General features: G+C 40.4%; 9 protein-coding genes and 2 long non-coding RNA genes across 27 annotated transcripts in view; 6 read left to right on the top strand and 5 right to left on the bottom strand.

The window, feature by feature from the left end:
* Nucleotides 1-5,450, top strand: part of LOC106952883 (endothelin B receptor-like) — an 18,503-nt gene extending 13,053 nt beyond the window's left edge. The window contains exons 5-8 of the mRNA XM_015041279.1: nucleotides 754-903; nucleotides 2,386-2,519; nucleotides 2,641-2,749; nucleotides 4,169-5,450. Coding sequence (XP_014896765.1) covers nucleotides 754-903; nucleotides 2,386-2,519; nucleotides 2,641-2,749; nucleotides 4,169-4,309 — 534 coding nt within the window. The 3' untranslated portion in view covers nucleotides 4,310-5,450. The remainder of the gene's footprint in view (nucleotides 1-753; nucleotides 904-2,385; nucleotides 2,520-2,640; nucleotides 2,750-4,168) is intronic.
* Nucleotides 5,451-9,841: 4,391 nt separating this feature from the next.
* On the bottom strand, nucleotides 9,842-17,207 carry polr1d (RNA polymerase I and III subunit D). Of its 2 annotated transcripts, none has more exons than XM_015041280.1 (5): nucleotides 16,957-17,207; nucleotides 15,835-15,941; nucleotides 15,544-15,620; nucleotides 13,419-13,501; nucleotides 9,842-10,701 (listed from the first exon to the last, which is right to left on the bottom strand). In XM_015041280.1, the coding sequence occupies exons 1-5, from the start codon at nucleotides 16,993-16,995 to the stop codon at nucleotides 10,654-10,656; spliced, it is 354 nt and encodes a 117-aa protein (XP_014896766.1). In that variant the 5' UTR covers nucleotides 16,996-17,207; the 3' UTR covers nucleotides 9,842-10,653. The 2 variants fall into 2 exon arrangements, with proteins under 2 accessions (XP_014896766.1, XP_014896767.1); XM_015041281.1 differs by having other exon boundaries at nucleotides 15,844-15,941; nucleotides 16,957-17,162.
* Nucleotides 17,208-18,607: 1,400 nt separating this feature from the next.
* Nucleotides 18,608-24,226, top strand: sybl1 (synaptobrevin-like 1). The gene is made up of 8 exons (XM_015041278.1): nucleotides 18,608-18,798; nucleotides 19,140-19,324; nucleotides 19,495-19,552; nucleotides 19,972-20,109; nucleotides 21,579-21,669; nucleotides 22,106-22,173; nucleotides 22,930-23,022; nucleotides 23,217-24,226. The coding sequence occupies exons 2-8, from the start codon at nucleotides 19,179-19,181 to the stop codon at nucleotides 23,283-23,285; spliced, it is 663 nt and encodes a 220-aa protein (XP_014896764.1). The 5' UTR covers nucleotides 18,608-18,798; nucleotides 19,140-19,178; the 3' UTR covers nucleotides 23,286-24,226.
* A 1,513-nt stretch (nucleotides 24,227-25,739) lies between these two features.
* Nucleotides 25,740-56,310, top strand: mtus1a (microtubule associated tumor suppressor 1a). Of its 9 annotated transcripts, none has more exons than XM_015041265.1 (16): nucleotides 25,740-25,837; nucleotides 26,172-26,291; nucleotides 30,987-32,939; nucleotides 33,025-33,250; nucleotides 34,344-34,517; nucleotides 35,547-35,639; nucleotides 37,930-38,037; nucleotides 43,964-44,160; nucleotides 49,308-49,374; nucleotides 52,509-52,723; nucleotides 52,825-52,930; nucleotides 53,189-53,262; nucleotides 53,357-53,452; nucleotides 53,867-53,983; nucleotides 54,086-54,183; nucleotides 55,238-56,310. In XM_015041265.1, the coding sequence occupies exons 3-16, from the start codon at nucleotides 31,005-31,007 to the stop codon at nucleotides 55,464-55,466; spliced, it is 3,735 nt and encodes a 1,244-aa protein (XP_014896751.1). In that variant the 5' UTR covers nucleotides 25,740-25,837; nucleotides 26,172-26,291; nucleotides 30,987-31,004; the 3' UTR covers nucleotides 55,467-56,310. The 9 variants fall into 9 exon arrangements, with proteins under 9 accessions (XP_014896751.1, XP_014896753.1, XP_014896750.1 ...); XM_015041264.1 differs by lacking the exon at nucleotides 25,740-25,837 and adding an exon at nucleotides 25,844-25,940; XM_015041267.1 differs by lacking the exon at nucleotides 26,172-26,291 and having other exon boundaries at nucleotides 25,747-25,837.
* On the bottom strand, nucleotides 29,183-35,135 carry LOC106952881 (uncharacterized). The gene is made up of 4 exons (XR_001426067.1): nucleotides 35,046-35,135; nucleotides 34,800-34,927; nucleotides 34,341-34,460; nucleotides 29,183-29,270 (listed from the first exon to the last, which is right to left on the bottom strand). It is a non-coding gene; the product is annotated as an uncharacterized LOC106952881 (long non-coding RNA).
* A 603-nt stretch (nucleotides 56,311-56,913) lies between the features above and the next one.
* pdgfrl (platelet-derived growth factor receptor-like) lies at nucleotides 56,914-60,996 on the bottom strand. Its single transcript, XM_015041277.1, has 6 exons — nucleotides 60,781-60,996; nucleotides 60,002-60,275; nucleotides 59,764-59,915; nucleotides 58,564-58,857; nucleotides 58,071-58,207; nucleotides 56,914-57,292 (listed from the first exon to the last, which is right to left on the bottom strand). Exons 1-6 carry the CDS (start codon nucleotides 60,833-60,835, stop codon nucleotides 57,104-57,106), a joined length of 1,101 nt encoding a protein of 366 aa, XP_014896763.1. The 5' UTR covers nucleotides 60,836-60,996; the 3' UTR covers nucleotides 56,914-57,103.
* A 970-nt stretch (nucleotides 60,997-61,966) lies between these two features.
* On the bottom strand, nucleotides 61,967-76,536 carry slc7a2 (solute carrier family 7 member 2). Of its 3 annotated transcripts, none has more exons than XM_015041276.1 (12): nucleotides 76,188-76,536; nucleotides 74,368-74,745; nucleotides 74,114-74,269; nucleotides 72,168-72,333; nucleotides 71,895-72,031; nucleotides 71,589-71,811; nucleotides 70,709-70,848; nucleotides 67,355-67,457; nucleotides 65,247-65,452; nucleotides 64,976-65,142; nucleotides 64,759-64,867; nucleotides 61,967-63,679 (listed from the first exon to the last, which is right to left on the bottom strand). In XM_015041276.1, exons 2-12 carry the CDS (start codon nucleotides 74,735-74,737, stop codon nucleotides 63,489-63,491), a joined length of 1,968 nt encoding a protein of 655 aa, XP_014896762.1. In that variant the 5' UTR covers nucleotides 74,738-74,745; nucleotides 76,188-76,536; the 3' UTR covers nucleotides 61,967-63,488. The 3 variants fall into 3 exon arrangements, with proteins under 3 accessions (XP_014896762.1, XP_014896759.1, XP_014896760.1); XM_015041273.1 differs by lacking the exon at nucleotides 76,188-76,536 and adding an exon at nucleotides 75,180-75,259; XM_015041274.1 differs by lacking the exons at nucleotides 70,709-70,848; nucleotides 76,188-76,536 and adding exons at nucleotides 70,301-70,437; nucleotides 75,180-75,259.
* A 344-nt stretch (nucleotides 76,537-76,880) lies between these two features.
* On the top strand, nucleotides 76,881-82,224 carry LOC106952876 (uncharacterized). The gene is made up of 2 exons (XR_001426066.1): nucleotides 76,881-80,622; nucleotides 80,707-82,224. It is a non-coding gene; the product is annotated as an uncharacterized LOC106952876 (long non-coding RNA).
* Nucleotides 82,225-84,235: 2,011 nt separating this feature from the next.
* mtmr7a (myotubularin related protein 7a) lies at nucleotides 84,236-98,147 on the top strand. Its single transcript, XM_015041255.1, has 14 exons — nucleotides 84,236-84,429; nucleotides 84,646-84,768; nucleotides 84,869-85,031; nucleotides 86,079-86,236; nucleotides 86,955-87,083; nucleotides 89,087-89,221; nucleotides 89,453-89,585; nucleotides 92,020-92,129; nucleotides 93,509-93,631; nucleotides 93,871-93,920; nucleotides 94,663-94,863; nucleotides 95,000-95,134; nucleotides 96,102-96,228; nucleotides 96,308-98,147. Exons 1-14 carry the CDS (start codon nucleotides 84,406-84,408, stop codon nucleotides 96,644-96,646), a joined length of 1,950 nt encoding a protein of 649 aa, XP_014896741.1. The 5' UTR covers nucleotides 84,236-84,405; the 3' UTR covers nucleotides 96,647-98,147.
* A 1,177-nt stretch (nucleotides 98,148-99,324) lies between these two features.
* On the top strand, nucleotides 99,325-105,130 carry cnot7 (CCR4-NOT transcription complex, subunit 7). The gene is made up of 7 exons (XM_015041263.1): nucleotides 99,325-99,506; nucleotides 100,066-100,189; nucleotides 100,880-101,073; nucleotides 102,126-102,287; nucleotides 102,433-102,577; nucleotides 103,287-103,397; nucleotides 104,618-105,130. The coding sequence occupies exons 2-7, from the start codon at nucleotides 100,073-100,075 to the stop codon at nucleotides 104,747-104,749; spliced, it is 861 nt and encodes a 286-aa protein (XP_014896749.1). The 5' UTR covers nucleotides 99,325-99,506; nucleotides 100,066-100,072; the 3' UTR covers nucleotides 104,750-105,130.
* A 3,243-nt stretch (nucleotides 105,131-108,373) lies between these two features.
* On the bottom strand, nucleotides 108,374-124,794 carry zdhhc2 (zDHHC palmitoyltransferase 2). Of its 6 annotated transcripts, none has more exons than XM_015041257.1 (14): nucleotides 124,288-124,794; nucleotides 119,904-119,930; nucleotides 118,417-118,511; nucleotides 117,890-118,010; nucleotides 117,670-117,739; nucleotides 117,523-117,555; nucleotides 116,365-116,485; nucleotides 116,212-116,250; nucleotides 114,625-114,757; nucleotides 113,090-113,216; nucleotides 109,580-109,672; nucleotides 109,285-109,432; nucleotides 108,974-109,038; nucleotides 108,374-108,910 (listed from the first exon to the last, which is right to left on the bottom strand). In XM_015041257.1, exons 1-13 carry the CDS (start codon nucleotides 124,412-124,414, stop codon nucleotides 109,021-109,023), a joined length of 1,152 nt encoding a protein of 383 aa, XP_014896743.1. In that variant the 5' UTR covers nucleotides 124,415-124,794; the 3' UTR covers nucleotides 108,374-108,910; nucleotides 108,974-109,020. The 6 variants fall into 6 exon arrangements, with proteins under 6 accessions (XP_014896743.1, XP_014896745.1, XP_014896744.1 ...); XM_015041259.1 differs by having other exon boundaries at nucleotides 109,341-109,432; nucleotides 124,288-124,792; XM_015041258.1 differs by having other exon boundaries at nucleotides 109,317-109,432; nucleotides 124,288-124,788.
* Nucleotides 124,795-126,588: the final 1,794 nt, after the last annotated feature.

Raw genomic sequence — 126,588 nt, 5'->3', positions numbered from 1 at the left:
TTTTTTTTTTTGGGGGGGGAGAAAGCAAACGGGGGGGGAGATTTTTAATTTTGAGTGTTTCTTTTTTTTTTTTTTTTTTTTTTTTTTTTTCTGCGGCGTAGCGGTAAGGAGAGAATCTTCTGGACGGCGTTCAGCGTGCGCACCTGGTGTTTTGCTTTCCGGTTCCAACAGAATCGGTTCGCGTCAGCGCTACGAGCGCCCCGGACGCTCGGACCGTTTAATCAGGGCCTCCCTTTTGTCTTTGCCAGAAAGCAATCAGAGCCCGACGAGGCGCTGCTGCGCGTAAATCACCCTGATGCGCCGGCCTCTCGTGATCTTCGTGGTGAAGTCGTAAGGAAGGAGGAAATTGGAAAGAAATGTTAAACATGTGACCTCTTTAATTCAGAGGGAAAGATCCGGAGTTAAAAGTTTACAGTTGAAAAAAAAAAAACGTTATATAATGTTCGTGTTGCAGAGGAAACTTTTTGCAGTTTCTTTTCCGAGCAAAGAAGGAGTATCATAATTAAACGTGTTTGAATCCAGTTTTGAATTATTGGAGCAAAAAGTCAAGCATTAAAACTCTATTTTAGATCTTTTTATGCAGTTTGAGAGTCTATGAGGATAATTTCTTAACTAATTCCTTTGAGACTTATTGCATTTACAGCCTATTTCTGCATTTCATCCTGAAGCCTTTACACCAGAATGAAATGAGTTGTGCTTTATTTTTAGCTAAAACTAATAGTGTGTGTGTGTGTGTTTTTTTTTTTCTGCCAGCTGTACCAGGAAGTTAAAGATTGGTGGTTGTTCGGCTTCTATTTCTGCCTCCCGCTGGCCTGCACCGGCGTCTTCTACACCCTCATGTCCTGCGAGATGCTCAGCCGCAAGAAAGGCATGCGGATCGCGCTCAACGACCACATGAAACAGGTGTGCAGGAAAAAAAAAAAAAAAAACACAGAAAAAACCTGACAGTTCAGAACCTGACCGTAGAGTTCAGCTGAGCCTAAAAGGCTGGATGCTTGGTAGAGGGATCCTGCGGAATAAAAGTGAGCAGACAATATCTTACATTCAGAGGATATCATTGTGGTGAAAAGTAAAGGTGCCTTTTATCAATCTGGAAAATGATCTGGGGTTAAAATCTGAACAGCAAAACATTTGGCTTTAATTTGCTTTTGAAATTTTAACAAAGTGAATTATATCTTGTAAAACTGCTTTTTGGAACAAAGACTTGAAGTTTTTTTTATTTTATTTTTTTATCTTTTTGGGTTTTTCACGTCTTTGTTGGGGGGATTATGACCCATTCGTCTTTAAACAACATTGCTTCAGCAAGAAAACGACCAACATTTAACAGTGTCTTATTTGACTCTAGAGCAGCGGTGTCCAAAGGGCGGCCCGGGGGCCATATGGGGCCCCTGAATGATTAAGAAAATTGTCCTTAAACTCTTGAAAAAAAGTCTAGATCAGGTATCAGTGACGGTGTGTCCATGAGGGCAGATCTATTCCATCTAGTTCTATGCTTAGTGCTCTGAGCGACGTCATGCTTTTATTTTACTTTATATTTAAAGTTCCTACCTGAACTTTCTGAACCATTTGAAAGAAAGTTTGTTTCAATTTATTTTTTACGTTTGTCCAAAATAGTCAACCTTTTGTTTTTGTCAGTTTCTTAATCATTCATTTTACTTCGGCTGTTATCCTCCTAAATTCACTTACTGAACAGATTAAAGTTGTTTTTACATGTTTCACCAAACTTGTGAAGAAGCTACTGGGGCATTTAAGTTATCGAATTAAATTAGAGTTCCATATATTTATGTCCGTGTTTAAAAAAAAAAGAAATGTTTTAAGTCGATGCAGCATTGTCTTTCTGTATCGGATCGTATCGGTCGATACTAAGCATCAGATATCGGGATAAGGAGTGAAAATAGTGGATTCCTCTCAGTGGGGACAGAATATTTGATGATTAATTAGTGCTGATTTATATACTTTCAGTAAAGCAGTAAAACAGCTTTTCACACCCTGGTTTTACTTTTGGCTTTCCGTTTAGAAATATTGCCAATCTTTTTGTGTTTTTGCCCTCTTCAGGTTAGATGTCTTTGTTAAATAATGAGATATAATAACACTGGCAGAGGGTGTACTTTCCTTTATTGTGACTAGCTTTCTAAAAGTCGTCAGTTTTCCTGTATAAAGATAATTTAGGGCTCACAGATAAACCTAACGCGTATCTACGCTTCTACAAAATACCGTTTGCATAAACAGACATCGCATTTTTAACTTGCTCCGACTAGCTGTTAGCTTTAGCCTTTGAGGAGTCTACGTTAATAAAAAACAAAGACCTTCAGGGCTTTCCCAAGCAGTGAAGACGTTCTCCGCTGAAGCCCCGTGTTTACGTTCCTCTGTGTGCGTTTGGTGCAGCGGAGGGAAGTGGCGAAGACGGTGTTCTGCCTGGTGCTGATCTTTGCGTTCTGCTGGCTGCCGCTCCACCTCAGCCGCATTCTGAAGAAAACCGTCTACGACGAAAACGACCCCAACCGCTGCGAGCTGCTCAGGTAGGAAAGCAGATTTCCGCCTCGACACCCAGTGAAAGCCTCATGAGAGCCCATTGTTCTCCGTTTCTCCGGCTCCCTGGAGTCTTTACAGTAAACTTTGCCCTCTTCCTGCTCCTGTCAGCTTCCTTCTGGTGATGGATTACATCGGGATCAACATGGCCTCTCTAAACTCCTGCATTAACCCGATTGCCCTCTACTTTGTCAGCCAGAAGTTTAAAAATTGTTTCCAGGTAAGGAGGATCGCTTTGGCTTTAAACAAAGGGCGCTGGAACCAAACGCAGCGTTTGAACGTTTTCCCATTTCTTCATGTCACACTGCCTACTCTGGGTGTGTAAAAAATTTACTTTCAGGAGTATTTTTACTGTAGTTCTTTCTTTTATTTGAGTACATTTTTTATGAAGGATTTCTACTCTTACAAGAGTGAAATTTCTGGATTCTCTACCCACTGTGAGTAACGGCACTGAATAAGGAACAAGCCAAAAATTCACCTGACATAGACACACACCTGCAGTTTCTGGTAAAGTTTAGTAAGTTTTCTAATGGAAAAAAAATTTTTTTGTTTTTTTTTTTTTTTTTTACCTGATTTTCTTTTAAATTATTTTCATTTTGGACTTTAAAATACCAAATTTCCACATAACTTTATAGCTCAGCCCATCTAAAAATGTAATTTTTAAATATTAAATGATTGATGTTTTGATCAGTCACTTTAATATATACTTTTTTTTCTCTTACTTGAGACATTTCTTGAACAGCTACTTTTGACTTGAGTAAAAATATGTTGTAGTAGTAGTGTACTCAAGACTAGTACAAAAATTGTACTAGTCTTGAGTACAATTTTTGGGCACTCTACCCACATCTGTATAAAACTTCATCATATTTTAAATTAAAGTCTGAAAAGTGTGGCGTGCATTTGTATTCAGCCCCCTTGACTCAACATCAATATTAGGAATTTATGGTGACAATAATAAATCAAAAGTCTTTATCATGATAAATGATACGATACACCTTATCAAACACACTGCAGTTTGTGGTTGTGTGACAAAATGTTAAGAATAAAGGCTGGCAGAGCAGCCAACAATTAGCACAACTTATTTTTACTCAAGTAAAAGTAAAAAGTAGCCGTCCAAGACATTACTCAAATAAGAGTAAAAAAGTATTTGGTAAAGAATCTGATCATATTATCAGTTATCAGATAGTTAAAAATGTCATCATTAGATGGACTGAAATATAAAGTTATTTCAAAATTTTTATATTTTAAAGATCAAAATGAAAATAATTCATATAAAAAACATGATTACAAAACAATCAGAGAAAAGAGATTTTTCTAAATTTGTTTTAATATAAAATACATGAAACGAACAAAATCTGCAGGTGTGTGTCGGTGTCTGGTGAACTTATGGTTAAAACAAGCTTGTTCCTCATTCAGTGAAGTTGCCAACAGTGGAAATGCTACTCAAGAGTAGCGAGACGTCATGATAAAGTTACTCAAGTAAAAAGGACATTGTAGTAAAACTACTCCTAAAAGTAATTTTTTTTCCCTAAAAATGTATTTAAGTAAATGAACCTGTTAGTAGCCAACTCTTGTTAAGATTGTAAAAACTTTTGTGAAGACAAAACATTTACTGACGGCTCTCGTTTTTGCCTCCCAGTCCTGCCTGTGCTGCTGGTGCTACAGGACGTCTCCTCTGGACGACCGCTGCTCCGGAGGACGCTGGAAGGGATCTTGCCATGGCAACGGACTGGACCGCACCAGCTCCCGCTCCAGTCAAAAGTACACAAGCTCTTCATAGACACTCACTCTCTCTCTCTCTCTCTCTCTCGCCGTGCCGTCCAACCAAACTGGACAGATATTCCCCAGAATCTGCCTTCCCACCCACAGCTGTGTCACTGCCAACACACACACCATCACTTTGGAGTCAGGAGTGGGATAAGGAGGAGCCAGGTGGAAGGGGTTTTGTTTTGTTTTCCTTCTGCAGACTGAAAGACTCTGTGATCGACCCAAAGCTGGAGAATGAAACTACAGGATTGTCACCTGTTCAAGCCGTTGTAACTCACGCCACCAACCAATGCTACGTGAATGTGTTCGAGGATACAAAGCCTCTCAGTGGACCAGGTGGAGTAGAGTGAGGTCAAGCCACTTGTAAATGTGTGTACAGGGTTATTTACATGTAGAATACAGACTTTAGCCTACGTCTAGCTGCAGTGCTTGGAGTACGAACGAGCGCTGATCAATCGGCCCTACCGGTGACGCTGTAATACCTCGCAGGGGAAACCGTGACGCAGTCATTCGAGACTCAAAGGACCGGAGCCTTTGAGAGTCTCCCCACCTCCGAGGCACCGCCGAGACATCAAAGACCAGAGCGTCGCCTTATCTGGCAAAAGACGCAGTCCGCGCTCAAAGTTCGCGGAATCTCCCGGCAAGAAAAAGAGAAACAGAAAAAGAATCGGGGGCCCTTACTGTGAATCTCCCAGTCATGTGGAAAGTGGCTCAGCAGAAATCCTTTTCATCTCCGCTTTCAGTCACAAGAGGGCTGCTGTCATCCAGGAAAACGAGAAAAACACCATATGATCCTCATCATGCGTCGCGTATGACAATGTAGCTTCTATTTTTCTGTGAATGTAGCACGAGGAACATGAATGGCTTGTGTAAGTCCCTCCGCCCAGCGAGGCATCCGCTTCGCCTTCCCCAGGCCTTTCACCTCAGTCAGACTAAGCTGCCGAAGCAAAGACATGCTTGTTGCTGGAACTTAACTTGTTATGTTGCGCTATTTAAAAGATTTAAGAAATGAAAGTGTATACAGCTGACCGGACGTTTTAAGAGATTCTTGAACTGCATTGTGGTCATAAAAGCACCAATTATTTTCCCACTGTCGACCTCGCAACAGGGGGATTCTGGGAAAACTTTGGCCTTTTTTATTTTTTTATTTTTTATTTTAAAGACATGATTGCTGACTTTGTCATCCATCTTTGAATCTGGGAGTCCTTCATTTACACAGTTGAAACCAGGTATTTGGATATAGTGTTTATTATACAGTGTATGTAAATAAGACAACTTTTTTATTATTTCTACTGCCTCACATTAAACCAGATTAAACATTTCCTGTTTTAGGTCAGTTAGGATAATCAAAATGATTTCTGATAAATACCAAAACTTTTTAAGGATTTTTCTTTTTTACTTTCCTCAAACTTGGATGTTTACATTTATTCACTTCAAAACATCGACTTTGTTGTCTGTAAGTGAAATAATCTGCCAGTAGAACATGACATTTTTACCATAAGTAAAACTTAAAACTAGAAATTTTTCATCAATATTAATATATATTTGACTTAAAATAAGCTTCCATATCTTGCTGAAAAGTTACTTGTGAGTTAATTTAGTGTTCTTTAACTTGTACTAAGATATTTGCTCTAGAAACTGGACCACAAATATTTGGCAACATTTAGTGTTTCTGCAGCGTAAACTTCTGAAGTAATTTTAAAAATTAATGGAAATTTAATTATTTTAGTATTTAGTAAACAAATAATTTGGGAAATCCAAGCTGACATCAAAAAAGGAAGTGTTTAATCATCAGAAATTAAAAAAGGCTTCGTCTCTTCTTATGGGTTCTAAATATTTGGTTTCAATTGTTCATATGCATTTTACAGTTTTAACAAGATATATTGAAAACATTACATTAATCAAGTTGGGTCTTTTGTCAATTTCTTCCAAAACAATTTATTGCTTTGTTTCTAAGAAACTTATTAAATTATGCATTTAATGAAACTCTTTCGGTTTGTTTTATAAGTAAAGCTGATATATTCCCGTGTTTGTTGTTGGACGTATTTTCTTTACCCTTTATAAAGTCTTTATTTTTTGCATCATAGCTAAATCAGTAGCTGAATGTGATTCATGAAACTTTTTATATCTGCTTTTAGCCACATGTGAATGAAACCCAGTGAAGGAGACTCAGAGTGGTTTTGCTAGCGTCTTTACTGAGTGATATGTGAGGTTGGACATGAAAATATATGTGAATACTGTAAAGGCCTTGGTCATTTAAATACGTTTATACAGTACTATTTTGTTAAGTGTATACATTAATAAATAGTATTTTATACTGTGTGTTGTTGACTTATTTACAGTGGCTTTCACACAACGGCAACCTAAAAAAACATGACAGCCTTTGAGAATTTATCAGGAAAACGACCAAGAGGCGAAAGGTATCTCTGCGGTATCAACAGAGCTATGATGGAGAATCAGTTTCCAAAACAACTATTGGTTGTTCACTTCGTTAATCTGGCTTTTATAGACGAGTAGCAAGAAAAAAGTCGAGAAGTTTTCTTTGTATTTTCCTACTGACTTTCTTGGGGACACAAACTTGCTAGAGGCTGCAGAAGATTTGAGGATGTTTTCATTCCTGATAACGCGGCAGACTCAGTTCGATTGGGGGTCGAAATTACAAAATTTCCTAAATTTTCAGTACCGTGTGAAACGAAACAAACCCTTTGAAAATCCTGTTCCCCTCCTCGCCTGTGGTGGCGCTGGATTAAGAACTGCTGAAGAAAAAAACTCCTGAATGAGACACTGAGCAGAACTCCCTTCTTCAAGAAACGTAAACAAATGTAGTGTCAGATTTTAACGACTTAGGAATTTCTCGTTTGTCTCGTTTCTCGTTTGTCTTCGCTAAAAGACCACGAGCCATTTCTCCAGCTAATGCTAGACTGGCGCTGGTGTAGGTTGTACTTACCCAGAATGCCCTGAGCTGTAGTCCAGCCTGCTCAGCGTTCACACATCTGCATTTAAACCGCACCGGAGTTCACTTCGACCGAACCGAGCCCTAGGGCTTTTAGGGGACCAAATTTCACTTTTTTGGTGTGAAAACTCCTTAAGATGAGGAAATAAGTTCATGTTCAATAACTATCCAGACCTGTGATGAAATAGTTCAGATGAACTATATCATAGTGGCCTTCTTAAAGTCCAAACCAAAATACGTTGTACAGTGTGAGGGAAAATTTAAACACTAGTTCTTTTTCCAATCTGACAGCGATCAGGTTTTTTGTTTCGCTTACTCTCCAGAATGAACAAAAGGCTTGCTAGCTATTATTGCTGTGGCTTTGCAAAACATTGAATCAGCAGTTGTACAAATGTCCACCACTGGTTTTATCTTGTTCCACTTTTTAATCAATTACTGCTGTGCGGTGGACTGTCACAAGACATGACAAGGTGTCATTTTTAATCACTTCAGATGAAATCTCTTGGCTAAAAAATAACCCTGAAATATTTTAGAAAGCGGTCATAACAAATCACAATTTGGTTTGGTATTTGAGTAATGTAATGGACCAGATATTCAACATGGATCCTATTTTCCATTGTCTCAGTAAAATAGTTTTAGTTTCAGGAGCGTTGACCTCTTGCTATTGTCACGTCTGTAATGGGCTCCATCTTTCTTTCATTTGAGGGGAAAGTTACATTTGGTTCCCATCTATTTTCATGAATCATCCGAGAAAAACATCCAATCGTCCTACATCTCCTGGGTATAAAATGATTTTGCATGACAAGCAGATATCAAGCTCCGTGGAGCGAATTCCAAGAAGAAGCTTGTGTGAAGAGAGAATTCAAGATTAAATCTAAGAAAAAAAATATTCTACATGAGATCAAATAACAAATGAGGGGTTCTGCGTTTTCTCCTTTGCTTCCTGGAAAACAAACACAGGAAGTTTTATATATCAGGTGCAGTTTTATTAATCCTTCGTTTTTCCTGCCAACTAGAAGCCGCTTTTGAAGTTGGACGCTTAGCGATGACAGAAAACAGATTATTTTTTTTTCTTTTGTGGGCTACAGGGAGTATCTGAAAAATCCCACACAACTGGATGTGGACCATAAATTACCCTGAGGTCAAATAATGTCGCAGTAAGGAGAAAAAAACCCCTGTAAGGACATGAGGAAACACTGGAACACAATGTGTTTCGAATAAGGTGGATCTTTATTCTGCTTGCACTAAATCCTGAAATATGTGACACCAAAAAAAAAAAAAAACACGTAAGGCGTTACATAATCCACTTCACGTAGAGATCTGAACCCTGCCTCGGTGTGCGGCCCCTGGGACAGACGAGCCGCTCCATGGACAGGCGTTGATGTAAATCTTGGGGTTGTTTTGAAATTGGGACAGGTTTAAGAATTTCATTTCCTCGCATGTCTGGCACATTTAACTCTAAAGTCCCTTCAGGATCAGTAAGATTTTATTATTTTTGGAAAACAAACGCTGGCTTTTTGAGTCCTGTCATCGTGTGCGCCAGTCTGTAACCTACTCCAGGCTCCCGATGGCGACGAAAACAAACCGAAAAAATTATCTATTAAAACCAAAGACTTACTTTCTAACATAAAACAGAATTCATTGCTGATCAGCGCTAACCGTTACCTGCTGTGCACTGAACAACTGCTTTAAAAAAGAAAAAGGAAAAAATGGCCTTGATAGCAGCATGCACATCTGCCAAAAACATAAATACAGTTGAAACCAGATGTGTAAGAAACCACATGATCCAATCACTGTACAGGGTCACCCAAGTTATTTCTATTTGCAGGATGACGAGGAAGAAAACAGTTTTACAACATGAAATTCAATATATTTCCTTTTACTGTACGACTTGGTTCAAATATTCCAAATAATGTTTCAAATTCCTGTTAGAACTGCAGTGGTTTTGGTAAGAAAGTTCTCAATTTTAACTGCACCGTTCTGTTTTTACAGTTTACGGCGACGCACTTTGATAGATTTCTTTCTGAAAATTGATTTAAAAATATGTCGTTTGCTCAGATTAGGGGCAGAAATGTTGACTTGACTTAGCTATCCAGATTTGAGGATCGGTAAATGAGTTACTAAAATGAACAAACTTTTGACAATCGTCAAATTTGAGATGCCTCCATCCAACATTTACAAAAAAAAAATAAATAAATCTTAGCGACCTTTTCCAGCACATCTGACAGATTGTGTATTTCTATATTTAATCGACATAAAGAGCAATCTCAGACTGACGGTAGTAGAATAAAAAACACTCAAACACTCAGATTCCAGTTTCAACTATACAGAAACAAACAGTTTTATAATCTGTGACTTTAATTTCTCCTTTTGCTGCTTTAAGGCAAAAGCCCCTGAGTTCCAGATGCACCAAACATCTTTACTCTGTTACTGTTGATAAAAAAGCTGCTAAAGTCACATTTTTTTACTTCTTGGCAGGCGTTTGTTGCCTAAACAACTTGGAATCTGGTATCCTTCCTGCCCTTTTTACCGCCAGCGACCCGATCCTGGACAAGCGGAAGACGATGGGTGGATGAACTTAGAGGAAATGAGTGAGAGAAGAAGAGATGTGTTTATTAAATTCAGGCAAGTAGGAGGAAAAAAAGATAACCTCTCCTCAAAGTCTGCCAAAAGGATTTTTCATATTAAACAAGCATTTAACATAAAACGATCAGTTTCCCACCATTCCAGCTGTTTACATAAAGCCTTCCAGCGCTGGCTCCAGCTTCGTTACCTGACAGACATAATGGTATCGATCTATTCACGTGGTTCTGACAGAAAAACACTTCATTTCTCTAAAATTTCAGCTGCAGTAAACTCTTCTAAAATCCTCCAGCGCCCATTTATTTTGTTAAACGAGTCGTCTTTTCTTTTTTGAAACATTCTGAACATGTGATGCGATTATCCTCGACCGACTTCAAGCTTATTATTCACCCTTTTTTCCCTCCTCCCTCCTTTGACCTGCTGTCCTCCCGGCTCAGTTTGAAGTGCCTGGCACCGCATTCCTCTGCTAATAAGGACATATCAGCTTCCAGAACTTTCCTCGCTCCCGTCAGGAGATTCCGACGTTCGAAAACACCGTCACACGAGTCGTGAAGTGAAACGTCCCAGAACGAGTCTGACGCCCGAGTGAAGGAAGGAGAGCTCTGATAGGCCAGTTTTTATCATTTCAAGTGTTTTTACTCGCCAGTCAGGCAGCGTGGGAACAAAACGCAACATCGATGCGTGTTTATCGCACGTTATGAATCCCTTTACATGATTACATTAAAAAAATAAACTGTACAAGTATTTAAGACATGGAAACTTCCCGGACGTCTGAGGAGCGAAGGAGTTGAGTGAAGTTGAATCTTTATGGTTTCCGATGTTTATTCCATAGGTTGCTCCTGGCCTTCTTTAAACTCGGCAACTCTCGCCTGTAATGCAACAGAAACAACATGTGGTTACTGAACTCTGAATGTCTCACTTTCCCAAGCCTGAATACGAACACATTTTGAAAAAAATACACTATTAAACACAAAGTTTAGCATCATAGACACTCATTCTATATTAAAAAGCCCATTTATTGTGACGTAAAACCCATATAAATTCATTACACTCACTGACGATATTTAAAAGCCTTTATTTCTGCTAATTTTGATGATTTTCCACTTACAGCTAGTGACATTTGTATATTAGATCCAGGGTTCCCACTGGTAGTAAAGAAATCCATGACTTTTCCATGACTCTCCATGACCTTCAATATAATGTTCCATGACCCAACAGGTTCATAAAGAAAAGTGAGTGACTGAAAGACTAATCTCGCCAAGCTGAACTATAGCAAACATGTACAAGTTCAGGCAGATAGGGAGGAACATAAATGACAAAAATGAGAAACTGAAGCCCACAGAGACAGGTATGGACTAAAAAATGTCACTGAGGAATCATATAATGATAATGTCAATACATAAGTGCACATTGGCACTAATGCAAACACAAGATTGTACATGTATAATCTATAAATCTATAATCTATAAAAGTTCAGATCAGACAGGTGTGGCACATATTCGATGTAAATTAACATTGTTTAGTGTTTTATGTGTTATTTATTCGTCGTGCTCTTTGGGTTAGATGAGAAAGACTTCATCATTTTGGTTATAAAAATAGAGAGTATATTATTCATCACCAGTCACTCCACCAATGATAAAGATGACCGTTGCTAGGAGACAACTGTTGCTAAGACGGATGTGTATCGCGGCATAGCGACACTTCTGAGTTATTTTGTGCTGCAGGTAAGCTGGTGATGTTAATACATTCTACGTTATGTTGTTGGGTTCTGTTAAGAGTAAATTACCACATTAAGTTCTGCATCAGTAACGTTTCTGTTACTTGTAGTTTTGACTTTGTTACCTGCCGCCGCTGTTACCATGTTCAGATGGAGGTGTAACAAGCAGTGTGTATGTAGCTGAAGAAACCTGGTTCCTTAGTGTTTTACAGTCTCATTAAAGATTCTCAATTGGATTTAAGCCTGGACTTTGACTAGGCCATTCTAAAATATGACTAAGCTTTGATCCAAGTCTCAAACTACAACAGTTAGATTGAAAACGTGGATTCCTTTCACTAAGTGATTTCTGAAGAGAGCACACCACACTTTTCAGATATTTGTCAAAAAAAAAAAATGCATCTATTTTCCTCCCAGTCCAGAATTATGCTGTACGCAAGAGTTTGTTGCATAACATATTCAAGCAATACGCTGATGTTTGTTGTAAAAAGAAAAAACATGAATATTTTTGTGTAACTGTCTGAATTAATGGCGCCTTACAGGCCAAAGCTGGAAACCAGTACAGACCAGCTCGCTTTTCTGCTTCGTCTCCAAGGGACTGAGATCACAAAAATCCCCATGGCAACCAGATAGTCGGGCCTTTCCAGAGGATTGATGTTGTTGACAGCCGACTCAGAGAAATGACTGATGATCCTCCCTGATACTTTAAAGTGAATTTCCAGCCTTGGGAGCAAGTCAACAAGAGTCAGACTTCACTGAGCCAAACACTCAGATGACAAAAAAACACATTAAATCTGCAACCTGCTGTCAGGTTTCAGCAGGTGAACCAGGAGCAGACGTAGCTCAGCCACATAGTTTGAGGTTTTCTGTGCCATGAGTGTTCAAACGTTAACCAGCGGCGGAGCCAAATGAGCTAAACAGCACTTCGATCAGGAGGAGCCTTCATCTGCAGCTGCTTCAAATCAACTGGTGAAGCTTCAGCAGCAGAAAAAACTAAACACTGAAGCGCCTCTGTGGTGCGTTGGGAGTTGACGTAGCGTCACGACCGTCCACAGGCCGCGCTCCAGCAGCGCTCTCAGGTGAAACGGTTGAGGCATGGAAGAGAGAGTTTTTCACTTCCTCTCAAAGCCGTGACACAGTGTTAGTTTGTGTAGGGACGCCGCATTATGTAATTTCTGGAGTTAAATTATTCCTTACTATAAAGGCAGACAGGCAAGCAAACAGATCTGAAATGATTAAATGAATTATAGAAAAAATCGTCCACTAATTTATCAATTGATTAATCGCTACCTGGAGTACAGAGACTCAAAAAAATGGCCTTTTGCTGAAAGAACAGCATGTTCATAGCAGTTAGATAAAATGTGCAAAAATATGTTGACATTTTGTGTTTAAGACAAAAAAGAAAAGTAACCGTCTGTAAATCTGTTCTACCCAGAACTCCTCAGGTGGAAGTTTTAGTTTCACTTTGGTCAAATTCTGTAAAAATAAATAAAGTACCTTTTGCTATTCAATCATTAATCCAAAACAAACAAATAATCAGACAGAATTTTTTTTAGTTTAGTTGGAGATGCATCGTTTGCTACGATTGAGAGCACATTTTTATTTTCCTATTTAAAAACTAATTGAATTATTTGCATCTTTTAATTTACTTCTAATATTATGTAAAAAATGGTTTAAATGGAAACGCTGCAGAATGTGGCAAATCATTTTGTCCGATTAATCGATTAATCATCAGAGTAATTAATTGCTAAAATAATTGTAGGTGTTAGCCCTACAAGCAACAGGCTGCTTAAACGGATGCATGATTAACCTTTTTTCCATAAATAACTGCTTATATTCCTTTGTGAGACGAAAAAAGACAGCACCCTGTACCTGGAAGGTGTTGAGGACGTGTTGGCAAACGTCATGCAGGTCGTTGAGGCCGCTCCGCAGCGGCTCCACCGCAGGAACGCCTCCTGAAACGATCAGAGGAGAACTGACTAAAACAATAAAACAGCATAAAACTCATCTGCTAAACAAATACATAATCAGACAAGCTCCGATTATGATTGTCTATTTTCTTTATGAGTTTGTCTACAAACTGGAGAAATGATTTAGAAAGTTATAAAATCTTCATTTTGATAGTTTACTGAATGTAGGAAAAAGTGAAGGTATAAAAAGCTACACTTTGTGTTTTTGTCCAAATTTCACTCTTACACCAGTGACAGAAATGTAAATATTTCAGGTTTTTTTTAAAATGTTTTTTTACTTGTTTATGACAGAGGTTAAAAGTGACCGAAATACGTAAATAAATTTGAATTTCAATACATGCCCTAATCGACACTCGAGTCATTTTTTCCCCTTCAATTCTAAATTGAATACATCAAATACGATTTAATTTAAACTCATCTCATCCACACCTGCTGGAAACTCTGAAAAACTGAACTAAGAGGCTTCCAGGTTGTTGAAATCAGGATGAAAAGCGTCTTTTTAAGTTTGTGAACACATCAGAGATTTCACGCATAAAATAAACCAGATGTGGCAAAACGATGAAAAGGTTCAAGGCAGGGCAAACGGTCACGCACCATCTGAATGATTCGTTGAACAGAAGTCAATAAACAGAGCGATCCAATCGATTACCCGTCAGCAAAGATAACTTTCATCCATTTTCCTTTTGGTTACAGCAGAGAGCAGATATAGATATAAATATAAAAGAAGCAGCAGACTTTTATACAGTGATGTCTGAAAATCTGCCTGGAAGCTAATTGTGTTTTACTACGATGGTGGCATGATCCTCCGAGTCCAAAAATCTGCTGCAATAACAACATGTTTTCTTCATTAAGTCCTTCCATGTGATGAGACTGTTGTTTTTTAATGACAAAATACAAGACAGGTTGTTTTTTTAAAGAGATACCCCCTCTCTGTAGTGTGTGTGTGTGTGTGTGTGTGTGTGTGTGTGTGTGTGTGTGTGTGTGCACGTTCAGTATATGACCGAGTACAAAACTGGTCACTCTTATGCAACAGAGTAACCTAAATGAAAGCGCAAGACTCCAATCAGTGTGTTTACTCTGCAACCCGGAGTGAAAATCCGCTCTCAGCGTCGCTGCATGTATGCAAATAAACATCAGAATTACATTAAGTTACTGGGATGTTATGTGGTTGTAAAGTGGGAAGACGGGGTTACGTTGGTTTTACAATACTGCCCAGAAATCTAAAAAGTGTGGCGTGCATTTGTAATGAGCCACTCAGAGTCAATATTTTATATAACCTTTTGTTACGAGCGACGTAACAAAATACTTTGGGATGAATCTGTCTTGACTTGCCGTACACAGGGACTCGAGTTCTTGCCCTTTCTTCTCTGCTGCAAAAATTCAAACTCAAAACTAATCGATTGATCCAAATGGAAGTTAAATGTCGTAACTCATATTGACTCAGATTCTTCACAAAGCTACTGTAGCTAGTACGATCTTACTGAGAAACTAAAATCCAAGTAAGATTAAATATTTTACATTTAGGGGATTTATGCTTGTTTTCTGTTCTATGAATTTACTTTTTTATCTCACTAGAAGGTTTTTACGTTTGTCTTATTTTAAGCGTTTCGGTCCTTAATTATCTCTGTAAGATATTAAATCTAGGCATTAATGAATTTATTGCTTAATAAAACCAGAATGTTGATAACTACAAAGCAACACCTCAAGAAATACCAGAAATACCGCAATTTCGGTCAATTTGGATGGAGAAACAAACATGATTTCTAAATACTTTCAATTGCAGTTTACTGACTGATTACTGATCTCTAAAAAAACCTAGAAAATGAAATTTTTTGTCTGAAAAGTCACTAAATAAAGCAATTTTTTTTGTCTTTTTTTACTTTGCTTCATTGTGTTTAAATAAAATTCCACTGAAATACGTTGAAGTTTGTGGTTCAACATTTGGAAAAACTTCTAAAACTTTAGCTCGGCTGTGGAGACGAGACGCGGCGTGAAGCTCTGGGACGGACTGAAGGTTCAGCGCTGACCTCGCGTCTGGATGCGGAAGTTGATCTTGCTCTCGGAGGGATGCGTGATGGTGTAGCCGCAGAACTCCACTTCCGGGCTGACGGAAGGAAACAGGAAGGCGGAGGTGAGAGACGAAAGGATTTTTACCACTGTTTTGCTTAGAAGGTGCGCTAAGTAGAAAGTCCTAAATCACTCCCGACAGGCCAGAGACAAATCACAGAATGTCAAGAACTGATTCTATTATACAGGTTAGTGCAAAACACGAAACTTGAACTTGTGACCTTTTTCACATGAGAGACAAACAAACTTGCATCACTGACTTCTTCATGATCATATATCTGAGGGAGTTGCCCAGCGTGTGGTCCTCATCGTGCATCACAAACGTCACGCAGCCGTCATCGGCCCCGTCAGCCTGGACCTGTTTGCAGGAGGACAAGTCATGTTACACAACGCCTCGTGCTTTCTGTTCTGAACACAAAGGACCATACAGGGTCGCCAACAATTGCATTTAGCAACAAAGTCGCACAATGCGGTGCAATGCTGTTTGTAACCGCATCACGTTGGAACATGTACACCTTAATTACACGCTGCAGTTTTCGTCTGGTGACACACACCGCAACTTTACGACTCGCGCCTTAAGCTCCTTCGTTGCCTGGTCTGTTTATTGTTAGTGATGGGCTCCCATATTTTCTCAGTAATTCTGTCACAAGATCTGACAACACCTCCAGAGGCTGTGCAATCACAGCAAAACAGGAATAAACAAACATCAACAGAAAAAGCTAGGTTATAATACCCCTACATGTTAGAAATACTAACACAAAAATCTCCAGGTAAAGTGTATTGTTAAATTTAAAACCACAAAAGAAGACAGCAAACACTTCTACTAAATGTTTGCTGTCACTTATTATGGTAAACTCAGCTTTCTTCATGTTGTTTTACTTCCTAATTAGGTGGAATATGCAGGTAACTGGTTGCACTTGATTTTATTTAGACATATTTGAGCAAATACATCAATGAAGGAGGGGCTCTAACTGTGTATAATCAGTTGCTTTATGGCTGTTGACAGCGCAACCTTGGTTACACAAATTAACAAACGCACTAAGAGGGGGAATAAAACTCTCTATACAAGTAAAAAAAAAGTGGCTTAAAATAGACATATTTGTTATCACATTCCTTGGATGCTAAGTAAATCCAGTTTAACGTAGAAATGCCCTGAACGGCACTTAAACTGCTCCATAGTTGTTCGAGTTGAAGGGAAAAGACTGTTTTGATGTTTGCTAGCTGTTGCGGCTACGCACGTGAGGGGAGAGCAGGCGGCTGGGAAGATGCTAACACTGGCTCCCGATATGCAATGAGAGCCTCTCAGTTGGGCTTAACGACAAGCTCGCGTATTTTTGAAACACCAAGTAACACGAGAGTTTACTACATCTTACCATTTCAAGCACCGGTTTCTTTTCGCCTTCCCCGGCCATGCTTCTATACTACGTCCGTCAATATGCTCCTGTGGGCTTTCAGCCCTCAGCTTTGTCTGATAGGCAGAAAGACCTAGGACTGCCACTTCTTCTTTTGGAAATTAATTAGGGGTTGGTAAACCAACTCAAGGTGCATTTACTGCCACCTACCGGACAGTACACTGAAAAGTCGACCTGAGCGGTTTTAGTGAGCAGGAGGAAAGCTGCTGTAATTCCTAAGCAGCCATGTTAGTAGCACTGTTCGGAAAAAAAACCATCTAAGATACGTATTTACGTATGTTACCGGTACTTATTTCATCAAAAGTTATATAAATATAAAGAAAAAACTACATGTGAAACATCTCTCTGTGTAAATATCTCATGTTACAACATGGACGCCTGGTGGCTTAAGACAAGTGTAGTTAGTGGTGCAAATGGAGAGAATAAATGTCTCTCCACAGGTGTGGTGCGGAAATTGTGGTGTATATATATATATATATATATATATATATATATATATATATATATATATATATATATATATATATATATATATATATATATATATATAGAGGGAGAAAGAGAGAGATTCTTTTTTGTCATAGTACCCCCAAGAATTTAAAACTACTTTCACCCCTGTATATATATAAGGTAATTTGAAACTGCAAAAGCTGAAAATTTACTTGGTGTAACAACAAATAAATAACTATATTCTTAGTAAATTTTGGTGTCATCAATGAAATTATTTTCCATACTCTATTATAATATTCACCAATATTGAATGTCTACACAGGGTTTTGTGGTCATGGAGCATGAATCATGAATTGAGTCTATGAGGCCGAAGGAAAACAAGACATTATGGATGTACTGAGATGGAAAATAAATATAATACAATATAATATAAAATGTTATATTATGCTATATTATATTATATTATATTATATTATATTATATTATATTAAATATGATTGAGCAAAATTAAACGTTTTATTAATGGCATTTAATAAATATCACATTTAAGCCACTGTGGCTTCAGGAGCATTTTATGTCACAATTGCATAATTTTACCAAGCTGTTTGTAATTTATTAGCACATATTTCAGCAAACCTTTCGAAGGTGTAGCACCACTGGAGAAAGGCACCAACACATCCGCGAACCTGCAAGGATAAGTGGAAATAAGCTGTGGTTTGTTAGAATTTTTGTCATTTTGACTTTTATCTTTATTCATTTAATATTCATACACATGTATGAGCATTTTAATCTATTATTTCCATTCACACAATTTCATAAATTGATGGCATAAAAGTTAAAAGACTATTTACAAAACTATCAAACTTTCGCTGAAACGTTCATTGATTACCTAGAAATGTAGTAACCATAGCAACAACTTTTTGGGTTTCCTTTGATTGTCATTATTTATTATTATTATTTATTTATTTATTTATTTTAAAACTCTGTTTCATAATGTAGAAAACTTAGGGACACTAGAAGTAGCCTGAGATATAATTCAATGGGCAAAATTAACTCCTGCATTCTGGCCCGTCACAACGTCTGCGCATGTAAAAACATGTGACGATTTAACGACGTCACACGTAGCCTCGGAATTTGTAGTTTAAACAGTGAACGTACAGCACTAACAGTTTGAGACAAAAAGGGAAGCAGAAACTACATTTCCCGGGGATAATAAGAACGAGTTTCCGGTGTTGCGAATTTGCAAGCAGAAGTCGCTCGAAAGAGATTAGCTAGCGTGCTAGCAGCTGGAACACTTTCAGATGTAGAAATTTGAGCTAAACGGGGAATTTTAGCTATACCTGACACAAAGAGGTAATGTGTATTTCTGATAGTTGTGTTATTTCTGTTTGTGGAGGGAATGACAATTTTTTAAAACCTCTAATTTTCACATTAACGCCACTCTGTATGTTGCTAAACAACAGCAAAGCTCGTTGTTTTTCTGCTGTCGTTATCAGCTTTTGGTTTTAATTCTCGTCATTATCCTGGTTATACAAAAGAGGCGGTGGTAACAAGCTTAGAGGTGAACTCTGCTTGTATTTTTATGCTCTCGGGGAGCACAGTCGGACGTGCTTTTCTATTTTAAAAAATACTCTTCAGTCCTTTCATGTTCATTTTTTTCCCCATCTCTAACTGCCTGCTGTTTCCTTTTGTAGACGGCAGATAGTAGAGCTAAAAAGAACCCAGCTGTTGCCATGGCAATCCTTTTTGCTGTGGTGGCTCGTGGAACCACTATCCTGGCGAAGCACGCCTGGTGCGGCGGGAATTTCCTGGAAGTCACCGAACAGATTTTGGCCAAAATTCCTTCAGAGAATAACAAACTGACCTATAGTCACGGCAGGTGAGCTAACACTCGCTGTGTGTTACAGCTATAGCAATGCCAGGCCTGGCTCTTTCTGTCCTAAGGAGTTGCAGAGGAGTTTACATGTTATCTGATTTGAAGTGTATTCTTGTGTGTCGTCAGCATAGTTGCACAAGTTAAGGCTGACCTGTTTTTTTATTTTTCTCTAGCTATCTCTTTCATTACATTTGCCATGATAGAATCATCTACTTGTGCATCACAGATGATGTGAGTATCTCCTATCTTTAATTATAACAAAAAGTACTTTATCCCATAGGACTATGGGATTATGTATTTTTCCTTTTTCTTTTAGAATGACGATGTTTCTGCTGTGATTGTCAGCGTAGATTTTTTTTTTAAATGTATATATTAATACAGTGTTTCCCAACCATAGTCCTTGAGGCACACTGCCCTGCATGTTTTAGATATTTCTCTGCTTTAATATGCCTAATTCAGCTGATTGCAGTTCAGCAAACACTTGTCAATTGAAGTCACCTGTGCTAAAGCAAGGTAACACCTAAAACATGCAGGGCAGTGTGCCTCAAGGACCAGGGTTGGGAAACATTGCATTAATACTACACTAACAGAAACATCATCTTTAAGTAAGTTTACCATATCTTTTCATGTTTACCTCTTTCACGTGCCAGGACTTTGAAAGATCACGTGCATTCGGCTTCCTCAGTGAAGTCAAGAAGCGCTTCCAGACCACATACGGGTCCCGAGCGCAAACTGCTCTCCCTTACGCCATGAACAGTGAATTCTCCTCGACACTTGCAGCTCAGATGGTGAGTAGATAGAAATCTATGTTTTTTTGTTGTTTTTTTTTTTGCTAAAGCCATTTTATGAATTGACTGCATGGTTGTTTAGCACTACGATGAGAAGGTTTAGGTGTTCTGATGTTCTTTCTGTGCATCTTTGGTTGTTTATTTCAAGAGGGAAGATTTATTTATTTATTTCAAACATGGTAGAAGTATAGAATCACACACATGAACAAGGAATGCAAAAGACACATTTCTGTACCGCAATAATTTTAACTTGCTCAAAAAGGAGTAGGAAGATTTACTTATGAACTTATGAACTCCTACCCCATAAACTCATTTCATATTATCAGATGGACCCTCATTATTAAATCAAATAAAGACAATAAACGTAGGCTAATTAATTTTCCATTTTATCTGGGTTTACATATGTAAATATATACATCCACACACGCACTCTCATATGCATTAGCCTCAATTTACACATTTGTGCTAACTCTCACCCATATTGCTATACGTTGTGAAAATGACCTTCTTATATTTCCTTTTAAATTGTATTAAATTTTGACTTTGTAAACAAAACATGTCATAGTTTGCCATAAAGTCAAATTTTCATCTGACAAGTTAATAATAATAAAAAAGTAGTTTTTTTTGTTGTTGTTGTTTTTTTAAAATCTGAATAACCATATCAGGTTATTCATATATTTGAAAAGAGTAAAAAATGCCATATAGCACAAAAGTTCACCACAGTATAAGCAACACATTAAAAAAGCAGAATGAATATAAGAATCACAGGATCAGTGACTGCACACTGGCTTATCTGGGAGCCATAGTTTTAAGTTTGGAGAAAATAATTTAAAAGACCCATACGTTCTTACGCTCACTGGTATCTTATACCAGTTGAGACCAGAAGGAAATTTGCTAATGTCATATTTTTTCCCAGCTCAGCAGATGGTGTCTCATTAAAATATCGCAATGATGATATCTTATAGGCTTCTTATCCAAGACGTTCAATATCTGTTCATAAAGTATCTCTTAAGGCTATAGATTTGTGTCGGACACAATCCTAAGACATTTAACTTGTTTTACCAGTGTGATCTTTTATTTGTAAATAAATACATCTGGGGCAGTATGGCTTTACATACACTAGATTATGACCAGCATGGACACCCTAACTTCAACAAACTGCTGGGCTCTGTCAGAACCAGCATTAGGTTCAGTGGGCTTCAGTGCTCAGGACTTTGTCTCAGATTAACCGCTGTTCACACTTTCGATAAGTATAGATCCGGAACTGACAAGATCTGCGGCTTCAGAGGATCCAATCATTTAGCCATTTGTTCTTTGTCCTTACCCACCTTGTCACTCGCACACACACAAAAAAAAATACTGATCTGAAATTAAGCCAACTATTCCAAATTGTGAATAGTTAATATGATTTAAAAGTTGTCGAGCCATATCCAAAAAAAAACAACAAAACTTCTGAATCTGTTTTGCAGAAGCACCACTCAGACCCGCGGGGGACGGATCGAGTGACTGAGACTCAGATGCAAGTTGACGACCTAAAGGGTATTATGGTCCGTGACATAGGTAAGCAGCTCTACAGGCTTATAGAAAAAGTTATTATCAGTAGTGATTTTTTTATAAGTTCTGGAATAAGTGTGAGCTACTGTTAGTAGTTTATGTGGCTAAAAATGTTTTAGTAAAAACACAAATGGTCTACAAGTTTGTTTCTGTTAAGACATTATTCCACGTTCAGTCAAGATATTACACAAACTTTCTTATGACAAATATTATATTTGAATTCTTATCTCTAATAGTCCCTTAACCTCATTAAATCCTCCTGGTTGGAGCAGTGTGTCATCATCTACTGATGGTCTGCCGAGGCAGTGATGGTGTCTGCTTGAAGTAAAAGCTCCAAGCCGACATCGTAACACATGAACCTGCAGGGAATATCTGATGGGTTTTCCCAGTCTCACGTCGTTGCATGTTTTTATTCACCCGCGGCTCTGTGTTCTTTTTACAGACCTGGTCGCTCAGAGGGGAGAGAAGCTGGAGTTGCTGATTGACAAGACAGAAAATCTGGTTGATTCAGTGAGTTTTAAAATGCAGACGTTGACCTGCGGTTGCCCTATATACATGTGTTTCACATTATGAATAGTATGGAGTTGTAAAGATTGCATACAGTTGCAATGGATTTCGTCACCTTACAGCCACAAACCTCAATGTGTTTCATTGAGATTTTATGTATTAAACCAGCACTAAGTAGTGCATATTTGTGAAGTAGAGGAGAAATGATAAATGGTGTCCAAATCGTTTAACAAAAAAAAAAGTGAAAAGTGTGCTATCCATTTGCATTCAGCCACGCTGAGTCATTGCTGAGCAGAAGCAGGTTTTGCTGCGATTAAATCTTTTTACAATTACAATTAAATCTCTACTGGGTTTGCACTTTAAGAAACTAACATTTTTGTCCATTTGTGGTTGTAAAATTCCTCAAACTTAGTTTAGATTTAGAGAGTCTGTAAACATCCATTTTCACACTTAACCACAGATTCTGTTAGATTTAGAGCTGGACTTTGACTGAACCACTACAACACATAAATAAGGTCCAGTCAGAGGTCTCCCTACATGTTCCCCATTCCATTCAAGGCTTCTGTCTACACCAGATTTGGCACAGAGATAATGTGCGGTGTTGATTCTCCAGTATAAAAGATTTAATTCTGAGCTCATTTTACCATGGATAAATATGACTCCTTTTCATATTTTTTATTTGTAAAATGCTTCTGAAAACAATCTTTTCTTTCACTGTACACACACGAGTAATTGTCTTTCCCTCTGCTGCTCCACCAGTCGGTCACATTTAAAACCACGAGTCGTAACCTCGCACGAGCCATGTGCATGAAGAACCTCAAACTGATGGTTGTCGTCGTGCTGGTTGCTCTGGTGAGTATAAAAACGATCACCGTCAGTGTTGAAATGTTTCTCTGCAGCAGCTGACCTGTTTAAGCAGAAACTTACCCTTCCATTTTTTCTTTAAGATCGATCTTTCTAAAGGCTCTCGTTGTGCAAGCGCTATCGGAGCTGCTCAGTCTTGTGATAAAACGTAGCAGTCGGTGAACTCTCTCTGCTCCCTCCAGGTGGTCCTCTACATCATCGTGTCTGCTTCCTGTGGAGGCCTCAGCTGGCCGTCATGCGTCAAGAAATAAGACGGAAGCAGGGATGAAAGCAGGAGGCCGAGGAAGAGGAGGAGAAAGACCTGTTTAACTTCAAATGCCAGTGGACGAACAGACATGCAGTGCTCTTTTCTACCCTCTCCTTCCCGCCCCTGTCCAACATCGCCAGAAGACGCATGCTTCGTCTCCTCCTCCGTCCTGCTCTGTTGCCCTCACGCTACAAATCAGCACATTTATCTGCCTTCAGGACCCAGGAGTCCCAACTTTTACGCCCACATTTCTAAACTGTGGCCTGAATCTGATGTGGGAGAATAAATCTTGTCCTGCCGTCCATCTGGTACATCCATCCCGTCTCATGCACTCGTTGGGCCTGACGTGTCAGGTTGTGATCTTTGTCTTGCACCTGTGTCTGTGTAAATAATCCACTCAGACTGATGAACTACAAAAATGAAAAAAGCCAACTGTAACTTTTTTTTTTTTGATGTCAGAAGAAACATGAGGTACCTGCAGGCATCAGTAGCATCAATCTTTTGCTGCAGAGCTGAGAGTTTAAGCCTCCTTCAAACTACTAAAGTAAACAGTTTGGGATAAACCAATGCAGTATGCATATTTACATTTGCTTAATCACATAATGCAACAGCACCTTCTAAATTGTGTGTTATAAAATAGCAGATATTATCAAAAGAATGAGTATTGATCAATATTACTGATAGTTAATAGCTATTTTAAAGCTTTTGTGATTAATGAAAGGATTTATTTTTTCCTCCTGCTGACTGTGAACCTGATTGAAAGCTTCCTTTGTACCATTCCCTACCAATGGGATGTTCAGTGTGCCCATCATTATTTTTTTAACACAGTGCACTTTTGATAATGTACATAGCTCTGTCTTCTGGCATCATATGGCTTTTGATCATGGTGTTATTTAAGTACTGTACCTCCAGAGTTAAATGAATAAAATAATCCGATGGCTTCGAGTGGAGCATCTCTGGGTAAAGCATGTTGAAAAGCAAGATGGAGGAGCTTGTCATTGTAAAGTTTATGGAAAAGTGAGAGTTTCACTTCAGCTGGTGTGGCAGTAATTCTCTAGGTGGTCAGAAACTCGTCAAAATTTCTTTAAAAATAACCTAAAATTCAAATGTATATGTTTATGCAAATGGGCTGCACAGTGGTGCAGTTGGTAGAGCTGTTGCCTTGCAGCAAGAAGGTTCTGGGTTCAATTCCCAGCCCCGGTCTTTCTGCATGGAGTTTACATGTTCTCCCTGTGCATGCGTGGGTTTTCTCTGGGTACTCTGGTTTCCTCCCACAGTCCAAAAACATGACTATCAGGTTAATTGGCCTCTCCAAACTGTCCCTAGGTGTGAGTGTGTGTATGCTTGGTTGTTTGTCTCTGTGTTGCCCTGCGACAGACTGGCGACCTGTCCAGGATGTACCCCGCCTCTCGCCCGGAACGTTAGCTGGAGATAGGAACCAGCACCCCTCCCGACCCCACTGAGGGACAATGGTGTAAAGAAAATGGATGGATGGATGTTTAAGCAAATAGTGGTTGTATGAACTATATATCTGTTTCTTACACATCAAAATATCCCCAAGTAAGTAAATAAATTGTCCTATATTGAGAAGCTAGAATAATTTGATTTTTACAGCCATTCTCATGATAAACATTCAGCATCAAACTTTCTTAATATCACAATTTATTCATTTTTCAACCTGTGAATACTTCAATAGAAAATTCCAATTCAATAATTGAAATAATTCAAATCTGGCAAACTTCCATCTGTCATATGTCACCTTTGTTTTTCTGGAACTAACCAAAGGAAATGTATTTTCCTACACGATATTTATAACTGAAATTGAACTTTCTTCTTGTGTTGCATAAAAAACACAAGAAAGTGCTGTAATCTCAACATTAGTGCGATCTTGAGATGATTGTCAAGAGTGTGATGACAGACATGTGGCTACTAAAGCCTGCTATTAAAGAACAACAGCTCAGGTGGAAACATCTATCAACATAACACTCTTAGTTGTACAGAAGCAGAAGTCTTGTTTGCAGCAAGTAACATTGAGGGCAAAGCACAGTATGTTTGTTGGGCAGAGGGGCCTGACTACATCCTTTCTGAGGTGTGTGTGAACACATCATCTCCCCTACTGTCCCTCTCCTGGACTCTCTCTCTCTCTCTCTCTCTCTCTCTCTATATATATATATATATATATACATACATACACACACACACACACACACACAAATAATATCGGTATTTAATCAAATGAAATTGCTTATAAATCTGCCAGAGTAAGGTCTTTCTATCAAATGACCCTGATTGGTAGGATTTATCTAACATTTGGAGCTGATTTATTAGCTTACAGTGGACTCCAAACCCACCGTCTCTGTATCTCTCATTCTCTCAATAGTCAAAGTTCATCCAAACAAACTCTTTCATCACTTCGGGCTGATAGCTAACGCGTGGTAAATACTAGTATGTCGTTTTAAATACCGGACTGGTTTCATGACTGTGCAGTGAAAAGCCTAGTAATGAACAGGTGGAACTAATTGCTCTCGCGACGACGTCTGGTCTCCAGGGTGACAGGTAGTCTCCTAGATATGTGGAATATGTGGACTCATTTATGCTAACGTTTATCTATTTTAGTAATGTATTTACATTCTAAAAAACGTTACATGCTGGGGAGGTGGTAAGATATATTTTTTTATATCTTCTTACGCATTTATTTTTAGAAGTTAGTTGAAGTTTGACAAAAGCTGAGATACTCCAGGACTCTTCACTAGCAAAACTAACTCGCAGTTAGCACCGTTTTTATTTTCACTGACGGCTGGAATTCACTGTTAGTTGTAAGTTAGCGGTAACCGCCGTCCTGCAACCAGTAGCACGTCTTCTTTAAAGTCAAAAACTTGTTCTGTTATAGGAGTATGACCCGCTGACGACTGTCGTGTCCAAACCAGCTGAAGGAGAACAGACAGGGTCAGTCTATCAGGTGTTAAAGGGCAAGGTTTTGATCAGAAACTGACTTCTAGAGAGAGTTAAGGTACAGCAAACACGGTAATAGGGTTTCATGTATGTCTTTTAACTACAACCTTTAAGTAATAGCGTCTTCTTTACAAAGTGAGTCTGTATACATGAAATTCAGAGTAATCTGTCATGGTCTATAGTGACTATATAGGGGATGCAGTGACTGATAACTAAGTGAAAACAATAAACCATGCAGATATTGATTTTTTCCAACTGTTTATTATCCAGATGTTCTGCTTTGACCTTTCACAGCCTTGACTATTTCTATGAATATCACACAAACTGAACCTTGATCCAGCCTCAGATACACAAACAGGCTGGAGTTTATGGTCAGTCTAGATCTCAGCCTGAAAGTGGTTGTAGCATTTAGCGCTGTGCCCATTTATCACATATCACATCTAGATAATTTTTTTTATATGTGATCTGAAAATCTGAGAAGTCGTTTGTGTAATTGTAATTTGATAAAATGGGCTCTGTCTTGGGTATTTTTTTTTCCTTGTGAATATTTTATAAACTTTATTTTTAGGACTCTAAAGTGGGGCGAAAGTGAGATATTCTAGACAGGTCATCAGTCCATCACAAGAGCAGTTAGGGTCATCTTGTGCTGCACATTGGCATTCCACATGTCTTAACCTTTTTGTATCACTCTAGTTTGTTTTGTCCTGGTTTTGAGTGAAGTTGACCACCCCACCTCCTTCAAATCAGACAAAATTGGTGTCAAATTCTTTGTGCCACTATCATTTTAAGGATATTCTGAAATGTTTCTAGAGGGCATGAAAGGTCAACCAGCCCTCGTATCATCTTCAAATCAGACAAAATTGGTGTCAATCAACTTGACTATGTTTGTGCAGCAAAAAAATTTTTGTACGTGATGCTTTGACTTTGGAGATACTGATGAAAGTTTAAAGGTCAGTTAGATTTAGTAAAGTGGGAATATGAGGGGTTGCTTGTTGACCCTTTGACCTTTAAACTTTCATTAATGTCCTAAAAGCCAAAGCAGCACAAACAAGAACATTTTTTTTCTACCTTAAAGCAGCATTTCCTCTTAGTGAAACTTTCCAATGTCTTGTCATACAGATACAGTAAACTAATTGTGGTGCATTCAGTGGAGTCCTTTAGACTGAACTCAGACTGAAGGATGGCTTGTGCTAATTTTACCAGAATCTCTTTTACCTTACCCAGAACTGCTTTCCTGTGTGTTTTATTTTATCCCTGTTGACCTTGAATCCAGCAGCTTGACCTGCTGCCTCTTTGGGCAGCAGACTATCATCTTGTCAGAGTTGTTGGTGGCTGCTCCCATTACTCACCACCTCCTTGAGTGTTACAGATTATGTTCACCTACCCGTGCAAAGATAAAGACACTAACTTTGATTCAGCTCAGTTTAATGATTAACCCAGGTACAAGGTTCTGCTATGTGCAAGTCACATTTTGTTGCAAGTTAACTTGAGGTGTTCATGAAATGTAACTTTAACAAGCCAGATAGAGTAGGGCGTACCACACTATCAATTGTGCCTGTCAAAAAGTACAGGGCAGTGTGTGTTCTGCCTTACTTGGTTAATATTGCTCAATGGCTTCAATTACATAACACTCCCATTTTAATAGGATTTCACAGGACATGCGACATCACAGCGCTCTACGGAGATCAACTCTGTGCAGTGATTTATATGTCATCTTGACTCATGATTGGTTCTTCGGGTCGTCTGGCTTTATATAGATTAAGCAGAAATAGTGAGGGTCTTATGGAGTGAGGTCAGGATCAAATGACAAGCTGTTTCTGTTGAACATGAATGTTGTCAGCAAGGGCTTTGGAAAACGTATCAACTGTACTGACTGCTGTTTGTGTAATGTAATGTTTTTATTTTATTTTTTGCTCCTTTTTTACTTTTGGACAGCTACGATGCGTAACAGTGGCAACAAGGTATTGTTCTTACAGCAGGGAGGAGTTGATTAGCAATTCAAAAACTTAAATATCTGAACTACAATTTCTACTCAACATTCCAGAGGAGTTGAAAAGGAGGCTTCATGGAGAGAGAGACGTTCGAACCATCTCTTCCACCCATCATAATGGGCAAGGATCATTTCTCCGACTGCAACTTTTCTATCCAGCTTTTTAACCAAAGAGGAGTGGCAAAAGCAACTTGGGTGGATTAGCAGTTGCCTGCCAGCAACTGATGGGCTCATCCAGGACGTGTTACTGTGGAATATTGTCTCTGAACTGTTAACATGTCATGACGGTGATGACGTTGTCATACGGCAACAGTCTCCAGTCACAGGATTCTTCAGAGTTGACGCAAGACTGACTACTACCATATGCCCTTCCTGCCAACAGCATCCCCGTCCACAACTATCCAAACTTGGAAGATATGAGTTACAGCAACTTTTAATTTCACCTTTGGGATACATAAAATATTTTTGACCTGAATTGAAAAGTTTGAGCTTTACTTCAAATTCCAGTGCGTCATTGGTGGGATACAGTGGCTGGTAGCCGTCCTGCTCCCTTCATTTTGTCCCACACATAAAAAGCTGCCTGATCCTTTCCTTCATAGCAGAAAGCCTTTGGCTGCTTAGCAACACTGAATGCCAACTCCGTCTGGCTGTCCGCGGCCACTCCCCTTTCAGTAGGATAAGGTGACATGTCGCCTTGCTCCTTTTGTAAGCGTGCAACCCAACCAGGGGCGCAGTTCCTAGCTGGACCTTGACACGTGTGTGCAGGCAGAGCATGGAGAAACAAACTTCCTCTTGATGTCTTGCGCAGGAGCTGCTGGGAGAGCCTGCAGGAGGCTCGCATGGAGAAAATTATATTACTGAGGAGGAGAACAAAAACCTAAACTAACAACGATCTGATCTCGTTCACTCAGCCTTTGTTGGTATTGATGCACGGCTGACTTTGAACACAAGGCAGGAGGGCTGGTGGGATGGAGGCTGACTTGCACCGACGTCTACCCAGCTGGCTGAGTTTGACGTTTGGAAGGAAAATGGGGATGGAAGACTCTCCTGAAACAAAATAAAATGTAAATGTGAATGTATTTTTATCCACATCACTGGATGGAGAGAGGACTAATAGATTCTGAAGGTTGGTTCATACTACACTTAAACACTCTGACTGAAAATGAGATTCATTTTTAGCAGTATTTTTGTTTTAGTGCTGCACAGCTTTGATCCCTCTGCCTCTGTTTTCCCATAAACACAGACAGGACACAGAGTCTGAAGTTGCTGTTCCTTATATAACACTCATTGCTCATTTACATTTTTAACCAGGACAATCACTGCTTTTTATCAGCATTTCACTTGGTGATTATATTACCTTGGATGGGTAGTCCCTGCCAAAGTTCAGTGTGTGCAGCAATTCTTCAAGGCTTATGAATTCAGACTTGATTGTAAAGTTTGTAATGCACAACAAAGTGTGTTTCATGGATGGTAAGCCTAATTGATATTTACTCTATAAGGAATAAGGAGTTGTAAAGGTTGAAATATAATTTTTTTTAACTTGCTGTAGCATTTTTTAATTTTTGCGTTAACTCGTGTTTTTTAACTATATTTTGTTTTGTTTTTCTCCAACTCTAAACGTTTTGATTCCTGTTACCAGGTATTTTATTATAAGATTTAGCTGGCAATGAATATTTTGTAAAAGTAGTTAAAAGCTGTTCAGTGTCATTTCACAGTATGTTGGATCGCACAATAACGGACAACACTGCAACCACAAAAAACCACTTTGATGTAATATTTAGTTGCTATTATATTTTTAAAGAAAGGCATTCACAGTGTGCTTGCTGATAATTTATCCCATCTGTGTATGAACTTTCACAGCCTTAGATGCCTTCGTATGACGAAGAATTCAGCTGCCAAGTTGTTTAAAGAACTTTCATTCATTGTCTAAATATGTTTGATACTTAAATTAACTGCAATTCAATTACAGTAATAACTGTGACCTTAACTTGGACGATTCTGTATTTTCTTCAGTGTATGTGGTTTTTTACGACTCTTTCTTCACAATGTTAGATTTTAGTATGCAATGAAACAATAAATAATCCAAGTCATTAAAGGCAGAGCCAAGCATTAGTGGACTGCCTTAGAAAACAAATTGAAGTTTAAGTTTTAACAAATAGGAAGGATTTTAAAGGGAACTACCTGATTTGTACATTGAGCTGTCCAAGGTTTTAAATATTTGTATTTGGATAGGTTTAAAGTTTTTATTTTAACTTTTTTTTTAAATGGTAAAGAATGCCCTCAGTCTTTCTAGTTTTAATGTTTTCGTGGTATTTGTGATCTGATCTCTGTACTCTTTCTTTGTTTTGTTTCTACAGTGGTGCCTTTGTTGTTGTGTCTGGCAAGCTTTGCTGTCCAACCTGCTTAAGCAAACACAATAGTGCCACAGCAAAGCTATTAAGATGTCAACATCTCAGACTGAACGGCTGCTGGCCTAATAGTTTATTTAGGGTTAGACTTATTATTAATTCACATCAGATGGCTCATTTTAGTTTGCTTGCATTTCATCAAAATTATTTTAACAGGAAGTTTAAGTATTTGCTATAAAACTATATAAACTGACATCAATCATAGTTGATTCCAGTTCAATTGAGGTTTGGCATATTAACACAAATCTGGCCCCATGTCATGACCTCCTACTTTGAGTATTTTTGTAAAATTTATAAAAAGTATATTTTTAAGAGTTTAGAAAGAAAGTGACATTCCTTTCTTTTTCTTGTTCAGGCCTGCTCAACAAATGTGATGGATTACAGGGGTGTTGGCCGAAAGACCGAACTTGAATCCAGTCCTGACTCTACAATGGCTAAGACATTTAATTTACCAAGTGACCCCTTTGAGAGCTCAGCAGATACCCCACCGAGAGACGGGCAGCTTTCTACATCACCCGACTCCGACGGTATTTCCAGCCTGAGTGAAAGAGAAGCCAGTGGCTCCCCTTACATCAACACAGACCACTGTCTAAACGAACATTCCTCTGTGGGCAACAGCCACACTTTCACCTCAGCACAGCAGGATCTTCTCACCGTTGTAACTTCAAATATGAATGAAACATTTATTAACGCACCTGTAATTAGAAGTCCGGATTCCCAGGACAAAAGTTTGAGCCTAGCTCATCATGGACAAACTGGACCTGAGACAGATGAGAGTTCTAGTAAACATGGAGAACAAGACGATAAGAATGAGGAGATCGCCTCAAACGCGGCTGGAGGAGAAGGCAAGTTGAGTTCAAGTGACACTTCCTGTTGTGGATACAGTGGGAATGGGCACATCTTACTAAGCTCTGGAGAAATGGTGGTGAGAAGTCACGGTTCGTGTCTGGAAGATCAGTGCCTCGTGATATTCTCCTCGATGGAGGAATCAAGCGTTTCTGCTACCGCAGGCACCATGTCTTTGCCTTTAGAGTCTATCATGCCAGATGTTTGCAAAGCATCCACAGAGCAAGAGACCAAGGAAAGCATGGGACATCCTACTCTTGGTGTGACTTTCAACCAGGCGAACAGTTTGGATAATCTCACTGAGGAAATTGATACGTCAGCATTCGACTCCCATGTACCACTGCCAAGTGAAGGTGGTCTTTTCTTGACCTTTATTTGTGAAACACCGACCGACCAGACAAACCAGGTCAAGTCTTCTGGTGCTGACGCAGAGCTTCTGCCTCAGGTTACAGAAGAGTTTACTTCAGAACTTGGCAAAACCTTTGGGTCCACTGTGTCAGGAGCGCAGGACAGCGATGGTGACATTCATACGTCCACTCCGGTGCAGTGCATTGCAAACAAGATACCTAACCTCTCCTCTCTCCTCTCTCCTTTCAATGAAAATGTTAACAGCCCAAGTTTGCAGCTCGAGAAAAGGAAGCACATTTTTGTCGCCTCTAAAGAGTGTCCGGTTGCAGGACTCACACCATCAATCTGCAAAGTCAAGAAAACAGAATCACAGAAGGTTCCCATATCCGACATTGATACTGTGAAATATAAAGATTTAACTAGAATGACACAGCGAGCAGCTGTACCAGGCACTGATAAACTACAAAAGTCCCAGCAGGTTAAAAAAAATGGTGAGGTTAATAAAAAAAACACTTTTAGGTTTACCACTACCAAAGTTATGGGCAGAAATACGGGCGCCTCTGCTACCTCTAAAACATTTGGTCCTACTGGACAAGTTAAAAGAGCTGCTGCTTCAGGACTAACTGGCAAATCTTCACATGGGTGTGATGCAGTATCTTTACCTGATCTCCATCCAGCTGTCCAAGAATATGTTCCAGTGGTCCAGTGCAGTGAAAGCAACTTTGAAGGGATGCCAGCAAACACCAGCCAAGTATCCAAGGAATCGGCACAACATGCTGGCGGCCTGAGCAGTACTTCGGAAATGTCATCGTCTAGACGGAGCCAAGTGGATCCCAAACCCACTCCAAAGAAGGGTGTTTCAAACAAAACTGGGGTCGGCTCAGGTTCAGCTGTGGGTCAAGACAGAATGTGGGCTCGCCGCTACGCTGAGGGTTTGCCCAAAGACAAGAAAGCAACTCAAGGGGTCGCGGCTGGTTTTCCAGCTTCTCGAGATGATGGTGGCAAGAATTCAACCAAAGCAGGCAGTCCGAAGTGCCCTTCTCAGCTTAAGCACGTTGAGGAAGCAAACAGTCCTGCGAACAACTCAAGAGGAGTAAAGAAGACCAGTTTGGTGGTGAGTGGATACTTGAACACACACCGTTTGGGCAGTTTGTTTTGTATGGGGTTTACACTTTGTTTTGTTTTTCCCTGTCTCCCAGGCAGAAGCCAGCAAGTCAGCAGGAGCTCATCTGAATGAAAATAAAAGTAGAACTCAAGATCTTGGTTCTCCCAGACAAAATAGAGGAGCACCACGTCCCCAGCCTCCAGCTGCCAGTCCCAGACTCACCCCTCTGTCAGCCAGGTCCAAACGGGGAGCCCTGAGAACGACTGAGAGCAGGATCACAGGAACTGCTGGGAAGGCCCAAACAAGCACAAGTGGCGAAGGTAGGCTTATCTTTCATCCATCCATCCATCCATTTTCTGAACACCCTTGTCCCTCAGTGGGGTCGGGAGGGGTGCTGGTGCCTATCTCCAGCTAACGTTCCGGGCGAGAGGCGGGGTACATCCTGGACAGGTCGCCAGTCTGTCGCAGGCTTATCTTTCAATTAAGTTTATTTATTAGTCCCAGAAAAACACTGGACAGTACTGAGCTTGTGGTCATGCTAAAGTAATGAGTGAGATGGGTTCAAGTTAAAGATTCATTTGGATACCTTTATTCTCCAAGTAATTCATGCTAAGTATATTATTTAAAATGTATTGATTTTAGTCATTTCTTTGTAAATAAAAAATTGACTAAAATATTATATACAGCTCTGGAAAAATTTAAGAGACCACTTCATATTATCAGTGTACTTGTGTAACAAGTACAGGGATGAATTTGGAAGGTCATAAAAGACACAAATTATCTCCAAATGATCTGAGAAAAATGAAACTTGAAGCTGCCTGGAACTTGTTCTTCTTTAGTATTATATGCCAGAACTGCAGCCTAGCAAAAATACACAGGAGTAGAAGTGGTTTAATGCTCAGGCACTTGGACAACGTAAGAAAGGCTGAAACCCTTTAGTTTTCTAAATTAATAATTTAAAAAATTTGGTTCTCAAAAATAACCAAAACATCACTCCAGTTGTGTCATTCTGTAACGACTGTCTATATATATATTGAGTGTCACTTTTTGAAATTGGTTACTAAAATTAATTAATTCATTATTATTCATTCAAATTTAATTCTGTAATTCATTGAGATACACCTGTTAGTTTGGCAGCCAACTATATCATAATGTTGAATGAAGCAGGCTGCTGTAGCATGGTCTCACCATCAGATGGTGATGTTGAGCATGTTCTGATATGGGCTGAAGCGGTTACACCACTTTAGAAAACCGTGACATTTGATGGTTGTAAACGTATTAATTTTAGCTGGAGAGTTTCTGGTATTTTATTTACAATCAAAAGCAAAGTACAGTGTTTTTGCTTTTTTTGTTGAAAATTTTTGTCATTTTATGTGTGTTGTTTTTTTTTTCATTTTCTCAATTGCATACCAGGCAGTCACAAAGTCGTGGGAACAGAGGAGACATCCACAGGCATTAAGCTCCATCAAAATGCACCCAAGCCTCCTCAAACTCCCGGTCGCTCCTCACTCGTGGGCCGTCCCGTGGTTCCTGTTAGACCCCCAAAGAAGATCTCGGTTATGGGTCAGGATTCTAAGAATACACCAGGTGAGGCTTATTGATATGCAGAAATAAGGACAGCTACTCCAGGCTAATACACAAATGTGTAAAATCTGTTTTTAGTGTGAAGACCATAATTTTCTTTTTTACCCACTGATTATACAGCTGGAAAAGGAGGGCAATTGTTGACCAATTTCAGGCCTTGGCCTTAATATGAATTTATTTATTTTTTCTTTCTTGTTTCTCTTTCCAAAAGATGTTTTAAATAAACTAGTCTTAAGGCCAGTAGTATAAAGCATGAGGACGTCTGATATGAACTGGTTCTCTCACCCAGAATATTCAATAGACTGCAGCCCACTGTGATTGGCTGGGAGAACCCGTACTTCAAACTGGGGAACCCCACCTTGTGTTGTTATGGCAACGCCTGCTGTTCCACTCTACTTAACACACAACGTAGCCTGGAGGAGTAAAAGCAGACACATTCAGACCCATGTCCTCTGAGGTGGACATAAAGCAAAGTCTCCAAATTCTGAGCTGAAAACCTATGGATGGCTACAACGGACTTCGAAGCTGCACCTGGACTGAGTCCCCAGCTCACGTCTTTCATAACTCCTCTGTAGTCGGACGTAACCATGCAGAATCCAGCTGTCACCTCGTGCTGCTGACGTGTCTGCTCATCGGATCCTATCGCCTCTGTATCGTCCCTTTGTTGACTGCGTTTCATGGAAACGGTAGAAAGCTTTGGAGACGTAACGGCAAATTACAAGTGTCTGTTGCTGTTTACTGTTAGGTAGACTTGTAGCATTCAGGTTTAGTAGAAACTATAATTTTGCACAGTATGTAAAACTTTCATGTTTTGTTTATTCTTTCCCTGGCAAATGGTAGTCACGATGATCAACATTCTGTTCGTAATTTTGTTTTTTTTGATTTAATAGAATAGAATTTTATTTTCAGTTCAAAAATACTTTATTGATCCCAATGTGATTATTGGGATCACATTATGGGAAATATTAAATTTATCTGAATTTACATTGCCACTCTGTATTTAACCCATTCATGTCTGTAATTGTTCTTTAGTTTCCGGAAGAGCTGCACAGAAATCAACACCAATTAAATCTTCTTTGCTGAAAGCAAAGCTTATTTCAGCTCCTTCAAGAAACAATGGATCAGGTAGGAATCTTATGGGTCTGAGGTCATATTTTACAAATTTTGTAAAAGCAATAGTTGAGGTTTTTTAAAGTGAGGTTTTGTCAAAATGTTTTAAGCAGTTACTATCTTTCCTGAAGTAGATAAATCTCTCTGTTTAGCATAAATATAGGTTATTCAGTGCCACAGACTGGCATTAATGGGTTATCCAAGAGTGGCTAAGATCAAGTCGGACTAAAGAAAAGTCATAGTGGTTTGTGTAAACGCTATTTTATGAAGCTTTTCAATGCCGACACATTTTCACTGGATAATAATTTAAACGGCAGACCTAGGACATTCCTCTTTGAAACCTTTGCTAAGAACACACTTTGCAAATCATATCCAGTCAGTGTAACTGTCTGATAGAAAGGTAAAGAGATGTTAAAAGCAAAACATATGTTGCTGTTTAAGCGAACACCATTTTTCTAGAACTGCGTCACTCAGAGTGGTTGTTGGAGTAGCTCTCTGACTCCCAGTCAGATTTTGTTTTTTCATTTTTTAAACTTTAATTCATGCGATTCTGACAGAATATATTTTTCTTTTTAACAACCGTTTCTTCTGGTTTTGGATGCTGTGCAGCTGAATAGATTTTTTTTTTTTTTTACCAACAGTTCTTACACTTTGCTCATTTGTTATGATGCGTAACCTTAGCAATAAGATGGCTTATAACAGAAGGCAGCTGATTAACATGGCAAAAGCTGAAATAATGCCACAACTGAAGCCAGAAATCCCAGTGGAGGTGTAAAGGAGGCGTCATGGATGCAGAGCAGGAGTAAAGAGGAGAGGGAGAAGGAGGAACTTCAAACATCTCTTCTGTCAATCATAATAGGCAACAAGGTTTTGTTAGCTAACAAGCTGGATGAGCTTCGAGCCCTGACAAGGACTCAGCAAGAGTATAAGCAGAATCGTATCCCCGACTCCAACGTCTCTCTGCCAGGCTACCTAACCATACGAGCAGACAGACATTTAAATGGCAGGAAAAGTAAAGGAGGTGGATTAGCAGTGCTTGTGTCATCCAGGACATGTTACTGTGAAGTGTCGTCCAGACATTGAACTCTTGGCATTAAGTTTTCTTCCATATTATTTACCAAGAGTTATGTTGGCAGCTGTCTACATCTCACCCTCAGCTGTTAACAGTAATGCATGAGATGTCATCAGTTCTGTTGTTGCTAAGATACAGACACAACACTCCAATACATCTGTGGCATTATTTGGTGATTTTAATCATGCTTCACTCTCTTCTACACTGCCAGCGTTTCACCAGTTTCTGCTGCTCCACCCAAGAAAGCAAGACATTGGATTTGTTTTACACAAATGTAAAGGACTCGTATAACTCCAAAACCAATTCCTCCTCTGGGGAAATCAGATCACAACCTTGTTTTATTTTCTGCTTTGAAATATAAACGCCTTGGTCAGAGGTTACCTGTAGCAAAAAAGACTGAGAGAAAGTGATCACAGGAAGCTGAAGAAACCCTGCAGAGTTGTTTTTGAGGTTACAGATTGGATTGCCCTTTGCCAGCTACATGGAGATAACCTCAGTATCATGAATGATTTGGCTCAGTTAAAAGTTCATCCTCCTCCTCTCCTGTCCCCAGCCAAACGGACATCCCACCCTTCTTTGACCTACAGCTTTCCTGTCAAACCTCCTCAGTCATGGACTCATCTGCTTCCAATTTAGTCCATTTTTTTATGTAGATAATCATTCTAAGTAAAGGTGAAGACGGTTTAAAGGATCGTTTAATGGGAGTTACGAAAAAGATGTTTTCGAAGCTGGAAATTGTCCATTGTCATAGTTTATCTTAGACTGGCTGTTAGATTCTGCCTCTAGGGCCAACTAATCTGGAGTTTTACTAAATAAAGATACTAGGACAGCTTTCTGCCACAGGTTAGACATCAAATGATTGAAACTTTTTAACAAAACACAAACTTTAAAAATCCTCAACCATCCCTTTTGAAATAAATTCTCAATTTATACAAATAGGCTAGCATAAGTACTCTCTAGGAATGATTAGTGTTTTTTTATTTTTATTTTTTATTTAACATCTTCAAACTAATCTTGTATTCTATCAAACATTGTATGGTATTGGCACATGATGAAAACATTTTAATCATGATTTGATTGTGTCACTTCTACCTCTGTTGAAGTTTTTCCTAGTTAGTTCAGCTTTATAGCTGCACACAAGTGTCAGTTTTCAGTGTTGGAGACCAGCATTCTGCTTCATGATGGGTTGGATTAACTTCAGCTTTTTCTCCCATGTGAATCTTCTCCTTGTAGCGACCTTGACTGCAGCTTCCACAAGCAAAGGATCATCAAGCTCTGCAGTCACTCCACTGAAAAAGACAAACCATGGAAGACTTGTTGAACAAACATATTGTGGAACTGGTAAGGTTCCTTTTGTTACTTTTAAGCATGGCCACCTCGCTTACTTGATTTATTTCAACACTCATTTAAAATGTCTAGGTGCAAGAATCGATGATCGTTTGGGTTCTAACGCCATCTTGAAAAGTCTAAAAACGTTTGGAGTTTACCTTTACAATCATCTGGGGCTGGTTAGTTTGGGAGATGAAGATAATGGGAGCGTGGTCAGTTATTTTAATTTCCTGATGCATTACTTTATCTACAAGCTAATATATGTTTTTTTTGTGTGTGTCCTTTCTACCAATTTTTATTGAAATTACATCTTTTATTTGTCATTTGCCATATTGCAAACTGAGATTTTTTTTAGTCAAACTCTGACCATGTTGATTTTTGATTTATTAAACAAAAATCCAGGGATAAATGTTGGCTCGTTTAAAAATCAAGTTGGGCCATTTAAATTATTTTAAAACTTAGTTAAGGAACCAAAAGTTCACTTCAAAATCCTGACTGGAGTCTGGCTCAGATGCTAATCAAAGCATTGAAACTGCTGTTTTAATAAATATGAACAGAGGAAAGCTGTCAGTATATCATGATTTTAAAAATACAGATTATTTTGAAAATCTGTATTTTTAAATCTTTTTTAAAATATTTAAAAACAAGACAAAATATTATTTATTTATTTATTTTGCTGTTTTTATGATATCTGAAGCATACTGATAGTAAAACCTGACTCTAAGTACTTTGAGCACAAAATCATGCTATTCATTCTGCAAAATTATAACGTTTTCAAATTGAAGATTTCTAGAAAATCTGTGTCAGTTTTTCTGTGTTCTGCTTCATGTGAATGTTTTTTTGGTAGCGAAGAATATGAGGCGTCCTTATTGCTTTTTTTTAAAGCTCATTTTGGATATTTCTCACATTTAGTTTTAGTCACCTGACAAAACCTGAGCAGCCTGTCGGCTCCCATTCCTCCTGGTGCAAATAAACGAGGGAAATGTTCTGTAGCCAGAGAACTGCATTCAGTTGTTACTGACTGCAGCTCTTCTGAGCGCTCCGCCCACACCGCCTGCCCTCTCCTCTCTGTCTCTGTTCGTATCCTGGCTCTGCTTCAGCACCGCCATCATCATGCTCGGAAATGCAGCTCTTAAAGATTTGTGTTTTTGGCAAAAACTGAAGCTTACAGAATTAAGGGACTTTTTTTTTTTTTTTGCTCGTTTCCCTACATCACATCTATGAGCCTGGGCCACAGCGGCTGGACATCCTTTATGCTCTCAGCTGGGAATTAGTTTTCTAACTTGGAAGGTTTGCCATGCTGAACTGGGTGCCCTCACTTTTTTCAAGTCCGTCCCTGTGGAGTAACTATTTCAACTTCTTTATGTTGTTTTTATTTATTCTCTTCCTGTCCTGATCAGAGTAATCTAAAAACGCTTCCAAAAGCTGCTGGTGAGCACATCAAGGATGAGGCATCTACATTAGGACAACGATTTAGATTTTGATATTATTATTGGCTGTATTATTTGTTCTTGAGCCATGTTATGGTCTCCAAAGCTCCCCCTGTCAATCATCCACGTGCGTCTGACCGCCAAAGGCTTACTGCGAAACATTCAGCTGCTGTCAGGATGCAGGAAAAGCCCTGTGGTTTTCAAAGCAGGTCTGTCAGGTATATGTATGTGTTTTTGACTGCTGTAGTATTACTATTTTTCTCTCTCCGTTCAAGTATAGTTAACTGTTCCTACAGGCTATTTTTAGTAATACTTCTTGATGTTTGGCCAAGCAAGTGGTTCAGGGTTCATTTACTTACCTTGCTCAGCAAAACCTGCAACTCCACAGAAGTATACTTAAATGTGACTGCAGTTTTACCAGCTGTAAACAAACACAGTTTGAAGGCATATTGACATTCTTGGTTGGTTTGCATAATTTTTTAAGGCTCCGTTTTATGCAGCTGTCAAGCAAACAGTCTCTTTATTTCCTCACTGAAACGGAATATTCTTGTTTTACTCGGTGCATGAAGGTTATTTTGATCTGGGTCACTTTGTTGTGATCGGTCAGCAGTTTTTCTGGGAACATGGCACAGTAGTAAATCAATATGTTGCTGCTTTCATAATAATCAAAACAGTCCTGAGGGCAGACTGCAACCATGAACTAATAACACAAAAATATCACATTTAAAGTTAGAAATAGATTAGATCAGCCTTTATTGACCCACAAAGGGGGCAGTCAGGTGCATCAGGAGTATGTTAACAAAGAAAAAAATGTTCTTTAAGTGTTAAAAACAATGTATGAAAAACAACGAGAGAAGCAATAACAAAGATACTATAACAGAAAATACTGTGCAGTTAGAAATAAAAATATCTGACTCATGATCCAAAGGATCCAACTGAGTCAGATGACTTTTTCTAAAAATGTACAGAATATTTACAGTACATTATATCAGTGCAACAACAAAAAAAAGCATATGTGCAATAACAGCTGAGATGTTGTTTAAAATGAGTAAGAACAGAGTGGTTAAATAATCATTTGGTTATAATGCAAAAAAGTCAATTATCTGCAGTGGAAAACATTTTCAGAGAAAGATGCTGATATCTGTGTCTCCAATTTTAATTCGTAAAATAAACATTTTAAAGCCAAAACTTGGAGAATAATGCGGTGGTAAAGTTGTACTTATCTCAGACAGTGACCCTCTGTTTAAATCCCTTTCTGTGCAGAGAATAGGCATCAGTAATTGCTGCCACCAAGCACCATAACAAGTGTCTAATTGTGAGGGGTCTCCTTACCCATCATGCCTTGTGCTGTGATGTGATATCTCTGAACAGTGTCAGTGTGTTGACTTGACGCTACGTTTTCAATATGGAGACATGCGACATGTCTGAAATGAAGGGGCAGCGTGTTTCATCACGACTGTCTGGACTTTTAGAAGGACAAACTCCTGGGGTCAGTCGTCTGTTTCCATGGTTACAGAGAGACTCTGATTGCTCAGATTTGTATTTTCTAGAAAACAAAAAATGAACAAAGCAAGTGATGCTTCCTCTCACTCGTTGTGAACACAGAAATATTTGTTGCCCATCTTTCTATTATTACACTTGTTTGAAGAAACCAGTGAACAATGGAGAACTTGTATAAACTAAAATAAAAGTAGGCAGTCTTGCGGGTCTTAGATTGAAGTTGTATTACTTCTCAAGATCACTTCTGAATAATTTAACAGGTGACGGCTTAAATTATTAAAATTCTGCAGCATTTTATAACGTCCACCTGTGGTCTTGGATAAAAGCCCAAGCAGTTTATTTTTATATCTGCATGTCATTTCATTCATGAATATATTTATGATAAACTTGAAAATCTCCTTTGGGTCAAAATTTCTTAGTTAAATCTGAAATAATGTTGTTACTTTTAATGTTACAGACTAATAGAGATCTACTTATCATTTCATATTTATACAGCGTAAGCACAGGATACCATAAAGGACTTCTGATTATCTTGCTGAAACTAAATTGTGCTGATGTATCGATTTACTGCAAGCGGATTTACTCTGAAAATCCAGCAGAGGGCAGTGTAACTTCAAGGAGAAATTAGAGGTTTAATTCAGTGTTTTTGTTTTGTTTTTTCCCCCTATTTTTGATATAGCTGTCTAACTATTATGCAAAAACTTGATCTAAGGATATAAAGAATTAATATATAATGGGAACTTGGTATCTTAACGTCTAGAGACACAGTGTGTGTTTTTATTGGAGCAGAAGAATTAATTGCCAGATGTTTTATATTCATGAGTCAGAATAGAAAGATCCACTGAGTGAGTGGATATTTAAGATTTAAAACTCTTAAATCAGCAGCTCGCTTTCTTATTTTGCAGAAAACTCAGAAAGATTGGGTGGAGGAGTCAGTTAAACAAAACATCCTACTTTTACACACTCATTAAACCAACAGTGGAAAAATGTGCTCAGTCCCCAAAAGAGTCAAACTCACAACAATGCTGTTATGTAAACAGCATCATAAAGTGCATCTTTATCATAAATTCAAAATTTTTATGACCATTGTTTGTTTGTTTTTTCATGTAAATGAACAGTAGCCACACAAACCAGTCCGTGTAAAACAAATAAATGTTACATAATCAGAGTTCTGTAGTCACTAGTTACATTACCTCAGTTATATTTACTTGGGTAACACTTTATTTGAAGAGGGTTAAATAAGACGGTCATGACACTGTCATAAACATGACATAACACCTGTCATGAACATGAATAAGCCTTCATGAATATTTATGACTGTTGTCATAAACAGTCATTCGGTAAATTATGACACTTTTAATACAAAATTGACATTATTCAAAATGTCTTTGTTATGACAACTTGACATTAACCAGGAAATCATTGCTGTTTAAATTTTACCTTTAATAACATAAATATACCTAATTTTTAAAGTGCAATCAGTAATACTTTTATAACAAATTTATATCAGTAATGATTTCTTGGTTAATGTCAAGTTATCATAACAAAGACATTTTGAATAATGTCAACTTTGTATTAAAAGTGTCACAATTTACCGAATGACGCTTTATGACAACAGTCATAAACATTCATGAAGGCTTATTCATGTTCATGACAGGTGTTTATGACTGTCATATCAGTCTTATTCACCCCCTTCAAATAAAGTGTTACCTTTACTTGAGTAACATTTTTAGAAAAGAGTTACTTATAGGGAGTATTTTTACTAGGCTGTACTTTTTACTTGAGTAACTTTATTATGAAGTATTTCTACTCTTTAGTAAAATGTCTGAATGAAGAACACGTTTGTTTGAACCAAAAATTCACCAGACAGACACGCCTGCAGGTTTTGTTAGAAGTTTCATAAATTTTCTATTGGAAAGAATTGATATGGAAAAAATATTTCCTTTACCTGAAATTATTTTCATTTTGGACTGTAAAATACATAATGTTTTGTGGAAATTTTGGTGTCGGTCCATCTGATTGTGTCATTTTCAAATATTAAATGGATGATATTTTGATCAGTTACTCAGTACTTGAGTTGAGTTTTTATAAATACTTTTTACTCTTGAGTAATTTCTTGAGCAGCTACTTTTGAATAAAAATATGCTGAAATTGTGCTTCTCTTACTTGAGTATAAGTTTTGGTTACTCTACCTACATCTGTACATAATAAATAAAGCCAACATCATTTACAAACAACTGTTTTCAGTCACACAAATGGAAGTTACTATCCATTATATTTGTAAATAGAAAGTTACCAATGTTATGCTTGTTAAAATATGGTTAAAAATGTCAAACCAACTAGACTGGAATGCAGTGATGAGTGAGAGATTCTATATTTGAGATAAAACATTAATGGCGAGATCAATATAATCATGCAAGTAGCAGGAAGCTACAGGCATGATCAGTTTATCGTCGTCAATAATAAATCAGTGGCTTCAAGCTTTTATTTCTGAAATAAAAATGTTTTAACAGATATGTGCCCTAAATGCAGCATCATGGTGTTCCAGATATTTTCCTGCTCAGTTTGTTTCACTTCAACTCGACTCGTACAGGTTTGTGATTCTGTCCCCTCACTGGACTCAAGACGTGTGCTTTATGTACGCTGGAATTGTTTTCTTCTGACTCCATGGCGCTCTAGTGCTGGTAGCAATGTCCTCTTCTTCACTTAAATGGACGGCGGATGTCATGATTGTATTTACAACTCACACTAACACAACTTTTCTAAAAGTAGTTGCCCTCGGCGACAGTTGCCTGGATTAAACTAAAATATGGAAAACTAATTGTATTTGAGGGGCAGCACTGCTACCCTTCAGGCTGAATGATGGGGCAGTGCACTTCTGGATGGCAGTAATCCGTTAAATCTGACAGACACTCATTGGTTGGGTGACTGTGTGTGGGGCTACACAGGGGGGTTTGCTAAAGATTAATGTTGTCCCAACAACTCATATTTTTTTTTTTTTTTTACAGTGGACAAAAACAAAGCCAAGACCGTCTCCAGGCAGCATCAACAGCAGCCTTCCCAACAAGCAAAGGGCTCTCCGTCTCCAACTGCAGCACAGGACGAGACGAAAGAGCAGATAATCCATCGGCTCAAAGAACTCCTGACAGACAGCAACTGTAGGTTCCAGGCCCTTGCCATTGTTCTGCAGCAAAATTTGGCTCAGGTGAGAATTTTTTAATTCTAGAGGATAATTAAGCTTTTCTGCACTAGAAGAGTCTTTTTTCAAAGACTAGGTCACATCTTACATTCCTGATGCCAGTTATGAGACTTGATAGTTAGTAATGTAATTAATTGTATTGCATTATATTGGTGTCCAGCTCTGTAAGTTGATAATATAACAAAAATGTATTGGTATTTTTGTTTTTTTAATTGACACATAATCAAGCAGTGCTGTCCTGGTTGGTCTCAACAACAGATACTTTTCTGCCAGGTTAAATTACTAAAGCAGAATGTAGCATCAATTGTTTAAGGAAAGTTTTTTAGTTTCACATCAGCTAAAATACGTAAACTGTACAGCTGTAATTTATTTAGAGATTCCAAAGTAATATACTTGTTTTTTCTTTGTATGTTATTGATTACTGATGCAATAAAACATCACATTTCTATTTCTATTTTGTTGACATAAGGCTACACTGCAAAAATACAAAGTCTTACCAAGACAAAACTCACAAGTAACTTTTCAGCAAGATGCAGAAATTTGTTTTAAGTCAATAATTCCATAATATCGAGGGGAAAAGTTCCAGTTTAATTTATCAGATTATATCACTTATAAGTGGAAAAAAATCTTCAAGTGGATCTAGTACTTTTTCATCAATATTAAGGAATTAATTACTTGGAATAAATTCCTATATGTTGCTGAAAAGTTATAAACTAGACCAAAAATAATTGGTAAGATTTTTGTGGTTGTGCAGTGCACCAAATGAAAAGCAGACATGGCTCGATATCGTCCAGCCTTATAAATGTCTGCTTTTTTTGTCAGTCAACTCTGGAGCAATCAAAGACAAATTTAGTTTGTTCGTCTCTGTCAGGCGTTTGAGACAAAAGATTCCCTTTACATCAAATGACTCACTAAAGACGACGTCCTGTCGTGTTTTTAAAAAGCGGTGTATAAAACAAGGATTTACTCGTTTAAAACAGACAAAATGATTCAAACGCTGACATTTTAAAATCTCTTTACAATCTCATATTAGTCATTAGTTTGCTTAGCTTCTCGTGAATCTTTACTTTACCTCCAAGCCAACTGCTTTTAATACCTGAAGAAGTCGGATACAAAACACCCATCTCTGTAAAGTTCAGAACTGCAAAGGATGGAAATGACCAGAACACAGACATGTTATGAAAACTAACGTTTCCTTTAAAATGGCCCTCTCTGGGACTGAAATGTCTAACTTTAAGACTTCTTTACTCATTGATCTTGTCACTGGATACCCTTTGTTCTGAGCATCAACCAGCTCAGAGTGTTTCCTCACGAGCTGATAAATCAGTGCATCTCCTACTTTATTACGATCCCTGCACTCTGTTGTGATATGAGTCTGAATGATGATACTGTACAAGGAGAAACCTCTGAGCTTCTGTATTTTTAATGAATTCATATGTAAATTATTCATGTACTCCACCAAGATGCCAAGTGTTTCTCTTTCTTTGGAAACTATACAAAGCAATAACAGAAGCTCATATTTCAGACACCTCTTATGGGTTGATTCTTGTCTCAGAATCAGAGGCGCATGTTTTCGCATCCACCTGAATAATGTGTAAGTTGCGCCACTGCTCAGAATGGCTGATCTTTATAGTATAGCAGTGTAGCTGCTGCTCCTTTATGAAGACACTAGCGCTGTATGGTATGTTCGCTGTGTTCTTGAATAGCGTTATCCCACATTATTCATCGGTTGGATGTTGCCAGGGGCAACAATGGCTGTTGATTTTTATTGTTCCTCTGGTTCAGTCTAGTTCCCTGTTTTTAAAAAATCCTTTTAGAAAACGTGTTTGTTACACGAAGTCGCCTTTGTGCTTCGTTTCTTCTGCTGACTTTTACGCCAGAGACATTTCTTGCGACTGTAAGTTGATTCAGAGTTCATGTGATTTGTGTCCTAATCGGATAAAACTCAGTGTTTGGAACAGTTTTTGTTAAACCCTATGAATTATTTTAAATATTCAGGGAGGGTTTTTTAGGAACGGCAGCAGCACGGCTCTCTGTGACGTTCTCTCCGCTGCCTGTTGTCACGGTGGAACAGATTTTGAGCTGGATCTGTTTAATGTCCATGGCGGCCTCTGAAATGTGGCAGCTGTGTCTCAGGCACAGAGCGTGATCTTTACTCACTGATGTTTGACTCATGTCCTTGTGTTTTGGGCAGCATGGTTGTGAAACCAAATGCATTACCAAATCTTGAAACACACACTTGTTCCTCTGGCAGATAAAGCAGCTGTCCCAGCCTCCTCCCACTGACTCCACTCATTATTGCATAATAAACTGCTTTATTTTCTACTTCACACCTGCTAAACACCAACATCTGTCACTCACAACAGTTATAACATATATTAAGGAGCATTATGTGTGTGTACTTTTTTTAATGATCTCCATAATCGCATAGTGAAGAATGGAATCTGGTGGCCACTCATCATGCCAATAATAGGAGGCAGGCGTCTGCCATCGCGGCGTGAGAACGTCCCAGCTGTTGACTTGATATGGTTATGAACTGCTGCCAAGCACTAAGAGACTGTGCCCTGCTGCTGCTGCTTCTTATCACCTGTTTGGATAGGGTGAAGTGTTGCTTCTGGTTCCCCCAGGCTGCCTGCTTTCACATTTCTGCTTCAGCTGAGGCTTTGCAAAGCCTGACTTCTTAATTGGTAAACTACGGCTTCAAAAAGTTAAGCTTTTTGTAATTTTGTCAAATTATATTTGCTAAAAATGTATTGAGATTTTGTTTCATACAGCAGAACAAATGTGCACAATTGAAGTGTAAAGAGAGATGCATATAATGTGTTTTTAAATTCCTTTTACTTGTACAAATCTGAAATGTGCGGAGTGCATTTGTATTTTGCCGCGCTCAATGCAACACCCTAAAATAAATCAGGTGCAAGAAATTACTTTCATCAATCAGAGGTTTAGTAAATGAGGCCCATTTCAGCTCTGGATGCTAACTTCAACATCGACCATTATCAGCTCAATAAAGACCAGATGATCAAAGTACCTGCTTTTAAAAACGGTTGACTTATTATATGTACGATAAATCATATTGACATGTTTAGTCAGTATGAATGAGTAAGGTTGTATTTTTGTTTTTTTGTTCTGTTCTGTGACCATAATATTTTGTCATATTGTGGTCCTGAACAAGTCGTTATTGAAAATGGGAATTTGTTGTCAATCAACTTACCTGGTAAAAGAAAAAAAGTTAAATGAAAACTTATTTACATGTAAATTTTACTCTTCAGTTTCCTCTGAGGTTCATTATATGACATTACTTAACAAATATCAACATTTACCGATTGGTTTCTAGATGTGAAAAGCTAGAATAAGCATATCCCCAAAATGTCTGCAGCTAACGGTGGTTCTGCAAAGTAATCACTCAAATGCATGCCACACTTTTCAGATTATGCTTATAAAATACTTTAATCAGAGAGGATTATTTTTATTTCCCTTCACATTATGCACTAGAAATAAAATTAGGATTTATTTTAGCTATAATTTTTTTTTCTGCATCTGCACAAACTAAAAATACATGAAAATGATTTGAGGGGAAATCGGTGCATTTTATTATTATTATTATTATTTTTTATATTAAAAAAAAGTTGACATGCATAAATTTGTAGCTGATTTACAAAGTGATTTATATTCCAACCTCATTTATCTGTTGCAATTTCCCAATAATTCCAGAAAACTGGAAACCTGACCTCTTACCTCGGTCCATACTGTCATGTTACTCTCTGCCAAGAGTATCATCTTCATATAAACATGATACTCTTGGTGGAGAGTAACATTGCGTATACCTCTGGGAACACTTATGCTGGAGAAAATATCTTCTTTCTCCAGCATCCTATTAAACTGGCAGGATCATGAACAACCAAACTGATGGAAATGGGCCATAAAACTTGTTTTAAAAAAAGCTAAACGGAAAGAAAACCAAAGACTGAAAACCAACATCTGACTTTTTTAACCTTTTAAGTATTGATCGCCTTAGCGAGCATAGTAATCTGTTCTTCTTTTTCTCATTGATTGCACGTTGACTGTAAGCGGTGTTGCTCATGGACAGGATGGTAAATTGATAGGTCACTGGATGAAATCGGCTTCCAGCCTGTGGCTGGGGGAGGGCAAGCCAAGCAGCACTTGGCTGTTTATGACCAGGGTGGTGTCACTGCGCCGTACGGGTCCGATCCCATCGGCCAGCTCTCTGCTCCCTCTCGGTTCTCCTCCTCGTATTGAAGTGGCCTCTCTGCTGTGGGGGTTGTCCTAAAGCACTCTCTGTAGCCCGCCCCTCTTCTTCTTTTTTTTTTTTTTTTTTAGATGAAATACGGTAGAGAAGCCACTTCTCTCTACTACCTCTGAAGCGGCTTTTTCAGTCCTGCCTCAGATGTGGTGAGCTCAGTCTGGGAGGGTATGCGTGTGGAGGTGGTATGTCCACCCGGACCGCTGTTAGTCCTGGATTACCGGGTCTCCATAGCAACCAGAGGGGGACTCCAGCACCCAGAGCCTCGGGCTGAGGCTGGATCATGGGCTGCGCTGGCAGCAAAGCTTGTCTTAGTGCTCGCTGCGCTGCAGAGACGGTAACTGGCTTCTTCATTCTTGTTCTCCGCAGCGGGAAACGGATGCAGATCAGAGGGGATCGCTTTGCTGATGTAAACTGAACTCTTTTTGGTGCCGTTTTGTCCTGCGCAGCTCCGGCCGTCTTTAAATTACGTGGGCTGCATAAGGTGATGTGCAGAGCATCGGGTTGCGGATGTAAATCGACACAGTAAGAGAGGAGGGAATTGAATAGTTTGTGGGTTGTTTCTGCATCAGTTCGAACCGTAGCAGAAGCGCTGGAGCTCAAACCTGCAGCTGCAGCCCTGACTCAGAAAGGTTAAGGAAGTTTGGCTGACATGAGGAGTCTATGAAACTGGAAATATGAGTCGAATGTGACTCCATATCAGTCACCACAGAACGTCTCTTCTGTCTTGTTTATGTTTTGTTTGGTTCTGATCCATAACTGGAACATTCTAGACAACCTGGGCTCATGAGATTCCTGTCTGTATTTGTAATATTAATGCCGGAGTTTGTTCCTCCTTCCCCTAATCAGTGCAGTAACACTGACAGAAGTAATTGTTTTTCCTTTGCAGTGTGACGATGCCACCACGCAGTGCAGGGAGCTGTCTCAGGAACTGGTCAGCCTTAAAGGAGAGCTGGGTAAGTTGCGCCACAGCAGCAGTATCACTTGAACTTGTGTCTCTTTTTATCCCCTGCTGATATGCCTGCTTAAGACTGTGTTGCCATTAGAGCGTTGGATAAATCTAATTTAGCTCCTAATTTTACAATGGTAATCACAGCTGTCACCATAAAGTTTGCTGGATGACAAATTGTCCCAGAAATTTCTGTGATAAACAATAATATTGGTACTCAGACAATTTTCAAGTAATATATCGATCATGACCAATATAGTTTTAGTATAGTTTGACCAATAACTTCAATTGTGCAAAGAACAGTGGAAGACGTTTTAAATATCCGAAGCAAAACAACCAGAAACGATAAATAAAATGAAAATAAGTTACACACATAACTGAAACCATAAATAAAATGTCTCTGTAAACATAGTTGCTCTTCAAAATGTACTAATCATCAGAATGGAAATGATCACGCTCCTTTGAATTTATCGTGCGATTAATCCTTGATTACTACAGACTTGATTACATCTAATTTATTTCCCACTGAAGAGTTGTCTGGTATTTTAAACTGTTTTACTGTATATCAGGATCCAGTTTAGCTAGACTTGTTAGGTTAGACGTTTACCATCGCTCACTGTAACAGTGGAGGCTCGTCAGGTTTAAGTGTTGTCACGGCGACTAGCCTTGGACATGCATATGTGCTTCATCTCACACCAGTATTTATCTGCCCCCCCCCCGCCAGGGCTTTGGAGGCCTTTTAGCTCCTCCCCCTCTGCGGCCGCCTCGGGACTCCCACATGACTGCTCTTATACGCTGAATGTTGTTATATTTGTACTCTAACACAATCTTCTGTTCAGACTGGCTGGGCGACCCACGCTGACCTTCAACAGGCCTGTTTGGGGTTTTTTAGTGAAATGTTTTCTGGCTTTGTGGGTTTTTTAATTTGTTTTGTTTGGGGGGCAGAAACACAAAAGGTCTGAAGTCACTGTGGGTCGTCTTTTGCTTCCAGCTTTGAACGTAGATTATATAAATACCTCCTGTGAGATCTAGATGGCTTTAAACGCCTATAATCAACTGATTTTCCCTCATCGGCTCGTTTCTTCTTTCCTGTTGTTGAGCTTTACACGCAACAGGTTAACCTACAGTCATTAATTAAATTACTAATGATCATTTCCCCTTTCATTTATATATTCTCCTTTTTTTTGCCCCAAAAAATATTAAAAAAAGTTTTTGTCATTTAGTCCCCCTGGTTGTTCTTTCTTACTTTAAAAAAAAAAAAATTAATAGAAAATTAACTTGGCTGCAACAACAAAACTAAGTCTGACTGTTTCCCCAGCCTTTCTTCTTTCAAAGACAGCAGAGAAATAAAACATTATCTCGTGAACACAGAGGCATTTAAAATGTATATGTTTCGTAATCTTTTCTCGTAAAAACTGGCTTTCATAAAGTGTAATGTTTTGGTTTTCCTTCAGACAAATGATCTGTTCACTTTTCTTCTGCGGTAACTCTTCTGCAGCACAGCGTCCTTCCTCCATCTTTAACCACATTTATCCTTCATTTTCATCTGTCACTGAGTTCACATCATTCACACACTGAGACACAGAACTTAATTCTGTGCCTGAATCAAGTCAACCCACTCAAGTCTCAGGAAACACTTTTTTCTCCATCCAGGAAATTAATGTCTGCCACGTTGTTTATAAGATCCCAGCAGACCAGTGACATTGCTTGTCATGTGATATCACAATGCTTAGCACATCTGGTTGTTTTGTACCTTTTATAGGGTATGAAATGGTTCGGGGTAACGTGGGATATTGCCAGCCCATCATGAGGATGTTTCAATTTTATTAAAATATCTACCAGCAAAACACTGAATGTAGTTATTTTTGCCTTTTAATGGGTCATAATCTGTCATATTTTAAGACGGTCAACAGGCCCAAACAAGTGAGCTGCTGCAAAAATAGATTTGATCTAATTTTGTTAAATTGAGGAATTTAGTAATATACATAATCACGTTAAAGCACATATTTTTTCTTGCTACACATCTTGGAAAATCTTTCTTTCACACGGTTGTCTCACCGTGATGAGGGCTTGTCTGCTCAGTTAGCCTAGCGATAGCATAGCATTAGCGTTCCTGTCTCTGCTGCTGCCTCTGAATCTGTCTGGGTCTCCTCCTCGCTCTTGCTCTATCTGTCAGATGTTTAGCTGCTATTCTGTCTCCTTTGGTGGTAATGCTACATGTAATAAATGTATTATTTTTGCAGCTTTGGAGGCGAGGGTGTTGGAATTGGAAGGCCAGCTCTGCTCTGTTGAAAATCCAGCAAATAGCCAAGGCCTTTTCCCCAGCGTGACTCCAACAAGAACAGATTCCCCGCCTGCGTTTTTATGATTATAATAATTCATGGAAAAACTTACAATACAAAAACAAATGCAGTGTATTTTGTATGCAAGTTGGGTCTGATTATTTCAGTATTCATCAAGGACTACAATATAAATCAGTCTTTTTGCTTGTTTTGAATTAAATGTCACAAAGCTCTTTGTAAGGTTTCATACGCAGCTGCATGCAGATTATATCTCAAACTGACCAGATCTATTTTCAGCTTGATTTCACGTCCTTCGCTGAACACATGTCAGCTTCTCCATGGCTGTATTTTAACGGTCCATATTTAACTTGACCCTGATGGTTTAAAATGACAGCTGTTTATCCATAGCTGCTTAAACTACTGATGTAGTCGCCTCACACCCAAAATCAGAAGCAAAATCTCCACGTCATGAACAACACTCCTTCTAGGAGGGAAATGGTGAGTGTGTTAAATCATGGAACAACACAGCTAACACATAAAAGGCCTCGGTTGCAGTCGAGTCACCACCGTTGAACTACACCGAGTGATTTAGTTGCTTGTTTTTATATTTCTCTCTGCCTATAAATAACTAAGCTGTAGTTGGCTGAGAACAAGTGCCACCTCCCTCTGAAAAGTCAGTTTTTCCATTCCTTTTTGGAGACCGTCTGTCACACAGTTCACTAAACCAAAATTCCTCAGTGGGAATATTGGGTTACGTGCTCAGCGAGTTACTAAAGTAATCCGTCCCCTTCAGTCTTTTTTTTTCTTTTTTTTTAATGATCACTACATTCTGTCATTTTATTTTGTTTTTTGCCAACAGCTTGTTCTGTCCACTCGTCTGAGTGCCTGGAGAGGGAAAAGGAAGAGTTGCGCGCTGCTCTGCAGGACGCGACACGGAGGCTGCAGGAAGAGCACCAGCAGGAGCTGGCTGACCTGGAGCAGAAGCTGCAGGCTGTCCACAGGGCTGAATGGGACCATGTTCACCTCAACTACCAGGAGGAAGCAAACAAGTACAAGGCTCTCATGCAGCAGCAGGTAGCTCTAAGGTTTTGCCTTTTGGTTTTCAACTTAGCTTAAAAGCAACAATTAGTTCCTCATTTTGAACATATTTAACTGCCTTTTTTTTTTTTTTTTAGATGGAAGAGCTGAAAGCCAATCAGGAAGCCATGAAGGTGCAACTAGAGAGCCGCCACGCAGAGCAGCTGCAGTCTGTTAGGCAACAGTATGAATTGTCTTTGGAAGGTGAGAGAAAAGCATAGGCATATTATGAACAATCTAACCTTTTATGACAAGATGGTCTTGTCAAAATGGCTGCTTGTCAGTTAATCGTTAGTCGATTAAGATTGATCAACTTTAACTTAACTCACTAATCGATAACTTGCATACCTAGAATCCTCAAAGCATATTTTGTGAAACTCTGAAATGAAAATAATAGTTCCATAGATTTCTAGTGATCTACCATGAAAACTCATTTCCAGTCATTTTTTCTGAACTTCTCAGAACTCAGGAGAGTCCACGCCCAGGAGCTGCAGTCTTTGGAGCAAGAACTAAAAGACTCAGAAGCTGCTCTGTCTGTAAGTGGTTTTTGTTTGTTTATTTGTTTAATACACTTTAGCCATCGATGTACCAGTGCACACTAGTTTTCCCACTGGTTTTGTTCGTCCACAGGCACAGATTGAGGAGCTGACAGTAGAGAATAATGCCCTGTTAGAGAAGCTAGCTGCAGAGAAGAGCAGGAGGAGGGAGCTGGTAGAAAACACTCAGGTACTGTGATATAGAAAGGATTGAGTGTTGAAACTCCTCATGATTCCAGTGCTGTTTGCCCCCGAGCCTATAATAACAATAAAACCAGTGACTACCCAAAAGATAAACTACTTATGGACAGATAGGAGATCAACGTGCTCTCGGAAGTGAGAGGTTTTTGTTTTTTTTAACATGAAGCCTTATTGAAATAATTGCAAGCAGAGCTGGAACTGCTCCAGCTCCATATTTAACATCCAAATACACAGTATATTGTCCCTGTCAGCAAATAGCAAAACCCTGCTAGTCAGAGCTCAGTGCTGCCCTCTGTTGGAGGGTTTGTTTTTCTGACGCTGCAGTTGCAGCATGTGCTATAATTGCACAGGCTTTTAAACTCTTAGTAGCCCCTCATCATGACGCTGCGTTTTGTCCCCGCAGAAGGACTCTCACACTCTGTACTTGGAGCAGGAGCTGGAGAGTCTCAAAGTCGTGCTGGAAATGAAAAACAAACAGCTGCACAAGCAGGAGAAAAAGCTCATGGACGTCGGCAAACTGGTGAGAACTGGGCAGCATAGAAAAAGGTTGCCCAACAACAACAACAACAACATAAATAAATAGCTACCTAAACCGTAAATTTGCTCCATTTGTTCCAAACAGACGGATAAAAAGGTACAGTTGGATGAAATGCTCATAAAGGTCCAGCAAGAAAATGAAGACCTGAAAGCCCGGATGGAAAGGCATGCTGCTCTGTCGAGGTACCAGAACCACAGAGATCATTTCTAGCTAGAGCTGCACCGATCAGAGAGTCTGATCTTTGGCTCATGTAGAGATTTGATCTTATGGCACCAGAGATCACGTTGTTATTCATACTGCTGCCGAGTGTGGCAAAAAATGGCTTGGGCCATTATTTTATGAAGGTCACATGTCTTAAACTTTGTCCTGGTAGGACTATTTAATCTTGTATACTCTGTTTTTTTCGCATGACTTTTCTGTCAAGCAAAAGTTTTGAGTCGCACTCAAACACCTTTATTGTGTTCTGTGAGTCAAGATGGTTGAGGCTACCGCTAACTCACTGCTAATAAACCCTTGCTAGCTAACTAGCTACATAAATAACGACATAAATAATATAACAGCATTGCTACATAAATAACTCATAAATGCTTTTTTGCGTCTGTCATGGGTAAGTGGAAATTTATCACCAGTTTCCTAGACCAAATTTATACATTTCTGTGGAGATGCAGCTCTTGCATTTCATTTTTAAAAAGTCTTACATTTGAATAGGAGAAACCTCAAATTTAAGTAACTGTTTTTCATCCATTTACTGATATCTGAAGATTTTGAAGTGGCGCCGCTAGATGCTTAAGTTGAATCCAGTAGAGGGAGACAAACATTAGGGTGATGGGAAGGAGGCCTTCCAATTCTTAATCAGAAAATATATATATATATATATATATATATATATATATCATTGATAAGATGCTAAATGTTTCAGAGAAATACTTTCCATTTTTAATATGAAACTAAATAGTTTATTGTTAAAAAAACAAACAAAAAATCTAAATTGGTTAAAATTTGCCAGAGCTTTGAATTATTTTGAACTGCCTGATGTTACTTTCTTTCACTGATCAGATACAGGTGGAAGTTTTGAGTCTAGTCAGAGCTGGTTAATCTGAAATTGAATCAACTGACTTCTCCAATTAGAGCAGTAAAATGTTCTAGTTTTTGATAACTTTTGAGGCCAAACTAATCCAGAGAATGAAATGTCACGCCCCTCCATTTTGTGACCCCGTTTGTGCTGCCGCCCCGCAGGCAGCTGTCCACGGAGCAGGCCCTGCTGCAGGAGTCGCTGCAGAAGGAGTCCAAGGTGAACAAGCGGCTGTCCATGGAGAACGAGGAGCTGCTCTGGAAGCTGCACAACGGAGACGTCGGCAGCCCCCGCAGGCTGTCCCCCAGCCCCACCTCGCCCCCCCACCCTTTCAAGCTGCAGTCGCCCCGCGCCTCCGGCTTCTTCTCCAGCCCCCCTTTGTCCCCCAGATAGCGGTGGGCCCCTGCTTCCAGGAAGCAAAAGCGACCCAGGTTCAGCTTTCCTCCTGGAATAAAAAGCCGATTGAATCTTGCCAGCTTGAACCTTGGCTCTTCGAGGACTAGATGAGCTCCACCACTTCCTGTATAAAGATGCTAAATACTGTAAAGAGAAACGTTGCACAGAAGCACTTAATGCCACCTTGTTGTTTGCCTTTGACAACTGATCAGATGGAGGCTGAGGAGAAAAATCTCAGGACTTTTATTATTACTTCTACCGTTTTTGTCGTCAGAGGCTCGTCTTCCCTAAAGCTCATGTGTACATGTGCAGATTCAGCCTTTCGGTGTTGATGAGCTTTTGTGTTTTTTCCTGATTCTGGACTCCACAGCCATGAAAAGTCTGACTTCAGGATAGCTAAGGGTGTACATATTTATTCAGAATATCTAAGGAATCCATTCAGACTTCAGCACCTTTTCTCACAAGCCTAACAGCGAGTCTGTCGTTTCATACGCTGGCCTTGAACACCCATTTCCTTAAGGTTATTTTTGTTCACAGGGTGTGTGTGTGTGTGTGTGGTTTCTGTTAAGTCTGCACAACCAGCTTTAATGTTTCTGCTTTCTTTGACCAGGAGACCAATCTGAGTCTTTGTTGGTGCGTTTGCCTCCCATCTGTGACCTCATAAAGGAAGAGTTAGCTTTAAGGTCAGGGTTCTGTTTCTGGGTTTACACTAACGGCTTCGCTCACATCAGGGACGCTGGATGTTTCAAAAGGTGTGGATATTTTGTGTGTGGAAATATTACAGATGTGTTGAGCCTTTTTTTGAAATATGCAATTAATAAACTCTTTTATTAAACCTGAACAAGGGGTGGCTTTTACTGCAGTAGAGCCACATTTAGACGTTGTAAATATGCGCACTCGTTTATCACTTATTGGGCGTAATCTGTAATCACCAGTTTTATTTTTGCTAAAGCAAAAAACCATTGCACCGAGTCCAAAATGAACTCTGTCCCAGCAGAACACATTCCACATAAGGAGCACATTAGGACACCAAGCTTAGCTGTAGCAATGGGGGGGGAAAAAACTCTGCATTTTAGGGGTTTTTTTCTTTAGATTTTTTTTTTAGCATCTAATATAAGCTTTAAATGGAGCATGGAAATGAAGTTTCACTAGATATGTGTTGCAACAAACCTTTAGATTTAATTTAGTCAAAAACATCTGGACGTGAGATAACTTTGGGCTTTTTCCATGAGGCCTTTAACTCCACACACCTCTTCAGTTCAGGTTGCAAAGGTTTATGTGCGTCATCCTCCTGCTGTAAGGAAAAGGGGAAGACCTGAAAGTCTCCCTAAAATTACTCTGCTTCGTTCAAAAAACTGTTCCATTAACAGCCCGATGTCAGCATAAACAGAGGTACCAACATATTATGGTTTCAAAACTACAACCAGTTTTTCATTGAAATGAATGAAAGCAATTAAAGAATCTTTATTGCGTTTTTCAAAAATATTACAATAATGCACGCCATTTTGTTGAACTAACATGGATGTTATCTGGTCCTGTAGACGGCTGACTCAACGTTAAAGCTTTACATGTGGAAAACGTCCATCACGGGACAAAAAAAAAAACAACCTGTATCACGCGCTCCTTGGTGGCGATTATGAAGAGGCGATTTTGGTCGTCACTATTGTCTCACCGTTTATGTTCTTGGCTTTACATATGTAGTTACCGAAGTCGATAGTTTGCATGTTGTCCACAGACAAGATGCTCTGGGAGACCCTTGTGGTGTGGCCCATGCCTCTGTTCACCAGCCTCCACAGCATCTGGATGTGAACCGGACGCCTGTCCTGCAGCGACACAAAAACAACCTGTTTGTTGGCTGCAAAGGAGTCAAACGCTTTTAGAGCTGCACACCAGAAATGGATAAATCAGCCATTAGTGGGACTGTTTATCCACGGTGTCCGCACATCCTTAAAAAGCCTTAAATCTATATATCTAGAATTAAAACCTCAAATGTCTCGAATCCAGTGAAAATGGTAAAATGCCCTTAAATACATTACTCACAAACATCTTCATTGTGTTCTGTAACTTGAGGCTACCGCTAAAACGCTCCTATTATACCCTGGCTAGCTAGCTAGCATTTTTTTTTTTGCGTCGATCATGTGCAAGTACAAATGATCAGTCCGGTTGGCTGGATGACGTTCGTACACTGTTGAGAACTAGGTCTTAAATTTCATTCATAATTGTCTTAAAAAGTTTTGAATTCTGAAATGTGAGTAGGTGAAACCAGCAGAAATCCTGTTATTGCTTGACATGTTTAGGAGATCTGGAAGAGCTGATGTAGAAGAGAACTGAACCAAACATAAGCAGTCAAGTTGTCTTCTTCAGCTTTTAGGATTGTCATGTCCTGGATGAGTGAGAATCTACAGTTCCTATTAAAAAGTATTCAACCCCACGGATGTTTATACCCAAATCAATCATAATCAACAGGATTTGTCTTTACTGACGAATGTACAAAAAAAAACATTTTTAAACTAGAAATATCCCTCTGTTTTTATTCACATTTTCCCCACTGCTCCTCATTTCCACTCAGTTTTCCTTCTACGTCTCCTGCGTGTCTCTCACCTGTCCGGGATAGGACCATCTGAAGCTCACGTCCTCCTCTGGTTCTCCCAGCACAGTGCAGGTCACATTAACATTGTCTCCTCCTCTCACCGTCTCTGGAGAGGCTCCCAGGCTCACGAACGGGGCCCCACTGGGAACTGTCCACGAGAGACGGACATGATGGAAAAGTCTTAAACCTCTAATTTGATCCATTCAGTCAAGTAGCAGTGAAAGTACGTGGAGTTCAAACAATCAAACAAGCACAAATCCATCTTCAGCTGCTGCTTAGACATACAAAACTTGCTTAACTTTACCTAAATTTGCTTGATTTTATTACGTAAACTTCCATCTTCCAGTCTGGAAGGGTCTATTCTGAATCAGGAAGCTGACTTTAGCTTAAGAGACACAATTTCTGCAGAAGTGCCACCGTGATCTAACTTAGATTCTGGTTCCATGGCAACAAAATGTGGGGGAAAAAAGATGGGAGGGTATGAATACTTTTGGCCTCCCTCACCTTCCACATACAGCAGCTGGTATTTGGTGGAGATTTGAGGGGTCCCCTTGGAGGCAGCCTTGCAGTAGAAGACCCCCTGAAGATCCGCGCTGGGGTTCCGTAGAATGAAGCCCTTGGTGGGGTCGAAGGTCAAAAGAGTCTGGTTTGCTGTGATTTCCTCGGGAGGGACCTCTCGGTGGAGCGACGCCTCAACTTGGGGCTCGGTCACGCGACAGGGCACGACCGCGGGCCTGTCAGGGCGTAGGTACACAATCTCGAAATGGATCGCAGACGGGACGAAGAGGTTCTCTTTGTCTGGAAGGAAGTTGAGGCGTGAAATGTATTTTAAATCTTGGACTTTCTGCTTTGATTACAGTTCAGCGCTCATTGGAAACCACTTTACCACCTGAAGTCAGTGACATTATTTCTCAGCACACATGATACCTGGGCAATGACAGTACAGCAGTCGTTTCCCCTTTCTTCACTAATATGGCAAGCCAATAAGTCTTGGAGGGAAAAAAAAAATCTACACCAGAAAGTCGTGATCTGCTGCCAGTCACATCCCCTACCTTGGCGTTTACACTCGCACATGAAAATGGCTGCAAAACAGACGTGCAATTATACAACCGCATGTACTTGACAAGCAGAAGTGGAGCCTCCTGCACAACTGACAACAATGTAGCAAGTGGTTTCTAAATGGTAAGTCGACAACAAAACACTCGTCTTTTTATACAATGGCGGTATTGACCGCCATTGTACGTTCAATACAGCGGTAAAAACAGCTGATCAAACGTGCTGGAGCTTAGCTGAGGTTGCTAGTGTCGGTATGGAGAAGCAGCACTCAGCTTCTATGCACCAGAAATGTTGAACAAACTTCCAGAAAGACCAAATTCCTTTAAATCAAGGCGAAATGCTGGTTTACTGATCACTGGAATATCGACTAACATATTTGGTCATTGTGATGATGGCGACTGTAAAATGATTTTGTGTTTTTATGGTGTAAAGCACTTTGAACCGTCTTGTTGCTGAAATGTGCAACGCAAATAAACTTGATTGACTTGACTGAACAATCGGGAGGTTTTTGAAACTCATTTTCCCAGCTTGTTGCCAAAAAACGGCTGGGTGGTTTATTTTTTAAGTACTTGGGCGAAACTCCAAACAGTTTTGTTTTTTTTTCTTTTTTTTACTTGCTAGTGAAATCAAACGTACCCTAACGCCCACCTGTGAAGTAGACGTAGGAGGCGTACGTGCGGTCTTGGTCCCTCTGGCACTCCGTCCCGTCACACACTATGACCCAGCAGCTGTAGGAGCCCGTGTCTGCAGCAGAGGGCGAGGTCAGGACCAGCTGGCTGTACTTGTCGCTGTGCTTGATGCTGCAGGCAAGAAGACGAGCGATAAGCCGAGCCAACCAACCCAGCAACCGGAAACGGCAGCGGAGGAGGGCGTTTCCCTGCGGCACCTGAGGCGCGAGTCGTTGAAGGTGTCCAGGTAGGTCGGATAGGACCATCCGATGTTGGTCCCTTTGCAGCGCAGCTCCACGCTCTTCCCGGGAGTCAGGGTGGTGCTGGGGCCCAGGCGCAGGAAGCGGCCCTTGTCCAACACCTGGGTCAGCAGGGACTGGCTCTTCCCCTTCCTGCTTGTCAGGGCCGGCTGGCGGGCCCTCGCCCGCTTCCCACCTGGATGGGCGCTGCTTTCCACCGCGTCTTTCTTTCTCTTGATCGCCTGACAGGATCCTGGAGACACAGAGGGAGGCAGCTGAGGCAACAGGAAGGCCGAAAAAAAAATCCTTCCCACCGCCTCCAAATGCGCACAGTTCAGTCTCTTCTTCTTTTCTTCTTCTACTTTTGCTTTTATCTCAGCGGGAACAAAATGTAATATGTTCCATTTTAGCTATTCGTCCCTCCTTTCGGTTGGCTATTCGTCGATAATCAGAAACATCTGTTGCATTCCTTCACATCCAGTAAGCAGGTCTGCAGAATCACTTTGGAAAAACATTCCTCCACTTAACACACTTTTCATATAAATCACTGAAAAAAAATGCACTTAGGACATGAAATTGTTTTGCATTAATATACTCATTTTTTATGTAGAAAAAAGAGCTTCCCTTCACACACACCAAGTGGTTCCCCTCCCGCCAGTGTTTGAAGCGGTTTCGCCTTTTCGACCTGCGGCTGTCACCCGGTCCGTCTGCACACAACGCGGCTCATCAACAGATGTGAAAACGTGAACTTCACTCACCATTTTGGAGCTCCAGACAGAGCAGTGCCAGACAAAATACAGCCCAGGGCTTCATGTTCGGAGAGCCCTGCTGGGCCAGGCGAACAGAGGAGGTTTAGTGAAGAGAAGGGAAAAGGAAGAAGAAGAAGAAAAAAACTCTGAGGTTCGCTGGACCAGCACCGGCCCCAGCTGCTCTGTTTACAACCCCAGCTCCATCCTCCTCACAGCCTGGAACTGTGAGGGGAAATAACTTTGTTTTCCCTCCTCCCTCCTCTCCAGCCCGAGGAGCAGTAATGTGTAGTCTGACGCCCTCTGCTGGACCGCAGGGGGAATTAGCCTTCTGCTTCACATTACTCCCTCCCAACCAACAAAATAAAACAAATTCATAGAAATTAAAGACAGAGGTGTGTGATGATGTGGGCGACAGTTTGGAAGCTTCTGGCATTCCCATCCAGATTTGGTCCCAAGATAGCTTTAATTTTTATTTGTAAGATTGAGAAGTGTTTATACCTTTTCAACTTGTTCACAATTTGTCACATTATAATCGTATAACTTGAAAGTTTTGTGCACATTTGTACAGATGTTGCACCACATTCCGTTTCCACTGTATATTGTGACCGCAGGAGGCGCTGTTGTAGTTTTACACCACGCTTTGCCATAACTGGTCGCAGAATGTGACATTCATTGTGACCACGCTGTAATTTAGTATTAAATATTTAAACCAAACAGTTTCTGCTAACTCTCTCCGTCCGCCAAAGAATGAAAAGTATCTGAGAGTTAGCAGAAACAGTTTAAGTATTTAATACTTTACTGTGAGTTAGAGTATATGATGAGTGCTATCATATTCTGTGACCCTCTGTATCTCCGTAATAGTCATAATATTACAGGTCAGGTGTTACTTTATATTCTTTTCGGTTTTTTCTTTATTTTTCAGCAGGGCCCTCGCCCTCTTGAAAACTTACGTTTTTGGCGTATTGAAATGCAACAGCGCCCCCTACGGTGACAACCTGCGGTGGTCACAGAATTTGGTGTTAACAGCGATTGTTTATATTCCTGAAAGATGCTTTTAGTGGAAGCACAGGTTTCTGTAGCGTTAGAACAATGTGACCATTTCCACAGTGTGAACTCTGCTGTAATCTCAGGTTGTTCCACACTTATTCACTTAAACTGCTAAACCTGATCAATAACCAACATCATACAGCTTCAGTGTGTTTCACCTCTTTAATTTTTTTATTTCGTCAACATTAAAAAAAAAAATACTGACAGTGCAGGTAAGCTGTTGCACATTATCATCAGCTAAACCTCCCTCACCACCACAGAAGGCGTTAAAAAAGACCAGAAAAAAACAATAAATCTAATAAACCTTCCTCTTCATCCCAGAGAAACTCTTTAAAGTTGCTGTGACGAGAGTTCGGTTGCAATAACAGACTGAAAATGAAGATAATATTTTCATTCACCTACTACTGTATTAATATAGCACAACATATCAGCCTGGAAGAAGAATACAGCATGTCATAGTGGGATAGTATGAAACAAAACCACATATTTTTATAAAACCTTCACGTCACACTCCGTTTCTAATCATAGCAGTTCATAGTTGACACAAACTGAAGCAATAATAATAATAAAAATCTAGCCGACCTGTGCTTACTACAACCACAGCTATAGAGGCTTTAGTTACTACAGGGAAGATTTAAACTGAATAATCTCAAGGATTAACATTTTCCCACCCTACTTCAGCTACGGTCAGTCACGACTGAGCTGACACTTGGCACATACAGTGGCTCTCCAGCAGTGAGCCAAAAAAAATCAGATGCAGATCAATCATTTCAAAACTTTTCTCACCCTTTAATGTAACTGTACAACTTGAGATTTTATGATCAGACCGTCCTCTTCTTCCTCTGTGGTTTCCTGTCTCTTTGGTCTGACCTTTGACCAAAGAGGTCAGACTATATCCTCTCTTTGTGATCATGTTGACATACACGCCGTGCCTAATTTTGGTGTCTTTCAAACAAAACTTGCTGCCAGCTTCACTCCGGCTGTGCACACAGTTAACTTCCTTCCTGACAGATTTGTCTTTTGCTTGAATTATGCAGGAAATATCACCGTAATGTTGGTGAAAAAGTCTGGAAATGATTTGTCACGTTGCCATTACAAACACCCAACCTTTCAGTCGTTTGAACAACCATAAGATCCACTGAAGGTCAACGCGTGTCGAGGAATTGCTACAGACATTTTCATAATTACAAACACAAATTGTCGACGACATAGAACACGTAGTCAAAAGAAAAACTGAAAAGAGTTTCTTACAAGTGTTTGTATATCATGGGAGGAAAGAAGGGAAAAAAATGTGCTTTATACACCGTGATGTCCAGTCCCTCAGGAAGCCGTGTGTGTTTGCTGCAGCCCTACAATGACTGCTTCCTCATCTGAATTTACTCTCCAGTGTGTTACCTGTCCTGTTTTTATTTATTTTTTTTCCCTCCATGGCATCCAGAGAGCGCTTTGGGATCTACATCTTTGTGGTCGCAGAGACGGAGCAACTCCTCACCAGAATACTGACACTGCGTTAGCAGACCGAAGGTGCTATAGTGAGATTCGTACACACGAAGGAGCCGTTATGTACAGGTGCGTCGAGGCTTGAGTCGCTTTTTTCTTTTTTCTTTGTTTTGTTTTTGTTTCGTTTTGCATCTGCTGCCTCTCGGAGTCTGTGGAACAGTCCGTAAGCTTTAACACTGGCTGGTTTTGTCCGGGCTGATGAAGCGCTCCTGCTCCTTTTCCGCCTCGTTCGTCTCGGCCTGCTTGTCCTGGATGGCTTTCATGTTCAGCTGGTTTGCGTCGCTGTTGCCGTGCGCGTCCTGACGGTGGCGCTGTCGCTCGGCGCTGTGCCAAATGCCATAGCCGAAGTAGATTAAGAAGCCTGTGAAGTTTAAAAGAAGGAGATATGAGAGGAATGTAAGTCTTTAACAGAAATGCAGCTATAGCTCCAAAAAAAGTTAATAATTCAAAATTTTATATTCAACATAAATTAAAAAGTTATTTGTTAGACATATTTAAGCAAGACCCTTAATTAACCCTAAATTAAGGGCAAGAATTAAGGGTTAATCAAATACTAACCCTTAATTAAGAGTCAATTAAGTGTCAGTTAACACTTAATTAAGTGTTAATTGACTCTTAATTAAGGGTTAATATCTGATTAACCCCTAAGGTTTAATTAAGGGTTAATTAATTGACGATTCAATCCATTGATTCTGGATCAATTTCAGAACTACTGAATCCAGTGGTTCTGGATTAAGTGGTTCTGAATCCAGAACCATTGTGATGTAAAATGGCAGTATGTTTTAAAATTGGGTTTTTTGAGCTTTACATCATGTTATAATGTTATTCCCTCCCTCATCAGAAATTCCTGGGCTGTTGCCTTGATTCTTTCACGCATATCTAAGGAATCTTTCAATCTCCATGGCAACCATTCGGCTGTGTAAAACGTCTGGGTGGACTTAGCCCCACCCTCAAGGACGAAGCTCCTCCTCAGAGCTGCAGTTTCCCAGCTTCCACGTTACAGGCCAGCCCTCCCCGACAACGCCACCAGCCAGCTCCTTCAGACTAGCCAGCAGGAATTAGCAAACACCTGATGGAACTGAGCATCAGATGAGCTTTTTATACAAGCTACTTCTCAGAAGTAAAAACGTTGGTAAGGCTTAATAAAGGAGCGATGTTGTGATGACTTCCTGAATGGATGGATGGAGGCGGAGTTTCAGAAAGAGCAGGAGTTTTTAAAGCGACAAAGGCCCAATTTCAAGGTGTTAAATTTGTCAAATTTCTTTTGTCATATTTGATACATGCAGTATTTTTGTAACAACTGAAGGTAACATTGATATTTGTGCTATAAAATGTAGCTGGAAAACATAATACTGCACCTTTAAAGATTGTTTGTATGCTAGAATGGGTCAAAGCCACAAATGATATCGGCTTTTACAGATGCAACATAGTTCAACTTACCTGCAGCCATCCAGACAGAGAAACGTATCCAGGTGTCTCCACTCAGCTGGACCATGAGGTAAATATTAACAAATATACTCAGAATAGGCAGGAAAGGCAGGAAGGGTACCTGTGACGACGAAGGAGTCGTTAGGTTTCAATGTGTTGATGGACACATGGCCCCATAAAGCAGGACTTTGAGCTGAGATAAACTAGCCACAGCCAAGCTGCTACATACCATGAAGGAGACCTTCTTGGTCGTCTGTGGCTGCCTGCAGATCATGAACACGCAGAAGCTGAAGATAAGGAGACACACGGACAGCAACGCCAAAATCCACACTTCCAAACCAACGATTGAGTTAAAGTGGTAGGTGGTGAGATAACTGATGACACACACTACAATCACTGCAGTTGGAGGAAACACACATAGAGATTATTCTAACGTAAACAGGGATTAGAGTCAACCGCAAATGGAAAGAAAAAAGCGTTGGACACAACAGGTTGCATACCCAGGACACCGATGGACATGTTGACCACAGAAGACGACTTCTCGGACGGTAAGAGAGGAGGGTGGAGGACAGCCTGAAGGATGGAGTTACCACCGTTCAGCATGTTCAGGTGGGACTCTGACTCTGTCAGTTCGGACTCTTCGGATGCTAAGCAGTTCTTCTCACCTTTTCCTGGCTGCCTCTCCAGAGCTCCGTCTGGCTGGTACCTGGAGGACAAATATATTCAATTCTGTGAAGTTATTACTAGTAATACCTCCCTTAAATTTGATAGACACATTATATAGCAGTGAGTTTGTAGAAAAGTGAAGGAATTTTCAACGGCATGGAAAGCTAACAGCTAGCTAGCAGAAAGCAGCTAGCTGCCTCTGATTTAGCTCATTTTAGCAATTTAGCACAGCTGGGGATGTCACAGCCAATGACAAAATTTACCTCCCTGCAACTGTTGTCGTTCTGCTTTCTGAGATTATGTGTCAGACTCCCTGTGAGTCCCACAGCAATGTTTTAAACAGTCAGGTTTCTGTACAAAGGTAGCGAAACTTTATTACAGTCCTTAGATGTCATTTATCGATCCAGTTTGTAAATTAAGTAAGTAAAATGTATCTATGTAGCACTTCTTACAGGTCAGAAACCACAAAGTGCTCTACAAAATATAAAATATAAAAACAGAAAATAAAACGGAAGGAGCCTGGCTTTTCAGCTTATTATGTTTTGGTGCCGCGGCTCCCTTCCTGCCTGTGTCATGTGACCTTCTGTATCTCCATGATGACAGAGAGACCAGATCCGCGCCTCCTTTAGCTTCGCGGCATTTAAATCAAAACATTCACTTTTATAAAGCAGAAAAACTATTTCTTTAACACAATTAGCAGGACTGAAATATTTGATAAATTATCAAAACGTATTAAAAAAAACAACCCACAAGCTTTAGCCTAGCACTAAACCAAACAGCGCTCTTTGAAAACACAAAGAGCAAAACGTGAGTTTACTGAAACGGTAGATATTCGTGTCTTACGAAAAAATTATAAAGTTAGGTGAACTTCACATGACTTGTCAAGACATTACAGTAGCTTTTTAGTTAGTACATTATGTTTCACCTAAAAAAAAAGCACAAACTTCATCAACATGTCCCTGTTCTTAAATGACAGCTGTCAATATCTAATTCACAGATTGTTAAAATGACTCAAACTCAAAGTCTTTATGTCTGAGTACTACTCTGCTAAATTATTAGATATTAGTAATTTATATTTCCATAACAGACTTTTGTAAATTTTGTCTCTTTTTTTCTCAATTGAATAATGTCTGAGTTTCTGCACAAGAGTCCATGGATTTTCTTGAATGGATTTTAAGTTTTTATGTTCTTTTTTGCTCAGTTTGTACAATTTTCTGTTTTCTTTGTGTTTGTAACTGTTCAGCCATTCACTCTCTTTAGCTTCCCTCAGCTGTCTCACCTGTTTCTCATCTTGGTGATTATCAAATGGAGGTTTTTGTTCCTCCATTTGTTTAATCATTAATTATTTGTCAAAACTCACCATTGAGTGGCCAAACGGCGCCAAATGATAAGTGTTTTGTGGCAATGTCTATAATTTACCAATTTCAGTTTGAGTTTGACATACTCACTGGAATGACAGCTGTCTAGTTCACGTAACTTGTCCTGATAACTTTTTTGAACCTCGCTTGAAGAATTTGCACTACCCCTTTAAGGATTTAAAGCCACAGGCCCATTAGATGTGCGCCACACATATGAAAAACATGCATATCCTCCAGCAGTCGGATTGAGAAATAGCTGTCGTGATTTTAGCTTTGACAGAACAAGTAAGGGCCGTATCCAGTTTAGACCAGAACGGGCGCCAGAAAAAAGAGCTGCTGCGCTGAACGCCCTATGTTTAGCAAGTAAAGAAACTTAAATAAACAACCCGCGCCTGCTGAAACTTAATGTTCTTACAATGGGAGCTTTCACATCTCTTACATCACCGAGGTGACGCAATCACAAACAGGGTAATCGGGCTTCTGGGCATTTGAAAAACCTATTAACACGGCTGCTTCCTAAATGTTTTGCAAATCGGATTCCTCTACACAGCGTTGCTCTGGGAGAGATTTGTGTGCGCGCCCACCTGAGAACGAGTACGCAGACGGCAACCAGCGAGTAGGCCAGCAGAGTTCCAATAGACATCATGTCCACCAGGGCCTTAAGGTCGAACAAGAAAGCCATGACGGCTGCAGAGAGCAGAAGACTTCGTAAATAAAGAAACATGGAGAACTGCTGCATTTTTCAGAACACATTCAGGCACCGAATTACAGTCATTACACATACATGATGTTTTTTTTTTTTTTTGGGGGGGGGGGGGGTTTTGTGGGAAATTTTTTTTTTTAAGTGCCAAAACAAATGGGAGTCCACAGATACAAATTAAGTTTCATGCAAGAAAGTTTCATAAAAACAAACAGAAAAAAACTTTTTGACTTTAACAGCTTAGATCATTTCCATACTGAGCTTCAATTGATACAAGAGAACTGATGTCAGAACACCAGCAAAATGTAAAAGGTCCTTTGTGGAGGCACCAAATAGCTCTGAAAAATGGTTGTTGGTACTATTTCTTTGCTGGCACACTGATTAAACATGCCAAAATCAAATAAGTTATTTTTCATGCTTACAGCAAACTTCTCGTGTTTACACGTTAACGTGTTCAACGTTTTCTTTAGTTTTTTTTTTGTGCCAAAATCGTACGGCAGAAACTCGACGGGTACGGCAGAGCACCTTCGGGATGTGATGAAACGGCATAAAACATAAACAATACATGAACACATTCAATTCTACTAGAACCTCATAAGCTGCGTTTCCATTACAAATGTGCGCAAAACTTTGTTGATATTCCATCAATGTCGAAAAAGCACAATTTCACAACTGCGTTTCCATTAAATATAAAAAATAAAAATAAAAAAACGCAATTAAAGCCACACGTGCTCACGCGAGTCGTCATCCTGTTACCGCTTCCCGGCGTCGTCGTCTTCTTCGTGGTTGCTGCGAGTGGTGACATCCGGTTGTTCATCACGTGACTCTTGTGATGCGAAAAAAGTGTTTCCTAATTTTGATACAGCAAAAAAAAAAAAAAATCTGTTTTATCAAAAAACGTGAGTTTTATTTATTAAATTGCCGCGGCTGCATTAAGCGATCAATGGAAACGCAGCTGTAGTTCAACAGTATGGAGCAGATCTCAGCAGCAGAGTTCCAAACAGACAGCAGTATGTCTGCCATCCCTTTCAACATTTTCTTTAAACAAAGTGGAGGGGAGAAAAAAACAACAACAAAGAAGCTCTCTGGTATGTTGCTGCTTGGTACATATGGCTTTTGATTGCATGGGCTACCCCCTCCCCCAAACCTCTCCTGTCCTTCCAGTTTTCACATCTGCCAGCCTCTTCATCAGGTCGTTCACCCCATTAAGTCTCAGCTTTAGTGTCTGAGCAGATTGTGCAACTATGTGCCAAACACCTGCAGTCCACTAAGCAGGAAGGCTGCAGAAGCAAATGTTTGTTATAAGCACCGCATTAGTCCACAAAGACCAAACTGTTGACGTGAGCTCTAGCACGTTGTTGCACAAGTTCATAAACACCAATGTGAGTTTGAGTCTCATTGTCAGTGTATGGGGGACACTGTGAGTACCTCTGTGGTGCCTTATTAGCAATGCTGGTTGCTATGTTGATGACTTATGACCATAGAGTGCCATAGATGGAAAAAGTGGCACTTTTTCATGCTGCTGCACCACATAACCACCATTTCACTTTGAGCCAAACAGCACCTTGGTGAGTTGTGTTGATGTGGTACACTTAAAGTAAACTTTGATTAACTTTAATTGTGGCACAGTGCTACAAACTCACCCAGCTAATAAAATCCGGAGCAAAACCGGTTGTAACCAAGCCAAAAGTAGCCAATCAGAATGCTGACTTGGACTTGATTCTGACAATCCTTGCTCTCAAAAGCCAATATGGCTGCCACTTGCATTAAACATAGAGTTAGCTTTAAGATTAGACAGTTTATTTGTACTTGTGTCAATTTGTATTCTAGAAAATCAGCTTTAGTTTGGTTTGTGGGAAAGCAACGTGTGACTTTATCAAATTTTTATCAAGCAAAAAATGGAATAGAAACATCAAAAATCTACAATACAAACATAAAAAAAACCTTACCCCCCTGTGCTAGCATACCGCTGAATAAGTATTAATCTTTCTAGTATTTAGCTTTCAACAAGAGAACGTGAGTGACAATGTAGCTTACCACCATCATTGTGTGAATGAATTGGTGAATGACTGAATGTAGTGTACAGGGCATTTACTTTCTTCTTGTATCAGCAACCAATGTACCTGCCATACAAGCAATCTATTCCATTTTTACTTTTCTGATAATAAGCATGCTCTCTAAGATGCTCTGCACCAAAGTGAAAGTGTTTTCTTCCATGTCTGAAATTACCTGGCTCTACCTTAGCAACAGTAAAACAAATGCATAGGTACAAATGCGGACATTTCCATCATGACAATTGTTGAGAACATAATTCTCAATATTTAGTATCTGTTTCATTTCCAAAAGAACTAGGAGTATTGTTTGGGTGTGTGGCATTATTAACTTTTGGAAAATACCAGGAAACGACAAACAAAAAAAACCCATCATCAAGTCACTCAGCAAGGGTAATGCGCCAAAAGATGCGGTCAAATCAACAAGGAACTTGTTTTGACTGTTCTAGGTTGGATTTTATTATCAAATTAGTTGAGTAACTTTGATATTTTTGCCGTGTTTCTTTGGCGTCACCCCACTATCTGCCTTTGTCTTTTAATACAGGATGAAAAGTCTTGTAGACCTGTGGGGTTGACGTAGTAGGAACACTGATCATTCCTCTTGCTGAGTGTAACAGCTCCTTCGCATGCTTTGGAAACACCACAACCAAATTCATGCAGTTACCACCACCAGCTGATCGTGAGCACAAAGAAAAACACACATAAAAAAAAAAGAGACAGAAACCCAGACAGTCCATGATACAACCCAGTGATAGGCGAGTCCTTGTCCAGGAGCTTACCCGCTGTGGTACCCGCTGCCATGGTGGCAGCCACGGGTGACTGGCGCTTACTCACTTTGGACATAAATTTGAACAGAATGCCATCTCGCGCCATGGCAAAGAGAATGCGCGGAAGAGGGAACATGGAGCCCAACAGGCTAGGGAGAAGAGGGTTCATGGTTAAGTCTAGAGCATTCTGGGAGAGAGAAAACATGACACCTGCACAACTGTGAAAGAAAAACATCCTGTGCACATATACAGAAAGTCCTACAGGTCGTATTGATTTGTCAACAAGTGAAATTGAACCAATTCCAATTTTAAAAAAAGAATTGATTTAATCATTTCTTTTTACTCTATTGTTTCTTTCACAATTGATTGGTGGAGACACATTAGCTGATTCGTTTCACTTGCATGATCCCCGGCTCTCACCTGCAACTACACCGGAGCTCATAGTGGCAATAACTGGGGTCTTCGTCTTAGGATTGATTCGGGCTAAGGCTTTGAAAAGCACCCCATCCTCTGCCATAGCATAGATTACACGAGGCATGGGGAAAATGGAGCCCAGCAGACTGCGTGAGACAGCAGAGACATGCAACACCAACACGTTAGTCATGAGCCCTCAACCCGGACAAACGGACAGGAGCATCGTAAAAGCTTCAGAGAGTCAAGACAGTCCCAACAATGTCCTTCTTTCCTGCTTGTAACGTCATTCTTGCAGTCTGTCCTTCAGAGGGGAAACTGCATATGGATCTTTGAGGAATGTGTCTCCAATAGATTTCCACGCGCTATCATGAGACCCAGTGTGTAAACATTCACTTCAAGCAAGAAAAATGTGCGTTAAAAGCAGTTTCACGAGACACATAGTCCACACAGATAAGGTCCATTAGCAGACTTGAACAAGATTCAGTTGAATCGAGAACCTGCAGAGAACGTTCCAATCGATGAAAAGTTTTGATTCGACTGGAAGAATGAGATCGGCCGACTCCGCTAATACTGACACCGACGGAAAAGAAAGACAGAGTTGGGACAACGCAATATGTTTCTGAGACAGACTGAGGCTTGCTCAGCAGCTCTCAGCACAAAAAACATGCTGGGGCCTCAAACAGACAGAATTAAGCAATGCACCCACCACAGAACGTTAAGCAACAGGAATCAATCCAATTACAAGACACAGACAGAGATTGACAGTCAAAGCTGTTGGCTGAATCTCATCTGCCATTATCACCCAGAATTTACAGTTAAATTACATTCCACCTAAACACCAGCAATGTTTTGGTTGTTGCTGCTTCTAAGAAAAACAAGGCCTTACCTTGTAGATAGGGCACATAGTGAACCCACAGCAACCACATATTTGGCGGGGCCCCAGCCCACATATTCAAAGGCCATGGGGAGTGGGCTCTTCTCGTCCAGCAGGTAATAGGGCATCATCAGGGTGAGCGCAGCAGAGACACCAAAGTACGCCAGGAAGCATACAGTCAGTGACACCACGATGCCGATGGGAATGGCCCTCTGGGGGTTCTTCACCTCCTCTCCTGTTGCACACAGAGAAGTGAACACAGATGTGCTGGCTCAATGAAAACCGCAGTAGATCCAACCCGACGGACCCAGGAATCACCTGTTGTTGCGATGCAGTCAAATCCAACGAAAGCGTAGAAGCAGGTGGCGGCTCCGGCTAACGTCCCGCTGAAGCCGTAGGGCATGAAGCCACCAATGCCATAATCGCTGCTCACGTTGGCCGTCGCCGACAAGTTCCTGAAACATGCATACCGTCGTTTCATAACGACTGAGACCGGCGCTGACCTGCACATTTCGACAAGTCTACGCGCAAAGCGATATGGGTTATCGGCGTAACAGAATGTACTCGACTGGTATCAAACGAATCCTTTACCTTGTGACTACCGTGACATTGACGAGAGATTCTTCGGTTATCTTCCAGTTGTATGTGTCTCCTTTGACGAAGCCAGAAATGATGACAAACAAGAGGACGAGCACGTTGATTGCAGTGAAGACCTTGTTGACCCAGGCTGATTCCTTCACTCCAAAAGACAAGAGCCCTGGGTGAGAGCAACCATGGCAGAGTGTAAAACAGAACACGATGAAAGCTTGAGCTAAGCTGAAATTAAGTTTTCAAGCATTTGAGAGCCAAAAAAGTCCAAACTGTTCAGACTCTTTAGAGTCAGTCCTCAAGGCCAGCGTCCTGAACAAACAGCTCTTGGTTTGTTGCACAAGGATTAAGTAGGTCATTGCTGAGGCTTTTAAATGAAGATTCCCTTTCAGTTATTTTTTATAAATGACTCTTATCAAAATTAAGCTGCAAATATTCAAGCGACTTTCAATGCTCCACTAGAGTATTTTGCTTTTGTAAAAAGCTCCAACATATTTTTAAAAATTGTAAACTTGGCCGTTCTCTGCAACAGATATTTGTTGAATCTTTAAATATTGTGATTTAAGACATGTTTTTACCCATTGGATTACTGGAGAACTTAACAAATCTAGTCATAATTTTTTAAACTTTTTTTTAAAGGGGGTATTTTGAGATTTTTACATTGTGTTCACTAAATTTGAGTTGCAGAAATTCTGCTTTTTTGATCCACATAAAAACAACCAGACACTGGTGGATTGTCTTTGAGTCCTGCTGGCCTAATGTAATCATAAAACCCATTATGGATGTCATTTAATCAAGAGGAATGTATCGAAACATGACTGTTTTGAGTCTTCCATGAACTTTGATTAATCTTGTCAGTTTAACCAAAAAGCAAATAGTGACTCAAGTTACTATTAACCTAATGCAGCAGACATTTGCAAAGACATTCATATCCCTTGAACTTTTCCATGTTTTGCTAACACCTTCAGTTGTTACAAAAGTTTGACCTAACATGTTGAAATTGGGCCTCCGTCTCTTTAAGAAGCTTCTTCTCCTTCCGAAGCTCCGCCTTCAGGAAGTCATCACATCAACACTCTTCTATTGAGGGGTTCTCAGTCCAATTGGAGCAACTGGACTGAGAAATGAGCTCAGCTGATGCACAGCTCTACCGGGTGTTTGCTAATTGCTGCTGCCGCTAGTTTGAAGGAGCTGAGTAGGGCTGCTTTGTGAGGCAAAAGCTCGACTTTGGAGCAGCAGCTCCGGGGGAGGAACTGTGCATTGATTCGCCCAAGTGTTTGTTGCCACGAGAGATTGAAAGATTTCTCAATAAATTCATGAAAGAATCAAGGCAACACTACAGGTATGTTATTGATGAGGTAATAACCTTATAACACAATGTAAAGCTCAAAAAAGTCAATTTCACAAAACACTGCCCGTTTAAATAACAGACCTCGGGACATTCCTACTAACAGTTGTTGATATATTCTCCCACCTGAGCCCTGGGTCTCTGTAGCTCATCCAGAGCTCAAGTTGTCTCCCTATCAGCTTCTCTGATTAATGTCCTCCTCACTTGACCTGTCAGCTTAAGTTGTCGGCCATAATTTGGTAGGTTTGTAGTTGTGCCATATTCTTTTGAATGACAGGCAGGAGAGTGCCAAGAGATCTCAAAATCTTTGGATATTATTTCCTAACCCAACCCTCATTTAAAAAACGTTTGAAAACCACGACATTGTAGTTCAAGGGTGTTGTAAACATTCAAAAGGCACTGCGTGAACTGCACTAGGCACTGTGTAAGCCTCATGTTTAGCTTGTTGTCACACACTGTGCTGCCAGCTTCTTATTGAATTATGCCAGGTTCGGATCATGAGTTAAGCTGCAATGATTTCGGTTTCCGTCCCCTTCACTGAAGCCTCTGTATGAGTGCATTCAAGGGGAATTTTGAGATGAGCGGCCAGCGCTGATGTGCTTACCAGAGAGCAGCAGAATGAGGAACACGGCAAAGAAGTCAGGATACGGAGCCAAGCCAGGAGAGTTCATGCTGAAGTAGGTTTTGCAGAAAACTTCGATGTGTCCACCAGTCATCTCGTCAAATGTGCCACTCCAAGCTCTGGCAACCGAGGACGTACCTGATTAAAGAAACCAAAGGTCAGTCTCTAAGAATACCCACGCTCTCTCTTCTTAAAGTCAGGAGACATTTGTCACAAAACCCCCCCAAAAAACTCACCAATGACATAAGAGAGGATTAAGTTCCAGCCAGTAATGAAGGCAAAGATCTCTCCCACCGTCACATAGCTATAGAGATAAGCGGAGCCGGTCTTGGGGACACGGGCCCCGAACTCGGCGTAGCACAGGCCAGCCATGACGGAGGCCAGGGCGGCGATGAGGAAGGAGATGACAATGCTGGGGCCCGAGTCTCCCTTGGCCACCTCTCCGGCCAACACGTAGACGCCAGCCCCCAGGGTGCTGCCCACCCCCAGGGCAATGAGGTCTACGGTTCCCAGGCAGCGGCACAGCTTGGAGTCCTCCAAGCTATTCATGTCCACCACCTTCCTGCGCACCAAGGAGCGGCTGAACGAAACGACTTGCTTCAGCATGTTGTCACCTGTAGGCAGACAAACAAAACAAAAAAAAACAGATTTAAAATACCTGTTCCTATGGGTGTTTTGATTGGTTAGGTGAAGGGTGTCTGCCTGAACGCCCCCCGGTATATTCTAGATCACAGGTGTCAAATTCCAGTCCTCAAGGGCCGCTGTCCTGCAGTTTTTAGATGTGCCACAGGTTCAAAACACTGGAATGAAGATAAGTTCTCCAGAGCCTTGTTAACGACCTAATTAGTCTATTCAGGTGTGATGCAGCAGAGGCACATCTAAAAGTTGCAGGGCAGTGGCCCTCGAAGACAGGAGTTTGACACCCCTGTGGATCGATATCCTAAAATCAAAGTGCAAGCCAGTGCAGAACATCAAAAAATAAGCTTGCAGATAACAACTATCAACAAATCAATACTTGTAACGCTCGCTCAGCAAAAGAGAACCGGACCCGTGAACATGAAGGGTCGGGTGCTGGGGAGCAGCTCGGGTTCGGCTCCATCTGCTTTGCATTTTCAGGTTCTTACAGCCCCGTTCTACTGAGACTCGTTGAAAGGCGAGTTACATAACGTGTGAACACCGAGGGATGTTAACCCTACAAACTGTGACGTGCACTGGAGGAGCGCTGCCAAGTCCCGGAGAGCTGGTAAAGTTCGTACTCTACGGCTCCCGTCCGACTATTGTTTGGGGTCATAGTGCAACTCTAAGTACTCAAAGAGCTGCTTTCATGAAACGGCGAGAGTGTGGAGCATTCCAGCAGCTTGCTGTTCCAATTACACACGGGGCAAGAAACTGCAAATTCCTCTTTCGACGCAGTTTTCCTGCAAATTACTGTGCCTCTTTCCATTTGCACAGAGGCAGCCTTGATATTTGCACTGTTACAAGTTTTTAAATGAGGATGTTTCTGTAAAGACATTTGCTTTGCTTCTTTGAACCTGCAGAACTGACCATCCTGACAACAAAAACCATCCTGACATGTTGTATTTCGTGGAGTTTGAGTCCTAGCAGCTCATTAATACAATAACACAAAAGTAATATCAATCAGCCAAGTTTATCTGAATGGCCCATTTCAGCAACAAGGCAGTTCAAAGTCACAAAAACATCATAAAGTCACCAATCGAGAAAGCAGTAACAAACGTTACATTTTGTCCGGTGCCATCGTCGAAATCATCAACACGCAATCATCAACACGCAATCATCATATGTTTAGTCTTGATTTAAAGGAACTCTGTGTTTCCATGACATGACAGTTTTCTGGAGGTTTGTTCCAGATTTGTGGTACATAAAAGCTGAGTACTTCATAACTACAGTTCTTTGCAAAAAAGAACTGAAATGATAAAAGCTTAATTCTGGCGTTTCATCTTCAAAACTATCACATCTGCAGATCTTTTCAGTTTCCAGAAAGAAAAAAAATCTGCACTGGTAGAGTATATCCCAAATATATGAGACTTTCACCTACCTTAGAGTATCACACCTCTTGAGAGCAACAGCTTCCAGGTTCAGGAATAAAAAAAACCCTTCCCCAAGTGAGATGAGCTGCACACAGGAACAAGTCAGAGAGCTCGTTGTGATCTGACGAGCCGCTAAGCGACACTGTGCGAGAACATGAACTGTACAGAGCAAGTCTGTTTCACTCCTCCTCTTCCCTGTCTTTAGAGTTTCTTCATCACAGGATCTGCCCTCAGCCTTGCTCCTAAAATGAATTTACAGTACAAAGCAGCTGGAAGGGGAGGCAGGACTGAATGAAGGGGAGATAAGGGGGCGGAGGAGGGAACACGTGGGGGTGGGTATTTTACCTCTGTGACTCTTGGATTGAAGGTAATTGAGGACAACCTTGCACCATGAGCTCCTCCACTGGAAACGTACAGAAAGGAATGAGGGCAGAAAGAAAGAGCGGGGCGGGGATCCTATTTTAGAAAAAAAAAAAACAGCATAAACAGATCCCAGCTGTCTAGATGCTTACCGACTGCTGATAAATGATTGGGTAACTTTCACTGACAAACACCATGGCAGACACTGTTTACCCACCGCTGCCCACAGGACCGCTGCTAAAAGCCTGGATGCTGATTGGTCAATGAAGGGTGGAGAGTGCTGTGTTGGAGGAGTGTGTGCGTGTGTGTGTGTGTGTGTGTGTGTGTGTAGGTGTGTGTGTGTGTGTGTGTGGGGGGGGGAGGTAAGTCCTCCTAATGGAAGACAAGTATTGCTCAATGTACCCTGAGCTATTGGACCTATGAGCATATTAAAATCAATAACAGCCTGGCATCTTCACAACTACTCCACTTCACTTACAACGCCTGACCTGTGGAAGAAAATTACAAAAGCTTTTTCTTTTTGTCTTTTTCTTTTTTACCCCATCAAACAGTATCTCTGAACAACACTTCTGGAAACCAGTCCAAATCAGCTCAAGGCTTCAGTGGGAAAGTGGCAGCTGGCCTCAGGAAGCCCCCCATCCAACCCCGCCGACCAGAGAGACTCCGCGGCGTGACAGCAGCAGTCACCTGGCTCTGGGTGGGTGCCTCCCACTGCAGCCTGACAAATATCACGGACAAACTGCCCGGCAACTGTCGGCTGCTGGAGAGAGCCGACTGCCTGACCCGCATGCTGATTTTGGGGAGAAAGCCTTCCTTAGAGGATTACTGACAGGAGAAAATGGTGAAAGGTTCAAAATTAATTTCGAAATCAAGATGCTTTTTAAGTTTAGATTTTTTAAATAGAATAGTGTAAAAAGCAAAAAATCAAATTTTTTTAAAATGAAAAATAGAGCAAAGCGTTCTGCACTGTAACCATGGCAGCAGTGGAAAGGAGTCAACTGGCTCGCGGTGTTTCAATGTTGACACGCGCTAATCGTGTGAAGCCAATTGAACGCAACGCGGCCTCCGATGGCCGCGAGTGAGCCCCGGCTTGCAAAACGCGGACGTGGTCAACAGATTGAGTGGTGTTTGCGTTGCGGACACCGGGACTGCTCGCTCCAGTTAACACTGTTGTCACCAGGAAATGTTAGAGTGAGCAATATCGCTGATAAGGCGGAGCGTGGTGTCTCGATGATGTAGCGTGATCAGCGTTTGGGTCGCGACGAGGCTGAAGGCCTCGATTCTATGAAAACCGGTGTGGTTTCTATGGTGTTCCTTATCTTGGATTGGCGGAGAGACGTCATTGTAAATCAACGTTTAATGTGAGTGGAAATAATTGTCTGACTTGCTGAATTTGTTAGTTTGCTCGTTTACAAGAAACGAGCAGTTTCCCGTCTTTATGGTACTTTGTTTTCATGGTAGTGGACAAGATCCATCCATCCATTCATTCACCGTCTGTCTACCTCACCCAGACATGTTGTCACTCCATCACATATGAGACAAGATATAAACTAAAAATCCAAGAAATATAATTACAAAAAAGTAAAAAATGTCATCAGGTGTTAGACTGAAATAGTTGTCAGATCCCCTACATTCAAAGACGATTTTGCCACTCAAACTTTTTCACATTAGATGTATTTTCTTGGGATTTTATGTGTGGTGGATAGTGCGCAACTGTAAGTGAAAGGAAAATGAAAAATTTGAAAAGTGTGGCATGCATCTGTATAGTTCCCCTCAGATGTCCAATTGTTTTGTTAAAATTCTGGACGTCTTTTGAGGAAACAGATTTTTTTCCTCCCTCCGATTCGGCCATGAGTTTCTGTGAGCCTTGCTTTTCTAGTCTTGTCACACATTCTAAGTTAGGTCTAGATCTGCACTTCAACTAGGCCATTCTAGCACAAGAACATGTTACGATCTAAGCTGCCGCTGCTACTGCTGGAAGGCGATCATTCACCCAAGACTTAAACCTTCTGTGCAGATTTTCTTATTGTTTGTTCACATCAATCTGTTTAGATTCCCAGAAGAATCAAGACTTGATAAACGTGTGAATGAATGGAGGACGGTTGAAATAGTGAAGCTGCAATAACAGCTGTCTTGAAAATGAACAAGTTGAAGTATCCAGGGTCAAATGTGTACAAAACCGAGGCGACGAAGAGAATGATAGTAAAGTAGATTGGTATCAAGGATGTTTTGACACCAACTTGTCCTTTGCTATGATGGTTGTCACCTCCATTTGTCTCTGAGTTAGCCATTGTAGACTGACCACCTGTGCAGGAAGCACCTCGTCACTCACCCAATGACCTCAGCCAATGATCGTGACCCTGCTCAGGTAAGCAGCTGTAGCTAGTGGATGGACTGATGCTCAGACCTTGATGTCCAGTTGTTTTGTTAAAAGGCTGGACGTCTTTTGAGGAAACGGCTTTTTTTCCTCCCTCCGATTCGGCCATGAGTTTCTGTGAGCCTTGCTTTTCTAGTCTTGTCACACATTCTAAGTTAGGTCTAGAATGTGTGACAAGACTGGGAGAGTTATTCCTCTTCTCAGAATAAGTCACCCAGTAATTTATGGACATCAGCCTTATGAATTTGGATGAGAACATCGAGTTCATTTCATGAAAGACTCTGGCGCACCTGAGGCAGCATCGCCAAGATGACCTATTTTGTAAACTGAAAACGTGACCTACAAATATAGATTGGACGTTTGTTTTGGGAGGTCAGCATTACGCCAGATTTAGACGCACTATCCTAAAGCCTTTTTATATTACAGCTCAAGATCAGTCTGGGCCATGCAGCTTGGAGACTAAACCAGTACTTAGGTTGACTTTAATACTGTTTTTATTAAGTACAAGGATGTAGCATTATTTATGGATGCTACAGACAAGTGATGTCTATCTGGGTCGGTCTTGCAGAGAGAGCAACTTTAAAATGTGTGTATGGTGGTTATTTATTCTGTGATTCATATAGAAAGGGGGGGAAAACCTAATGGCTTTTGTCCAAAAATAACGAATTTATACAGTTTCAAATGTTGTAATTTGAGCCATTTATTAAGTTTTATCTCATAAAAAAAAACATAATGGAAACTGAGAAGTGTAATTTATGACTTTTAATGCATCTGGGAGCAGTTAAAAAAATTCTTTAAAATGTTATTGTCGTGTCCAAGTATCTTGACCTAAAGTTGACTCAATGTTCAAGTCCCTTGGGATGCACTTACTCTCAAAAATTAACTCTGCACTAATAAATGCTCACAGGGGATGGGGGTGGGGGGTTATCTGGTTCATTTTGCATGAGCACACAGTGGGAGAGAATGCAAATTAAGACACAAATCCAGTCTGACTGCTTTTATTGTTTTCTGCCTTCTCAGTCGATGCATTTAGTGCGAAGAACCCTTTTCCAGTTGCAACATCTCAAGATGTTTCTTTTGGAGGCTAAATACAGCCCATGCACCGCTTCTGAAAAACCAAAATCCTCTACAGTCAGTCAGTTGGTGGCATTATTCTTGATTTGTGCTACAAACACGTAAACCATAAATCAAACCTAAAAAACCTTATTCCTTCATAATCCTTGGATGTGCTGCATCGATTGCTGGACACTTCTGTCCAGATTTTTTGGTTGTTGTGTTTGCTACATTGCAAAAATGCTATATCTAATCCCATCACTTAGTCAAAAATCTCCTAAAAATCTTCTATGGAGATGAAGTCGAATAGAATATCCATCTTCTGACAATTCTGAAAATGAGAAGACTCAGGCAGCATAAAGACACATTAATATCCAGTTACCACCAACTAGGCATTTCTTAGATGTGGATACAATTAAATGAAATTCCTTTTTCAAGTTAGAGCAAGTATAGCAAATGTGCCAAACATTCAACTCTAGAGTGTGCTGTAATTAATAGAAATTAATATTTTGGCTAGATGTTGTCGGACTTGCCTTGACGCACGGCTCTAGCTCTGGAACCAGGCCCCTCAAGATGGGTTGGACAATTTTCCACTTCTTGAGAGGCCAGAAGTGACCAAGTTCATTGGTTCCTCTACTTTGGAGTCCACTCTGGTGAGTGAGAGGGTAACACACCTGTCCTTGCCTACATGTGGGGAAACGAGTTCTGATCGTTGTTTGTACTCATGTGCCCCACAGTAACTCAGATTCTTTTCTGGAGTCCCTGGAGGGGACGCCAAGCACTCCTGCCTTGTTCTGCTGGGGGACATCAACCTTCACATGGGCAATGACAGTGAGACCTGGAGGGATATGAAGAATTGGACACCTGTGCTTGTTACAGATTATCTATAAAGAACACCATGTTCAAGCAAGAGGAATGGCATCTTAGGCTGCAGTTTAACAATTGACTTTGTGGTCGATTCATCTGATCTGCAGCCGCAAATCTAGGACACTCAGGGGAAGGGGAGGGTTGTGATGGTAGAGGAAGATGCCCAAACGTATTGTGCGGCTCTGGTGGTAACGTCTGGCAGAGTCTCTTGTCTGATGGAGTTTCAACTCTCACACCTGGGAGGGCTTCAAATACTTCCTATCAATCATACGTTCCAGAAGATTTGTTTTTTACTCGCTCTACGGTTACAACAAGTGACATGCTGGGTTTGCTTGGGGCTCAGGCTTCCAATTCGAGTTGATTAGTGTTGGATAGGAATTGGATGCAACGTCTATGGGCAAGAGCCAGGTCAGGTTGGATTGTTTTATGCCCGAACTAAACTCGAAAGTCTGGTACTCTGCTTATGGCTGATGCTCGTACGATCTGACCACTGACGATGACAGATAAACGGACTGACGGACGGATGGAGGTTGGGTTATTTTTGGAGGTTATAATAGAGGTGGCAAAACAGTTGTTTTGTTTAGTATTGCTTCCAATAGCATGTGGCGTCACCATATTTTGATGTGCAGTCATCCATGATGGAAATGCATCGTCACAGCTTTCCCCTTCAGTGCCGAGTCCGGTGTAGGTTTAAACCCAATGTAGCTGCTAAAACCAAAAAACCCCAACAACTAATAATCTAATTCTTCATAAAGGAATGAGAAACTTACTAAACTGGGCAATGAAAATCATTATTACACAATGCAGATCACATGTATACACTGATGTGGGGTGTCAAACAGGAAGGGCGACGACATTTGGTGGGACACTGGGGCACACAAAGGGAAGAGCTACAGGAGTGAGGTGCGGCGGGTGCAGTCGCTAAGGGGGGCAGCTTGAACTCGGTACATAACGTCTTGCAGTTCAGATTCAGTCCTCCACCCAATGCCTCAGTCAATTATGGCTCACAAACTGATGTAGCGCGCTTACAATATTTTAGCACTTACCAAAACTATGCCGACAATGTTTGCAGAGCTCGCTCCACACTGAGTTTGAACCTGAATGCATGCCTCAACCTTTTGGCCACATGTTATCAATCTGTGTTTGCACTTGGAGACCTCTCGAGAAAATCCTCACTCTCTATTCAACATTGTGACAATCTCTTGAGCAGTCCTCAAAATTTATACCCAGAGCCAGGGGGTTCGGCACTTTGTTGTGTAAAAGCAGCCGTCAGGTTAGATTTTTAGATGTCTCGTCATCTCCTCTGTGACACATTATCCAATCTTTGGATGCGTTTAAAATTTTCCTGTTGCACAAATGCTTTTTTTTAATATACATATTTCTCCCTATTGTGTGCTCCCTGGTCATTTACTGTCATGGGAAAAGAAAGAAAACGTTCATTCAAGTCTGTTTTGTTGTACGAGGGAACCATAAAGCATATCTGGTTTTTACCATATCCTAAAATGATTTCATTCTAATCTAAGGTGTACAAAAACACAGATTCCACACAGTCTTGATAATCAAAACACAACTGAAGCCAAAGTAGGCAATGAGTGAATTATCATCCAGTGTTAGCTGACAGAAACACATTTTGGAAGTTGCAGAAGCCGTTTCTGACTTACTTTATGAGAGTTTCACATCACTGTGGAGAAAATTTGTCCTGTTCATCTTTACAACACCGTTCCAACTCATTGAAGTTTGGGTACCTTTATTTACATTTTCAATCAGGTTCAATCAGATCTTTGACAGAACAGATGAAGCTCTGTTCTGTCAAAGCTTTTTTTTTTTGCATCTATTTTTGTAGATTTTGCCGCCATCTTTGGCATCATTGAAGTGTTGGTTACCTAATTCTGTTCAAGCTCTCAGTCAGTTTCTGTGTGCAGTACTTTGGATTGCCTGGTGCGTGAATTATTTCTAGCTAAATAAACTTCCCTTTTGCCTTAACATTTGCAGAGATGGCTCTTCTGCTGAGGTAATGGACACATTCTTTTTAAATTTGGTTGTACTTTTTTTGTAAAAAAAAAATAAATAAATAAATAAATAAAAAGACAGCAGGTGAAAGTCTCCTTCTTTCTGGTTTGTATCTGCTAACTGTTCCCTGTGAGTGTTGTCAGACAGCCAGCTGGCTCAAACTCCAACCCCTCACTGGAATGAACTTGTTTTAAAGCCCAGCTCTGCTCATCCTGCTATGACATGTCACAATGTCTGCAGCAGCACAGTTTGGCTGAAACTAAGAATCCTGAGTAGGACGAACTTCACCCATGTGCTCTGACATGAAACCAGTTTCCATTTGGCTCGCGTAACATCGCAGGTGTTTTTTGTGCTTTTATTTATTGACTGGATTGAGGTCCACACGCAACAGCATGTTAGTATTTTTGGCACTGCTTTCCAAAAAGAACTGATGTTGTTCATCAAACAGTGCTCTTGGGTGAGCTGCTGTTGCCTAAAGTGACGTGTAATATTTATATCCTGACTGTAGGATTTAAACTGAAAAAAAAAAAAAAATAAATAAATCTTTCTTTCACATCAACATCCAAGTCCCGATCACAGCATTCACAACGGGACGCCTTTTATTCAGCTGCAGTAGTTGCCCTCGACTGTGCTTTTTTTTTTTTTTTGCTTTGCTTGCAGTGGCCTGCATGACAAAATAACATTTGGGTCTTTAATTTGTTCTGGAACAACTCTGAATAAACACATTTGTACAACAAAACAGGAAAAAGAAAAACTGGTTAAGGAAACATGCAGGTGCATCTCCGTAAATCAGAATATCATCAAGTTCATTTATTTTGACTCCATTCAAAAAGGGAAACTGGTGAATTTTAAAGATTCGTTACATAAACAGTAATACACTTTTATTATTAAAAGTTTAATAACTTTTAATAATAAAAAGTTATTTTTTATTATTATTATAAAAATATTATACTAATATTCAATGATATAATATTTTTATATAATATTATTATTATAAAAAATATTATAATATTGGACAATGCTCAGTTGGACAATGTAAGTCCTGTGTGAATGACTGGATCACAGTGGCATGGAGGTCTAATATATTTTTTTATAAATATAACAGTCTCTAGTGCGAATTGTTAATGATTATTAAGCAAGCCTGTTTCCGCCACTCTGGTATAAATAAATAAATAAATCTCATTATTATGAAGTACTATCACAAAATAATATCTAAAAATAATGAAAATATTTCGAGATGGTATCTCAAAAATGAAATAATTTATTTCTTTTCTTTTCTTTCTTTCTTTCTTTTTTTTTACCAGAGTGGCCGCAGCAGGCTTCCATAGATAACTTCAGGTTAAAAATAAATAAATAAATAAATAGAGCTGTCCCTTTAAACGTCTTGAAATGACGGGCTTTAAGACCCAGCGGCTGACTGCAGCCCAGACAATAGAAATATCATGGCTGGTTTTACCTGAGAGCTTCGCGGAGCCGCTTCTTTAACCGTAATAAATGGTGTAACCGAACCGAACCCATGCTGCGGAGCCAGTGATCGGACCGGACCCGCTCAGCCGCTGATGGAGCACATCCGACTACCGAAGGTAACCGCGGCTCTGCCTGATGCAGTGATTAGCTTCGCTTGTATTTCTGCACTAGCAGAAGAGCGTCAGACTGATAAACACAGACAGATTGTGGATGATACTCTGATTAAACAAACACACACACACACATGCTCGACATAAAGGGCGTGTGTGTGCTGCTGCCACGATGGCAGAGTGTGTCTGATGTATCCGTGTCCCCCCACCCCCTCCCTGCAGGTGGAGAATGTCCGGCTACTGAACAGAGTGTCCCCCAAAAGGAGCAGGGTGGGCACCCTCTACCTGACGGCCACCCACAGCATCTTCGTGGAGAGCGAGGCGGGAGGCCGCAGTGAAACATGGGTAACTCATTATTGGTGCACTCAACTCAACCCCCCAACAGGGCAGAAATAATATGTCGCTATTTTTCTGTGTTCGTGTGGGCTCTGCGTGCTTTCCTCAGGTGCTTCACAGTTTGGTGTGCAGCGTGGACAAACAGGCTGCCAGCGCCTCGGGGTGTCCTCTGCTCATCCGCTGCAAGAACTTCCAGATTCTTCACTTCAGCATTCCTAGAGAGCAGGACTGTCAGGACGTCCACCTGTCCCTGCAGCGGCTCTCCCAGCCCCGTGAGCTCAGACGTTCCTCTCTACCCATTCTTTAAAACTAGTATTCGGCTGGGGAAAGTATTCATACACTCACTTTTTATAATGCATATAGTAAAGGACACACTGAGAAGAACATTTAGGCTGATATCCAACATTAATATTTAGGGATTCACCTTTTTTTCCACTTCCAATACCGATATCTGAGGATCTTTTCAATTAATAGTGAAAATAAAATCTGCCAGTACAACTAGTTTAAAAAAAAAAAAAAAAAAAAGTAAGAAAACCAGTCAATATGAGGAAGTCCTTTTCCGGAAGAGGGCGTAACAATCAGATAATACTGACGTGGGATTTTCCACCCTACTTGCATAAACAGAATATGATGAAAACCTACTGAAGGCTTTGAGGAACTGATTCAGTTTTGAGCAGGAGAACAAACCTAAAAATGGAGCCGATCAGACCTGGAGTCTGCAGCCTTTACCATCCAAAGAGTCGATTTCACCCTCAGTCCAGCCAAACAAAATCTGTCCAGAAACAAAAAGATAAATATCTACAACAGGAATGTTGTCATTTTTAAAGAACCACTGCTTTATTTCTTTTTCTTTAAGTAGGAGAAATTTTTTAGTGTTTCAACTTAAAGATAAGAAAATAATTTTCTAATTTACTACAAGGCGGAATTAATCACAAAAACTTAAATTTCTTAACATATCTGTGTTAAAAGCATTAGTTAGTTCTTTATCGTTGTTTATGAGCCGTTGTGGACAGTCTTTGATCTAAACCCCTGGTTTAGGTCAAAGCACACACATATATGCAGATGGCCTACTCAAAGCACGCACCTAAATTCAATCCAGAATATGTGGCAAGACTTCAACTGTTGTCCACAGACCCTCTCCATATTCTCTGAACGAGCTTGAGATTCTTTGTAATAAATTTTACTGGACCGTGTCACTAAACGCATCGCGTAAAATCCAAGCAAAAACATTGAAGCGTTTGGTTCTTAATTGACAAAAAGAAAGTAGCTAAAGTTGCTTGAACATCTTTACAATCTAACTCTCGCTTTTCTTCTTCCAGAGCGTTACGAGGAACTGTACTGCTTCTCCTACAAGCCCAACGTCGACGAGGAGGAGAGGCGGCGGGACTGGGCCTTCGTTGACCTCAAGGCCGACTTCAGCCGAATGGGACTCCCAAACGCCCAGTGGAAACTCTCCCCGGTCAACCAACAATATAAGGTCAAGGAGAAAACCTTGGAGTGGACAGATTTAATCCTGGTCCCTGCAGGAGGTTGAGATCAGGACATGATTTAATAAAGAAGCAGTGTTATGTGAAATCAAATGTTTTTTTTTTTAGCTTTATGTCATGTTATAATGTTGTTTTTTAATCAGAAACGAACCTGGGAGCATTGCTTTGATTCTTTCATGCACGCTTAAGAAGTCATTTAATCTCCATGGCAACCATTCAGCTGTGCAAAACGCCTGGTGGGGGGAACCGAGGGCGTAGGTCCTCCTCAGAGCTGCAGTTTCCATGTTTCCAGTAAGGCGACTCCTCCACTCGGCTCCTTCAGACTAGTCAGCAGCAATTAGCAAACGCCTCACTGCTGCTCGTTATATGAGCTTCCTCACGGCACAGTTCTCGTAAAGAACAGGAAAAGGTTAATAGAGGAGCACTGTTTCAATGATTTCCTGAAGGCTGAGTTTTAGGGACAGAGGTCCAATTCCTTGAATTACAACATAAAATTTCTTTTCAGTCGTATTTGATACACATTGCATTTTTATAACGACTGAAGGTTGAAACGCATAATGGCGCCCCTTTTAGCGGCGCTATTTTAAGAAGGCACTTGAACGTGTTATTTACATTTTAAATATTAACTATTTTAGGCCACAACAGTCACATGTCATATGGTGATGGTTTGCCAATTAAATTTGTGGGTTTTTTTTTTTTTATCTAAAGGTGAGCGACACTTACCCCGCCGAGCTCTTTGTACCCGACTCCGCCGCGCCGCCGGTGCTGGTGGGCAGCTCCAAGTTCAGAAGCAGAGGCCGGTTCCCCGCCCTGTCCTATTACTCCAAAGAAAACCATGTAAGTTGACTGCATGTCTCGTTTTCTACTTTAGCATCAGCGTTTCTTGCTGAACAGCAGGTCAAAGGTCCGGAGGGAGGAATGCAACAACGATCGCAATTTCCATTTGTCCATCTCCTTCCCAAACAATTAAGTTTTTTTTTTTGTTTTGTTTTGTTTTTAAATCACAAATAATCAAGATAAGAGGCGACGTTTTGGTGGAAATGTTCATTTTCTTGGGCCAGTTTCTTGAACAAAGATGATTAATGGGTCTGTTTGCTTGGTGGCAGCTTCTCTTCTGTCTCGCAGCCAAAACGTTTCACAATCTGTTAGGCAAGACTGAAGACGTGGAGCTCAAAGTGGGAACAAATTGTGCTAAAAACAAACAAACAAAAAAAAAACGGTTGCTGTGTGCATCGAGAGAGAGGGGGAGAGAGGCGACTGACACAAATACGCAGCTATCGATTATTTTAGAAATAGATTATTATTTATCGACTAATCGCATAAAAGAAATCGTCACATTCTGCAGATTTTTCGTTTAACCTCTGAAGTCTTTCCATTAAAAAATACATTAAAAGGTGCAAATATATAATTAACTTTCTGTTTTCAAATAAGAAAATAAACATATTGTAGCTTTCCTCCATGGTAGGCTTGATCAGTTGTAGATATTGATGACTTTTTTTTTGCTCTAACCAAATCTGTAGAAATATATGTACCATGAATTTTATTAGGTAGCTCTGATACTTACCTTTTTAATGCCACAACATTTGACACAGCTCCGCAAGGCGACGTTCCAGTTTCGTCTCCAGAGAAATGATGAAAAAGCTCCAACTTAGTTTTTCTTTTTACAAATTTATCTCTCAGAAAATATCTTTTCCCAAATGCTGATTTTTGTCAAACAGCGTTGCGGGGTCAGATTCCCAGGCTAAGCTGGACGGGGCTCTGTGTTTGCTGCATTCTGGATCGTGTTCAGATCGGTTCCCTCGTGGCTTTTAAACAGAGATGTGAAAAACGGAGAGACTCTGTGAGTCCAAATGCAACATGCAGGAAGAGATGAACTAAACATTAATCTGCTGCTCATTGTTTTAGTTTTTACCTTAAACTGGAGCGTTGCATTTAAATATCTGAACTGAAACTCTGTTTTCCTAGTCATATATCAGGCGTTTTGGATTAGTGTTCCCTGTGTCTTAATGCCAATGCTCAATACGGAGCAAAATTAGAAAGAGTTGTGAAAATATGACGATGGAAAAGAAAGAGGATAGTAAGAAAAACTTGTATTAATCACAACCAGAGTTTAGTAGTAAATAGTTACATTTATTTGATTTAACTCTTTTGGGGGAAAAAAATGTAGTTCTGAGTAATTTTCTTATGAAGGATTCTTACTTTTCCCACTGTGAATAACTTCACTGAACGAAGAACAAGTTTGTTTTAATCACATGATTCAGACACAGACCTGCAGTTTTAGTTAAAGTTTCTCAAGTTTTTATAATGAAAGAAACTGATTAGGAACATTTATTCTCTTTTTGTTATTTTGTACTTGTGATTATTTGTATGAATTATTTTAATTTTGGTATTTAAAATACTATTTTACACTATGTACTTGTATAAAATGCAATTATTTCCCCACATTTTATATTTTGCTCAATCGTTTTATCATTTTATGGGAGGCATTGATTATAATGTCCCTTTGTCTAAAATCGTCATTATAGTTTCAGTGTAAACGATACGCTGGAAGGCTCCTGCGTATCGTCCAGTACTTAAGTAGTTGTTTTAGTTATTTAGTTTTTTTCTTCTTTTTTTACTTTTAAGTAATGTCTTGGATGGCTGCTTTTTACTTTTACCCCAGTAAAAATATGTTGAAGTACTCTGATGTAAGTGCAGATTTAGTCCACACTGCCCGCCTCTGATCCCAGTCGTAAACAATAAAATGGCCACCGTGTGTTGTTTTAATATCATGTGGCTCTGTTAGAAATCTAAAATGGTCCGTCTTTCGCTCACCTGTTGATCACAACAACACCTCCCAGGCTGCCATCTGCCGCAGCAGCCAGCCCCTGTCGGGTTTCAGCGCTCGCTGCCTGGAGGACGAGCAGATGCTGGAGGCCATCTTGAGGTCCAATCCCCGCAGCGACTTCATGTATGTGGTGGACACCAGGCCCAAGGTGAGCCCTGTGTGGGAACGCGAGCCGCTAGCAGTGATATGTGTTCAGCTGTTTTGTTTTTTACAGCTGCATGTCCTCAGGACTTCCTGGCTGTGCAGCGGCTAACGTTACTGAGGTTTCCTGTAACGTGGAGGCTAAAATGAACCGGAGTCGACGTGTGTGTGTGTGCGTGTGTGTGTGTGTGTGTGTGCGTGCGTGCGTGCGTGCGTGTGTGTTGTCTTGTCTCTTCAGTTGAACGCGATTGCCAACAGGGCGGCAGGGAAAGGCTACGAGAACGAAGACAACTACTCCAACATAAAATTCCAGTTCATGGGCATCGAGAACATCCACGTCATGAGGAACAGCCAGCAGAAAATGCTGGAAGGTAAAATCGCTGCGGCCTCTTCGGATGAAGTTCACACTTCAGATGCAGAAACAAAATGTTTACATCCAACAAACCTGACCGAGTGCAAAAAGGAAGATTTTAAGTCATGATTTCAGTCATGAACAGGAACAAAAACCTATCCAAACTAACGCAACACTTTTGGGCAGATATTCTCTTGGTCAATGGGACAGAAGTGCTTGATTTTTACATCTGGCATAAAACCAACACAGTTATTAGGAGGGGAAAAAAAATTATCTTTTTGGACAATCAAATTCACTGGTGGTGGTAGTGTGGTGGTTCGGTTCTTCAGCATTTCAACAACCTGCTGTGTTTGAAATCATAAATTCAAAGACTGATGACCAGGATGGCACAAGCAGGTGTTGGATCTAAGAGGCAGTAGCCTTTTCACAACGGTTTGGATGTTTCACTTAAATATAATATCCTCATTTAAAAACCGTGTTTTCTATTTATTCAGGTTGTTTTAATCTGACATGAACATTTGTATTCTGATTATACGTAAAGTCAAATTTACTTGTGTAGCACATTTCAGCAATAAGATACGGTCACGGATTATGAAACGAGCAATAAACATCACATCTCGTCTGATGCCGTAATCAAAATCATCATGAAATACACATCAAATATGTTGACCAATGTTACTCCGAAACAAAAGTAACTCTAACCAGGTTGGTTTTCAGTCGAGATTTAAAGGACCTCAGTGTTTCGGCTGTTTTGCAGTTTTCTGGAAGTTTGTTCCAGATTTGTGGAGCATAAAAACTGCATGTTGCTTCTTCATGTTCTGGTTCTGGTTCTGGTATTGGGGATTCAAAGAAAGGAGGGGAAATACTTTTTCACTGCACGGTACTTGTAGTTTCAGCTTGTATAGTAAAAGCTGTTTAATTTTTAAGATGTTTTTTAATCCGCTGTCTCTTCACCTTTACTGAAGCACAGCAAGTGAATCTGAGGCCTCTGTGCTTTTATCCAGTTGTGGTCATGCAGACTGAGCTGCTTCAAATGAGTCCACAGGAAGGTTCCTGCGTATCGTCCAGGGGCACTGGCTCCTAGCATGGCTTTGAATCCATCTGGATTTGATTTCAGAGGGTTTTTTTCCTTTGGTTTCCCGGAGTGGACTGTCCCTAACATTATCCCCCTGGATGCAGGCGGAGGGCGTGAGAATGATGTGGTTTCAAGTCTGAAGAGTTCAGAGTTGGCTCAGTTTTTGATAACTCTTTGCGCCCCCTGGCACTGAAGGGGAAGTCTTCAAATGCCAGGAGACGGCAGCAGCCCTTCACTCTACACGACTGCACGCTTCAGTAAAATTTACAGGACCCCCAGCCTGGCAACATTAACTCAGATTACCTTTCCAGGGGAGGCCCGTTCACCGAGCCACCGGCTCAGTAAACCCGATGACCCACGTCTCTCCTGCCAGACAAACTGGTGTAGCGTCAGCGGGAATCTCTGTTACATGTGTGGTATTGATTGAGAATTGAGCCGATGTTTTCAGTAGGATTTTTACACAATTCTTTATTGTAAATGTACTCAACTTCCTCATCAAATGGCTGGTTTTGGATATGGGTTAAAAAAAGGTGGTTAAAAGCTGCTGAAAAATCTTTTTAGTTTCAAACCGACAGGAAGCTACGAAGCAGATGCTAGCTTTAGCCACTTTAGCTGTTAACGCCTGATTTTATTCATTCAGGGCTTATAAATAAGTTACATGTCTGTGTCTACATAAAACAAGTATATAAAACACTGTTACACAAATAATTTAAAAAGTCTTCTTTGGTGAGTGCTTGTGAAACAGAGAGTTGCTAGCTAACGTTGCAGGGCAGTCCTTATTAAAAAATTGTCGCGTTCACTCCATCACACAAAACACAGACTTCATTTTGCGGATAGATGTTGGAGCATTTTAAAAATGCGGGATGTTCTGTCACAAAATAAAAAATCTCTTTGTGCCTGTACATGTACAAGCTAGCATTAGCCTGGCACAGCTAGCTAGGTAGTGCTTGGATTTTATTGTTACTAAGAATTCTGCTATATTATTGGCCATCGAAATGTTTTAGCCTTGCCGTCTTAATGCAATGATGGCTTTAGCAATAAACTGTTAAAGACATGACCATAAAACATATTAAGCACAAGTTGTGTAGCTTAATTGGTCAATAGCGCACCACAAGAAAGTGTCTTCATTGCATGTAAACCATCACCTGCACAATTTTCAGGTGATTTAAAATTTTCATCTGTTCATCTGTCCTAAAGTTTTCGACCTAGAAGCTACATTTTACTTTGTTCCAGATTAATCTGGGATATAAGAGAAATCTGTCTTGGGGGGGGGAAGACCAGCTATGCACACTGTGGGAGAGAATGATGTTTCATAAACCCCATGCATCAGGTCTGCTTCGCATTTCCTACCACTCAGACAGCTGTGTTGTGCTTTCAGTGTGTGAGCTTCGTTCTCCCTCCATGTCCGACTTCCTGGAGGGCTTGGAGAGCTCAGGCTGGCTGAAGCACATCAAAGCTGTTTTGGATACCGGCGTCTTCATCGCTAAGGTCAGTCTGGAGGCTAATCCCTGCTGTCTGTGTCACCGTTTCTTTAAGAAACGGTTTGTGAAGGTTGTTTTTGCGTAGCATGCAGGAGAAGTAGGGAAGAGGTGAAGGAGGATGGGATCCATTGACTTAACTTCATTTTTAAATGAGAATCAGTTTTTTGGTATAATTATGGTAAGACATTTGTTTTCTTTTCCTGGCAGAATCGGTCGAGTTAATTTAATTCGATTGGTTCCCAATAGGACTCCAGAAACTTAATCTGTGCTTGTTTTATCCATTTCAACATTAGATTTTGATGTGTGCCTGCAATCATTGTCCAATTGGAAAACTCATGTCAAACTTTGAAATGCTTGGTTGATATGTCGCGATTGGGCAGAGAGGATTTTCCTAATTTTCAATGGCTGTAATCCACATACTCAATTCTGCTGCTCACTCCTTAAATACATTTTCACTACAAATGTGGAACCGTTAAAAAATAAATGAGTAAAGAGACTTTCAAATTTATTGGTGTAGTTTTTTGAGAAGTGTTGTCCCAAGTAAAAGACGACCAATCACGATGAGCCTGAATGTATAATTTTCTCTATATAAAGAGGAAATCACTTTTAAATTCAATTTAAATTGCACTCCTAAGCCTCTCTGGTAAGGTCTATTCAGGGGGGAATTTTCTTGCCATAATTCGAGAGCTCACATTTCCAGTCTGAAAGCAGGATTTCATGTCTCTCTTCTCAAAACTTGTAACGCTTGTTCTCAAAATTTCTTCTCTCTTTCAAATATCTGCTGTCCTTTCTCAAGCCGTTCTCCTCACTCTCGAAACTTGCGGACATTTGCTCGGTTCAAATGTCCCCTCACAAACCTCTCTGCTCTCTTGTGAAATGTTTTCTGTACTGTCGCCTGGCAACCTTTCAGCCAATAGAATGAAAGTGCTGTACTGGGTGTGTTTGTTTCCCGCTAGCGGGTGTGCCTGTGTGGCTGCTGTCGACTGTAGCAACCTGTGCCGCCCACTGGATGTAGGGAGAAGCAAGGGCCTCATCTTTCTGCTTAGAGTTAAGGATTTTGCCCAAACACTCTGCAGTCGGTTGACGTGACCAACGCTGAGGTGCACCCAAGCAGTCTACATGTGCTTTGTGCTGCGTTTCTGGGAACGCCTTGGGATTCCCAGAAACCCAAGGTGTTTCTGGGTGTTTCTGAGCTGGCAGGTTTAGCACATGTGGGAATACATTTCCATTAGTTAAACTCCGTGTTCTGTAGATAACACACGACACAGGGAGCTAAAAGCAGAAGAAATTAGCCTGATTTTCAGAACCAGTCGATGAGACGGGCCACTGGGATAGTTTTGTCAGCAATGAAAACGACTGTGTGTGTCTCTGATTGTTTACACACAGGCTGTTGCAGAAGGCATCAGTGTCCTGGTCCACTGTTCAGACGGGTGGGACCGCACGGCCCAGGTGTGTTCAGTGGCCTGTGTGCTGCTGGATCCCTACTACAGGACCCTGAAAGGACTCATGGTAAACCCACTCAACCGGTTTTTTTTGTTTGTTTGCTTTTTCTTCATCTAATCTCTTGTGATTGATTGCTCTTGTCTAAATTCGATCAACTCCATTCTGGCTTCAGTTTTTGGTGCAAAAACATTCCTGTTTCCATATGTGTTTGAATCATATTATGCAAAATTATCTCTGAGGTTAGGAGATGATTATCACAGCATGCGACCTTTATTGGTTACAGTCTCTTTCTTTTCTGCACGTAGGTCCTCATTGAAAAAGACTGGGTCTCATTTGGACACAAGTTCACTCAAAGGTTTGACTCTAATTGTAACGTCTTGCAAAATCATTCGTACCGATTCAAAATGGCTCCTGGACAGAAGATTAATCGATGGGTTTCAACATTCTTTGTTCTTACTCCGATACCCCCGATTAAAATCCAATCAACTGCGTTTAGAGGTTGCCTAGTTAACATGCAATTGGATCTCAGCTGCACTTAACCACGGTTCATCTGAAAATGACGGATGACGAGGAAGCAGCTCAATTTGTTGGAAGACGGAAGCGGCTGAATACAGACCGATTCTGGGTTACAAAGGTTGGATGGTCAGCTTTCCGCAGGACCCATCACAAAACGTCTGGATCGAAGCGTAATCAGGGTCTTGAATGGCCCAGTCAAAGTCCAGACCTGAATTCAGTTGAGAATTGATTTTTTTTTTTTTTTTTTTTTACAAGTGATCTCCATTCAGTCTGACTGAGGTTAAGATGTTTTTCCAAAAAAATAAATAAAATAAAAGCATAATTTTCAATCTTTAAGACGTCGGTACTTCTACAAAGTTTTAACTTTGTGTGGCTGAATACAAGTGCATGCCACACTTCTCAGATTTTTATTTGCAAACAATGTTGGCATTTTCCTCCAACGTTGCAGTAATTACCTCTTTGTTTTGGCCTACCTGAGAAAAAAAAACAACCTCAAAATGTGTTTGTGACGTCCAGTGTCGGATCTCGCTGGGGTCTCCCTGCTGTGTGTTCAAGGATAACCGAGTTTCTTCCCCCTCCAGATGCAACCACTTGGCTGGAGACCCCAAAGAGGTGTCTCCGATCGTTGATCAGTTCCTGGAGTGCGTGTGGCAGCTGATGGAGCAGTTCCCCTGTGCCTTCGAGTACAACGAGAATCTCCTGATCACGGTTCACAGCCACATCTACTCCTGCCAGTTCGGGAACTTCATCGGCAACAACCAGCAGGAGAGGAGAGAGCTCCGGTGAGGTTTGACCCTTTCTGCCGGGAGTCGCTTCTTCCGCTTTTGTGTTTGTTTGTTTGTTTGGGTTTTTTTAATGGAGACGCCTCCTTCTGAGGAATCTGCAAATGCTAATGTCGTCTTTTCTTGTCATGAAAAGTGTACATGAAAAGACTCACTCTTTGTGGAGTTACCTTTGGACGAACCGCGCAGAGTTCATCAACCCGCTGTACAGACAGAACCACAGCCAGTCTCAAGGACTCCTGCGACCGTCTACCGCCCCCTACTGCTTTAAGTAGGTACACTGTCTGTGCACAGAGGGGTGGGGGGGGGGGAGAGCAGAGTGAAGTTGGCGCCTCCCTCTCTCCTTCTTCAAATTAAATGAAACATTTGTGCTATGTTTGTGCAGCAGAAGTTTCCATCTTCTTAAAGATGTGAATAAATGTTTCCGGACGTCATCGAAGGTCAGCCAGCCGGGCCACAGCGGCAAAATCAAACTAAATATGTTAGCAATCAACTGTGCAGCACAACAATTTTTTTTTCGTTTGTTTACAATTTTTAAGTTTTCAACAAAACGTCACCAGACATCAGCCTGCCACACACACATTGACGAAATCAAATAAATCAAATAAAATCAAATAAAAATGGATAAAAATGAATTTTGCTGTTTGTGCAGCTAAAACTTTTGTAGCAAAAATCACAACAAATTTTGACTGACTTGATCTTGTTTAGCAATTTTATTTTTTATTTGTTTTACATCCAAACAAAGATCTCAAGTCCAATTCAGTGGGTTTTTTTTTGTTTCTTTCTTTTCTTTTAACGGTTTCATGTTTTGTATTGTATTTGTCGCTGCCTGTTGGGCAGCACTCCCTTGAAAAAGAGGTTTTTAATCTCAGTGTTTTTATTCTTTTTTTATCCTGGTAAAATAGACGTTTCATAAAATAATATAAATAAAAAGTTGATACCAAATTATTTTTTTGTAAATGTGAGCGCGGCTCTGGTTGACCTTTGACCTCTGGAAATGTTAATATTTTTTTTAAATTGTCATCTTCCTAAAATAACAGCCTAAAATATCACTTTTGGCAATAAATGACTAGTGCCACTATTGTAGGAAGGTGACGAAATTTTTGCTGCACAAACGTTTGACACCAATCTTGTTTGACTTGCGAGGCGCCAATTTCACTCGGGCAGAAAAAGTTGCACATATAATAGAAGAAAATCAATAAAATAATCTGGATTGACAAATGTCTTTGCCTGCACAGATTCTGGAGAGGGCTGTACAACCGGTTTGACCGCGGGATGCACCCACGACAGTCGGTGGAGGATTATCTGAGGGTCATCCGAGAGGAGACGCAGCAGCTGGAGGAGCAGCTGGATTCCCACAAGCAGGTACGACGACGGAGGGCGACGAAAAACGACCGTCCCGCCAAACAGTTTCTGGCTTTAACCACGGCTTCTCTGTCAACAGAAAATAGCCGAGCTGAAGCAGGAGCAGGGATGGAGCGATGCCCACAGAGCTGCCGCGTTTGATCAGAGCTCAACGGCGCGGGCTCTGGGGAAGAACCTCGCTCTGGCCAACACTCCTCAAGACTACACCGGCAGCCTCCTGGCCAGCACTCCCGGAGCGGTGGACGGCCTGCTGGTCCTCGCACCGCAGGATCCCGACCAGACGGCGGACCCCAACCTCTCCAACGGCAGCGACCCGGAGTCTGGGATCGCAGACGTGAGCTGCCGCTCCCCCCTCAGCGAGGACAGCGCCAGGGACCCGGACCCGGACTCGGACGAGGCGGCCTACTCGGCCGCCTGAGCAAAAACGCAGCAGACGCCACCGGGGTTTGAAAACGTCACTCTGACAAACGGCCGCGTGTCCAACTTTTGTTTTTAGTTTACAGTGATTTGGAGCAACTCCTGATTTCCTACAATCCCGAAGCTGTAGCTGACTCTCGTTTTTCATAGTCTGCAGAAAATGAAAAGTACGTCGCTGAATATTCCTAAGCTGTCTAATCCGATCTTCCAGGAAGGCGTAATAATTAAGATTGACTTACAGAGAATAAAGGAAGCCATATGAACGTCCATGTCTGTTTGTAGAATGTGATCTTTCAGGAAGTTTTAGCTACAGACCGATTAAAAGTCACATTACAACTGCAAACTTCAGTGCATTTAAGTTTGGGCTTCAAAGTGGAAGATTTTTGTTGTTGTTGTTGTTGTTGTTGTTTTGTTTACAGACTGAAATATTTGCCTAAACTTTTTTTTTTTTTTTTTTTTTTAAGTAGCTCAAGCGTAGTCAGGTTGAATGAAGTCAGCGTCTGTGAATGAAAACGTCCCAAAAAAAGTCTTCCCACAAATACATACTGAATTTGACTGTACTTTGACTAGGCCATTCTATCTCATAAATATGCTTTTACTTTATGTTCAGGGTTTTTGTCATGTTGGAACTTAAACCTCCTCCGCAGGTTTTAGCTTTATCCGTCTTCCCAACGGCTTTTCTTTTCCCATCAGAGAAACGTGTGCCCACAGCATGACACAACCACTACCACTACGTTTCGCTGCATATTCATTTTCAATGCCTGGCAGAATCTGAATAGATTCCAAATGAACGATGCGTTTGCAGGGATCCCGTCCACTGGCACCAGAGAGACAAACCGCACCTGATCAGAAACGCAGTCGGACGAGACGAGAAGAGACTCGAACTGAATCTGAATCGGCAACAATGTGTTTTGTTGATACTGTGAAACATTCATTGTTATTCGTGTGGCACATTGTTCTCATTAATGTTGTCGTGTGTTCTGCATTTGAGGCTTTTAGCTGGACCTGGAGAGCAATAGTTGTCCTGTTGTATATTTATTATTTAATGAATGTCAGAGATATTACGGGACCACGGCGTGATGGGAGCATGTGAACACAAACGTATCGCTTCCTTCAGATTAGTAGTTCAGCTTACAAAGTATTTTTTCTACTATAGACACTATTAAACAATTTGTTTTAAATCTGCTGTATTTTTAAGTGTGTATCATGTATTACTGTGCAGCTATACATGCAAATGAACCAAGAGATAATAAACCAATGCATGGCAGCATATTTTTGTACTATGATTTATTATTTTTGTTATATTTTTATGTTAAATGCTTGTTTGTTTGTTTTGAACAAAAATATCAGTCAGTTTGAATGTTGCATTTATTTATATATAAAAGCTTTACAGATTTACACCTGTGGTTTTATTTGTTCAGGTAAGCAAAGAGCAACTTCAACTGCTGTAAATGTAATGGTATGGAAACATCATCTGAAATAAATATAACATTATACGTGTGTTATTGGTTCTGTGTTTATATTAACTAAAGGCTCACACACACATTCAGAATAACCAGTGGTGTTGCTTGTAGGTGTTTGGGCACATCTTTGGGGAAAAAATAAATAAATAACCTCCTTATAGTGACAAGTGTTTCCTCTCAAGTATGTTTGGGCTGCTAATTTTAGTCAATTAGAGTCTACTTTGTGAAATCCAGAATGTTAAGTGTAGAAAGTCGAGTTCCAAGCAAAAATCTCACATGGCGTTCCTCACGGCTCCATTCTTGGACTGCTTTTTTATTAGATACATGCTTTCCCTCCCCAAATCACTGAGAATTGCAAAGTTTCTTGCTGATGACACAACTTATCAAGTAAAAAAAAAAAGAATTGCAAAAATATGCATTAAAGGGTGATGTGCAAACTAAATAAATGTAGGATCAAATTGGACTGTGTCACTGAGTTTGAATTTGTCTGGGTGACTGAACTGACTGTTTTTGTAAAGCAGGCCAGAGACGATCTTTTTGTGTGTGTTGGTGCTAAAGGAGTTAATACAATTATACTGAAAGTAATTTCAAGTAAACTTGCTTTGTAACCATCAATGTCCTTTCAAAGATATAAGATGGAAAATTATTCATTTTACAAGCTAAATGTCTTCACCAGTTTTCAAGTCATGTTTCATTGATCACATTACACTGTTATATAAGAAATAGCTTCGGCTGTAACTCTACCATTTTTTTTCTGTCAAGTCACGAATTTATGGAAACACATGTTCAAATGTAGACAATTGCACAGTCTGAAACATCTCCTAATTATACTAATGTGACTATTACACACTATTTATCCATCCATCTACATAATTTAAATTTTATGTTTCTCTATTTTTTGTTTTGTTTTCAGCACCAAGAATGAGATTTACTTACTTATTGTATTCAAAGAATTCTAAAATATGTTGTCAATTTTAACACGTACTGTTACTTCCCATATACTTGTATGATCAATAAAGATTAAAAGTTGATCAAACTTTACTACCTGAAAGAGGTATCAAGTGAAGATTCGTTTGAGAAATGAAAGAACCGGCCAATTTAATCTAAATGATCCGAATCCTAGAAAAGAGTCGGACGGCCCATCGCCACTTGCTGGAGTCGGGCACTAGGAGGGGAGAGAGAACGTAAAACGTCGCCTACTTTACACGCCTGTTTCGATTTTACGTGATGACGTTGTGGAGGCTCAGCTATGATGGCAGCCGTAGGTTGACATCAAAACGATACAGAATATTAAGTATCTCAAAGTTAGCGGAAAAGCCCCGACACAATAACACAGAACACATTAACATTTTTCAGATAGCACACGCTTTAACACACACCTGCCCGGTTAGGGGAACGGTAAGTTACCGAAGCAACGTCCACCTTTGCTGTATCAAAGTGGAGCCTGGTGTGTGCCTGCGCTGCGACTTCAACTCGTTTGTTTCATGTTTTGCATACACTCCTGTTAAATTGTGAAGCTAGCTGTTTAGCTGGGGAGGCTAATAAAAGCATAAACAGCGTTCAGTCCACTCTCCCCACTGGTGTTCAGCAGTTCTGCGTGGATAACCTGCTAACTGGTAACCTAGCTAGTCAGAGAGCAGCTGTGGAGCCGAGCTAATGTTTGAACACGTCCCGTTTGACAAGCCGCTCTCCCACTGCGCTCCTGCCATGCTAACACTGCTGGAATGTGCTGTGAAACAATTACTGCCGCTGTTGCTTTGAAATCTAAGATTTCCTGGCGTTTATGTGACTTGTTGAAAAGTCACTGGACTGGTTATAAATGGTCTCCTGCTGCAAACCAAAAAGTCTTATTAATGGAGAGTTTTGGTTATCTAAATTTCATCCTGACACGACATGTTGTCCACAAAACAGCAGTTCCCTGAATCACTGGCCTGTGTTCTCTGTGTTGTTCGTGAAGTGGCACTATGCCCGCAGCCACTGTGGATCACAGCCAAAGAATATGTGAGGTTTGGTCCAACAACCTGGAGGAGGAGCTGAAGAGGATCCGACAGGTCATCCGGAAATACAACTATATCGCAATGGTAAGTTGGGATTATTCAATTTGGCAATTTGTGTCAGGATTACTGTATGCAAAGTCATTGAATATTAGCATTGTCACGTCAAAATGTGTGTGGAAATATGCAAAAAGTATTAATACAGGCTAAATGGAGCTGTTATCAACACCCGATTTCCTCATTGGTGTTGGCAGTGGTAATATTTGTCATCATATCACTCAATCACTAGCTAAGTTAAATTCACCAAGCGCACAATCTGATACATTTCTAGTATATGTTTGTGTCAGTTTTGATTAATAATGTCCCAAAATTAACTTTGTCTTGAAATTAGAATGTTATATGATTCTGATTACAAAAATAATAATGTATAAAGGACAAATTAACTATTAATAGAATGTTCAGTGGAAGGAAAAAATGTGAGACACTCAAAAATGTGGTTACTCACCAAGAAACGTATGACTCTGTTGCATGTATATTTAAATTTTCTAAGAAATGAATTTATCTAACTTAACTGAAATAAACACAATATATTACTGTGTATTAAATATTTAGTTTCACGTTTTGATAATCAAATACTAAACTAAACTTTTTGATCGTATTGTAATTTATTGACTCACCAGCAACAAACTGGTCGTTGTTTCTTTCCTACTGGCGGGCGCCGGTCTCCCAGACGCCGTCAGCCCCCTTTCTGGGTAACAGCGGCTCGCTCTCTTGCAGGACACGGAGTTTCCGGGCGTTGTCGCCAGACCGATTGGGGAGTTCAGGAGCAACGCTGACTACCAGTACCAGTTGCTGCGCTGCAACGTGGATCTGCTGAAGATAATACAGCTGGGTCTCACGTTCATGAACGAGCAGGGAGAATATCCTCCAGGAACGTCAACGTGGCAGTTCAACTTTAAGTTCAACCTCACGTAAGATCGCCGTCCTGTCAGTGTCTTATGTTGCCTGGGTAAATTTGCAGAGCTTGCAAAAAATTTTAAGAAATACAACTTGTACTAGAGCATACGAGCTAGACTTTATATATATTTATTAATCACAATTAAAGCCGAGACTTTAATGCAACAATTTTGATTAATTCATTACATAGATTTTAATGTGTTAACATTTTTTAGCACAATTGATTAAAAATTTTTTTATATTCCAAAGTTCCCGGTTGAACCTTTGCATTCACATGTTTCTGGTACGCCGGTAAATCTGATGCACGAGCAACATCCCCGAACAGCAACGGACAACAAAGTGACTTCCCTTGGCTCACTTTGTTTCAAAAGACGATTTAAGAGGATGCTTGAGAATACAACTGTTGTTTCCAAATAGCGCTAAAAAGAGTTAGCCTGTTAGCAAAGCTTTTCAGGCCTGAAATAGCATCTCGAAGCTAAACGCTAATGTCAGCGTTCACAGCTCACATTTCTAAAGAAGGATTTCCTCAAAGACGTTGAAACACGTGGAAGCTGAATGGCATTTTTGCACTAATCTGATGGTGGAATAACCTAAATAACAGTTTAAAAACAATAAATGTCTTTGTTGTTAAAGTCTTTTTATTCAATAATTTAACAGGAAAAAAAAAGGTTTTTTGAATTGAAAATGTTGCTCATTTTGTCAATATATGGTTTTCGATTAAAAGATGATTAATTGATTACAGATTGTGAAATTAACTCTATTAAAAACTTTAATCACATCCCACCAGTAATCATAATTATAATATTTAAGCACAGAATATGAAGAATAGCCAGCTGTCAGGGTGAAATTAGCAACAAGGACAGAAATCCCACAATCCAACTGGGTGTCACCGTTTTGAGGTTTCAGTTGCTGCAATTTTACCCATACAAACTTTACATTACTGTTCCTGACAGACACTGACTGGTGTGTGTGTGTGTGTGTGTGCGCGTGTGTGTGTGTGAGCGCGCGCTTGCCGAGCTGAGTAGTTCAGATCAGAACTCTGCGGTTCTGTTTCTCTCTTCATTAGAGAAGATATGTATGCACAGGACTCCATTGAGCTTCTGACCACTTCAGGGATTCAGTTCAAGAAGCACGAGGAGGAAGGCATCGAGACGCTGTACTTCGCAGAGCTGCTGATGACGTCCGGAGTGGTGCTGTGCGACGGCGTCAAGTGGCTGTCTTTTCACAGGTACGCTGCTCGTGTTCCTGAATTTGCCTCAAACCGTCGCAGTCAAGATTTCGACGTGGCAAACGAATGCTGGCGCCGGCACCTTTTTCTGTTCAGAACGTTTGTCCCAACATTCCCGCCCGTTTCCTTGTTTGTGTTTTTGCAGTGGCTATGACTTTGGATACCTGATCAAGATCCTGTCTAACGCCAACCTGCCTGAGGAGGAGGTGGACTTCTTCGAGATTCTCCGCTTGTACTTCCCGGTCATTTATGATGTCAAGTACCTCATGAAGAGCTGCAAGAACCTGAAGGTAGTCTGAGAAATGGCAGAGGATCCCTGGGTTTAGTTTATTGCTGGGAAACTCTGATTCCTGAAGTAACTGTAAGGGTTGATATCTGATATTAGAAACCGTTAACGTTTCTGCCTGATGGTCTCAGTTCTGCCATCAACGCTGCAGCTGGAGCAGAGTGATCATGGCAGGACGGAGACCCGAATGGTGTTAAATGGCGCCGTGCGGCAACAGTCCGATAAATGATTGATGGAAACAATCAAACACGTCCAGCAGGAATTCAGAGCTCGTTCTTCCTAAATGCCCGACAGGGGCTTTGATTGCTCCAAGCTGCTCTCATTTGTGACGACTTTTCTGTTTCGAGGTGTTTAAGAAACAAAAAGTTAAACGCGCTTCAGATTTCTAAATTAGATGTATTTTACTTCCTGTTTGGGCTCAGCTTGTTTTTTATTTTGTTTGTTTTTTTTTTCACAAATACTTCTGTCAACTTAAACTTATAGTTTTTACTAATGTCTTGTATTTTTAATCTTGCAGAGTTTCTTTCCATCAAAAGATTAGAGTTCAGTGAAAAATAATCCAATTTTTTCCTCTCTAAGTTCCTATCATCCTGCGGTGTTATTCTCCGAAACACGACCGTATTATCTGGAGACATGCTGCCTGTGGCTTGTTAGCGGTGCTGTCCTCCATTATGTGGACTTGCTGAGCGTGACTGACGGCGCTTTGTGTTCAGGGCGGGCTGCAGGAAGTAGCTGAGCAGCTGGAGCTGGAGAGAATCGGACCGCAGCACCAGGCCGGCTCGGACTCTCTACTCACCGGCATGGCGTTCTTCAAAATGAGAGAGGTAGGAGCCCCAAGTCAGCAGCCTGACGCAGAGCTCCGCTTCCTTTGGCTCTCAGCTTCCAATGTCAGGGGAGAATATTGATTCTGCTGGGTATTTTGTCACAATTTGGCCTATTTCAACCCTAAACCTTACAGTTTCTCTTAGAACGTACAGCCGGAGCTACAGCGTAAAAATGTAGATGAAAGCATTATCAAAATGGCCTAGTCAAAGTCGAGATGTCGTGTTGGTGTGTTACAATTGTCGCCAAACCACAAAGACACACGAAATAACACACTTATGAAAAATAAGTCGCTGAAGTAAATTTTAATGAAATTATTGAAATAATTGTCAACTAATTTAGTGATTGATTGGATTTAAAAAACTTTTCTTTTGAGTAGATTTTTTTTTTAAAAGGCCATTTGTTAGAACGACGTACTCAAACATACCCAAAACTGTACAAAAATATAAACGTTTGCATTTAGAAACAAAACAATCTGTAGATTCATTTTACCCAGAACTCCTGGTGTTTCTAGACACGCCGAGTTTTAGCTTCACTTGACTCAAATTTAATAAGAAATTACATAAAATATCTTATTAAGCTACGTTTGCTATGAAATTATTAATAGGCTAATGCAAGTATTTTTCAATTAATCTACAAATAATCAAGTGTTCTCCAAAGAAATACTATTCATTTCAGGTAATAAAATGTTTCATTTTCTTAACTTGAATCCCAACACCACCGGTGTCCTCCAATCCCAGTATTGTTAACGACTTGTTTACCACATTTACCCACTTAAATCAATAAAAGATTATGACCATAATTAGTATCGAAACAGTTAATCCGATTAATTGTGATCAGTTTCGTAATCGATTAATCGTTAATTGGAGAATAGAAGCAGAACCGGCCGAGCATTTCACGTTGGAAGCAATTTTTTAGCTGCAGATGCTACAAATGATGAAGCACCAAAGGAATGCCAAGTTACTGTATTATAGGCAAAAAAAAATTATAATTACATTTGTGGGTTTTTTTATATTCTACATAAAAGATTTAAGTAAAAATCTGCAGAACGTGCACATTCTTTTATCCGATTAATTGATTAAAGATCCGATACGCTAATTGGTAGCTAGTCCCAGTTGTTTCTGCTGATAATTTTTTTCGTGACTATCAAACTGTTTTTATTTTTTCCCAGTCTATGACGTAATCACACATCTGTATCGCTGTCCGCCCTTCTTCCCTCCAGATGTTCTTCGAGGATCACATCGATGATGCGAAGTACTGCGGCCACCTGTACGGTCTGGGCTCGGGCTCCGCCTACGTGCAGAACGGAACGGGAAACGCCTACGAAGAGGAGGCCAACAAGCAGCAGTCGTGACATCGCCGGAGTCTCCCACCGTCCCAAAGTCCGGCCCGGCTCCGAGGCGGCGAGCCGGTTCCACCACGATAACGGAGGAACAAAAACACCGACGTACATTCGCGTTATTTAGCTGTCTTTTTTTTTGTTTGTTTTGTCGTCTTCTTCTTCCCCATCGGCCGCGCCCGTCTCAGACGAGCGGAAAAGAAGCCTCGTCCGCACCGCGAGCCGCATGCGCGCGAGTTTAGCCTTTTATCCCTTGCGAGGCGGCGCCAAGATGACGCTCGGCTCGGTTCGGTTCGGTTTGAACATGCCTGAAAAGATGGGATTTTAGTTTTCCCTCAAGTGTTCTGCAGACATGTTTTTTGCACTTTACAAAAGAAAAAAAAAGCAAGAAAAAAACAAAAGAAGAAGAAGCTCTAACCCTGATTTTATACGGAACGCTGAACACGTTTGCGGTGCGTCTCCGTCTCCTCTCCGTTGCCTTCCGTGTTCCTGTTTTTTTTTTGTGTTTTTTTTTACATCGCGAACATGTCAACTCTCCCACCGCCGCGAAAGCAGCTCTCGCCACGCTCGGCCTTAACACTAGCTGCATTCTTCTCTTTTAAACCTTTTAATTTATTGTGCCGGTTACGCTGACTAGTGACCCTTTTCAACACTAAACGACAAAAAATAAAATCCGGACGGATCGAGACGGAAGTCCTCACCGAGTGTGTGTTCGCCGACACTTGAATCTTTTGTTCTTGATTTGTTCACGTGACGAGAATGTTTGTACCGACCTGAATAAGCTCTGATTTCACTGTGAGAAGCGTCTCCTCATTCAATCATTTCTGTCTTTTTTGTTGTTGTTTTGTTTTTTTCCTTGTCGTACGAATAGCATGTATCCAGATGCTTTTCACCAGGAGGAATGCGTGTCATTTATGTGTGTGTGTGTGTGCGTGCGTGTGTGTGTGCGTGTCTGTGTGTGTAAACGCTCTCGCTGACAGACGCACACATAGTCAGATGCATGAGCTCTGTATAATCAACCAGTGACACAAGCAGCTTTTCCCATTAAACAAACCCAGTAGGACATGCTGACGTCAACCTGAACTACTCTGAACAGAGTTCGTTTTTCTTTTATTGTTTTAACGGAATAAAAAGGAGGGGAGAAAAAAAAACAAGCCCTTTTCTTCGTAGTTAACACCACTCGAGTTGTGGAATGCCTCCTTCCTGTAGCGTCGTCCGGTTTCGGGCGCAGAGCGGACCGCATGCTTTTCAAAACGTCGGACTCGAAGCGGACTTGTTGATCGGTTCCCACATCCCGCTTCTAGGCGTGTTAAGGTCGTAGGTTAGCAGCTTCTTATTGACCTCTGCCTCCGAACGTGACATGCGCTTCCTTTCCTTTTTCTGCAGCTCATCTCTCACACTGTAAAGAAGAAAGAAAAAAAACAATATGCAACATAAAGAGAGGAATGTTTTTAGATGTTTTTTTGTAAATAAAGGCTTGAAATTTTTCTACTGGAAAAAGAAAAAAAAACAGTTCTCGGCAGTGAAATCTTTTTGTCATCTAAATAAACCGCTGGAAAGTTCATTGTAGTAATTGAATTTGAAGAGATGAATATAACTAAGTAAGTATTTCAAGGGGTTGTTTCTGGATTATTATTTTTTTTGTTTAATAATTAAAACCAAAATTTAGATTCAGAAAATTAGAATTGATCTGATTAAAAATAGACTTTTATGCTAAACCCTCGATGGAGTCTTACCCCACTTATGGATACACTGAAAGTCTAATAAGTAGTGAAAGTGACAGTTCTGTATTTAGGGATATTAATGGAAAATTGAGTGAAAGGAAAAAAGTTTGAAAGAAAAGGATGTAAAGCCAAACCACAGACATCAGTCATTCATAAAACCATTTTATAACAGAATAATGTGCTTAACAGAACTTCAAAATAAATTAAAACCAGGAGGGCTAAACTACATTTATCACCCAATTTAGTTGTAGTCCATGTAACTTATTGCATGGTTTCTATAATAATAATAAAGGTTATTATTATTATATGGATCAAATTGTTGTTACGTCTCTATTAATGACAGAAAAGCCTCCAAGGGGCCCTGAAATAACTTGAAATGGACAAAAATAGTAAAAAAATTTGCTGGAAATTGACCAATAAAAATTAGACATTACTTTTCTTTATCATCCATTCACAGTTTCTTCTATGAAGTGTGATTCATCCTTTTTATGATCAATTCCAAGTAATGTTTGAGAAACCCAAATGCTGTCCGTGTGGTCTGAATTATTTTTACTGTTTTCTCCACCGTTTGTTCAGTGAGCATCAGTAAATATCAACACATTTTATAAATGCACTTAATGATGCATATCATGTGTCTGATATGAGTCACATTACAAACTGGAATGTTTTATTACTTTGTGGGTTCAGTCACAGCTGTACAGTCACCTAAAAAAGAAGCAATAAATACTCATCACAAAATATGGTGATACAACTACAGAGTCCAAATCACCTCATCGACTTATAATTAGTACTTTTTCATTAATATTAAGGAATTGTTGACTTAAAAAAGTCTATGTTGCTGAAAAGTTGCTTGTTATTTTTGTCTTATTTCAAGTGTGGTAAGGTGTTTGGGTAACACTTATTTGTTCCTAACACTGTCATGAACATAACACCTGCTATGAACATGAAGGAGTCTTCATGAATGTTTATGACTGATGTCATGAAGTTTCATTCGGAAAATAATGACATAATGCAAAAAAAGTTTAAAAGTCCATGAAAAGCGCCAACTTTGCACGATTTTGTAAATAATGAGACTTTAATGCAAAATTGGCACTTTTAATGGACTTTTAAAGCAACATTGCATTAAAAGTGTAATTATTTGCCGACTGACACTTAATGACATCAGGTATAAACATCCATGAAGACTCCTTCATGTTCATAGCAGGTGTTATGTTTATGACGGTGTCAAAAAAAAAAAAAAAGCGTTTCCGTTGTTTGCTCTAGAAACCAAAAATACTTGGTAATATTTAATATTTCTGCAGGGTGTTTTAGGTATTTCCTCACAGGACAGGTCAAGATGGGCTCAACGGATTAAAACTGTAGTCGCTAATTGTTGCACTGATGTAAAAGGAGCCCAGACCAAGAACTGAGTGCATAATTTTCAGTAGACCCTCATTTCTGATTAAAAAAATCTTGAAATCTTCAAACACGCCGACACAGAGGATGAACTCATTTTATTCCCATAAGGCATCTCAGCTGTTACATCGCCTGCCTCACAACATCCACGTCGTCTCACAGACAGAAAGATAGAAAAATATATGTCACAACGAAGCTTTTCAAAGTGTACATTCTTGAAAGTACTATTGAGTTACAGTTTAATAACATAGTCATTCCCAGCCTAAAGTGACTGTACAGGACTTTTTTTTTCTTCCAATAATTCAGCCAATCACTGAACAGTCTCTGCTTTTCCACGGCGGTCGGTCGTCGCCGGTTGCAGAAACTCCGTCCAGGAGAGGAAACAGTCGGGAAGCGTCTGGGCAGCAGTGAGACATGAACTCCAGGCTTTGAGCTCCAGCAGATGTTTCAGTGACATCCTCACTCAGGCTACTCAGAGTCAGAAGAGCCCTTTTTCTTAAAAAAAAAAAAATATATATTGAAAGTAATTACTAATTACTACAATTTCTTCTTCTTTTATGTCGTTACCAGCTTGTGTTTGCGTCGACATCCTGAGATGAGAGCATGCAACTCTTTCACGTTCACAATACTCACCATGATGCGTGTGGAAACGAAAAGAACAAACATTTCACAAGAGAAAGGAATGTCAGAAAGAGCGCGTTGATATCGCTCAGCAATTTTTCTTTTTTTTTTGTTTTGTTCTTGATGTGCCAAAGAATTGAGGGAAACCAGCAGCAGGTGGTTCTTGAACGCAACAGAAAAGAAAAAAGCAGCCGACTGAGTTAGAAAACAAAATGCAATCCTCTCGACGGCATCTCTGTGCTTATTTACATCCAAAGAAGAGCAGATGACTGGAATGCAATCTCCATTTTTTTTTTTTTTTCGTCCACTTGACTTTCTGACGGCAGCGGTAAATCCCGGACCGCTCGTCGGTCGAGTCGCGTTGCGTGACGGCAGACGTCGCCGCCAATCACGCCGAATTCTGATAGGCACAAACACGGAGGAGGGCAGCATTGACCTGGAGGATGAAAACAGTTACTGATGATGATGTGGTTTTAATGTTGGGATCATGTTTACCTACATTTCTGGTCATGTGTGGTCATTGTTACGCCTCGTTCTCAATGGTCATCACTGGGTTACTGGCACCTGAACACACAGACATAAACACACGTAAAACACTCCAGTGAGGTAAAACAACAAGTAGAAAAAGTTGCAGAAGTATTCATCCCCCTTGAACTTTTCTACATTTTTCACTTTAAAAAAAATCAGACAAGCAGCTAAGATGCATCATTTTTGTGTTGGTTTGTAAAAAATAAAAAAAATCACAATTTATTGAAATCTTGGGCTCCAACGTGACAAAATGTGGAAGTGTTAAAGGGGTGCAAAGAATATTTTTGCAAAGATCACAGTGTCCGTGGCCTTGCCCTTCTTGTCCTTGTCTCCTGCACCTTCACTCTCTGACCAGGAGGGGGTGCTGGTGAGCAGTCGACTCTGGCTCTCTCGGAGCGGTTTGGACGGGAACTGGCGGCCCTCTGCTGCACTACAAAGACAAAGAAAAACACACAAACTAATAAAACTGTTTATAATAAAATAGTTCTGTATGCTGGGATGAAACCTAAAGTCAATTTCATTTCATTATTTGTCTTTATTCTCTTGGATTTTAAGTGAGACAGAGTAAAACAGTCACCTCTTGCTGGCTGAGCTGGATCCAGAGGGAGACGACGGCTGCTCAGGGTCCAGATTCACCAGGCAGGTCGGGAATGAGCATCCGTCACCTAAACTGTACAGACAACACAGGAAGAAGAGCTGCTGATACTGTACATAAAAATCAAATGATCTATTTTAACTCTGGTCTTATATTCATTACTTTCACCCTCCTGGGCTGAAATTTCAAAATGGCTTGTAGGGGCAGCAGCAAGTTTATAGGGAGGCGCCAAAGACTTTGAATTTTTTTGTAATGAATGTATGCTTTACATTATAACTTATATGAAACTCATTATACAATTATACGATGTTGATGTATACAAACTCACACATTTGAAAACTCTGACCTTAAATTAGATCTTTATGGGACCAACATGGTTTTAAACCTGCTTATGTGTGGGCCAACCTATTAATGTGCTGTAATTTTCATGAATTAAATGCTTTTTTTTTTTTTCTTTTCAGATAGGGCACGAAAACTGACTCTAGCCCAGGGTCCCTTATCTTTCTGAATCCGGCCCTGCTCACTGCACAAACACGCATAGTTTACGTTCTCTTCTTATTGCATAAAGGAGCAAAGAGAGAAGCAGAAAATAAAAATGTCCAGATTTATATAATGAACAAAGAAAACTCTGAAAAAAGTAGGTAGCATTAATGATTAAAAAAAAAAAAAAGTTATTTCTTCCTGCAGCTTACATGTGTATGAACGTAACAAAAGAGTTCAGTATTTCATTTGCGGCGTTATATTCACTTCAGCTGTCAAATGCGAGAAGTCCCTGACACACTTAAATCATAGATTTTACAGCCGAAGGGAAATCTAGACCTGAACGTCAGTAGTGATACAATCAGAGTGTTTTTCGTTCTGTCAGCAGGAATTAGTGAGATTGCTGAGCTGCAGCCTCTGTATTGATTTACAGCGCTGATGCTGATGCTGATGCTGAGCAGCAGCGCTTTGCAGGGACTTTCAGTCGTTTGAAGCACTTTGTTAGACAGTAAGTGGCCGGGCTCAGATAGCTCCAGGTTGAACACAGACTCCATTCACACATGTATAAATATACATCAGTTAGACTGTATATATGTCTGAATTCCTGCAGATTGCTGACATTTAGGGAGCCGTTGTGAAAATGGGAATCTGACAGAGTGAGACTCAATAAAATGCTTCGTGAAAGAATTCTCTCCCCTTTTCACGTTTGTCCCGTTACGACCACAAACTTCACAGTGTTTTATTGGGACTTTATAGACCAACACACAGTGTGTCATTTTTACCTAAATGTTTTCTTGTTACATATTTGTTAAAACTGTCACCATGTTGTGACTATGAGTCAGACAGTTTGAAAAAATCCTCCACCTCCTCTACTGAAGAAGTGCACAGCTCCCAGTCAGAAACAACCAATCAGAGCCAGGAGGAGGGACTTATCTGTGCCAATCATGCTCGTATACGTGCTGTTAATGTGCTAATCGCGGAGAAACACCTTACTGCTACAGGAAAACTGTTCATCTCCCATCATGCAGAGGGGCTACGTTATGGTGAACCAGCTGTAGCGTAGCAGAGAACAGCTCATACACTAGTATGATTGCCAGCGCTCAAAAAAAAAAAAAAAAAACCCTGTCTCTGATTGGTTCTTTCTGACTGAGTGGCGGATTTCTGTAGAGAAGTTAGATTTCTTTTCACACGTTATCTGTCTTATATCAAACTTTCACATCATAATAACAATTTTAATCAATATGTTAAAAAAATTATTTTTATGCAACTTTAAGTGAAAGTAAAATGGCGCCCGCGTCTAAATAAATCTTTTTCCAGATGGTAATTTCTAAGTGTGATGTGCAAACTCAAATTCAGCCACAGATTCAAAGGCTGTTGAAGAATTTTTTTCCCCTGTTTTTCTATTTTCTATCTGCTCTGATCAACTCGCCGCCGCTGCCATGTTTCACCATGGTGACGTCGTGTGTAGAGTGCAGTGTTAAATAAAATGCCCCCCCCCCCAATAAAATCCATTGATATCTGGATTTGTTACGTGATAAAATGTGAAAAAGTTCAAAGAGTATAAACACTTCTGCAGGCCCTGCTTATATTCTATAACATAAAACAGAGTGTCCACATCTGTAAGTTATTACACCTCAACGAGGATTATAAGGAGAACAGGGGCGGCGGGTGAAGGATGAAAAACGCCCCTGACTCGTCTCGTCTGGCAGCTTGTAATGTGCATGCAGAGGCTCTTCACCGGCTGACAGCATAAGCTGCTCCATCTGAACACAAAATCCCCCATCTGCTCATCAAACACGAGCTTGTCTTATGAGATCACTCGGTGGGACGTTCAAGATCGTGCCGACGGAGCGCGACGGGGGAAAACTTTGATCTGACTGCTGCGCTGAGGCTTCTGTGGAGTCATGTGACGTTTCTGATGCTGAGGTCGATCTGGAGCGGAGCAGATCAGCAGCCAGACAGAGGGCTGAAATAAAACTAAAACTATTAGCAGAGGAATGAGGTCGGGTGATCGGGGCATTAGAGCTGGAAACAGTCTCCTTAAAGGGGCAGAATTATGCTAAATCAAATTTTTATGATGTTGTTCCCTCATCAAAAACACACCTGGAGTGTCGCTTTGATTCTTTCATGCATGTTTGAGAAATCCTTTTATCTCCATGGCAACCATTCAGCTGTGAAAAACGACTCATTGGACCTTCGAGGACGAAGCTCCTCCTCTGAGCTGCACTTTTCAGGTTTCCAAGCTTCTCCCTCACAGAGTAGCCTCCCTCGCATTGCCCCCCCTCAGCTCCTTCGGACTAGCCAGCAGCAATTAGCAAACACCGTTGGTAAATGTTTAATAGAGGAACCATGCTGTGATCACTTCCTGAAGGCGGAGTTTCAGAAAGAGCAGGAGCCTCTTAAAGAGACAGAGGCCCAATTTCAAGGCGTTAAAATACATCAAATTTTATTTAAGTCATTCTTGATATAAACAGCCTTTTTATAGCAACTGATTTTTACTTGATTGTGTTGTAAAATGACACTGTGTGCCTGGAAAATACATGATACCGCTATTAATAATAACAGTTGATGTTTCTTGAAGTGTAACAGTGTAATCTGTTTTATTTTTTAAAATGTATGTTATTTGACAGTTGTGCGTTGAAATTTGAGTCTGTTCAAAATGCAACTGTAGTATACATTGGTGTAATTTATTTTAATTGTACTCATTTTCTGTATTTGTGTTGTTTACTTTTGTTGTTTGTGCGTTGTGCCATCTGTGTTTATATTTTTATTCTGGTTACTTTCATTTTTCTTTAAAATGATGCGTGGCACACATTAGCCCAGGGCACCAAACAGTCTAGGGCAGCCCCTGCACTCACACAGACTTAAAGACAAAAAACCCAATTCACTAAACAGTCATGGTTTTGTACTTTGGTTGGAAGCCAGAGTACACCGAGAGAGAGAGAGAGAAAAAAACACATCACAAACACTTTTAAAACCGTTCGGCTTCAACTGGCTGACGGATGATCTCACCTGGAGAAAACGGGAACAGGCCAGTATTTGGCCTCATCCCCAAACACCTGGAGGAAGTTCTTGGTGAAACCGAGGCTGAAGCCGTTCTTGTCCGTGCCGTGACGAAACACGGGAGCACGCACTGCCTCTGAAACGGCAGACAGACAGACAGACAGACAGACAGACAAAGGAGAAAAGATGAGCAAACGCATACTGGCTCTGCTTAGACGCCCGACTGATGACGCGACTCCGGGTCAGCAGGGGGAGCCCTAACCCTCGCTCAGTGAAATTCCTCTGAACCAAAGCGTCTTTGTTGCGCTGCTCTGACGGCTGTTTCGCCAGGTGTGACGTTTTGCCTTTCTGGACGCCGTATCGGTGTCTGTCTCTAAGCGGCTTACGACTCTGAGCCGTGCGTCTTTGCGTGATGCTGCTGTAACACGGTCCTCTGGGTAATCCGCTCTCATCGACGCACCGAGACAATGCCTGCCACTGTGCGCTTCTAATGAGAAACGAAAAAAAATGTATATAAATACAATTTAAATCTCTCCATCTCCGATGCGTCGAGGAGGACGGATGTAACCGGAGGTCCTGGCCAGGGCCGGATTTAGAGGAATGAGGGCCCCTGGGCTGGAGCAGGTTTTGGTGCCCTAGCCCAAAAAATAAAATAAAAATAAGTTTACTCATGCAGTTCACAAACCGATGGATTATTGGTTTAAAATGTCCGACTGATTGCTCCGAGTTGGTGTCAAAAGTATATGCTATATTGTCATACATTTTCTAATATTTCAGTGTTTAAATTCACAAAAATTTATCAACATGCTTTTTTTGTCACAAACAGTAGGAGAAAGAAAGCAGTTGATCCGACTTTAAAAAACTGAGTTCATTTGTTGCAAGTAACCAAACTAAGCTTATCCAAATAAATATATTAAGTTTATGCGGTTGTCTTGTTAAACAGGCGTAAATAAATTAAGTTTAACTAACTTAATTTGATTGCACATGATGTATTTTAATGTTGGAGCGACTTTCTCTTTTTTCAATAAACTGTAGCTCGGAGAATAAATAGACGTTGAAATACTTTTGTTATTTTATAAATCATTGAGAGGCTCAGCACTAAAATACATTAAAGATCTGCTGCTGCTGTCTGAACCCTCCAGACCGTTCAGGTCTTCTGCTTCTGGTTCTGGTTCTGCTCTGCATCCCCAGAACCAGAAACAAACATAAAGAAGCAGCATTCAGCTTCTATGCACCACAAATCTAGTGCATAGAACTTCAAAACACTAAGTTCCTTTAAATCAAGGCTAAAACCCCTTATTTGTTTAGAGTTTGTCTTTGATTAATAATTGAATCACTGACTAATATACTTAACATATATTTTCTCATTATTCTTGATTTTGATTATGGCATTTGACAACTTAATGTTTGTTTCTGGTTTCATAACTGATAATTGTGTAATTTTTTTTATCATACAAAAAAATTGCCTTCCCCAAAAACCTGCAGCCCTGGGCTACCGCCCCAATCTGGCCCGGATGGTGGCTGTGGCTGAAAACGAGACGTACCCAGCGTGGATCTGTTCTTGCAGACGAGCCAGCAGTGATAAATGAAGAGAGAAGCCAGGCTAATGGAGAACATGGAGGCCGAGAAGAAGAGGAACAAGATGTGGAACTTCGCCTGGGTGTCCGGGAGGCCTTTCTGGAGAGGAAGACGGAGAACGTTACCATGAACCCACTGGTTCTGAGGGGCAGAAGACTGGCTGGACCTACGGGAATTAGAGATTCAGTGTCCTACAGAGTCCCTGTGGAAGCCCAGCTCCAAAAGGAAAAACCTTAATTAGGAGATATTATCTTTTTAAATATGAGCAGCGAAGCCATAATTAAAAGTGCCGTTATTAAAGATTTCATTTGATTACAAACTGTCATGTTAATGAGCCAAAGAGTTCCCATTGAGGAGAATTAAATAAAACAACTTCACTGAAACATAGAACAAGAATTGGATAAATAAGTTTGAAACCACAGCGCACATTTATATTGTACGGATTCAAATAAATACAAATCCACACCAACGTCACGCAGAAATGGTAGAGATTTGTGTAACTTCAACTCATCCTGTTGATGCAGAGCTTCATTTTACTCAAGGTATTCAGCAAATGGCTAATTAGCTGAGCATATCTTGTCTTTAGTGCAGCCATCGTGTTAGCCGTACGCTGGTTAGCATCTAGCAAAAGCTAAAATTAGCTTTAAGCCACCGCAGCTTTACCTTTTGGCTAACGCTGTGACTTAAGATGTTCGTCATTGTCCTTTATTCTTCAAATTAAGACAAACTACGTCAGCATCACTGACCAGTAAGACCAGTGAGGATTAGAGAAGCAATGAGCATCGCAGTCTAAGTCATTTTCAACTTACAGCATCACTCAGTACAAGCTAAATAAGGCTAGCATGCATTTGCTCACCAGCAAGCTACTACTTAGCATGTGCTAATTAGCCATACGCATGACATTAGTTTTAAATTACTACCTATTTATGTTAAAAATAAAATCAACATGTAATATGCTAGTCTTTTTTTTACCACTTCAAAGCTTATTGTTAATAATTATGATTAATTACTGTCTTAAAACAGTAATTAATAATAAGCATCTGAGAGTTTTGACAGTATTTAATAAAAAAACGATAAGTAATATTTGTGAGATGCAATCTCACAGTTATAGCATGCTTAATAATTTGTTGTTGTTCTTTTTAATCCTTTTAATTGGTGTTGAAAATGGGCTTCCATAGAGTTCTTTACACAGCGACAGACAAGTTTGGTTCCCCTGAACAGAATCTCTTTCGCTGTCGAGCAAAACTATGAGCTGTTTCTGACGGGCCGTCCTGCCCTTTGCTGTCAGCTGGAACAGGCACCTCCATCTATTTTCCAGATGGCGTGATGCTCCCTTCCAAACTCTGCAGGTATCCGGTGAAAACCCCCGTCTTCCTCTAGCAGAGAGAAGTTCTCAATGTCACTGACTGCAGCACAGCAACAAACCGCAGCTCAAACAGAAGGCTAAAAAAAAAAAATACAAGCCAAATATTTCAAGGGGAGCTCAAACTTTTGCGTGCCACTGTTTCCAGTTTCTAATTTAGTGCATTGCTAACGAGCTGCGTGGTTCGTACCAGGTACTCTCTCAGACGGAAATGTGCTCTACCTCCAGCCTTGTTGAAAAGATCAAACATCACATTATGAAACAAAACAACACAACACAGTACACTCTGCTGGTTTTTTTTAGACGTTTTACGGGATGAATGTGCCGATTTGTCTGTACTTACTGTCCAGAACTTGATGAAGTACTGGAGATCTGTGGCGGTAATAAAAAGGCAGTAAAGCAGAGAGTAGGCCAGGAACAGCATGAAGAACTTGTAGTTGGAGAATCCCACACAGTTGTTGACCCTGCAGACAGACGATGAAGAAAGGTCGTTAGGATTAACCCGGACGCTTAAACATCCCCCAACGAGATGCTAAGCAAGACATTTGTTAGCCTGTTGCCGTTTCAGTTTATCCTGCTGGATTATTTGCTGGTTCGAGAGCAAACAAAGTTTCATCTGAACAAACGATTTGGTTAAAAACTCAGCAGAGAGCAGATCATGTTCATGTTGAACTCAGCTTGGATTTCTCCCCCTCTGCAGACAGTCAGTCCTCTGGCTGCGTTTGAATTGCTATAATAATAGTGTGTTTACAAAAGTATCGATACGCCTTTTCCACATTTTGTCTGGTCGCACTCACAAGACACGTCAAATTTCTTGCCACAGATTCTCATTTGGATTTAGGTGTGGACTTTGACTGGGCCATTTTGTGGCTTTATGACCGGTGTTGTTGTCCTGCTGCTCGTTTGCTTCCAGGGTCGCCCTGCATTTCACTCCATCTCTACCCTCCAAAGGAATCAGAGACAGGTGTGCAGAGTTATAATTGAGTAGTTTTTGGAAAATATGGGGAAAAAACTATATGGATTTTGGACTGAAACAAATGTTCCGATAGGGCGAAGACAAGGGGAATTAGGAAGTAGCAGTGAAAGTAGATTGAATACCTGCAGGTGTCTCAATTTAGCCAAAATACAACGTGAGCAATTATGATGAGGTAAAATGAAAACAAAACGTAAAATCCGACAAATAAATCCATAAAATAAAAAATATAATCGTATATGTGTACACATACATTTATATATCGTTTTTTTTTTCTTTTCTTATTAACCTTCACTCCCTCAAAATTTTTCTGGCTTAGTCTCCTCACGCCTATAAAACATTTCCTAGAGCCGCCACTGGCAGTTGCCATGTGACAAACTGTGGAACAGCTCCAGGGGTGTGAACACTTTCACAAGGCTCTGCGCTCGGCGTTACGGAAAACCCCTGCTAGTCCGAACGCAAACGGAAAGTGACGTTCAATAAATAGTTTTGTGTGCATCGGTGTCGGGGCGACGGCGCGGTACGTACCAGGGGCAGTGGTGATCCATCTTCAGGATGCATCTGCAACACAGCACGAGTCGACATCAGTGTAATTAAATTGGACCCCTCCTGTCAGCATGCTATCGCGCTATATTGTTATATGATCTGTGCTGCGGAGGTGCGGGGGAGGCATACTTATCGCAGACTGAACAATGGTGGCATCGATCAGGCTTCAGCAGCTGGCAGCGGTCACAGAAACGAATCGCTGAGGAGACACAGTCAGTTCAATCACTCAGTAATCAGCCGCCGCTGCCTCTCTTAGCCCTTGACCCAAAGAGGCCGAGCCGGGCCGGGCTGCGTATATTTTTGGCAGTAACGGAACCCCGTAAGGCTCGTTCGTGGAGCGTGTCGTTACCTCCGGAGTTGGTGCGCGTGTAGATGGGCAGATCCTTGGCTATTCTCCTCAGGATCTCTTGCTGGGACTCTCCGCGATCTTCGCGCTCCAGCAGCTCCTTGTCAGAGTGGGACAGCTGAAACTACGCGGGGCAGAGGGGAGAGACAAAGCTCAGCTCTCTGACCCGCTTGTGCCACAAGCGCAGAGCCGGCTGGACATTACTGACAGAAAATATATATATGTGACTGAACAGTGGAAGCAAATAACCGAGATGATAATAACAGGAGAGAATTTATTAAGGTGGACGAAACCTCCACTGATCGATCGATTACATCTCATAAAGAAGAATCTCATATGTGAGCCGACGCAGCGGTGGGATGTGTTCATGTGCTCACTCTGCGGTCAGAATCACAGCCATTAAAGTGCAGCAGCTTCAGGCGCTCCTACCAGGAAGCATTATTAGTTTAAATGGAGCTCTCAATCACATGAGAGCAGGGGGCTGTAGCCGCTTCCTGCAGCGTTTCATCATCCCGACCGGACGAACTCACCTCCTTCAGGGGGTTCATGGGTTTGGTGAAGATGGTCTGCCAGTACGCCCACACGAACATGATGAAGATGGCATGGTAGGCCAGCAGGTAGACGACTGCAAGCAGACCGACAGGAACAACAGTCTGTGTGTGTGTGTGTGTGTGTGTGTGTGTGGCCGTGTTCACAGTGGGAATTTCTACGGTGTTACCACGTCTTCTGCTTCTTAGGAGAAACCTCAGTTATTACACAGTTATTAGCATTCAATGCCTAGTATTCATGGTTTACTGTAGAACTCAGCCATACCACTTATAGATGGCTAAAAGATAGGTTATATGTTACCCATGCATCTATAAACACGTTATAAATCATTAATGACTGTTAGAATGCATTAATTAAGGGTGAGAAGGAGAGTATAAGCTAAAGAATTATGTTTACAAGGTAATCCAAAATGTTTAACAACTCTATATAAATTATATCTGAACTGACTTGGCTCACTATTACCTTGGCAAGAAACATGTAGATTTTGTCTCCTTCTCACCCTTAATTAATGCATAACAATAAACATTTATTAATGGTTTATAAAGTGTTTAAAGATTACTGAATAACATATCTAAAACCTATTTAAAAGCCATCTATTATTGTAAGGCCAACTCAGTTTTCAATAAAAGAAATACTGCAGTTGATAATATAAACAGCTTTCAGATGATTTTTTGCGGGAATTTATTTTTTTATTTTTTGCAGTGATTTGACCATAGTTTAGTTATTGTATTTATAATAGTATGGAACAAAATTGGGGCCAAAAATGTTTGCTCATTTTTGTTTTTCTTTCTTTCTTTTTTTTGCTAAAAAAAAAATTCAAACAAAAAAAAAGTATCTGAAACTTAAATAAGGCCAAAATTTGAAAAGTAGTTTTGAACTTTTTTTCCCCCACTTTGTTATTTAGTTAGATTTTTTTTCTGTTTCAAAATTAACATTGACATTAATTTTCTTTTTGGTTTTTTTACAGGGTACCATCTGGTGTTGAATTCCAATCAAATCTTCAATCAAATCAGAATTATAATTTGAGCAAAACTAATCAAATTAGCATAAACAAAATAGAGAGATTTTTTAAAAGATTTTTCAAATATATGTTTTTTTTTTCAGTGCATGTTGCTGTTTGTTCTATGAAGTTCTCACAAAAATCTCTGTAACATGACAAATTAAGGAAATGTCCACAGGGTGTGAATACTTTGGGAAAGCATCATCATACCTAAAGCGTTATCGTGGCTAAACGCCCGAAAAAAGAAAACAGTTGATCCAACCTAAATATGTTGCAATAACTGGTCACAAGTGACAAAATTAAGTTAATCCAAGTCAATTTATGAAATTGTCATGTTAGATAAATGTAAATAAAGTATGTTTGATAAATTTAATTTAATTAGTTGTGACCAACTACCACATTATCTTTGAAGCTGGAGCTCCGCTCTCTTTTTTCGACTGGGAGAATATTGTCTCGTAGATCTCTTACCCTTTTCTCCTGTGTCCTCGATGGATTCTGGAAAACAAACCATTAAAAAAAGACAATCAGCGTGAGGAAATATGCAGTGGGTGAGCGCAGCGCTGCTGGAGGAAAAGTCAAGCGTTTTGACTTCAGAGAGGTGGAAGTGAATAAACGCTGAGCTGGTGGAGCCTTCGGTTCCTGAGCTCAGTATGGTCAGACACAAAATCAATATGCAACATGCTGGTCAGTTTGACTCAGTGAGTCTCTCGGAAAATGTGCCTCTAATATTATTCCTTTAGAAAACCCGGCAGACGTACGAACGCTTCGTTTGGTGGAGAGCTGTAGGAGGAATAGTGAACGCGGTTTATCGAGTACATCGGCGGCCCTCTGCAGCAAACGTGGAAACGAAAGAAAAGGTGTGTGAGGCTAAAGGGGTCAGTATCATCTAAAATCAACTCTTTTTAGCTTTACATCACGTTATAATGTTATTCCCTCATCAAAAATATACCTGGAGTGTTATTTTGTTTCTTTCATGCTTGTTTGAGAAAGCCTTTAATCTCCATGGCAACCACTCAGCTGTGCAAAACGCCTGGTTAGACCTAGCCCCGCCTTTGAAGACGAAGCTCGTCCTCCTTCAGAGCTTCCCTCTCAACAGAGCAGCCCTCTCACGCGACTCCCCCACTCTGCTCCTTCAGACTAGCCAGCAGCAATTAGCAAACACCTGGTGGAACTGCTGAGCTCATTATAGGAGCTACTTCTCAATGCAACAATGGAAAAAACGTTTCTCAAAGGGTTAATAGAGGAGTCAAGTTGTGACAACTTCCTGAGGGCAGAGTTTCAGAACGAGCAGGAGCTTCTTAAAGAGACAGAGGCCCAATCTCAAGGTGTTAAATTACAAAGCCAAATTTTACTTAAGCAACATTTGAGATAGTATTTTTATAACAATTGAAGTTAATATACTTGATTGTGCTATAAAGTGGCACCAATGGGCCTGGAAAACATACAATGTCGCTCCTTTAAAGGCATATTATATTGACATGTCTGTAAAAGCGATACAAATACATTCTGGTTTTTTTTTTAATCTCCGACAACCAAATTTCCACCTGATAGGTGCTCGGTTCAAAGGCTGATGCTGATGCTATTTGGTATCGTTTGACGGAAAATAGGTCAACCGCAGATTTCTGGAGGCGAGTTATGCAAACCAGACAATGGGATTAAGTGATCGGAGGAGCATCAGCTGATGATACTTTCACACAACCGACTCTGTGTGTCCTGTCTGCTGCTGAGTGAGATGGGGCCCCCGGAGCAGCTGCTTGTTGTTTTCATCTGTGTGACCTGAATGCATCACAATTTCAGTCTTGTGACGAGGCATGCGAAGGAAACGCAGTTTACAGAAGAAAAAAAGAAAAAAACAAAGCCTGCTGATGGAGGGTTTATTTTGGATTTCCCTCCAGCGCTCACTGATCTACAGAGTTGATTCTGTGAAGAAGGTTAATATTTCGGGAACAAGCTGTCAGAACATCCTCTCCTCTCTCATTAGACCGTCTCCATTTCATCCCCTCCACCCCACTTTTTTTTTTTTTTTGACTTTCCTTCCACGCGCTCTGACTTCTTGCTGCCAAATGGAGCGCGAGCGAGACATCCTAGAAAACCATCACTATCCGGGTCAACCCAGTAAACTCAGGAAACCCGGTACGGGTGCGCGCACAGGAAAGCCATTAAGGGTCCGGCTTTCTGCCAGCAGATAATGCTGATTGTGTCTGTGCTGGTGGATATAAATTTGGACGGCGGGTGCGGGGTGAGCACACGAGTCTGAAGCTTTCACTGTAAGACTTTAAGCTGGTGATGATGAAGTGGCAGAGGGAGAATCAGATGGTCTAATCCGTTTCTTATATCCTGTCACGCTGCACCGGTCGACAAAGTGCGCCTCACTGGTTTATTGTCCTGCGGTTTGTGTTTTTACAACAGCATGTAAAAACTGCAGATGCTAGCATATGACTGTCATCACGTAATGAAGGCAGTAATTGAATGTTGGGGCTTTTTTTTAGCTAATATTAAGCACCACTAATGTAACTATTAATCGAAAGTACGCTGTCCAATAACCGATAAAATCGTTAGAAAGTAAAATAAATATCACCACGCTCATTTTGATTGTTGGTGGGGAAAGCTAATTAATCAATAAATTGATTTTATTGATTAATCAAATTTTTTTTTGTTTGAAGATTTTTTTTTCTTATTGGGGAAAAATCTGGATTTTTTTTCCACCATTGAAATTCTTGGGTTTCCGTAATCAAGAATGACGTCAGCAAACCCAGAACCGCCATCTTGTTTTACAGATTCTATGTTTATTTGGACTTGAATATTAGGGTCAGGCTAAAATTTTCGTTCTTTTTTTTTTTTTTTTTAAATTACAAGAAAAAAAACGTGATATTACAAGAATACAGTCGTAATAAATTCGCAATTTTATGAGAACTCCAACATGAAAAATAACAAACAATTAAAACGAGGAATTAGGCATTTTGTGAAGTTATACTTTGGTATAAATATACATATATGTAAGTATACTTTGGTTCATATGATCCTTAATAGAAATACCTGATCTCTTAACCCATTAGCATCAAATTATAGCTAATATCAGGAGTTTGGAGTTTGAGCAAACAACTGTGTCTGTTTTGAAAAAGGAACCACCCTGACTGATGTCAATGTATCTAAGCTTTTTTCCCCTCATCAGAACATACTTATAATTTTGTTGTTTGACTATATTATTGTAATTAATCAAAGATTCTTGTTGTCCGACCTTAACACGCCTTCACACAACTCTCAGAAGAGATGATTTTTTTCAAAAAAGCCACATTTTGAAAATATTCTGACATTTTTTTCCCTTAGAAAAGAAAGCTGGAAAAGAAAAACAGATTAAAATCGGAAGCCAGACCTCACTGAACAGCTTCGCATTTTGTCACATCGCAACTACAAACTCGAGCGGACTGAGCTGACCTTCATCTGAAGCACAAGCCTCACATAGCGCGAAGCTTGGTGGTGGCAGCGTCATGCTGTGGAGCAGCTTTTCTTCAGATGTGACAACTGATCATGACGCGCTCTACGAGTGTGAACTTTATGGAAGGGTGGAAAGAAAAAAAGTCCTTTGTTGAAAGGAGCTGCAAAGTAGGGTTAGAGTTACCCGAACATTAGTACATTAGTATTAAATACACACAAAACAACATTTTCCTCGTTATTTTTCCTTCCTCTATCACGATGTCCCAAACCCAACCTGAAAATGAACATGTGGTCTGAGGACGGTAACAGACACAAAGAAACATCGCCATGCAGAATATAAATGCAAAGCTCTGGAAATACAATATCCTATGAAAGATAGCATCAAGCTAGTTGTTTTTGGCTGTGATAACAGAACTATGGCAACTGAGATTTGCAATTTTGTCTCAAGCCATGTAGTAAGCAATATGTGGAGGAAGGTGAGAGAGAAATAGCTTGAACGTAAGCAAAGTGGTGGCTGTATCATGCTGTGGGGACGTTTCAGGAGCGTCGGTAAGAGCTAAGAGGTAGATGCTGCAAAAGGAGCAGGTTCACCTTAAAATTCACCTTCCAGTAGGAAAACAACACCAACCACACAGCCAGAAACACTACAAAAGTCAGGGATCTGTTGTAAAAAATAAAAATAAAAATCCTGGACAGACTTTTCAGATTTTTATATACAAAAGTTTTTGATAACATTTAGTTCCCTCCCTTACACGACGCTATCAGATGCTACTTTCTGTTGGTCTATGAAAGTAAAAACCACAGAAAAGCACATTGAAGGTTGTGGTTGAAATGTGGCAAACAGCTCAAAGGGGCTGAAAACTTTTTCCAGGCACAATTTTTAAGACCTTGAACAAACATTAAAATATTCATTTCGAGGCTAAAGACTAAAGATGGACCAGAATTGTACTCATAAGTACAAATATTGTTTATTTTACTGCTGATCTGAACTTTACATTTTAATTAACTGTTAAAGGCCCTTCTAGGGACGAATGTTGTGAATTAGCTACGGCTATGTTCACTGTGACATACTTTTGTATCTGTCAATATCAAATAAACAACAAAATAAATAAAACACTGAACTCTAATAAAAGGACATTTTAAATGTCAATTGACTGACTTTCATTACAGTATTATTGCTATTAAGACCCATCCCCTGTTGGGCTCCAGGGGACCTAGCAGCTTTGTTTGCTTATGCCTTGGCCCCAGTTTGCGTCTGCACCATTAAAAGACAAAAACCAAACAGTCTCGGACCCAAAACAAAAATTAAACCCGTTTCCCCCCCTCAATAACAAAAGAGACAAAACACCAGACAGAACAGAGGTATTCCCCTTTCCCACACACACATCCTCATAGTACCCAGACAGCCGGCTCTTACCTATGCAAAGCTGCAAGACATAGGCGTAGTATGACCACGCCACTATGAGGGCGATGAACAGGACCGGGATCCAGTAGAAGACTCTCTGACAGCCCCGCTTGATGCTCCGTGGACCCGACGGCGCCATGGTCTACGACGAGTCGATCATCGTACCATGCGCATTCGCGTGCTGCTCCTCTTCTCCCGCGGTGCGTGTCTCCTACTTCTTCTCGTAGGAGCCGTCACTACATCGTAGTGTGATCACCAGCCTCACCGGGAGCTCAGTCGCAACGTCCCCGCCGGGCTCCTCTGATGCCTCTCTGCCGCACCGCCCCCCTCCTCTCCCTCTCTCTCTCTCTCTCCCTCTCTCTCCTACTACGGATAAGACGATATCAGACGGCTTGCCGCGCGCATTCTCACACATAAACACGAGCACGCGCGCAGACAGACGCAAGTCTGACTGAGAGCCAGCGCCGCGCGACACGTTGCCATGACGTCCACGGGATGCTGCAAGCCTGGCACATTTTTTTTTTTTTTGCGCGCTGGAGATAGGTTCAATGAGTTCAGACTGGATATATACGCACACACACACACACACACGTATTGGACCAGATCGTCCGGTCGTAGTGAAGGCAGCCACCTCCCATCATGCCCCGCGTTTTCACCGTTTAATATTTATTAGAAGCAGTCTCCTTCCGACGTTATCTAACATCTGCTTTAAATACAATGTCCGTGTTTGCTAAATATTTTGTGGTCAAGATATTTAGCCAGACTCTGGCCTCTTCTCTTTCGACCCAAGAACGTTCGTCTCGTTAATCGGTAGGTTACTGGTTTGAGTCCCACTCCGTCCGTCGTTGTTGGCGATCAAACATCCTATAATCCACTACTATTTACCACGTAGAATCAGATCATAACCACTAGCTATGCACTGTAAGTTTGTAGTTTGCCCTAGCAGAAAGTGTTATGGGGCACAGCATTAAGAAATTATTCAAACTAAAAACACTTGAGACATATTGAAACATAGTTTTTGCTCAACCAGTGATTCTGTTTTCATCCTTTGAATAAAGAAAATTTTGTTTATTATGTGCAGTTTCGAACAGTGGCATTGTCTGATATAGCCGCCCTTGGCAACTACCCAGGGAAACATCTCATCAGCGGGCGGCATGAGACCCACTCACATGGCTATTCAAGTACTGAATAAATGAAGATAAAATCACATTAAATGTTTTACAATGTCATCAGATAGATTAAAACTATAAAATTATGCTCTAATTCTTGTGTTTTAAAAACTAAAACAAAAGCATTAATGCAAATAAATAACACATTGACACATTTATGAGAGAAGCAAAATACCCAGGACTCGTTTATTTGAAATGAGACTCAGAGAATTATTTTATTGTGGCACTGATGGCTCTATTGGATGTTTCTAAAGGAGAAGAAAATAAATATTTTTTTCCTAAAATGAGAAGTTCTGGAGTCAGTGTTTGTTGCCAGTTATGCAGCTGAAATACCTGAAAAAAAGACATCCTATTTGTGTTTTTAAAAAGCTTATGGATTTAATTGTTTACAAAGTTTGATATTTTCTTTAGATCAAATTGTATTTATAACATAACCCAACAAACCACAAAAGTGAAAGTCCTACTGCTGTTTTAAAATAAAATGTGTCAGCATAGCGATTTTTGGAAAACGTATTTACTGTGATACTTGTTATAAAAAGCTTCAGATCCACTGTCACTGTTATATGACATATTCTACATCCCAAAGTCTATCAGAGTGACAAACCAGAATAATGATTACAAGTCCTCCTAGGTTTAATTTAGAGCCAACAATTAATATATAAACCTGGAGAATCCCCAAATATGCAAAACAAACATTTTGGAGGGTTTTTTTCCCCTCCAAGGCTTCAGTAATATTCATATAGATCCATAGTGATGTTTAAAATGGCTTTCATCGTGGAAAAATGCTGAAAATAGTATCACATGCCAATTTTGACTGCTTGTAAGCCCCTGTAAATCATTACACGGTTTTCTCAAATCTCTGCAGTGGATTTTAACTCGGCCAACGGGACTTTATTCTGCAAGCACCAAACTATTCATTCACCGTCTTTTTTTTAAGCAAGCAAGTTTTTCTGAGCCCCTCAGTCCCAGAGACCTACTTTATCTGCTGCGCAGCAAACAGTCTGGGCTGAAACCATCACTTTTGACAATTTCAGGTCAGCTGAAAGTGTGGCGTTTCTCCTAAAGCTCATTGACTCAAATGTTATTTTTAGCTTTGATTTGGCAGTGTGTGTGTGTGTGTGTGTGTGTGTGTGTGTGTGTGTGT

This window comes from Poecilia latipinna, unplaced genomic scaffold (genome assembly GCF_001443285.1).
Source record: "Poecilia latipinna isolate Pla-1442-1.1 unplaced genomic scaffold, P_latipinna-1.0 Scaffold544, whole genome shotgun sequence".
In the NCBI taxonomy this organism is placed as follows: domain Eukaryota; kingdom Metazoa; phylum Chordata; class Actinopteri; order Cyprinodontiformes; family Poeciliidae; genus Poecilia; species Poecilia latipinna.
The sequence above is the reverse complement of the archived record's forward strand: the minus strand, read 5'-3'. Positions and strand labels throughout refer to the sequence as shown.

Coding starts and splice junctions, on each gene's coding strand:
- polr1d (XM_015041280.1), bottom strand. CDS start 16,995: ATGGCCGGGGAAGGCGAAAAGAAACCGGTGCTTGAAATG. Junction 15,621..15,834: donor ATCATGAAGAAGTCAGTGAT/GCAAGTTTGTTT, acceptor TCCTTCCGTCAG/CCCGGAAGTGGAGTTCTGCG. Junction 10,702..13,418: donor ACGTCCTCAACACCTTCCAG/GTACAGGGTGCT, acceptor GTTGCATTACAG/GCGAGAGTTGCCGAGTTTAA.
- slc7a2 (XM_015041273.1), bottom strand. Junction 71,812..71,894: donor TGACTGCATCGCAACAACAG/GTGATTCCTGGG, acceptor TGTGTGCAACAG/GAGAGGAGGTGAAGAACCCC. Junction 67,458..70,708: donor GAGCTCCGGTGTAGTTGCAG/GTGAGAGCCGGG, acceptor TGCTCTCTGCAG/CCGTCATGGCTTTCTTGTTC.
- pdgfrl (XM_015041277.1), bottom strand. CDS start 60,835: ATGAAGCCCTGGGCTGTATTTTGTCTGGCACTGCTCTGTCTGGAGCTC. Junction 60,276..60,780: donor CTGTCTGGAGCTCCAAAATG/GTGAGTGAAGTT, acceptor CTGTGTCTCCAG/GATCCTGTCAGGCGATCAAG. Junction 57,293..58,070: donor GATGGTCCTATCCCGGACAG/GTGAGAGACACG, acceptor GTGTCGCTGCAG/GACAGGCGTCCGGTTCACAT.
- zdhhc2 (XM_015041256.1), bottom strand. CDS start 124,414: ATGGCGCCGTCGGGTCCACGGAGCATCAAGCGGGGCTGTCAGAGAGTC. Junction 116,486..117,522: donor ATGGATCACCACTGCCCCTG/GTACGTACCGCG, acceptor GTCTGTCTGCAG/GGTCAACAACTGTGTGGGAT. Junction 113,217..114,624: donor CAAGAACAGATCCACGCTGG/GTACGTCTCGTT, acceptor CTGCCGTTTCAG/AGGCAGTGCGTGCTCCCGTG.
- mtmr7a (XM_015041255.1), top strand. CDS start 84,406: ATGGAGCACATCCGACTACCGAAG. Junction 84,769..84,868: donor GAGGCCGCAGTGAAACATGG/GTAACTCATTAT, acceptor TGCTTTCCTCAG/GTGCTTCACAGTTTGGTGTG. Junction 93,632..93,870: donor GGACCCTGAAAGGACTCATG/GTAAACCCACTC, acceptor TTCTGCACGTAG/GTCCTCATTGAAAAAGACTG.
- cnot7 (XM_015041263.1), top strand. CDS start 100,073: ATGCCCGCAGCCACTGTGGATCACAGCCAAAGAATATGTGAGGTTTGG. Junction 100,190..100,879: donor AATACAACTATATCGCAATG/GTAAGTTGGGAT, acceptor GCTCTCTTGCAG/GACACGGAGTTTCCGGGCGT. Junction 103,398..104,617: donor CGTTCTTCAAAATGAGAGAG/GTAGGAGCCCCA, acceptor TCTTCCCTCCAG/ATGTTCTTCGAGGATCACAT.
- mtus1a (XM_015041265.1), top strand. CDS start 31,005: ATGGATTACAGGGGTGTTGGCCGAAAGACCGAACTTGAATCCAGTCCT. Junction 35,640..37,929: donor TTCAAGAAACAATGGATCAG/GTAGGAATCTTA, acceptor TTCTCCTTGTAG/CGACCTTGACTGCAGCTTCC. Junction 54,184..55,237: donor AGGCATGCTGCTCTGTCGAG/GTACCAGAACCA, acceptor GCCGCCCCGCAG/GCAGCTGTCCACGGAGCAGG.
- sybl1 (XM_015041278.1), top strand. CDS start 19,179: ATGGCAATCCTTTTTGCTGTGGTGGCTCGTGGAACCACTATCCTGGCG. Junction 20,110..21,578: donor CGACACTTGCAGCTCAGATG/GTGAGTAGATAG, acceptor TCTGTTTTGCAG/AAGCACCACTCAGACCCGCG. Junction 23,023..23,216: donor TCGTCGTGCTGGTTGCTCTG/GTGAGTATAAAA, acceptor TGCTCCCTCCAG/GTGGTCCTCTACATCATCGT.